General features: G+C 54.8%; 10 protein-coding genes across 10 annotated transcripts; 5 read left to right on the top strand and 5 right to left on the bottom strand.

Moving 5' to 3' along the window:
* Window positions 1-2,235: 2,235 nt before the first annotated feature.
* On the bottom strand, window positions 2,236-16,960 carry NCSTN (nicastrin). Its single transcript, XM_040053582.2, is given in 20 exon segments — window positions 2,236-2,706; window positions 4,082-4,294; window positions 4,858-5,009; window positions 5,620-5,707; window positions 6,271-6,366; window positions 7,140-7,242; window positions 8,394-8,563; window positions 8,892-8,969; window positions 9,088-9,191; window positions 10,165-10,318; window positions 11,526-11,618; window positions 11,620-11,636; window positions 12,822-12,963; window positions 13,885-13,911; window positions 13,913-14,031; window positions 14,626-14,689; window positions 14,691-14,745; window positions 15,115-15,238; window positions 16,245-16,349; window positions 16,825-16,960. Coding segments are annotated over 20 exon segments (2,100 nt in total). The 5' UTR covers window positions 16,904-16,960; the 3' UTR covers window positions 2,236-2,589.
* A 167-nt stretch (window positions 16,961-17,127) lies between these two features.
* COPA (COPI coat complex subunit alpha) lies at window positions 17,128-44,382 on the top strand. Its single transcript, XM_040053580.2, is given in 39 exon segments — window positions 17,128-17,154; window positions 17,156-17,168; window positions 17,770-17,826; window positions 17,829-17,885; window positions 18,533-18,606; window positions 19,114-19,195; window positions 19,712-19,787; window positions 20,644-20,662; window positions 20,664-20,719; window positions 20,721-20,752; window positions 21,394-21,503; window positions 23,024-23,123; window positions 23,596-23,731; window positions 23,822-23,904; window positions 25,393-25,493; window positions 25,495-25,544; window positions 26,608-26,674; window positions 27,691-27,766; window positions 30,640-30,722; window positions 31,470-31,609; window positions 32,212-32,297; window positions 33,305-33,443; window positions 34,864-35,026; window positions 35,837-35,983; window positions 36,456-36,645; window positions 37,207-37,302; window positions 37,787-37,875; window positions 38,323-38,377; window positions 38,380-38,445; window positions 39,047-39,136; window positions 39,222-39,331; window positions 39,448-39,525; window positions 39,689-39,757; window positions 39,951-40,087; window positions 40,718-40,904; window positions 41,493-41,603; window positions 42,018-42,179; window positions 42,763-42,957; window positions 43,947-44,382. Coding segments are annotated over 39 exon segments (3,669 nt in total). The 3' UTR covers window positions 44,007-44,382.
* Window positions 44,383-45,087: 705 nt separating this feature from the next.
* On the bottom strand, window positions 45,088-47,597 carry LOC120747573 (protein S100-A11). Its single transcript, XM_040053581.1, has 3 exons — window positions 47,381-47,597; window positions 46,086-46,223; window positions 45,088-45,369 (listed from the first exon to the last, which is right to left on the bottom strand). Exons 1-3 carry the CDS (start codon window positions 47,381-47,383, stop codon window positions 45,217-45,219), a joined length of 294 nt encoding a protein of 97 aa, XP_039909515.1. The 5' UTR covers window positions 47,384-47,597; the 3' UTR covers window positions 45,088-45,216.
* A 2,028-nt stretch (window positions 47,598-49,625) lies between these two features.
* Window positions 49,626-56,346, bottom strand: LOC120747566 (trichohyalin-like). Its single transcript, XM_040053573.1, has 2 exons — window positions 56,209-56,346; window positions 49,626-55,484 (listed from the first exon to the last, which is right to left on the bottom strand). The coding sequence occupies exons 1-2, from the start codon at window positions 56,344-56,346 to the stop codon at window positions 49,626-49,628; spliced, it is 5,997 nt and encodes a 1,998-aa protein (XP_039909507.1).
* A 12,977-nt stretch (window positions 56,347-69,323) lies between these two features.
* On the top strand, window positions 69,324-72,932 carry LOC120747567 (balbiani ring protein 3-like). The gene is given in 7 exon segments (XM_058424281.1): window positions 69,324-69,566; window positions 69,628-69,892; window positions 69,895-70,022; window positions 70,069-70,317; window positions 70,319-71,152; window positions 71,453-71,641; window positions 71,766-72,932. Coding segments are annotated over 7 exon segments (3,075 nt in total).
* Window positions 72,933-79,308: 6,376 nt separating this feature from the next.
* Window positions 79,309-79,908, top strand: LOC120747575 (proline-rich protein 9-like). Its single transcript, XM_040053583.1, has 2 exons — window positions 79,309-79,704; window positions 79,792-79,908. Exons 1-2 carry the CDS (start codon window positions 79,309-79,311, stop codon window positions 79,906-79,908), a joined length of 513 nt encoding a protein of 170 aa, XP_039909517.1.
* A 7,497-nt stretch (window positions 79,909-87,405) lies between these two features.
* Window positions 87,406-88,611, bottom strand: LOC120747568 (involucrin-like). The gene is made up of 2 exons (XM_040053575.1): window positions 88,272-88,611; window positions 87,406-88,184 (listed from the first exon to the last, which is right to left on the bottom strand). The coding sequence occupies exons 1-2, from the start codon at window positions 88,609-88,611 to the stop codon at window positions 87,406-87,408; spliced, it is 1,119 nt and encodes a 372-aa protein (XP_039909509.1).
* A 14,502-nt stretch (window positions 88,612-103,113) lies between these two features.
* On the top strand, window positions 103,114-105,397 carry LOC120747569 (titin-like). Its single transcript, XM_058424282.1, has 2 exons — window positions 103,114-103,548; window positions 103,637-105,397. Exons 1-2 carry the CDS (start codon window positions 103,114-103,116, stop codon window positions 105,395-105,397), a joined length of 2,196 nt encoding a protein of 731 aa, XP_058280265.1.
* A 21,250-nt stretch (window positions 105,398-126,647) lies between these two features.
* Window positions 126,648-127,286, top strand: LOC120747570 (claw keratin-like). Its single transcript, XM_040053577.1, has 2 exons — window positions 126,648-126,896; window positions 127,152-127,286. Exons 1-2 carry the CDS (start codon window positions 126,648-126,650, stop codon window positions 127,284-127,286), a joined length of 384 nt encoding a protein of 127 aa, XP_039909511.1.
* Window positions 127,287-128,395: 1,109 nt separating this feature from the next.
* Window positions 128,396-131,700, bottom strand: LOC120747571 (scale keratin-like). The gene is made up of 2 exons (XM_040053579.1): window positions 131,630-131,700; window positions 128,396-128,864 (listed from the first exon to the last, which is right to left on the bottom strand). The coding sequence occupies exons 1-2, from the start codon at window positions 131,698-131,700 to the stop codon at window positions 128,396-128,398; spliced, it is 540 nt and encodes a 179-aa protein (XP_039909513.1).
* Window positions 131,701-135,211: the final 3,511 nt, after the last annotated feature.

Genomic DNA, 135,211 nt, shown 5'->3' on the forward strand with positions numbered 1-135,211 from the left:
GGAGCAGGGAAATGGGAAAAGGGAGCCGGGAAATGGGAAAAGGGAGCCGGGAAATGGGGAAAGGGAGCAGGGAAATGGGGAAAGGAGCCGAAAAATGGGAAAGATAGCCTGGAGAGGGATTCCCGGTCCTGAAAAACGGAGGGAAAAGTGGAAGGAAGGAAAGTCGGGAATACCCCGGGAATATCCCGGGACAGCCGGGATCTTTGGGGCCGGCTCCGCTCTCGCCCTTTGGGATCGTCCCGGTTCGGCTCCGGGAAAATCGGGAAAATCCAATCCCAGGGCGATCCCGGAGCGCCCGTCCCGCGGTCGGGATTGGGATCCCTTGGGAACCCTTTGGGACTCTGGGATCCCTTGGGAATCCTGCTGGGAATTCCCGACCCTTTGGGACTCTGGGATCCCTTGGGATCGCTCCGGCTCCTCCCGGGACACCCCGGGGCTCCCCCGGCCTCGATCGCTCCACGTCGGGCTCTGTCCCTCTGTCTGTCCCCGTGTCCCTCTGTCCGTCTGTCCCCGTGTCCCCGTGTCCCCGTGTCCCTCTGTCTGTCTGTCCCCGTGTCCCTCTGTCTGTCCCGTGTCCCTGTGTCTGTCCCCGTGTCCCCGTGTCCCTCTGTCCCCGTGTCCCTCTGTCCCCGTGTCCCTCTGTCTGTCCCCGTGTCCCTCTGTCCGTCTGTCCCCAGCTGAGCCGCTCCTGTCGCCGCCGGCGCCGGTTCCGGAGCAGCTGCGGCCGCGGCGGGAGCGGAGCCGGGAGAGGAGGGAGAGGGGGGAATGGGAATGGGAACAGGGAAGGGAATGGGAACAGGGAGAGGGAACAGGGACAGGGAATGGGGACAGGGAACAGGGAGAGGGAGAGGGAACAGGGAACAGCCACAGGGACAGGGGACACCGAGGGGACAGAGCCTGGAGCGGCTCCTGGAGCATTCCCGGCACGGCCACATCCCGAACCCCCAAATCCGCAATCCCCCAAATCCCGAACCCCCAAATCCCAAACTCCCCAATCCCAAACCCCGACTCCCACCCCTCCTCCCCATCCCTCCCCCTCGTCCCCAATCCTCCCCGCTCCGCTCCGGGGTTTTTTTTGGGATCATTCCCGGCTCCTCCCGCATCCATCACTCGCCGTCCTCATCCCAAATCCACATCCATCATCCCAAATCCCTCATTCCCAGCCCCAATCCCCCTCCCCGCCGCCCCCTGGGGATTTTTTGGGATCGTTCCCGGCCCGGCCGCAGCTGAGGCTCCGGCTCCGGGCGCGATTCCAGCCGGGAATGAGCCGGGAATGAGCCGGGAAGGAGCCAGCGCTTCCCCCCGGGAATTCGGGCGCTTTTCCAGCCGCGATGCTCCTGGATGGGAGCCGGGGGCTCCGGGCTGCTCCCAAAAAGGGGACGCGGAGCCGCGATTCCCGATCCCAGCTCTGGGATCCATTCCCGGGAAATTCCCTCGGGCCGGGCCCGGCTCAGCTCCTCTGCTCCTTTCCCTGCCGGGATTCCCGGCTGGAATTAGTGGGAATGGGGGAATCCGGCCGGGGGTGGCCTCGGATCCCACGGATCCCAAAATCCCACAGATCCCAAATCCCACAGACGGGGGAAGGTTCTGCGGCGCAGCCGGGATTTTGCCCATTCCCAATTCCAGGAATTCCCGGGATTTCTCTCATTCCCGATCCCAAATTGGGCCCTTTATCCCGAATTCCCGGCCCTTTATCCCGAATTCCCGGCCCTTTATCCCGAATTCCGGCCCCTCTCCCGCCCATCTGGCCCCGTCCCTTCCCCCCCTTTGTGTCCTTCCCATCTGTTATCCCAAAGCTTTTCCCGATCCCTCATCAATCCCGGGAAAGGCTCCTCCTCCTCCTCCTGCCCATCTGCTTCCCGGTTTTTCCAGCTTTTCCCATTTTTTTCCTGGTTTTCCTATTTTTCCCAGCTCTTCCCACCAGGATTTGGGATCGCTCCAGGGATCCCCAAGATGTGCATTTGGGATTTGGAATTCCCAGACGTTTCCCACCCCCATTCCTGTTTTTTTCCCCAGGAATTCCCAGCCCTTTCCCATGAATTCTTTGGGATCCAAATCCCAATCCCATCCCTTCCACCCACCCAATCCCAGCCCCAAATCCCAGCTTCTCCCAAATCCCAAACTCCCCCAATTCCCAGAGTTTTTCCCTTTTTTTTTTTTTTTTTTTTTTTTTGGTGTGTGGCTCCCCTGAGGAAAAACCTGGAATTACAAAAGGTTCCTTTGGAATTCCATGGATTTATTTAAATTATTTACAAATCCCAGAGAAAAAAAGGGAATTTTTCCATTGGGACATTCCCAGACCCCCCGGAATTCCTCACAGTTCCCAAAACCCCTCCCCCTTCATCAGGATTTTGGGAAAAACTCCACCCTGGGAAAAGGGATTGATCCGGCTGGGAATTCCGGGAAAATGTTGGGAATTTGCCACTCAGTGCACCGGATCCAGCTCTGAATTCTGGGAATTTCCCACCCAGGGCATTGATCCAACCCCAGAATTCTGGGAATTTCCCACCCAGGACAGGGATCCAACCCCAGAATTCGGGATTTCCCCCAGGGCGCCGTTGCGGCCGTTCCCGCGGAATTCCCGGGCTCTCAGTATCCCGAGGGGCCGGGCGGGGGCCCGAAGAGCAGCGCGGCCTTGGAATTGATGAGGAAGGTGAGGAGCAGCGACAGGAGCAGCACCAGGAACCCCAGGAACAGCGTCAGCAGCTGGGAACGGGAATTCCGGGATTGGGAACGGGGAATTCCGGGAATGGGAACGGGGATTCCGGGAATGGGAACGGGGATTCCGGGGTTGGGAACGGGGATTCCGGGATTGGGAACGGGGAATTCCGGATTGGGAACGGGGATTCCGGGATTGGGAATGGGGATTCCGGGAATGGGAACGGGGATTCCGGGGTTGGGAACGGGGATTCCGGGATTGGGAACGGGGAATTCCGGGATTGGGAACGGGGATTCCGGGAATGGGAACGGGGATTCCGGGATTGGGAACGGGGAATTCCGGGATTGGGAATGGGGATTCCGGGATTGGGATCACCCCAGGGTCCCTCCCTGTCCCCTTTGTGTCCCCTCCGCCCCATCCCCGTCCCTGTCCCCGTGTCCCCTCAGTGTCCCCGTGTCCCCGTGCCCTCGGTGTCCCCACTGTCCCTCTGTCCCCTCCCTGTCCCTGTTGTCACCCGTGTCCCATCCACATCCCTCTGTCCCCTGTCCCTGTGTCCCCTCGGTGTCCCTGTCCCCATTCCTGTCCCCGCCACGCCTGTGTCCCCTGTCCCCGTGTCACCTGTGTCCCCTCTGTCCCCGTGCCCTCGGTGTCCCCACTGTCCCTGTGTCCCCTGTCCCTGTTCCCTCTGTGTCACCTCCGCCCCATCCCAGTCCCTGTCCCTGTGTCCGTCTCCCCATGTCCCCTGTGTCACATCCCTGTCCCTGTGTCCCCTCAAATCCCTGTGTCCCCGTGTCACCTCCATGCCCCTGTGTCCCTGTGTCCCTGTGTCACCTCCATGTCCCTGTGTCCCTGTATCCCTGTGTCACCTGTGTCCCTGTGTCACCTCCATGTCCCTGCTGTCACCTGTGTCCATGTCCCCGTGTCCCCTCCATGTCCCTGTGTCCCCGTGTCACCTCCGTGTCCCCTTTGTCCCCGTGTCCCTGTGTCCCCTTTGTCCCCGTGTCACCTCCATGTCCCCGTGTCCCCTTTGTCCCCCCGTGTCACCTCCGTGTCCCCGTGTCACCTCCATGTCCCCGTGTCCCTGTGTCCCCGTGTCCCCTTTGTCCCCCCGTGTCACCTCCATGTCCCTGCTGTCACCTGTGTCCCCATGTCCCCTGTTTCCCCATGTCCCTGTCCCCCCGTGTCCCCGTGTCACCTCCATGTCTCTGTGTCCCCGTGTCCCCTTTGTCCCTGCTGTCACCTGTGTCCCCATGTCCCCTGTTTCCCCATGTCCCTGTCCCCCCGTGTCCCCTCCATGTCCCTGTGTCCCTGTGTCACCTCCATGTCCCTGTGTCCCTGTGTCCCTGTGTCCCCTTTGTCCCCGTGTCACCTCCATGTCCCTGCTGTTCCCTGTTTCCCCATGTCCCTGTCCCCCCGTGTCACCTCCATGTCCCTGCTGGCCACCAGGAAGATCCGTGCCCGGATTTCCTTCCAGCGGCTCTCGGTCCAGGTGGAGAATTCCCGGGAATCCCAGCGGCGCAGCTCGAAGGCGGGGGACAGCGCCGGGGACAGGCGGGCGCCAGAGCGGACACAGCCGGGAATCCGGGCGGAGGAATTCCCGTCCCGGGGGCCCTGCACCCACCAGTACTCAAACAGCTGGGAAAACGGGAATGGGAGAGGGAAAAAACGGGAATTACACAGCGAAAAATGGGAATGGGACAGGGAAAAACGGGAATTACACAGGGAAACTGCACCCACCAGTACTCAAACAGCTGGGAAAACGGGAATGGGACAGGGAAAAACGGGAATGAGACAGCGAAAAACGGGAATTACAGCTGGGAAATGGGGAATCCGGGCGGAGGAATTCCCATCCCGGGGCCCTGCACCCACCAGTACTCAAACAGCTGGGAAAACGGGAATGGGAGAGGGAAAAACGGGAATTACACAGGGAAAAACGGGAATGAGAGAGGGAAAATGGGAACTGCACATGGGAAAATGGGATTGAGAGCTAGGAAAATGGGAATGAGAGCTGGAGAAATGGGAATGAGAGCTCGGCCCCATTATCCCAGGGCTCACCTCGGGCTGCATTCCCGGCGTTTTCCCGGGATTCTGGCCCCATTCCCGTTATCCCAGGGCTCACCTCGGGCTGCATTCCCGGCGTTTTCCCGGGATTCTGGCCCCGTTCCCGTTATCCCCGTTCCCGCGCTCCCAGGGCTCACCTCGGGCTGCATTCCCGGCGTTTTCCCGGGATTCTGGCACTCCTCCCGGCTCAGGTTGAGCCGTGTCCCGGTCAGGTTCCCCAGCACGGCCTGGAGCAGCTGCGTGGTGTTGGTGGGGCTGGAGACGGCCACGTAGTGCTGGGGAAAGGGGCCTGGAAAAACGGGAAAAACCACGGGAAAAACGGGATTGGGAACGCTGGACGGACACGGCCACGTAGTGCTGGGGAAAGGGGCCTGGAAAAACGGGAAAAACCACGGGAAAAACGGGATTGGGAATGCTGGACGGACACGGCAACGTAGTGCTGGGGAAAGGGGCCTGGAAAAACGGGAAAAATGGGAAAAACCACGGGAAAAACGGGGTTGGGAACGCTGGATGGACACGACCACGTAGTGCTGGGGAAAGGAGCCTGGAAAAATGGGAAAAACCACGGGAAAAACCACGGGAAAAACGGGATTGGGAATGCTGGACGGACACGGCAACGTAGTGCTGGGGAAAGGGGCCTGGAAAAACAGGAAAAACCACGGGAAAACCATGGGAAAAACGGGATTGGGAATGCTGGATGGACACGACCACGTAGTGCTGGGGAAAGGAGCCTGGAAAAACGGGAAAAACCACGGGAAAAACCACAGGAAAAACGGGATTGGGAATGCTGGATGGACACGGCCACGAAGTGCTGGGGAAAGGGGCCTGGAAAAACGGGAACAAACTGGGAACAAAGCAGGGAAAGCCGGGATGAGGCCTGGGAAGGCGGCGCTGCTCACCCAGGATCCCGTTCTGGTCGGGTTTGATCACGGACTGGAACCAGGAATTGTTGGAGTCGATCAGGAATCCATAGAGCAGCTGGGTGACCTGGGAAAGGCCGGAATTCCATCAGGGAAAAGGAGCGGGAATTCTGCAGGCGAGGGCTGGGACGGGGGATCCCAGGAAAATTGGGGCTTCTGATATCAGAGATTTCAGGGAAAATCGGGAATCCTCATCCCTGGTATCCCAAGCCTGGGCATTCCAGGAAAACCAGGGATTCTAATTCCAGGGACTCCGGGAAAACTGGGGATCCCGGGCCAGCTGTGGATCCCCAGCTCTGGATTCCCGGCAGACATTCCCGGCATTCCCAGCACGCATTCCCAGCACGCATTCCCAGCACGCATTCCCAGCACACATTCCCAGCGTTCCCAGCACACATTCCCGCTGTTCCCGGTGCTCCCGGCACACATTCCCGCTGTTCCCGGCATTCCCAGCACACATTCCCACTGTTCCCAGCATTCCCGGCACGCATTCCTGCTGTTCCCGGTGTTCCCAGCACACATTCCCACTGTTCCCGGCGTTCCCAGCACACATTCCCGCTGTTCCCGGCGTTCCCAGCACGCATTCCCGGTGTTCCCAGCACGCATTCCCGCCGTTCCCGGCGTTCCCACCGTTTCGGGATCCGCCCGGATGCTCTCGGAGCCGGCGCCGCCCCCGGCCAGGGAGAAGAGGGCCCGGGCCAGCAGCGTCGCCACCTGCGCCAGCGCCTGCCGGGAAAACCGGGAAACCGGGATCAGCCCCGGGAAAACGGGATCGTTCCCAGGATTCCAGAATTCCCAGAGCACAGCCAGGATCCCCCCACCCTTTATTCCTGGATTTTCCCCCTTTTTCCCCCGATTCCCAAATCCCTGGGGATCCATTCCCGCCCCTTTTCCCAGCTTTTTCCTCCCTTTCCCAATCCCGAATCCCAAATCCCTCCCGGCTCCTTCCCAGCTTTGCCCTCCTTTCGCTCCCCTCCAGCTCCCATTCCCGCCGGGATCCACAACCCCAGGAATCCCTGAATCCCAGATCCCCAATCCCCAGGAATTCCCTGTCATCCCATTACCCCGTTATCCCCAGGAATTCCCTGTTATCCCTGGAATCCTCCGTTATCCCAGGAATTCTTTGTTATCCCCGGAATTCCCCGTTATCCCAGGAATCCCTGTTATCCCAGAATTCCCTGTTATCCCAGGAATCCCCGTTATCCCAGAATTCCCTGTTATCCCAGGAATCCCCGTTATCCCAGAATTCCCTGTTATCCCAGGAATCCCCCGTTATCCTGGTTATCCCAGAATCCCCCGTTATCCCAGAATCCCCCGTTATCCCAGGAATCCCCAGGAATCCCCTGTTATCCTGGGAATCCCTGTTATCCCAGAATCCCCCATTATCCCCCGTTATCCCGGTTATCCCCTGTTATCCCGGGAATCCCCCGTTATCCCCTGTTATCCCGGAATCCCCCGTTATCCCGGTTATCCCCCGGTTTTCCCGGTTTTCCCGGGACCTGGGCGGTGCCGGTGACGAAGCGCAGCCGCTGCTCCGGGCTCAGCCCCTCGGGATAACGCATCCCGATGTTCTCGGCCGTGTCGTAGATGCTCTGGAAGTACCTGGGAAGGAAACCCGGGAAACGCCGCTGGGAAAGAGCCGGGGATTCCCGGGAGCCGCCAGGACGCTTCCGAGTTCGCCCTTCCGCTCGGGATTCCAGGGATTTCCCGTGGCCGGGCTTGGAATTTCGGAGCCCGTTCCGTGGGAATTCGGGGAAAATTCCCGATGGGATCGGGGGAGTCCAAGGAAAAGCTTGGAATTCCAAGGGGCTTCATCAATTAATGATGGATTATCCATCAATGACTGATCCCGGCCAGAATTCCAGCTGGGAATCCCGATCCCCACATTCCCAGGAAAGCCACCCCAGAGCCGCCATTTGGGGCTTTTGGGATTCCCAAATCCCATCCGAGAATTCCTTGGGAAAAGCCGGATCGGGGCCACGGGGGGAGATCCCGAAAAAAAACCCCAAAAGCTTCCGGAATGGGAGAGCAAAGATCCCAAAATAATTCCATAGAAACCTCTGGAATGGGAGAGCAAAGATCCCGAAACAATCCCATAGAAACCTCTGGAATGGGAGAGCAAAGATCCCAAAATAATTCCATAGAAACCTCTGGAATGGGAGAGCAAAGATCCTGAAAACAATTCCATAGAAACCTCTGGAATGGGAGAGCAAAGATCCCAAAATAATTCCACAGAAACCTCTGGAATGGGAGAGCAAAGATCCTGAAATAATTCCACAGAAACCTCTGGGATGGGAGAGCAAAGATCCCGAAATAATTCCACAGAAACCTCTGGAAGCGCAGCTGCGGCTCCGGCGCCTCCGGCCCTGCCGGGCTCCGGGCCAGGAACCTTTTCCCAAAAAAACCCGGAATTTCCTCCCGCCTGTCCGAGCAATTCCCTCGCGCTTCTCCGAGCATTCCCACAATCCCCGCGGGAAGGGAGAAATCCCATTAAAAATCCCGGATTTCGGGCTGGGACATCCCTGGAAAAGGGAACCCGGCCCCAGCCCGGGGATTTGGGGATGGGATTCCCATGGGAAGATGAAATCCCGCTGGAATTCCTGGATCGGCACCTGTCCCGGAATTCCCAGAATTCCCAGATTTACCTCTCCCAGAATTCTGGGAATTCCCGGCCTCACCTGTTGCGGAATTCCCAGAATTCCCAGATTCACCTGTCCCGGAATTCCCAGAATTCCCGGAATTCCCGGCCTCACCTGTTGTGGAAGGCCGCCCGGTGGTCGCTGAGCACCACACCGGGAATGCTCCGGGATCTCAGGAACCTCTGGAATGACGAGGGCGGGAGGGGCTGGGAAAATCCCGGCTCCCGCAGGGAAACGCCGGAGCCGGAGCTGGAATCGCGCAGCGCGGCCAGGAGAGTCTTCACCTGGAAAAGGGAGAGGGGAGCCGGGAATTCCGGGAACTCCGGGAACTGCAGGAAAACTGGGAACCCCGGGAACCCCAGGAGCTCCGGGAAAGATCCCGGATCCTGCCGGGAATTTCCCCGGAACTGCGGCGGGGCTCGGATATTTGGGAAAGGCTGGGATGGATGTGGGAGAAAGTTCCCAGGGCTTTTTTGGGATGGGGGGAACATTCCTGGGGTTTTTTTTGGGATGGGGGAAACATTCCTGGGGTTTTTTTTGCGGATGGGGGGACATTACCAGGGTTTTTTTGGATGGGGGACATTCCCGGGATTCCCAGTGTTCCCGGCTCACCTGGAAATCCACGGATGCGTTCTGGCGGGAGACGGGATCCGTGTGCATCCAGAGCACGGAGTCGTTCCGCAGGGACACCTGGAAAACCGCCCGGAGCGGGAAACCCGGGAGAGCTGAGGGAACTCCTGGGAAAACCGAGGTAATCCCAGGGAACCGGGGCCCGGGGCGGGAATTCCCCGCTGGAATCGCGCCGCACCTGCCCCAGCTCCAGGAAGGCGCCGACGTTCTCCAGGCGCAGCGGGAATTTCTCCTGCTCCATGTCGAACACCAGCCGGGAGCTGCCGATGTAATCAAAGGTCTCCTGGGAAAGAGAGGAATTCCCGGAATGCCGGGGTGGGAGAGGGAAAGGGAAAGGGGAAAAGGGGGAAAAGGGGGAAAAAGGGGGAAAAGGGGGAAAAGGGGAGAAAAAGGGGGCAAAAAGGGAAAAAAGGGAAAAAGGGTTGTAAAAGGAGGAAAAAAGGGAGGAAACCCCAAAGAATGATGGGGAAAGAAATGGAAAAGGAAAGGAAATCCCTTCTCCTCCCTTTCCCCCTGACAAAAAAAAACCTCCAAAAACCTTTCCCCCTTGCCTTCCTTTCCTTTCCTTTCCTTTCCTTTCCTTTCCCTTTCCTTTCCTTTCCTTTCCTTTCCTTTCCTTTCCTTTCCTTTCCTTTCCTTTCCCTTTCTTGGAAAGGGATCTCCCAGGGATGGGATCACAGGGAATGGGATCACAGGGAATGGGATCACAGGGAATGGGAAGAGATCACAGGGAAGGGAAGGTTCCGGAAGGGATGGGATTGCAGGGATGGGAAGGGATCCCAGGGATGGGATCGCAGGGAAGGGATCAGAAGGGAAGGGATCACAGGGAAGGCTCCGGAAGGTTCCTGAAGGGATGGGATCAGAAGGGAAGGGATAGGATCGCAGGGATGGGATGGTTCCGGAAGGTTCCTGAAGGGATGGGATCGCAGGGATGGGAAGGCTCCGGAAGGCTCCGGAAGGTTCCTGAAGGGATGGGATCCCAGCGATGGGAAGGCTCCGGAAGGTTCCTGAAGGGATGGATGGCAGGGATGGGATCGCAGGGAAGGGATCGCGGCGATGGGAAGGTTCCGGAAGGCTCCTGAAGGGATGGGATCGCGGGGAAGGGATCCCAGGGATGGGAAGGCTCCGGAAGGCTCCTGAAGGGAAGGGATCGCAGGGAAGGGATCCCAGGGATGGGAAGGCTCCGGAAGGCTCCTGAAGGGATGGGATCGCAGGGAAGGCTCCGGAAGGCTCCGGGCGGTTCCCGGCCGCTCACCCCCCTGGAAGAAGACGAAGAGCACGTTCCTGGGGAGCCGCTGGGCGCCCGGAGCCGCCTGCAGCGCCGCCGCCGCCGCCAGCAGCGCCACGAAGGAGCCGACGGCGCCCTCGGCGCCCGGAGCCACGTTCCAGAAAAACGAGTGGCTGTCCACCTGGAAAAATGGGAACGACACTGGGAACGTGCCGGAAAAACGAGTGGCTGTCCACCTGGAAAAACGGGAATAGCCCAGGAATGTGCCGGAAAAATGAGTGGCTGTCCACCTGGAAAAACGGGAATAGCCCAGGGAATGTGCTGGAAAAACGAGCGGCTATCCACCTGGAAAAACGGGAATAGCCCTGGGAATGTGCCGGAAAAACGAGTGGCTGTCCACCTGGAAAAACGGGAATAGCCCTGGGAATGTGCTGGAAAAACGAGTGGCTGTCCACCTGGAAAAACGGGAATAGCCCTGGGAATGTGCCGGAAAAAACGAGTGGCTGTCCACCTGGAAAAACGGGAATAGCCCTGGGAATGTGCCGGAAAAACGAGTGGCTGTCCACCTGGAAAAACGGGAACGACACTGGGAATGTGCCGGAAAAACGAGCGGGCCGTCCACCTGGAAAAACGGGAATAGCCCTGGGAACGTGCCGGAAAAAAGAGCGGCTGTCCACCTGGAAAAGGGGAATGAGAGACGGAACGTTCCACAGAAAAGAGTTTTTCCAGGATTTTTTCCAGGGATCTTTCCAGGGATTTTTCAACTCTTTTTCCAGGTATTTTCCCAGTATTTTGCGGGGATTTTCCCAGGAATTTTCCTGGGATTTCCCCAGGTTCTCCAGTGGCTTTTTCCAGCTATTTCCCTGGTGATTCTCCCCAGGATTCTCCAGTGATTTCCCTCAGGATATTCCTGGGATATTCCTCAGGATATTCCCAGGATTTTCCCCAGGACATTCCCGGGATATTCCCGGGATATTCCCAGGATTTCCACAGGATATTCCCAGGATATTCCCCAGTGATTTCTCCCCAGGATATTCCCAGGATTTCCCCAGTGATTTTCTCAGTAATTTCCACAGGATATTCCCGGGATATTCCCCAGTGATTTCTCCCCAGGATATTCCTGGGATATTACCTGGATATTCCCCAGTGATTTCTTCCCAGGATACTCCCGGGATATTCCCCAGACATTCCCGGGACATTCCCGGATGTTCCCAGGATATTCCCAGGACATTCCCGGGATTTTCCCCGGATATTCCCGGGATATTCCCCAGACATTCCCGGGATTTTCCCCAGACATTCCCGGGATTTTCCCCAGATATTCCCGGGATTTTCCCCGGATATTCCCGGGATTTTCCCTGGACATTCCCGGACATTCCCGGGGAACGCACCCGCGTGGCGGCCAGGACGAGGCGCTGCCCGGGCTCCACCTTTCCCGAGGAATTGATGGGATGCAGGGAGCTCCAGACGTTGTAATCCAGCAGGCGGGTCGCACACGATCTCTGCGGAGAGGGAGAAACGTCCCAGGAAAAAAACGGGAAAATTCATCGGATTTCTGGGGGAATTCTGCTCTGAAATCCATGGAAAACAGAGAGGGATGGATGGGACTCAGGGGCTCCAGAGCCTGGAATCCATGGGGAGAGAGGGAGACATTCCAAGGATCGGGATAAGACCGGAAATGAGGGAAAATCAGGAAAATTCCACTGAAAACCAGGGGAAAATGGAATTACTGAGGGAATTTTGATGGAAGAAGGGCAGGGATTGCCGGGATACAGGGAGCCCCAGACCTTGGAATGCTTGGGAAGAGAGGGAAACACCCCAGGGGTCCGGATAACACCGGAAATGAGGTGAAAATCAGAACAATTCCACTAAAAACCAGGCAGAAATGGAATTGCTGAGGGAATTTTGACAGAAAAAGGCAGGAATTGCTGGGATTCATGGAAGAATTGCTGGGATGCAGGAAGGGATCCCAGGAGCAGGATTTTCCGGGATAACCCCAGATCCCAGGATCAGGATTTTCCGGGATAACCCCAGATCCCAGGAGCAGGATTTTCCGGGATAACCCCGGATCCCAGGAGCAGGATTTTCCGGGATAACCCCGGATCCCAGGAGCAGGATTTTCCGGGATAACCCCGGATCCCAGGATCAGAATCTTCCGGGATAACCCAGGATCCCAGGATCAGGATTATCTGGGATCCCAGGATCAGGATTATCCAGGATGCAGGAAGGGATCCGAGGAGCAGGATTATCTGGGATAACCCCGGATCCCAGGAGCAGGATTTTCCGGGATAACCCCAGATCCCAGGAGCAGGATTTTCCGGGATAACCCCAGATCCCAGGAGCAGGATTATCCGGGATAACCCCGGATCCCAGGAGCAGGATTTTCCGGGATAACCCCGGATCCCAGAAGCAGGATTATCCAGGATAACCTCAGATCCCAGGATTTTCCGGGATAACCCCGGATCCCAGGATTTTCCGGGCTAACCCGGGCTCAGTGCCCGTCTCACCTGGGTTGATGCTGAAGGCGCTCTGCAGCGAGCTGCGCCGCATGCGGGAGCCGGGATAACCCCGGATCCCAGGAGCAGGATTATCCAGGATAACCCCGGATCCCAGGATTTTCCGGGATAACCCCGGATCCCAGGATTTTCCGGGCTAAGCCCGGATCCCGGGCTCAGTGCCCGTCTCACCTGGGTTGATGCTGAAGGCGCTCTGCAGCGAGCTGCGCCGCATGCAGCTGACGGTGCTGGCGGCCGCGTGCATGCGCGCCTGCAGCTGCATGGCGCACAGCGGGAAGCGCGGCGCCGCGCCCAGGTTGTGAGCGCGGAAACACTGCGGGAGAAACGCGGGAAAGGGTTGGAGACTCACCGGGGGGACGGGAATCTGAGAAGGGGCTTTTTATGGAATTTTCTGGGGATTTTAAAGGGCTTTTCAGGGAGTTTTTAAGGGGTTTTTATGGATTTTTCAGGATTTTTCGGGGAATTTTTGAAAGATTCTTAATGGATTTTTCAGGGAGTTTTTGAAAGATTCTTAATGGATTTTTCTGGGAATTTTTAAAAGGGTTTTTTTTTGTGTTTTTTTAAATGGATTTTTCAGGGAATTTTTAAAAGGTGTTTTTTTTGTGTTTTTTTAAATGGATTTTTCAGAAATTTTTAAAGGATTTTTCATGGAAATTTTAAGTTTTTTTTTTTTTTTTTTTTTTTAAATTAATATATATTTCAGGGAATTTTAAGTTTTATTTTGGATGGAGTTACCAGGATTTTATCAAGGACTTTTTAACGGATTTTTCAGGGAATTTTAAAGTTTATTGTGGATGGAGTTGTTAGGAATTTTATCAAAGGATTTTTTAATGGATTTTTCAGAGAATTTTTAAGAGTTTTTTTAAATGCATTTTTCAGAAATTTTTAAAGGATCTTTCAGGGAATTTTTTAAGTTTATTTCGGATGGAGTTGTTAGGATTTTATCAAAGCGTTTGCCAGGAGTTTTTTAAAAGGATTCTTAATGGATTTTTCATGGAATTTTAAAGGTTTTTTTTTTTTAAAGGACTTTCCAGGAATTTTTAAACGATTTTTCAAGGAATTTTTAAGTTTATTCTGGCTGGAATTTTTTAGGATTTTACCAAAGGCTTTTTAACGGATTTTAAATGGATTTCTCTGAATTCCCACGGATTTCTAATGAAGTTTTTAATGGATTTTTTTTTCCCTTTTCCCCCCACATCCCACAGGAGAATCCCGGATCCCGATTCCCCGGCACCTCTTTGATCACTTGGGTCTCGTTGGGCGTCTTCCAGCAGGAAAATGGGGAAGGGAAAATCCTCGTAGGAAATTCCGCTGCCGCCGGGATTCCAGACGGAGCCGTTGCAGTGCGCGAACTGCGGGCCGTAGTCCTCGGAGTAAACCCCTGGGAACGGGAAAAACGGGATAAGAACGGGATAAAACAGGGGAAAATGGGGTAAAACAGGGTAAAAATGGGATAAAACGGGGAAAAGGGGAAAAACGGGATAAAACGGGAAAATGGGATAAAACGGGGAAAAACGGGATAAAACAGGGGAAAATGGGGTAAAAATGGGATAAAAATGGGATAAAAACGGGATAAAACGGGATAAAAATGGGGAAAATGGGGTAAAAAATGAGATAAAGATGGGATAAAAATGGGATAAAAACGGGATAAAATGGGATAAAACGGTAAAAATGGGATAAAATGGGATAAAAATGGGATAAAACAGGGAAATGGGGTAAAAATGGGATTAAAATGGGATAAAAACGGGATAAAACAGGATAAAAATGGGGAAAATGGGATAAAATTGGGATAAAAATGCGGAAAATGGGATAAAACAAGGGAAAATGGGATAAAAATGGGATAAAAATGGGATAAAAATGGGAAACGTCAGGGGAAGAAATGAGGGCAAAACTGGAAAAAGAACCATGCAAAAAATGGGATAGAAATGGGAAAAGCAAGGAAAAAACCGTGGGGGAAAATGGGAATTTTCCTCACCAAATCCATCGTTGGGACACTGCAATCCCGGGGAAAATCCTTCGGGAGGGGGGTCAGAGGGGAGCAGCCACGGCCAGGCCGGAAATCCGGGAATTCCCCCTCAGCTGCATCAAAATCTTCCTGGAAAAGGGAAACGGGGCGGGAATCAGGGAATTATCCAGAGAGAGTCAGAGTCCAGGGATGAATCGAGGAAATGAAGGAAAAAACCCCCTGGATTTTCATCCTGGCAGGGCCTAAAACGAGGGAAAATCAACGGGGAGAAAATTCCAGTCACTTTTCCCAGGAAGAGGAGCCCCAAGCCCATCCCGGGGTCAGCTCTTCCCTCTTTTCCTGAAACCATGGATCGACATTCCAGAGGTTTGGCAGCTCCCACGGGGCCGATCCCACGCCACAGAGGGAAGGGAAAACGAAGCTCAGGCGGGAATAAATCCCTGAGCTCGGGGCTGACGGGAGGATCGGGAACTCGGGATCCCAATCCCAGGAACCCACCTGGAGAAGAGATTCCCGTCCAGCAGGATCATGTAGGGGGGGTTGGGGCCCGTGGAAAGGGCCCATTCCAGATCCTCCTCCTTCTCCACCACGTGGATCACGCCCGTGTCCCCGCTGAGCGAGGCTGAGGGGGAAAAGCGGGATGAGCCCACCGGGATCCCAGGGAATTCCGCCCGATCCCGCGGCTTTCCACGGAGCAGCAGGGCAGGGGGCCGAGGAGAAGAGCCGCGGGATGATGGAAACGTGGGATTTGTCCCCCTCAGGATTCCCAGAGCTCCCTGGAAAAGCAGGGCAGGGAGCTGAGGGGATCACCGGGAGAGCCCTGACACCCTTCACGTCCCCCAGAATTCCCGGGATTCCACGGATCTCCCACTGCTAGGATCACCGGGAGAGCCCTGACACCCTTCACACCCCCCCAGAATTCCCGGGATTCCCGTGGATCTCCCACTGCCAGGATCACTGGGAGAGCCCTGACACCCTTCACACCCCCCCAGAATTCCCGGGATTCCCACGGATCTCCCACTGCTAGGATCACCGGAGAGCCCTGACACCCTTCACACCCCTCAGGATTCCCAGAATTCCCGTGGATCTCCCACTGCCAGGATCACTGGGAGAGCCCTGACACCCTTCACACACCCCCCAGAATTCCCAGAATTCCCGTGGATCTCCCACTGCCAGGATCACTGTGAGAGCCCTGACACCCTTCACACCCCCCAGAATTCCCGGGATTCCCGTGGATCTCCCACTGCCATACGTGGATCTCCCACTGTGAGAGCCCCTCATGCTCCTCAAACCCTCCAGACCCCAGCATTCCCACATTCCCGGATTTTTCCTGGATCCCCTCACACTGGCGGGATCACCCCCAGCATTCCCGAATTCTCCCGGATCCCCTCACACTGGCGGGATCACCCCCAGCATTCCTGAATTCCCGGATTTTCCCGGATCCCCTCACACTGGCGGGATCACGCCCAGCATTCCCAAATTCCCGGATTTTCCCGGATCCCCTCACACTGGCAGGATCACCCCCAGCATTCCCGAATTCCCGGATTTTCCCGGATCCCCTCACACTGGCAGGATCACCCCCAGCATTCCCGAATTCCCGGATTCCCGGATTTTCCCGGATCCCTCACACTGGCAGCCGATCTGGTGCGTGGCGTTGAGCAGGCGCACGCAGGGCGCGGTTCGGTTCAGCGGGATGTAAATCTTCCTCTGCACGGAATTCCCGAGGCACGGAGCTGGGAACGGCACCGGGAAAGCGGGAATGGCACCGGGAATGGCACTGGGAATGGCACCGGGAACAGCACCAGGAATGGCACCGGGGAACGGCACCGGGAACAGCACCAGGAATGGCACCGGGAACGGCACCGGGAATGGCACCGGGAAACACCGGGAACGGCACTGGGAATGACACCGGGAACACACCGGGAATGGCACCGGGAAACACGGGAACGGCACCGGGAACAGCACCGGGAATGGCACCGGGAAACAGCACCGGGAATGGCACCGGGAAACACGGGAACGGCACCGGGAACAGCACCGGGAATGGCACGGGAAACACGGGAACGGCACCGGGAACGGCACCGGGAAACAGAGAGACGCCAGAGGGGACACAGGAGGGACAATGAGACCCCCAAAGGGTCAGAGAGACCCCCAAGGGCCCCCAGGACCCTGCCGCTCCCCAGGACTCCCCCTCCCCGAAGCCTCAACCCCCCGCCGCCAGCGCCGCCACGAGCAGCGCGCGGAGCATCCCCAGGGAGCTGCGGGCCGCTCCCGGAGCACCCCGGAGCATCCCCCGGGAATCCCGAGCCGTTCCCGGGAATCCCGGCCCGGCCCCGCCGCCATCGCCGCCCCCCGCTTCCGCACAGCCGGGCGGAAGTGACGTCCCAGAAGCGGGCCCACATCCGCCCAGTCCGCGCAGCGGGCGGAAGCGACGTCCGGAGCGGCCCCACATCCGGGGCGGCCCCGAGGTGCCGACGTGGAGGTTACGGGTTGCGGCCGGGCCGGGCCGGAGCCATGCTGACCAAATTCGAGACCAAATCCGGCGCGGGTGAAAGGTGAAAATCCCGGGGAAAAGCGGGAAAAACCCGAAGGAAAAAGGCGGCACCGAGGGAATGGGGGCCAGGCGTGGCAGCGGCACTTCCGACGGGAGGCGAAATTCCGGCATGGAGGGAGCGGCTGGAGAAGGGAATGGGGGATCCTGGGGGAGCTGGGAGCGTTCGCCCGGAGAGAAAAGGGGGATTTGGGATCGCAACGCCAGGGGGGGATTTGGGATCTGATCCCAGGGAACGGGGCCAGCACAAGAGGGAACGGCCTTCGAGCTGTGCCAGGGGAGGCTCAGGGTGGGAAATTTGGGAAAATCCCTCCTGGAAAAGGGAAAAGCTCGGGGAGGGCTGGCTCCCATCCCTGGAGATGTCCCGGGAATTCCCGGGATTTGGGCTGCTCGCGCCCTTCCCAGAGGTTTCCGTCTCTTTTCCCAGATTTTTCTCCCCTGGCTCTTCCCAAGGTTTTCCACGGCCTTTCCCATATTTTCCCCGTCTCTTCCCAGAGCGTTCCTCATCTTTTCCCAGTGGTTTCCATTTATTTTCCCTGGCCTTTCCCAAGGTTTTCCTCTGTCTGTTCCCGGCCCTTTTCCCACGTTTTTCCCCCTGTTCCCAGGGCTGTCGTTCCACCCGAAGCGGCCCTGGATCCTCACCAGCCTCCACCACAACGGCGTCATCAGCTCTGGGACTATCGCATGTGCACCCTCATCGACAAGTTCGACGAGCACGACGGTGATTCCCGGGAAAAAAACGGGATAAAACGGGAACTCCGGGATCCCCCGCGCTCAGCTCCGAGCGCCCGGATCCGGGGGAGATTCCCCGAGCTTTGGGAATTCTGCACCCCCGCTCCAGGGGCGCGGCGGAGCTGGAAGTGGAGTTCCTGGAAGGGAAATGGGAATTCCGGGAATTCCGAGGCCGTGGCGTTCCTGGCTTGGGCTCCAAGAGGGAAAAAACAATTCCAGAATCTTGGGGGAAAATTCCCGAAACTTCCGGCTGGGAGTTGCACTCCTGCAACTCCCTGGAGCTGCTCCAAGGGAACTTTGGGCTGGAGCTTGGATTTTTGGGATGGATTCCGGGAAAATCGCTTCCTCCGGGAGGATTCCTGGGCTCTGGGAGAAGCTTTTCCCAGGACATTCCGGGGAGGGGGAATTCGGAAATTCCCATAAAACCCAGAGCTGGGCTCGAATTGGGGGCGATTCCTGATTTTTTTTTTTTGGGGAAGCCTCTGGTGGGATCAGGAGCAGCAAAAAAAAACGAAAGGAAAAATCCTCGGGGAGCCGGAGGGGGGTCGCTGCTGGAGCCCGGCTCTTCCTTGGGGTTTCCTGGATCCGGGGAATTCCCGGGGTTTCCTGGGAATTCCAGGGTTTTCCTGTGGGCAGGGCCGGTGCGAGGGATCGACTTCCACAAGCAGCAGCCGCTCTTCGTGTCCGGAGGCGATGATTACAAAATCAAGGTTGAGAATTCCCAGATTTTCCCGCTTTTCCCAAAAAAAAAAAAAACAACCCCAGAGCCAGGATGAGCCCTGGGTCCTTCCCAGCCCGGGATTCGTGGGAATGGACTTTGGGAATTGGGGATTTGAGGGGGAAATCTGGGATGGGGAATTAAAGCGGGAAAAGTGAGGGAAATCTGGGAAAAAAAAGGGGAAAAAAATTCCTGAGGAAAAGTTGGGAATTTTAATTTTGCTTCCCTGCTTTTGGAGCTGGATCTTTGTCCAGGCGGGGTTTGGGGGGTTTTGTGGGAATAAAGTTTGGGAGGGAATTGGGAATTTCTGGATTCGGGGATGTGAGGGGGAGAAAGGTGGGATGGGATTGGAAAGATTAAGCGTGGGAAAAGTGAGGGGAAATCTGGGAATGAATGGGAAAAAATTCCCAGGAGAGGGTTGGGAATGTCGGGGCCCTGCTCGGCTCGGGGGGGGGCCCGGCCTCTCCCGCTCTGGAATTCCGGGATTTGGGAATTGCAGGTGTGGAATTACAAACTGCGGCGCTGCCTCTTCACGCTGCTGGGACACCTGGATTACATCCGGACAACCTTCTTCCACCACGTGAGGGAAAACCGGGAAAAACGGGAATCCCGGGGGAATCCGGGGAAATCCTGGGAACCCCGGGGGAATCCTGGGAATCCTGGGGTTATCCCCAGAATCTGGGGCTTCTGGGAATCCCAGAGTTATCCCGGGAATCTCCAGTGGGATTGACCCTTGCAGATCCATTCCTGGGAATTTCTCCTGGGAATTTCCTTTTGGAATCTCCAGTTGGAATTCACTCCTGGGGATTTTCCCTTTGGAATCCATTTCTGGGGATTTTCCCTTGGGAATTTCCTTTTGGAATCTCCAGTGGGAATTCACGCCTGGGGATTTTCCCTTGTAATCCATTCCTGGGGATTTTCCCTTGGGAATTTCCTTTTGGAATCTCCAGTGGAATTCACTCCTGGGGTTTTCCCTTTGAATCCGTTCCTGGGGATTTTCCCAGGGAGTTTCTCCGTGCTCCCTTCCCGAGGGAATTCCCGGCGCTGGGCTCTCTCCCCCCGTGCCCAATCCCGTTTTTTTTTCCTTTTCCCAGGAATATATCCCTGGATCCTGAGCGCTTCCGATGACCAAACCATCCGCGTGTGGAACTGGCAATCGCGCACCTGCGTCTGGTGAGGGCGCCGGGATTCCCCGGGAATTCCCCTGGAATTTCCCCGGGAATTCCCGGGATTCCAGGACAAACCCCTCCTGGCTGGGTGGGGAGGAGCCCGGCCCAGGTTTTCCATGGATTCCCCATCCTTGGGAATGTCCCAGCCCTTGGTAGTCAGGCTGGGGTTTTTTGGGATTTCAGGATCTTTTCCATCCCAGGGTTCCCTGGTTGGGATTTTCGGGATCAGCCCCGACTCCTGCCCCGGTTATCCCGGATTTCCCATCCGGGATCCCCCTGGAGCCTCAGAGTTCCCCAAATCCCGGCGTTCCTGGCCTGAATCCCATGTTTTCCCTGGGCTCTTTCCCCTCGATTTCCCCTGGATTTTTTTTCTCTGGATTTTTCCCCATTTTTTCTCTGGATTTTTCCCCATTTTTTTTCTCTGGATTTTTCCCCATTTTTTTCCCTGGATTTCCCCGTGTTTTCCCTGGGCTCTTTCCCCTTGATTTTTCCCTGTTTTTTTTCCCTGGATCTTTCCGGGATTTCCCCTGGATTTTTCCCCTGGATTTTTCCCCTGGATTTTTCCCCCTGGATTTTCCCCTGGATTTTCCCCAGATTTTCCCTGTGTTTTCCCCTGGATTTTTTCCCCCATTTTCCCCCGCGTTTCCCCGGATTTTTCCCCGGATTTTCCCCGTGTTTTCCCTGGATTTTCCCCTGGATTTTTCCCCTGGATTTTTCCCCTGGATTTTTCCCCTGGATTTTCCCCACGTTTACCCGGATTTTTCCCCCGGATTTTCCCCGTGTTTTTCCCCTGGATTTTTTTCCCCTGGATTTTCCCCGCGTTGACCCGGATTTTTCCCTGGATTTTCCCGTTTTCCCAGCGTGCTGACGGGACACAACCCACTACGTGATGTGCGCCCAGTTCCACCCGGCCGAGGACCTGGTGGTGTCGGCCAGCTGGACCGAGCGTCAGGGTGTGGGACATCTCCGGTGAGAGCCGGGAAAAACATGGAAAAACAAAACGGGGGAAAAATGGGGATTGGAACCAGTGTGGGACATCTCCGGTGAGAGCCCGGGAAAAACATGGAAAAAACATGGAAAATGGGGATTTGGGAACGGGAAAAACGGGGATTGGGAACGGGTGTGGGACATCTCCAGTGAGAGCCAGGAAAAACATGGAAAAAACACGGGAAACGGGGATTGGGAACGGGGAGAAATGGGGATTGGGAATGGGTGTGGGACATCTCCAGTAAGATCTGGGAAAACCCGGAAAAACCATGGAAAAATGGGGATTGGGAACGGGAAAAACAGGGGTTGGGAACGGGTGTGGGACATCTCCAGTGAGAGCCAGGAAAAACGGGGGAAAAACCACAGGAAAACCGGGATAAATGGGGGTTGGGAATGGGTGTGGGACATCTCCGGTGAGATCTGGGGAAAAACACGATAAAACCATGGAAAAACCACGGGAAAACCGGGATAAACGGGGATCGGGAACGGGTGTGGGACATCTCCGGTGAGAATGGGGAAAAATGGGAAAAAACGGGGGAAAAAGGATCCCCTTGGAACTGCTGGATCCCGGCGCTGATTCCCGGCGTTCTCCCGGATTTTCCCGGCGTTTTCCCGCTCCGCAGGGCTCCGGAAGAAGAACCTCTCCCCGGGCGCCGTGGAGTCGGACGTGCGCGGCATCACGGGCGTGGATCTGTTCGGCACCACCGACGCCGTGGTCAAACACGTGCTGGAGGTGCCGCGGCCGGGAACCCGGGAAAATCCACGGGAAAATCCATGGGAAATCCACGGGAAACACTGGGAAAATCTAGGGGGAAACACAGGGAAAAATCCATGAGAAACACTGGGGAAAATCCATGGGAAACACCAGGGAAAATGCACGGGAACACTGGGAAAATCCACGGGAAAATCCACGGGAAAATCCACGGGAAACACTGGGAAAATCTAGGGGGAAACGGAAAAATCCATGAGAAACACTGGGGAAAATCCATGGGAAACACCAGGGAAAATGCGGGAAAATCCACAGGAAACGCTGGGAAAAAATCCACGGGAAAAGCCACGGGAAACACTGGGGAAAATCCATGGGAAACACCAGGGAAAATGCACGGGAAACACTGGGAAAAATCCACGGGAAAAGCCATGGGAAACACTGGGGAAAATCCATGGAAACACCAGGGAAAATGCACGGGAAAAATCCGCGGGAAACACTGGGAAAATCCAGGGGAAACACCGGGGAAAATCCGGGAAAAATGCACCGGAAACACTGGGAAAATCCAGGGAAAATCCAGGGGAAACACCGGGGAGAATCCAGGGGGAAACACGGGGAAAATCCAGGGGAAAACACCAGGGAAAATCTAGGGGAAACACCAGGGAAACACCGGGAAAAAATCCGGGGAAACACTGGGAAAAAATACGGGGAATATCCACGGGAAACACTGGGAAAATCCATGGGAAACACAGGGAAAATCCATGGGAATCCAGGGGAAGCCCTGGGTGATCCCAGCTGCAGCATCTGGGAAATGGGGAACGGCCGAGCCAGGGCGAGTTCTTCCTGGATTTTCCCCATTCCTGGTGTTTATCCAGGAATTCCCGTGCCCATTCCCGGTGTTTATCCCAGTGTTTATCCCGTGTTTCCCGTGCCCATTCCTGGTGTTTATCCCAGTGTTTATCCAGGAATTCCCGTGCCTATTCCCGTGTTTATCCCAGTGTTTATCCTGTGTTTCCCGTGCCCATTCCCCGCTGTTTATCCCAGTGTTTATCCCGTGTTTCCTGTGCCCATTCCTGGTGTTTGTCCCTGTGTTTATCCTGAATTTCCCGTTCCCATTCCCGGTGTTTATCCCAGTGTTTGTCCCTGTGTTTATCCTGAATTTCCTGTGCCCATTCCCGCTGTTTATCCCAGTGTTTATCCTGTGTTTCCCGTGCCCATTTCCAGTGTTTATCCCAGTGTTTGTCCCTGTGTTTATCCTGGATTTCCCGTTCCCATTCCCGGTGTTTTTCCCAGTGTTTATCCTGGATTTCCCATTCCCATTCCCGGTGTTTATCCCAGTGTTTATCCCAGTGTTTATCCTGAATTTCCCGTTCCCATTCCCGCTGTTTATCCCGGTGTTTATCCCGTGTTTCCCATGCCCGTTCCCGGTGTTTATCCCGGTGTTTATCCCGTGTTTCCCGTGCCCGTTCCCGGTGTTTATCCCGTGTTTCCCGTGCCCGTTCCCGGTGTTTATCCCGGAATTCCCGTTCCCGTGTTTCTTCTCCCAGGGCCATGACCGCGGGGTGAACTGGGCCGCCTTCCACCCCTCCATGCCGCTGATCGTGTCCGGGGCCGACGACCGCCAGGTGAAGATCTGGATGATGAACGGTGAGGAAATCCGCAAAATCGGGAAAAGGCCTCGGAATTCCGGCCCCGTTCCCGGCGTTTCCCGCTTTGTTCCCCATCCTGGGCAGTTTTCCTGCCCCATTCCCCCGATTCCCTGGAATCCTTCTCCCCGTTCCCCTGCTGCTTTTCCTCTTCCTTGGGGTTTTTTTTCCCATTCCCTCTGGGGTTTTTCAATTTTCCCTGGACTTTTTTCCCCATTTTTCCCTCTATTCCCAAAGAATCCAAGGCGTGGGAGGTGCACACGTGCCGGGCTGGTTCCTCCCATTCCTCTGGTGTATTTTTCCCCATTTCTCCCGTGACTTTCCCGGTTTTTCCCCCCGTTTCCCACAGAATCCAAGGCGTGGGAGGTGCACACGTGCCGGGCTGGTTCCTCCCATTCCTCTGGTGTATTTTTTCCCATTTCTCCCGTGACTTTTCCCGTGACTTTTCCCGTTTTTCCCCCCGATTCCCGCAGAATCCAAGGCGTGGGAGGTGGACACGTGCCGGGGTCACTACAACAACGTTTCCTGCGCCGTTTTCCACCCGCGCCAGGAGCTGATCCTCAGCAACTCCGAGGACAAGAGCATCCGCGTCTGGGACATGTCCAAGCGGTCCGTGATCCCGGGGCTCCGGGGGGATCCTTGGGAATCCCCGGGCGTCCCCGGCATTCCCAAAATTCCCGGATTTTCCCCCCCCTCCAGGACCGGAGTCCAGACGTTCCGGCGCGACCACGACCGGTTCTGGGTGCTGGCGGCGCATCCCAACCTCAACCTCTTCGCTGCCGGTGAGCCCCGGAATTCCGGCCGGGAATCCCGGAATTCCAGCTGGGAGCCCCGGAATTCCGGCCGGGAATCCCAAAAATCCAGCTGGGAGCCCCAGAATTCCAGCTCGGAATCCCAAAAATCTGGCTGGGAATCCCAAGTTTTCAGCTGGGATACCCAGGTGTAATTCCCACTGTTTTTTCCTGGAATTCTGGGGGTTTTTTTCCCCAGGCCATGACGGGGGCAATGCTGCTGTTCAATCCCCTATTCCCATCTTGTAATTCCTGCTGTAATTCCCAGTTTTTCCTGCTGTAATTCCTGTTTTTTCCCGTTTTTTTTTCTCGGGGCATGACAGTGGCATGCTGGTGTTTAATCCCCCATTCCCATCCTCCTGTAATTCCTGGTTTTTCCCGCTATAATTCCTGGTTTTCCCGGGGCACGACAGCGGGATGCTGGTGTTCAATCCCCCATTCCCATCCCGCTGTAATTCCCGTTTTTTCCCGCTGTAATTCCTGGTTTTTCCCCAGGGCACGACGGCGGGATGCTGGTGTTCAATCCCGTTTTTTCCCCGCTGTAATTCCCGCTGTAATTCCCGGTTTTTCCCCAGGGCACGACGGCGGGATGCTGGTGTTCAATCCCGTTTTTTTCCCGCTGTAATTCCCGCTGTAATTCCCGGTTTTTCCCCAGGGCACGACGGCGGGATGCTGGGTGTTCAATCCCCCATTCCCATCCCGCTGTAATTCCCGCTGTAATTCCTGGTTTTTTTCCCACTGTAATTCCCGCTGTAATTCCCGCTGTAATTCCCGCTGTAATTCCCGTTTTTTCCCCAGGGCACGACGGCGGGATGCTGGTGTTCAATCCCGTTTTTTCCCGCTGTAATTCCCGCTGTAATTCCCGTTTTTTCCCCAGGGCACGACGGCGGGATGCTGGTGTTCAATCCTGTTTTTCCCCGCTGTAATTCCCGCTGTGATTCCCGTTTTTTTCCCCAGGGCACGACGGCGGGATGCTGGTGTTCAATCCGCTGTAATTCCCGTTTTTTCCCCGCTGTAATCCCGCTGTAATTCCCGGTTTTTCCCCAGGGCACGATGGCGGGATGCTGGTGTTCAATCCCGTTTTTTCCCGCTGTAATTCCCGCTGTAATTCCCGCTGTGATTCCCGTTTTTCCCCAGGGCACGACGGCGGGATGCTGGTGTTCAATCCCGCTGTAATTCCCGCTGTAATTCCTGCTGTGATTCCCGTTTTTTCCCCAGGGCACGACGGCGGGATGCTGGTGTTCAATCCCCCTGTAATTCCCGCTGTAATTCCCCGCTGTAATTCCCGGTTTTTCCCGCTGTAATTCCCGGTTTTTCCCAGGGCACGACGGCGGGATGCTGGTGTTCAATCCCCCTGTAATTCCCGCTGTAATTCCCAGTTTTTCCCGCTGTAATTCCCGTTTTCCCCCAGGGCACGACGGCGGGATGCTGGTGTTCAATCCCGCTGTAATTCCCGCTGTAATTCCCGTTTTTCCGCAGGGCACGACGGCGGGATGCTGGTGTTCAAGCTGGAGCGGGAGCGGCCGGCGCTGGCCGTGCACGGGAATTCCCTCTTCTACGTCAAGGATCGATTCCTGCGGGCAGCTCGACTTCGGCAGCTCCCGCGACGTGGCCGTGATGCAGCTCCGCAGGCACGGGAGCGCGCCGGGATCCCGGGAAAACACGGAAAACTGGGAAATCCCGGGAAAACCCAGCCGGGGTCCCGAGAAATCCTGAAAAAACCCAGCTGGGATCCCAGGAAATCAAAAAAAAACCCGGGCTGAGATCCCAGGAAATCCCAGAAAAACCTGGCTGGGATCCCGGGAAGTCCCAGGAAACTGGGAAATCCTGGGAAAACCCAGCTGGGATCCCAGGAAGTCCTGGAAAAACCTGGCCGAGATCCATGAAAAACCCAGCTGGGATCCCAGGAAATCCTGAAAATCCCGGCTGGGATCCCAGAAAAACCTGGCCGAGATCCCGAGAAATCCCAGAAAACTGGGAAATCTTGGGAAAACCCAGCTGGGATCCCAAAAGACCCTGCCAGGATCCTGAGAAATCCCTGAAAAACCCAACACTGGGATCCCAGAAAATCCCAAAAAAACCCAGCTGGGATCCCAAGAAATCCCAGAAAAACCCGGCCAGGATCCCAAGAAATCCCTGAAAAACCCGGCCGGGATCCCGGGAAATCCCCGAAAGCCCGTCCGGCATTCCCGGGTCTCCGGTTCCCAGCTCCGGCTCTCCCGGTGCTGCGGCTGGGAGGGGAAAACTGGGATTTGAACGGGGATGGAATTTCGGCTTTGAGGAGTTTCCACCTCGGAATTCCCAAAGTTATCCCAAGAAAATCCGGGATCGGTTGGGTTCCCGGGATGGGATTTCGCCCTCGGGGAGGTTGCGAGGGTGGGGGAAAAAAAGGGAATTTTGGGGAATTTTGGGGAGTTTTATGGAATTCTGGGGAATTTTGGGCTGTGCAGAGGCGGAATTTGGGGTTCAGAGGTTTGAAGCTCCAGGCTGGAGTTTTCTCCTGGAATTCCAAAGTTTTTGCGCCGTTCCCAAGGGGATTTGAGCCTGGAAAAACTGGGAGGAGCAGGATCCCGAAACGGGAATTTCCTGTGGTTTGCGAGGGAACGTTCCGGGGATCCAGCCCGGAATTCCGACATTCCCGGGGTTTTTCCGTGAGGAATCCTCTCCCGATTTCCCCCTTTCCCGTTTTCCCAGCGGTTCCAAGTTCCCGGTGTTCAGCATGTCCTACAACCCCGCGGAGAACGCCGTGCTGCTGTGCACCGTGAGTCCGCATCCCGGGATTCCTGAGGGGGGAATCACGGGATTCCTGACTGGGGGGAGATCCTGGGATTCCTGAGGGGGGCAATCTTGGGATTCCTGATTGGGGGGAGATCCTGGGATTCCTGAGGGGGGAAATCCCGGGATTCCTGAGGGGGGGGAATCACGGGATTCCTGATTGGGGGGAGATCCCGGGATTCCTGAGGGGGGGAGATCCTGGGATTCCTGATTGGGGGAGATCCTGGGATTCCTGAGGGGAATCCTGGAATTCCTGAGGGGGAAATCCTGGAATTCCTGAGGGGGAAATCCTGGAATTCCTGAGGGGGAGATCCTGGAATTCCTGATTGGGGAAATCCTGGGATTCGTGAGGGGGAATCACGGGATTCCTGATTGGGGAAATCACGGAATTCCTGATTGGGGGAGATCCTGGAATTCCTGAGGGGGGAAATCCTGGAATTCCTGAGGGGGGAAATCCTGGAATTCCTGAGGGGAGATCCTGGAATTCCTGAGGGGGAGATCCTGGAATTCCTGATTGGGGGAGATCCTGGAATTCCTGAGGGAAATCCCGGAATTCCTGAGGGGGGGAAATCAGGAAATCCTGGGGGAAATCACGGAATTCCTGAGGGGGGGAAATCCCTGAATTCCTGATTTTTTTTTTTTTTTTGGTGGGTGGGGAATCCCAATCCCTCAAATTCCACATTTTTTGGGAAATAAATCCCCTCAAAATCCCTTTTTTTTTTAACCCCAAACCTCCAATCCCACATTTTTGGGGTGAAAATCCCTCAAATCCCTGATTTTTTTTGGTGGGAGAATCCCGCTAATTCCACTCTCTTTTTTTTTGGTGGGAACAATCCCTTAAATCCTCCTTTTCCTGGAGAAAAAAAAATTCCCATAAATTCCACATTTTCTGAGGGGGAAAAATCCCTGAAATTCCCCGGTTTGTTGGGAAATAATTCCCTCAAATCCCCGATGGTTTTTTTTTGGGGAAGAATCCCTGAAATTCCCGTTTTTCTCCGGCAGCGAGCCAGCAACCTGGAGAACAGCACCTACGACCTCTACACCATTCCCAAGGACGCGGATTCCCAGAATCCCGACGGTGGGTGTGGCCGGGGCTGCGGATCCCGGGAATTCCCAGCCCCCTTCTTCCCTCTGTTCATCCTTAAAATTCCCTTTTTATCCTTAAAATTCCCTTTATTCGTCCTTAAAATTCCCTTTATTCGTCCTTAAAATTCCCTTTATTCGTCCTTAAAATTCCCTTTATTTATCCTTAAAATTCCCTTTATTCGTCCTTAAAATTCCCTTTATTCATCCTTAAAATTCCCTTTATTCGTCCTTAAAATTCCCTTTATTTATCCTTAAATATCCCTTTTTTATCCTTAAAATTCCCTTTATTCATTCTTAAAATTCCCTTTATTTACCTTAAAATTCCCTTATTCGTCCTTAAAATTCCCTTTTTTATCCTTAAAATTCCCTTTATTTAAAAATCCTTTGTTATCCTTTGTTATCCATAAAATTCTCTTTATTTATCCTTAAAAATTCCTTTTTATACTTAAAATTCCCTTTATTCATCCTTAAATTCCCTTTATTCGTCCTTAAAATTCCCTTTTAATCCTTAAAATTCACCTTTATTTATCCTTAAAAATCCCTTTTTTTTCTTAAAAATCCCTTTTAATCTGTGCTTTCCTTTTACTTTTATCTTTTAAAAATCCCTCTTTTATCCCTGTTTTCCCCTCATTTATCCTTAAAATTCCCTTTTTTATCCCTGTTCTCCTTCTGTTTATCCTTAAAAATTTCTTTTTATCCCTGCTTTCCTTTTATTCATCTTTAAAATTCCCTTTTGTTATCCTTGTTCTCCCTTTTATTTATCCTTAAAAATCACTCTTTTTTTCCCGTTTTCCCTTTATTTATCTTTTAAAAATCCCTTTTTTATCCTTATTTTGCCTCCATTTATCTTTAAAATTCCCTTTTTTTAAATCCCTGTTTCCCGTTTATTTTTCTTTAAAAATTCCGTTTTATCCCTGTTTTCCTTTTACTTTTCTTTAAAATTCCTTTTTCTTATCCCTATTTTCCCTTCATTTATCTTTAAAATTCCCTTTTTTTAATCACTGTTTTCCCGTTATTTATCTTAAAAATCCCCTTTTTAAATTCCCTTTTTTTCCCTTTATTTATCCTTAAAAATTCCCATTTTTATCCCCATTTTCCCTTTCATTTATCCTTAAATCCCATTTCCCACCCCGTTTTTCCCTTTCATTTCCCCTTAATTCCCTTTTTTTCCCCCCCAAACCCCAAATTCCTCTTTTTTCCCCCCCGGATTTTTGGCAGCTTTTTCCCTCTGCAAATCTCCGACTTTTCCAGCCCCGAGCCGGATTTTTATCGGGATTCCTCCTTTCCCGAATTTCCCTCCCGGCTGGAGCCGGAGCCGCCGAATCTCCAGCGGATTTTTGGGATGATTCACGGAAAAAAAAAGGGAAAAAAAAAAAAAAAAAAAAAAAGGGAAAAAGCTTTAAAAGCGACAGCTCCAGGAATTATTTTGTTTTCCCTCCCTGGCAAATTCCGCACGGATTCCTTCCGTCGTTGGGGATTTACGGTTCCAGGCCGTGATTTAACGGGATGGAAATTCCCAAATTGTCGTTGTTTTTTTGCGGAATTCCAGCTGCTCCCCCTGTCAGGGAACGCTGGGAGAGAGGAACGGAGCGGGTTTTGGGGATTTTCCCAGGGATTTATGGATTCTGGAGGGGTTGGAGCAGGGAATATTCGCACCCTGGGGTGGATTTGGAGGGAAAGAACGGGGAAGAAAAAAAAAATCGTTGGGGTTTTTTTTTTGGGAAGTTTTTTTCCAGCTGGGATATTGGGAAGATCAATCAAATCCCTGGGTTTGATGGAGGGAGCAGCTGGGTCCCGAAAAAAAAAGAGGGAAGAGGAAAATTCCACAGGCAGAGGAGGGAGAGGGAGAGAGGGACCCGGCCTCCGGAAAGTTCTGGGGGGAAAAAAACCCGAATCCGGAATTCTGGGGGAAAATCCCTCAAATCCCTGATTTTCTTTTGGAAAAAAACCTCAAATTCCACATTTTTTGGGGGGAAATCCCTCAAATTCTACTTTATTCTTTTGGAAAATCCCTGAAATCCCACATTTTAGGGGGGGGGGAAATCCCTCAAATCCCTGATTTTTTTTTTGGAAAAACCTTCAAATCCCACTTTTTGGGGGGAAAATCCCTCAAATCCCTGTTTTTCTTTTGGAAAAACCCTCAAATCCCACATTTTTGGGGGTGAAAATCCCTCAAACTCCGCTTTTATTCTTTTGGAAGATCCCTCAAATCCCACTTTTTTTTGGAGGGAAATCCCTCAGATCCCCGTTTCATGGGGGAGATCCCTGGGATTCCACGTTTTGGGGATTCCCGGAGCCTTTTCCTGCCCAAAATCCGGGATTTCTGCGGAGCAGCCCGGGATGGGGAATTGGAGAATTCAGGGCCCCTGGTGATCCCGACGATTCCGGGATGAAATTGGGATTTTTTGGGAAATGGGAATGGAGGGAAAAGGGGCGGGAGCGGCTCCGGGGTCACTTCCGATCCCAGCCCGGCTGGAAAAGCTCCGGAGCCCATCCCAGAATCCCAGAAATCCCATTGATCCCACCCCATAAATCCTGTGCCAGTCCCATTCTATAAATCCCATTTCATCCCTTCATTCCCATCCCAATCCCATAAATCCCATTTCATCCCTCATTCCCATCCCAATCCCTAAATCCCATGAATCCCATTTTATCCCATCATTCCCGTCTCATCCCTAAATCCCATCCCTCATTCCCGTCCCTATCCCTGGATCCCATCCCTCATTCCTGTCCCGATCCCTGGATCCCATCCCTCATTCCCATCCCTGGATCCCATTTTATCCCTCATTCCCGTCCCGATCCCTGGATCCCATCCCCGATTCCCGGCCGCGTTCCCGCCGCGATCCCGGTGTTTTTGGGATGCAGCTCCGGAGGGGAAGCGCTCCTCGGGGCTCACGGCCGTGTGGGTGGCGCGGAACCGATTCGCCGTCCTGGACAGGATGCACTCGGTGAGAATCCCGGGAATCCCGGGAAATCCGGAACCTGGGGGTCGGATCCGGGGGGGGGCCGGTCCCAAAAAAAAGGGTTGGGAAAACCAGGAATGGGGCTGGAGCAGCTGGAGAAGGGAATGGAGGAGCCTGAGGGAGCTGGGAGCGTTCATCCCGGAGAAAAGGGATTTGGGATCGGATCCAGGGGGGATTTGGGATTGGATCCAGGGGGGATTTGGGATCGGATCCAGGGGGGATTTGGGATCGGATCCAGGGGGGATTTGGGATCTGATCCCAGGGGGGATTTGGGATTGGATCCAGGGGGGATTTGGGATCTGATCCAGGGGGGATTTGGGATCCTCCAGGGGGGATTTGGGATCTGATCCAGGGGATTTGGGATCTGATCCAGGGGGATTTGGGATCTGATCCCAGGGAACGGGGCCGGGACAGGAGGGAACGGCCTCGAGCTGTGCCAGGGTTGGAGATTTGGGATGATTTTTCCATGGAAAAAGGGCTGGGAAGCATCGGGAGGGGTCAGGGAGGGCCGGATCCCATCCCTGGAGGGATTTTCCAGCCTCCAAATCCCCGGAATTCCGGGAAAACTCCAGATCCCCACCTCCGGGAAAACTCCAGATCCCCACCCCGGCTCTTTGTGCGCCCTCAAAAACAAGGCAGGAGGGGGAAAATCCTGGGAAAAAGCCCCCAAACCCTGCCCGAAGGACACAATCCCTCCCGGAATTCCCTAAAAACCGGGAATTCTCCGGGCAGATCCTGATCAAGAACCTGAAGAACGAAATCACCAAGAAAATTCCGGTTCCCAACTGCGACGAGATTTTCTACGCCGGCACCGGGAATCTCCTGCTCCGGGACTCCGACTCCATCACGCTCTTCGACGTCCAGCAGAAGAGGTGGGAGTCTTCCTGGGAATTTTCCGGAATTTTCTGGGAATTCCGCACCTAAATCCTGCTTTTTTCTCCCTAAATCCTGCTTTTTTTGCACCGAATCCCGTTTTTCCCACCCTAAATCCCATTTTTTCCACCCTAAATCCCACTTTTCCCATCCCAAATCCTGCTTGTTCCTGTGGAAAGCTGGGAAGGGCTGGAAAAGGGATCCCATGGGGTTTTTTTTGGGATCCTCCAGGGGTTTTTTGGGATCCTCTGTGATTTTTTGGGGATATTCCAGGGTTTTTTTGGATCCTCTGGGGTTTTTTTTGGGTTCCTCTGTGGGGTTTTTGGGATCCCCTGGGGTTTTTTTTGGGATCCGCTGTGGTTTTTTTGGGATCCTCCGGGGTTTTTTTTGGATCCTCCGGGGTTTTTTTTGGGATCCTCCGGGGTTTTTTGGGATCCTCCAGGTTTTTTTTGGATCCTCTGGGGTTTTTTTTGGATCCTCTGGGGTTTTTTTTGGGATCCTCCGGGGTTTTTTTGGGATCCTCCGGGGTTTTTTGGGAGCCCGGAGGCTGCGGGGGTGTGTGTGGGGACGTTCCCTGATCCCGGATCCGGGGTTTTCCCAGGACCTTGGCCTCGGTGAAGATCTCCAAGGTGAAGTACGTGATCTGGTCGGGCGACATGTCGCACGTGGCGCTGCTGGCCAAGCACGGTGAGCTCCGGGGAGATCCCGGCCTCTCGTGGAAAATCCCGGGTTTTTCATGGAATATCCCGGGCTTCTCGTGGAAAATCCCAGGTTTTTAATTGGAATATCCCGGGTTTTTCATGGAATATCCCAGGTTTTTAATTGGAATATCCCGGGTTTTTAATGGAATTTGTCGGCTTTTATTGCGATATAAATGCAACCTCCCCCTGTGGAACTGGGGTGGGTCTGGCTGGGATTTGCCCCTTCCCACCCAAACCCATCCCAGGATTCCCAGAATTCTGCTGGGAATTCTGCCAGATTCCTTCCCCCACTGCCATCCCCATCCCCGGAATTCCCGTTGCCATTCCCGGCATTCTCATTCCCATTATTCCGGTCCCTGTTCCTGTCATTCCCATTTTTGTTCCCGTTCCCACGATCCCTGTCATTCCCTGTCATTCCCATTCATTCCTACCGTCATTCCCACCATTCCCATTGTCATTCCCACCATTATTCCTGCTGTCATTCCCATTCATTCCCGCTGTGATTCCCATTGTCATTCCCTATCATTCCTGACGTCATTCCCGTTATTCCCGCCGTGATTCCCATTATTTCTGCTGTGATTCCCGTCATTCCTGCCGTCATTCCTGCCGTCATTCCTGCTGTCATTCCCATTCATTCCCGCTGTCATTCCCGCTGTCATTCCCATTGTCATTCCTGTTGCCATTCCTATTATTCTCATTGTTCCCACTGTCATTCCCACTGTCATTCCCTATCATTCCTGACATCATTCCCGTTATTCCCGCCGTGATTCCCGTTGTTTCCGCTGTGACTCCTGTCATTCCCGCCGTCATTCCTGCTGTGATTCCCGTTATTCCCATTGTCATTCCCGTTATTCCCATTGTCATTCCCGCCGTGATTCCCATTGTCATTCCCGCCGTCATTCCCATTGTCATTCCCGTTACTCCCGCTGTGATTCCCGTTGCGATTCCCGCGATTCCCGTCGCGACTCCCGCCGCGGTTCCCGCTATTCCCAGCCATCCTGATCTGTAACCGGAAGCTGGAGTCGCTGTGCCAGATCCATGAGAACATCCGGGTGAAGAGCGGCGCCTGGGACGAGAGCGGCGTCTTCATCTACACCACCAGCAACCACATCAAATACGCCGTCACCTCGGGGTGCGCCCGGAATCCCGGGAATCCTCAACCGGGATGGGCGGGATAGCCAGGAATCCCACTGGGAGAGCCGGGAATTCCCCGGGAATTCTCAACTGGGATGGGCGGGATAGCCAGGAATCCTGGGAATTCTCAGCCGGGAATGCCCAAAGGGATGGGCGGGATAGCCGGAATCCCACCGGGAGAGCCGGGAATTCCCCGGGAATTCTCAACCGGGATGGGTGGGATAGCCAGGAATCCTGGGAATTCTCAGCCGGGAATGCCCAAAGGGATGGGCGGGATAGCCGGAATCCCACCGAGAGAGCCAGGAATTCCCCGGGAATTCTCAACCGGGAATGCCCAAAGGGATGGGCGGGATAGCCAGGAATCCCACCGGGAGAGCCGGGAATTCCCTGGGAATTCTCAACCGGGATGGGTGGGATAGCCAGGAATCCTGGCAATTCTCAACTGGGAATGCCCAAAGGGATGGGCGGGATAGCCGGAATCCCACCGGGAGAGCTGGGAATTCCCCGGGAATTCTCAACCGGGATGGGCGGGATAGCCAGGAATCCTGGGAATTCTCAGCCGGGAATGCCCAGCCGGGATGGGCGGGAATTCAGGGAGTTCCCCGGGATGGCTGGGACCTCACCGGGATAGTCAGGAATGCTGGGATCTCACCACGATAACCAGGAATTCCTTGGGAATGCTGGGATCACCCTGGGAATGCCGGGATCTCATTGGGATAGCCAGGAATTCCCTGGGATGGCTGGGATCTCACTGGGAATTCCCTGGGGTCTGACCGGGATAGTTGGGAATGCTGGGGTGTTCTGGGAGTGCTCTGGGTTCTCCTGGGAATGCCGGGAATGCCAGGATCTGACTGGGAATGCCGGGATCTCCCGGGAATGCCCCGGGCTCTGACTGGGATAGTCGGGAATGCCCTGGGATCTCCCGGGAGCTGAGCGGGAATGCCCTGGGATCTGCCGGGAACACCGGGAATGCTGGGACATGACTGGGAATGCCGGGATGTGACTGGGAGTGCCCTGGGATCTGCTGGGAACACTGGGAATGCCGGGATGTGACTGGGAATGCCGGGATGTGACGGGAATGCCGGGATATGACTGGGAATGTCCTGGGATCCGCCGGGAATTCCGGGAATGCCGGGATGTGACTGGGAATGCCCTGGGATCCGCCGGGAATTCCGGGAATGCCGGGATGTGACGGGAATGCCGGGATATGACTGGGAATGTCCTGGGATCCGCCGGGAATTCCGGGAATGCCGGGATGTGACTGGGAATGCCGGGATGTGACTGGGAACGCCCCGGGATCTGCCGGGAACACCGGGAATGCCGGGATGTGACTGGGAACGCCGGGATGTGACTGGGAACGCCCCGGGATTTGCCGGGAACACCGGGAATGCCGGGATGTGACTGGGAGCGCCCCGCAGGGATCACGGCATCATCCGCACGCTGGATCTGCCCATCTACGTGACGCGCGTGAAGGGGAACAGCGTCTACTGCCTGGATCGGGAATGCCGGCCCCGCGTGCTCGGCATCGACCCCACCGAGTTCCGCTTCAAGCTGGCCCTCATCCACAGGAAATACGACGAGGTGGGAAAATCCGGGAATGGGAGCGGGGGAATCCGGGAACTGGGGGAATCCGGGAATGGGGTGAAATCCGGGAACAGGGTCCGGGAATGGGGGAGAGCCGTGGGTGAGCTCGGCATCGACCCCACTGAGTTCAGGTTCAAACTGGCCCTCATCCACAGGAAACACGACGAGGTGGGAAAATCCGGGAATGGGAGCGGGGGAATCTGGGAATGGGAACGGGGGTCTGGGAATGGGGGAGAGCCACGGGTGAGCTCAGCATTGGCCCCGCCGAGTTCAGGTTCAGACTGACCCTCATCAGCGGGGGAAATGCGACAAGGTGGGAAATCCGGGAATGGGAACAGGGAAATCCAGGATTGAGGGGAAATCTGGGATTGGGGGGAAATCCAGGATTGAGGGGAAAAGGGGAAACCTGCCCCTGAGGACTTTGGGAATTGGGGCTGGCAGAGCCTTTCCCAGGATTTGGGATGTTTGGGGCTGGCAGAGCCTTTCCCAGGGTTCAGGATTTGGGATGTTTGGGGCTGGCAGAGCCTTTCCCGGGATTTGGGATGTCTGGGGCTGGCAGAGCCTTTCCCGGGGTTCAGGATTTGGGAGCGGGGGCTGGCAGAGCCTTTCCCGGGGTTCGGGATTTGGGATGTTTGGGGCTGGCAGAGCCTTTCCCGGGGTCCGGGGTTTGGGATGTTCGGGATTTGGGATGTTTGGGGCTGGCAGAGCCTTTCCCGGGGTTCAGGATTTGGGAGCGGGGGCTGGCAGAGCCTTTCCCGGGGTCCGGGGTTTGGGCTGTTCGGGATTTGGGATGTCGGGGTCCCGCAGGTGCTGCACATGGTGCGGAACGCCAAGCTGGTGGGGCAGTCCATCATCGCCTACCTGCAGAGGAAGGGGTACCCCGAGGTGGCTCTGCACTTCGTCAAGGACGAGAAAACGCGCTTCAGCCTGGCGCTGGAGTGCGGCAACATCGAGGTGACGTCAGCACGGGAACGTTCCGGGGGATCTGGGGATGTTTGGGAATGTTTTGGGATGTTTTCAGCCGTTTCCAGATGTTCTGGGACATTCTGGGAGGTTTGGTTTGGGATGTTTTGGGACATTCCCTGCACAGATCGCCCTGGAAGCGGCCAAGGCGCGGGATGACGAGGGCTGCTGGGAGAGACAGCCCTGCCGCGATCCCTGCTCCCATTCCCCATTCCTGATCCCTCTAACCCCATTCCCAATGTCCCTAACGCCGTTCCCGGTGTCTCTAATCCCGGAATTCCGTGTGGCAGATCGCCCTGGAGGCGGCCAAGGCCCTGGATGACAAGGGCTGCTGGGAGAAGCTGGGCGAGGCGGCGCTGCTGCAATCCCCGTTCCCATTTCCCGTTCCCAGTGTCTCTAACCCCGTTCCCAATGTCCCTAACCCCATTCCCGGTGTCTCTAATCCCGGAATTCTGTGTCGCAGATCGCCCTGGAGGCGGCCAAGGCCCTGGATGACAAGGGCTGCTGGGAGAAGCTGGGCGAGGCGGCGCTGCTGCAGGGGAACCACCAGGTGGTGGAGATGTGCTACCAGCGCACCAAGAACTTCGACCGCCTCTCCTTCCTCTACCTCATCACCGGGAACCTGGAGAAGCTCCGGAAGATGATGAAGATCGGTGAGGACATTCCCGCCGGGAGAGCCCCTGGAGCTTGGGGAGGAGAGCGGGGATGGGGCTCCTGGGAAACTCCTGGAGTTTGGGAAGGGAACAGTGGGATCCAGTGGGGATGGGGCTCCTGGAAAACTCATGGAGTTTGGGGAGGGAACAGGGATGGAGGCTCCTGGGAAACTCATGGAGTTTGGGGATGGAGGCTCCTGGGAAACTCCTGGAGTTTGGGGAGGGAACAGGGATGGGGCTCCTGGAAAGCTTCTGGAATTTGGGGAGGGAACAGTGGGATCCAGTGGGGATGGAGCTCCTGGAGAGCTCAGGAAGGCAGGGATGGGAGGAATCCTGGAAAACCCCTGGATTTCGGGAAGGAGGGGACGGGAGGGCTCCTGGAGAAGCGGGAATGGGCGGCGGGTGATTCCCGTTTCTCCCGGCTGTTCCCGTTGTTCCCGGCTGTTCCCGTTGTTCCCGGCTGTTCCCGTTTCTCCTGGCTGTTCCCGTTGTTCCCGGCTGTTCCCATTGTTCCCGGCTGATCCCGTTGTTCCCGGCCGATCCCGGTTTTCCCCGGCGCAGCCGAGATCCGCAAGGACATGAGCGGGCACTACCAGAACGCGCTCTACCTGGGGGACGTGGCCGAGAGGGTTCGGATCCTGCGCAACTGCGGCCAGAGTGAGGCAGCGCCCCGGGAACGCGGGAATCCCGGGAGCAGGGAGCCGTTCCCAACGGGAATTCTGGGCACTGGGAGCCGTTCCCAACGGGAACGTGGGAATCCCGGGAGCGGGGAGCATTCCCAACGGGAATTCTGGGCACTGGGAGCTGTTCCCAATGGGAACTCGGGAATTCCAGGGACTGGGAGTCATTCCCAAAGGGAATTCTGTCCTGGGAGTTGAGGAGAAGCTCCTGGAGATCCTCAGGAACTGCGGCCAAAGGGAGCCATTCCCACTGGGAATTCTGGGTGCAGGGAGCCATTCCCACTGGGAATTCTGCCCTGGGAGCTCAGGAAAGGCCCTTGGGCCCCCAGGCACCTCCGTTATTCCAGTGGCCATTCCCCATAATTCCCATTATTCCAGTGGCCATTCCCCATAATTCCCATTATTCCAGTGGCCATTCCCGGTATTTCCCGTCACTCCCGGGCTCATTCCCGTTTTTCCAGAGTCCCTGGCGTTCCTGACGGCCGCCACGCACGGGCTGGACGAGGAGGCCGAGAGCCTGCGGGAATCCTTCGATCCCGAGAAGGAGACGGTGGGAACGCCCGGAAAACACCGGGAAAACATCGGGAATCCAGGAGGGAGGGCAGGGATGCGGGAAATCCTGGGAAGCTCCGGGAGTTTGGGAAGGGAACAGTGGGATCCAGTGAGGAAAACTCCTGGGATTCGGGGAGGAGGTGGCGACGCAGAGAAAGCTCCTGGGCAGGGCCGGGATCCCGAGGGACAGCGGGGACGTTCCGGCGCATCCCGGGGTTTTCCGGCACATCCCGGGGTTTTCCGGGCTCATCCCAAGAGTTTCCGGGCTCATCCCAGGGTTTTCTGGGCACATCCCGAAGTTTTCTGGGCACATCCCGGGGTTTTCCGGGCACATCCCGAGGGTTTTCCAGGCACATTCCAGGGTTTTCTGGGCACATCCCGAGGGTTTCCGGGCTCATGCCAGGGTTTTCTGGGCTCATCCCGATGTTTTCCCGGCCGTTCCCAGATCCCGGCCGTGGATCCCGAGGCGCGGCTGCTGCAGCCGCCGGCGCCGGTGCTGCCCTGGACACCAACTGGCCGCTGCTGACCGTGTCCAAAGGCTTCTTCGAGGGCTCCATCGCCGGGAAAGGTCGGAATTCCCGGCATTCCCGGCATTCCCGGGGCGTTTGGGATCAGCACGGGGAGGTTCCCCCGTGAAAAACCCCTGGAATGTTCCAGGAAATGGAGAAAAGGGGACGGGAAGGCGGGAATGGAGGTGGGGCGGGAGGCGCCGGGAATGGGATCAGAGCTGGGATTGTGTCCTGGGGTGGGAATCAGGGAATGAGCCGCTGGAAAAGGGAATGGAGGGTCCTGAGGGAGCTGGGAGCATTCATCCCAGAGAAAAGGGGGATTTGGGATGTGATCCCAGGGAACGGGGCCGGGACAAGAGGGAACGGCCTCGAGCTGTGCCAGGGTTGGATATTTGGGATGATTTTTCCATGGATAAAAGGGCTGGGAAGCGTCGGGAGGGACTCGGGGAGGGCTGGATCCCATCCCTGGAGGTGTCCCGGGAATCCCTGGAATTCTGGGTGTCCGGCCGGGGATCGATCCCACCATCCCAGAGCTCTCCCCCGCCCTCACAAATCCCGAAATTCCTCAGAATTCCAACCCGAGATGCGACAGCACGAGGGCAGGGTGGGGTTTTCCCCTCACGGAATTCTTTCCCGAGGGTCTTTCCCGTTTTTTTTTAGGGAAAGGAGGAGCCCTGGCCGCCGACATCGACATGGACGCCGTGGGCACCGAGGGCTGGGGCGAGGACGCCGAGCTGCAGCTGGACGAAGGTGGGGAAATCCCGGGATTTTGGGGACTCCCCTTGGGAAAAGGCGCGTTTCCCCGGGATCCCTCTGGAATTCCTGTTCCCTGCAGACGGATTCGTGGACGCCGGGGAAGGATTCGGGGAGGAAGGAGCGGGCAAAGGGCCCGAGGAAGGCGGAGGATGGGAGGTGGAAGAGGATTTGGATCTTCCCCCCGATCTGGTAGGAGCATCCCGGGGCGTCCCAGCGCCGGTCCCTCGGGAATTCGGGAAGCGGGGGATGTTCCGTGGGATCGCCCAGCTCGGGTTTCAGCCGGAATTCCGGGATTTTCCCCTCAGGATGTTCCCGCCGGCCCCGCGGGAGCGGCTGAGGATGGATTCTTCGTGCCCCCCACCAAAGGCACCAGCCCAGCCCAGGTACAACCCCGGATTTCCTTGGAAAACCGGGAATTGCCTCCTTTTCCCCTTCTTTTTTGTGTTTTTTTTTTTTTTTTTGGGATTTGTGAGCCCAGCCTGGGAATTCGGCTGTGGGAGCTGCGCCCATCCCAATCCCACCTGGATCCCCTTCCCTCTTTTCCAGGTGTGGTGCAACAACTCCCAGCTCCCCGTGGATCACATCCTGGCCGGATCCTTCGAGACAGCCATGAGGGTGAGCTTCCCGCGGGATTTTCCATGGGAAAACGCCGCCTTTCCTGCTCTGTTCTCCCCACCTTGGCTCCGTGTCCGTTTGGGAACGCTCCATGTCCCGTTTCCCCACGGACACCACCCGGAGCGAGGCCCCGGCGCTGCCTGATCCGGCTTTTCCCGACCCGATCCGTGATTTCCTTTCCCTTTCCCGCCAGCTGCTCCATGACCAGGTGGGGGTGACCAACTTCGGGCCCTACAAGCAGCTCTTCCTGCAGACCTTTTCCCGAGGCCGCACGACATTCCAGGCGCTTCCCAGCCTCCCGGCCTTGTACGGATTCCCGCACCGCAACTGGTGAGCGCCTTCCCCGCCTCCCGGGAGCGCTCATCCCGCAGAGAATTCCCGGATTTGTGAGGCTGGGGATGAGCCTGAGCTGGGGCCGATTCCTGCCTGGGAATTCCTGGGGCGCCTCCGGGGACGGGGAGGAGCCGGAATTCCCAGTTTGTGGAGGGAGCTGGGAATTGCTGGGGGGGGGGCAGAGATGGGTTTGGGGCTGAGCTTGGGGCAAAATCCAGGGAAAGTCCAGGGCTCGATCCTCATGGAATGAGGGGCTGGGAAGTGGGAAGTGTCCAGGGAACGGAGCTGGAGCAGCGGGAGAAGGGAATGGAGAATCCTGAGGGAGCCGGGGGGGGCTCAGCCTGGGGAAAAGGGGGATCCAGGGCGGATTTGGGATCTGATCCCAGGGAACAGGGCCAGCACAAGAGGGAACGGCCTCGAGCTGTGCCGGGTTGGATATTTGGGATGATTTTTCCATGGATAAAAGGGTTGGGAAGCATCGTGAGGGACTCGGGGAGGGCTGCCTCCCATCCCTGGAGGGAATTCCCGGAGCGCTCCGGCCTGGAGCCTGCTCCTGGAATTCCCCCCCACCCACACACCCCCCGGATCGCTGGGCGATCCCTAAATGCCGAAACGGCCGGGATGCAGGAAGGAGGCCGGGCCCAGGAGCGCGCTGCCGGCCGTGGGGCTGCGGCTGACGGAGCTGATCCAGCGGCTGCAGCTCTGCTACCAGCTGACCACCGCCGGAAAGTTCGAGGAGGCCGTGGAGAAATTCCGGCTGATCCTGCTCAGCGTGCCCCTGCTGGTGGTGGACAACAAGCAGGAGATCGCCGAGGTGAGAAAACACGGGATTCCCGGGGGGATAACACGGGATTCCTGAGGGGGAAACATGGGATTCCTGAGGGGAAAACACGGGATTCCTGAGGGGAGAACACGGGGTTCCTGAGGGGAAAAACACGGGATTCCTGAGGGGAAAACACAGGGTTCCTGATGGGGGGAGATGTGGGGATCCTGCCTTGGAAAGCACGGAATTCCTGAGGGGAGAACATGGAATTCCTGAGGGGGGGAAACGTGGGGATCCTGAGGGGGAAATGTGGGAATTCCTGAGGGGGGAAATGTGGGAATTCTTGAGTGGGGGGAAATGTGGGGATCCTGCCCTGGAAAACACGGAATTCATCAGGGGAAAATGTGGGATTTCTGAGGGGAGACATGTGGGAATTCCTGAGGGGGGAAATGTGAGAATTCCTGACGGGGGAAATGTGAGAATTCCTGAGGGGGGAAATGTGAGAATTCCTGAGGTGAGAATGTGGGATTTCTGAGGGGGGAAATGTGGGAATTCCTGAGGGGGGATATGTGGGGATCCCACTCCCGATCCCGGGTGTTCCCAGGGCAGGGTGTGGTGATCCCGGCTTTTGTCCCAAAGGCGCAGCAGCTGATCACCATTTGCCGGGAATACATCGTGGGATTGTCCATGGAGATCGAGAGGAAGAAGCTGCCCAAGGAGACTCTGGAGCAGCAGAAGAGGATCTGTGAGGTGAGGGGAACCTGAGGGGGAAAACAGGGAATTCCTGAGGGGAAAAGGTGGGGATTTCTGAGGGGAAAATGTGGGAATTTCTGAGGGGAAAAGGTGGGAATTTCTGAGGGAGGAAATGTGGGAATTTCTAAGGGGAAAACTTAGGATTTTTGAGCAGGGGAAATATGGGGTTTCTGAGGGGGAAAAGGTGGGAATTCCTGAGGGAGGGAATGCGGAATTCCTGAGGGGGAAAAGGTGGGAATTCCTGAGGGAGGGAATGTGGAATTCCTGAGGTGGAAAAAAAACTCACTGCAAGTTTGGAATTCCGCCTTCAACGCAAACCCAGCAGGGGCTGTCTGGGAAAGAGGGATTCCCTGTCACAATTCCCGTTATTCCCAAGGATTTTAACCGGCTTTTCCATGCTTTCCCTGGCAGATGGCCGCCTACTTCACGCACTCCAACCTGCAGCCCGTGCACATGATCCTGGTGCTCCGCACCGCCCTCAACCTCTTCTTCAAGCTCAAGAACTTCAAAACCGCCGCCACCTTCGCCCGGCGCCTGCTCGAGCTCGGCCCCAAGCCCGAGGTGGCCCAGCAGGTGAGAACCCAAATGTTCCTGTCCCAAAATGTCCTGTCCCAAAATGTCCCTGTCCCCAATGTTCCTGTCCCCAAACACAGCAGGTGAGACCCCAAAATGTCCTGTCCCAAAATGTCCCCAATGTTCCTGTCCCCAAACACAGCAGGTGAGACCCCAAATGTCCCTGTCCCCAAACTCAAGGTGAGGTCCTCAGATGAGGCCCTCAAGTTGGGAAACACCTTTTTTGGGGTGTCCCTGTCCCCAAACCCGACATGAGGCCCTCAGGTGTGAAGCCCCTACCATGATCCCATTTTTGGGGTGTCCCTGTCCCCAAATCCGGGCCCAGGCTCTCACTATAATCTCCCATTTTTGGCCCTCACCTGTGGATCCCCTCTGTGACCCCATTTTTGGGGTGTCCCTGTCCCCAAACCGGGCCCAGGCTCTCACTATAACCCCATTTTTGGCCCTCACCTGTGGATCCCCTCTGTGACCCCATTTTTGGGGTGTCCCTGTCCCCAAACCCGACATGAGGCCCTCACTGTGACCCCATTTTCGGCCCTCACCTGTGGATCCCCCCTCTTCCCTTCCCGTCCCCGCTCCCCAGACGCGGAAGATCCTGGCGGCGTGCGAGAAGAACCCCAGCGACAGCCACCAGCTCAACTACGACCAGCACAACCCCTTCGACATCTGCGCCGCCTCCTACCGCCCCATCTACCGCGGCAAGGCGCTGGAGCGCTGCCCCCTCAGCGGCGCCTGCTACGGGCCCGAGTTCCGCGGGCAGATCTGCCGCGTCACCACGGTGAGGGCCCCCGGGGGAACTCGGCCTTTGGGGGGGGTTTGTGGGGTCGCTCTCCTCCTCAGGGCGGAAAAATCGGTGTTTCCTGAGGGGATTCGGGGTCTTGCCCACAAGGAAGGCCTGTGGGAGTTGGGCCTGTGTGGTGCGGAGGAGGCTGAGGGGGAATCTCGTGCATCTGTGGAAATGTCTTCAATATCCACAGAAATATTTCCTATATCCATGGAAATATTTCCAATATCCATGGAAATAGTTCAAATATCCCCAGAAATCTCTCCTGTGAGAGGGGATTCAGGGTCTTGCCCACATGGAAGGCCTGTGGGAGTTGGGCCTGTGTGGTGCGGAGGAGGCTGAGGGGGAATCTCATGCATCTGTGGAAATGTCTTCAATATCCATAGAAATATTTTCTATATCCACAGAAATATTTCCCGTATCCATGGAAATATTTCCAATATCCATGGAAATAGTTCAAATATCCCCAGAAATCTCTCCTGTGAGAGGGGATTCAGGGTCTTGCCCACACGGAAGGCCTGTGGGAGTTGGGCCTGTGTGGTGTGGAGGAGGCTGAGGGGGAATCTTGTGTATCCATGGAAATCTCTTCAATATCCATGGAAATAGCTCAAATATCCATGGAAATAGCTCAAATATCCCCAGAAATCTCTCCTCTGAGAGGGGATTTGGGGTCTTGCCCACACAGAAGGCCTGTGGGAGCTGGGCCCTCAAGGAGGCTGAGGGGGAATCTTGTCAATCCATGGAAATATCTTCAATATTCATGGAAATATCTCAAATGTCCCCTCAAATCCCTGATATTTCCACCTAAATCCCTCAGATTTCCAGGCAAATCCCTCAAATCCACACCCAAATGCCCCCAGGGGATCTCGGGGCGCTCCCAGCGCAGGTCCAGGAGCGACGGCCACAAACCCAACCCCCAAATCCCGAACTTCCACGCCCAAATCCCAGATTCTCATCCCTAAATCCTCTCTTTGTCCCTGCAGGTGACGGAGATCGGGAAGGACGTGCTGGGGCTGCGCATCAGCCCCCTCCAGTTCCGCTAGGAATTCTCCTGGATACGGAAATTCCCGCTCCCCCATCCCGGCTTTCACCCCACTCCCATCCTCTCTTCCTGTTTTCCCCACCCTGGAATGCCACACTGAGGCTTTTTTCCCCACATTTAGCAGGATATTTTGTCCCCGTTCCCAGACCCATTTTCCTGCATTCATCCCGGGTTTTTTCCGGAGGGGGAAAGGCGGCTCTTCCCAAATCCTGGTTGTGACACAACCACCTCTGCTCCCCTTCAAATCCCATGAGATTCCTCGGAAAACCCTGAATCCGGGGCGATCCTGCTCCCTCTGGAAGCGGCTCCGTGTTCCTTGACTCCATGTGTTGTCTTAATGAGCTGCCCTCATTAATAAAGCTCGTTAATCGCCTGGATTTTCCTGGTTTGCAGCTCAGGAGACACCAAAAAAAAAAATCTGGAGTTGAATCCCTTTTCCCACCTCTGCTTGGAGAGCTGGGAATTTTCCGGAGGGAGGATGGGATCGGCACTCCCGGAATCACTTGGAGCTGGGTGTGTTAATTAGTGGGGTGTAATTAGCGCCTCAATTAACCCCGAGGGCTGGAGTTTTGTCCTTAGGCATTCCCAGGTTTGGCTCCAAGGGCAGGGAAATGGATCCAGGATTCCCAAAGTTGGGTGGATTCCGATCCCTGGAGGGGAGAGGGGTGGGAATAGAAATGGGGGAGGATCCAGGGATGCAATTCCAGGGATTGTCCTGCTGGGAATGTCCAGGACATGGAATGAGGGGCTGGAAGTGTCCAGGGAATGGGGCTGGAAAAGGGAATGGGGGATCCTCAGGGAGCTGGGAATGTTCATCCCAGAAAAAAGGGGGATCCAGGGGGGATTTGGGATCTGATCCCAGGGAACGGGGCCAGGACAAGAGGGAACGGCCTCGAGCTGTGCCAGGGGAGGCTCAGGGTGGGAAATTTGGGAAAATCCCTCCAGGAAAAGGGTTTGGGAACTACTTGAAGGGACTCGGGGGGGGCTGGATCCCCATCCCTGGAGGGAATTCCTGAACTGGGAGCGGGTGCCCAGGTGAGGATCACTTTGGAATCCCTTGGGATCGGCGCTGTTTTCCCGCCAAACCTGGGGGTTTAAAACCTTTTATTTATCCACAAAAAGCAGCGGGGGGAAGGAAAAAAGGGAACGCGACCGTTCCGTCACTTCCGGCATTCCGTGGGACGTTCCAGGGGGATCCAGAGGCTCTGGAGTCACGGATTGGGGGATTTGAGGAGCAGGGAGTCATGGCAGGCCACGGCGATGCCCCCGATGAGGTTCAGGAATTCCTGGAAATCCAACTGCCCGTCGCTGTTCAGGTCCAGCTTCTTCATCATCCTGTCCACCACGCCCGGATCCTTCTGGTTCTGCGGGAAAACCGCGGGAATTGGTGCCTGGAGCCAGCGGGAATTCCCTGCCCGGGAGGGAAGGAGCTGAAACATCCCGATCCACGGGCAGGGAGGTTCCCGCTCTGCCGGCTGGGTCCAGGCTGGAATCGGGCACTTCCAGGGATGGGGAATCCATGGAATAACTTGGGGCAGGGAAGGATTGATCCCTAAAATCCCATCTGAGCCAGCCCAGGGAATCCTGGAATGGTTTGGGACGGAAAATCCTGAAATGTCCACACTGAGCGATGTTCCCACAATCCCAGCCTGCTCCAAACCCCATCCCGGCGCATCCGCAGGGCCGGGACCCCCCGGATCATCCCATGGATCCCATTCCACGGATCCCATTGCTTCCGTGGGTCCCATCTTGTGGGTCCCATCTTGTGGATCCCAACCTGTGGATCCTGTTTCTCCCATGGATCCCATGGGTCCCATCCCATTGCTTCCATGGATCCCATTTCTCCCATGGATCCCATTTCTCCCGTGGATCCCATTTCTCCCGTGGATCCCATTTCTCCCATGGATCTCATCCCGTGGATTCCGCTTCTCCTGTGGATCTCATCCTATGGATCCCCTTTCTCCCGTGGATCCCATTGTTTCCATGGATCCCATTTCTCCCGTGGATCCCATTTCTCCCCTGGATCCCATTTCTCCCATGGATCCCGTTTCTCCCGCGGGTCCCGGCCCCGTTCCCGCACCTTGGTGAAGGCGGCCAGCTCGGTGTCCATGAAGGCGCGGAATTCCCGCTTGGAGAGGGTGCAGGAATCTCCCTCGCGGCCGGCGTAGCGCTGGAACACGGCCAGCAGCGACTCGATGCAGCGCTCCGTCTCCGTGGGCTGGGAACGGGAACGGCCGGATTTGGGATCGGGAAAAGGCCCCGGGAGCCTCCGGCGCCCGCTCCAGGTGAGCCAGGGACAATCCCGGGATTGTGGGGATGAGGGAAAGGGCTGGGACTGGGAGCACCCTGGGATTTTGGGGAGGAGGGAAAAGGCTGGGATCGGGAGCACCCTGGATTTTGGGAATGAGGGAAAAGGCTGGAGGAGCCTCTGCCCATTCCAACTGCGCCAGGGACAGCCCTGGGATTTTCGGGATGAGGGAAAAGGCTGGGATCAGGAGCACCCTGGGATTTTCGGGATGAGGGAAAGGCTGGAGGAGCCTCCTGCACCCGCTCCACGTGTGCCAGGGAGCTGAATCCTGAATTTCGGGGGAGCAGGGAAGCACCTCCTGCTCCTATCCCAGGTGTTCCAGGAGCAATCCCGGTTTTTCTCGGGATGAGGGAAGGGCTCGGCCGGACCCGTTCCGCCGCATTTTTCCCTGGATTTCTCTGGCAGGGCCCGGAGCGGGAGCGGCTCCCGGAACATCCCGGGGGAGGGGGAGCGGGAACGGCCGGGGCTGGATCCGCCCTTTGGATCAGGCGGAACTTTGGGGGATGATTCCGTTTCCCTCGGTTTTTCCCTGTTTTTCACCCATTTTCCCCTGATTTTCCCCTTTTTTTTTTGGTTTTTCCCTGCTTTTCCCCATTTTCCTGACGATTTTTGCCCCTGCTTTTCCCCGTCCCCATTTTTTTTCCCTGTTTCCTTCCTGGTTTTCCCCGGTTTTTTTCCCCCCGCCCCGGTTTTCTGGATTTTTTTCCTCTGATTTTTCCCATTTTCCTCCCGATTTTTGCACCTGTTTTCCCCGTTCCCCCTCCCCATTATCCCCCCTGATTTTCCTCCTGGCTTTTTTCCCAGTTTTTCCCCCCGCCCCGTTTTTCCTTCCCTCGGGCTCATTCCCTGTCCCCTCCCCGCTCCAACTTTGGGGAGTTTTCTGGGAAAATCCCCTTTTCCCTTTCCCCCTCTGGAATCCCCTCTCCCGCACCCTCCGGACCCTTTTTTCCCCCCCTTTTCCCTGGAAAATTCCTTCCCTTGGCACCATCCCCGCCTCCCTCCCGCTCCCACTTCGGGGCGTTTGGTGGGAGAAGTCCTTTCCCCCCGCATTCCCGGGAATCCCTCACCATGGCTGGGACGGGACAGGCGGCTCCGCTCGGGCTGGAATTGTCGGATCGGGAAGAAGAAAAGGAAAAGTTCGGGGGAAGTGGCGGGAGCCCCGCCCGGGCTGAGTCAGCGCCGGGCGCGTTGGGCAATTCCCGTTTCCAGCGGCAACCGCGGCTCCTCCCGAGCCTCTGGAATGTGCCCGGCCCCGCCCCGAGGCTCCCCCGGCATTCCCGGATCCCGCTTTGCCCCGCTGGGATAACCCCGGAGTCCTCCCGGGCCGGGGGGTGCGGGGAGAATCCCCCCCAAAAATCTGCAGGGGGGAGAAAAGGGGGAAAATGGGGAAAAGGGGGTTTTCCTCCAAGAAAATCTTCCCGGAGAGGCCGGAGCTGGGGCCGTGCTCGTGTCCCTGTCCCTGTCACCGAGCCCTGCTCCGGTCACCGAGCCCTGCTCCGGTTCCTGTTCCTGTTCCTGTTCCTGTCCCTGTTCATCCCTGTCACTGTCACCGAGCCCTGCTCCTGTTCCTGCTCCTGCTCATCCCTGTCCCTGTTCCTGTCCCATCCCTGTCCCCGTGTTCCTGTTCCTGTCACTGTCCCTGTCCCTGTCCCTGTCCCCGAGCCCTGCTCCGGTCACCGAGCCCTGTTCCTGTCCCTGTTCCTGTCCCTGTTCCTGTCCCTGTCCATCCCTGTCACTGTCACCGAGCCCTGCTCCTGTTCCTGTTCATCCCTGTCCCTGTCACCAATCCCTGTTCCTGCTCCTGTTCCTGTCCCATCCCGGTGTCCCTGTGTCTCTGTGTCCCTGTGTCCCTGTGTCTCTGTCCCTGCTCCTATTCCTGTCTGTGTCCCATCCCTGTCCCTGTTCCTGTTCCTGTCCCTGTTCCTGTTCCTGTCCCTGTTCATCCCTGTCACTGTCACCGAGCCCTGCTCCTATTCCTGCTCCTGTTCCTGTTCATCCCCGTCCCTGTCACCAATCCCTGTTCCTGCTCCTGTTCCTGTTCCTGTCCCATCCCTGTCCCTGTGTCCCTGTGTCTCTGTCCCTGTGTCTCTGTCCCTGTGTCCCTGTCCCTGCTCCTGCTCCTGCTCCTGTCTGTGTCCCGTCCCTGTCCCATCCCTGTGTCCCGGTGTCCCTGTGTCCCTGTGTCTCTGTCCCTGCTCCTGCTCCTGTCCCTGTGTCCCTGTCACAAGGTGACAGCTCCGGGACAGAGCCCTGGGAGAGCCTCTGGAGGCTCCAGCGGGATGTGGGAATGGGAATGGAGGAAGTGGGAATGGGAATGGGGATCTGGGGGGATTTGGGATTGGGAGGAGTGTGTGACCTGAACTGGGAATGTGTGACCCAAACTGGGAATGTGTGACCCGAACTGGGAACGTGTGACCCGAACTGGGAACGTGTGACCCGAACTGGGAACGTCTGACCCAAACTGGGAATGTGTGACCCGAACTGGGAATGTGTGACCCGAACTGGGAATGTGTGACCCAAACTGGGAATGTGTGACCCAAACTGGGAATGTGTGACCTGAACTGGGAATGTGTGACCCGAACTGGGAATGTGTGACCCAAACTGGGAATGTGTGACCCAAACTGGGAATGTGTGACCTGAACTGGGAATGTCTGACCAGAACTGGGAATGTGTGACCTGAACTGAGAATGTCTGACCCGAACTGGGAATGTGTGACCCGAACTGGGAATGTGTGACCTGAACTGGGAATGTCTGATCTGAACTGGGAATGTGTGACCCAAACTGGGAATGTGTGACCTGAACTGGGAATGTCTGACCTGAACTGGGAATGTGTGACCCAAACTGGGAATGTCTGATCCCAGCTGCGCCCCCCTCCCATCCCTCCGGAACGGGACACACAGAGCCGCTGCAGGAATCAGCCGTTTATTCCCATTTTCCATGCAATAAAAAGGAAGGAAAAGGAAAAGGAGGAGAAGGAGAATCCCCCACCCACCACCAGCACCCTGCGGCCGCCCCAAACCCCGGAGCCTGGAGCTGGAATTCTGCTGGAATCAAGGCTAAAAAGGGGATTTTTTTTTTTTTCCTTTTCCCAGCCCTGATCATTTCCAGGCCCCAAAATCAGGAATTTTTTTGAGTTTTCACGGCAGAAGCCAAGAGGAGGGGCCAAGGGGACCTGAAGTGACACCCCAGGGTGCAAAAGAGGACAGAGGGACCCAAGGACTCCAATTAGAGCAGGAAAAGTGATTAAATATCGAGGGGCACCCCCGACCCTCCAAAGGACCCGCGGCGGCTCCGGGCAGAGGCAGATTCCCCTCAGGACGTCTTGGATTCATCCCTCGGCGCCTCCGGCTCGGCCTCCTGGCGCTGCTCAGCTTCCCGAGGGATCTGGGAATCGCCGCATTCCCGCCGGCTCCTCTCGCCGGGCTCCTCAGGAGCCTCCTGGGCTCCCTCTCCAGGATCCCTGCGCTCCTCATCCCGACATTCCCGAGGCTCCGGAGCCGCTGGGCAGCTCTTGGCCCGGCCGTCCTCGCACTCTCTCCGCCGGCAGCCGGATCCGGGCGGGATCTTCTGGGATCCCGCGTCCTGGGGCCGATCCCGCCGCGCCTCGGGGGTCTCGGGGCTCCTCCGCGTCTCCTTGGATTTCACCCGCTCGCCTTTCGCCGCCTCCGGCTCGGCGGGATCCCGCGGCGCCGCGTCCTCCCCCTCTTTTCCGGAACTTTCCGGGCGCTGCTCCGGAGCCTCGGGGTTTTCCTGGGATGCGGGCGCGGGGCGGCGGCACACGATCTCGTAGGCGGCGGCGCCGGCGTCGCCCGGGTTCTGCAGCACGTGCACCAGGTAGGCGACGGCCGGAGGCGCCGCGGGATCGGGGAGCAGCCGGAGCTCGGGCCGGAGCTCGGGATCGGCGGGGCGGAACCGGACCCTGAGGTCGCTGACGGCCGCCTCCCGTCCCGGGGGGCAGAGATCGGCCACCTCCAGGGTCTGGAACGGGCAGCGCCCCTGCTCCAGCTCCTCCTCGTCCTCCTCCTCCAGGACCTCCAGCCGGATCTCCTCTCGCTGGTCTCCGGTGGCCGCTTCGGCCGCCCCGGCCTGTGTCCGGCGGCTGCGGCGCTCCGAGACCTCCAGCTCCTGATCCCGATCGATTCTCCTCTCCCTCAGGGACTGTTCCCTCTCTCTTTTGGTGCAAATTCTTCTGTCCTCCTCACACTCACGGGGCCGTTCTCTCCTTCCCAGATCCTCTCGTTGTTCCCGTTCCCGGATCTCTCGGCGCACTTTGACATCGGCTTCTGCTGCAGCCACTGAGATCTCTCTGTCCCTCTCGTACCTCACGGATTCTCTCTGTCTCCTCCCATCAGCGTCAACCTCACGAATTTCACGCCCTCGTCTCTCCCGTGTCTCTCTCTGGTTGATCACAGCCTCTTGTTCCTCCCTGTCCCGTGTGCGGCGCTCACAGACCTCCAGCTCCTGATCCCGATCGATTCTCCTCTCCCTCAGGAACTGTTCCCTCTCCCTGACCCGGGAAATTCTCCTCTCTGGTTCTTCCTCCTCCTCACACTCACGGGGCCGTTCTCTCCTTCCCAGCTCCTCTCGTTGTTCCCGTTCCCGGATCTCCCGGCGCACTTTGACATCAGCTTCTGCCGCAGCCACCGAGGTTTCTCTTCTCCTCTCATAGATTTCTTGTCCTCTCCTTGCATCTACTTCAGCGTCAACCTCACGAATTTCACGCCCTCGTCTCTCCCGTGTCTCTCTCTGGTTGATGGCGGCCACTTCTATTTCTCTTTCTTTTGTGCGGCGCCCTGAGACCTCCAGCTCCTGATCCCGATCGATTCTCCTCTCCCTCAGGGACTGTTCCCTCTCTCTGACCTGGGAAATTCTCCTCTCCGGTTCCTCCTCCTCACACTCACGGGGTCGTTCTCTCCTTCCCAGATCCTCTCGTGGTTCCCGGATCTCTCGGCGCACTTTGACGTCGGCTTCTGCCGCAGCCACTGAGATCTCTCTGTCCCTCTCGTACCTCACGGATTCTCTCTGTCTCCTCCCATCAGCGTCAACCTCACCAATTTCACGGCCTCGTCTCTCCCGTGTCTCTCTCTGGATAACAGCAGCCACTTCTTCCTCCCTGTCCCGTGTGCGGCGCTCACAGACCTCCAGCTCCTGATCCCGATCGATTCTCCTCTCCCTCACAGCCTCTTCCCTCTCTCTTTTGGTGCAAATTCTTCTCTCCTCCTCACACTCACGGGGCCGTTCTCTCCTTCCCAGATCCTCTCGTTGTTCCCGGATCTCTCGGCGCACTTTGACGTCGGCTTCCGCTGCAGCCACCGAGGTTTCTCTTCTCCTCTCATAGATTTCCTGTTCTCTCCTTGCATCTACTTCAGCTTCAACCTCACGAATTTCACGCCCTCGTCTCTCCCGTGCCTCTCTCTGGATAACAGCAGCCACTTCTTCCTCCCTGTCCCGTGTGCGGCGCTCACAGACCTCCAGCTCCTGATCCCGATCGATTCTCCTCTCCCTCAGGGACTGTTCCCTCTCTCTGACCCGGGAAATTCTCCTCTCTCCTTCTTCCTCCTCACACTCACGGGGTCGTTCTCTCCTTCCCAGATCCTCTCGTGATTCCCGGATCTCCCGGCGCACTTTGACGTCGGCTTCTGCTGCAGCCACTGAGATCTCTCTGTCCCTCTCGTACCTCACGGATTCTCTCTGTCTCCTCCCATCAGCTTCAGCCTCACGAATTTCACGCCCTCGTCTCTCCCGTGCCTCTCTCTGGATAACAGCAGCCACTTCTTCCTCCCTGTCCCGTGTGCGGCGCTCACAGACCTCCAGCTCCTGATCCTGTTCCCGATCCCGATCAATTCTCCTCTCCCTCAGGGACTGTTCCCTCTCTCTGACCCGGGAAATTCTCCTCTCCGGTTCCTCCTCCTCACACTCACGGGGCCGTTCTCTCCTTCCCAGATCCTCTCGTCGTTCCCGGATCTCCCGGCGCACTTTGATGTCAGCTTCTGCCGCACCCACCGAGGTTTCTCTTCTCCTCTCATAGATTTCTTGTTCTCTCCTTGCATCTACTTCAGCGTCAACCTCACGAATTTCACGCCCTCGTCTCTCCCGTGTCTCTCTCCGGCCGATGGCGGCCACTTCTATTTCTCTTTCCTTTGTGCGGCGCCCTGAGACCTCCAGCTCCTGATCCCGATCGATTCTCCTCTCCCTCAGGGACTGTTCCCTCTCCCTGACCCGGGAAATTCTCCTCTCCAGTTCCTCCTCCTCACACTCACGGGGTCGTTCTCTCCTTCCCAGATCCTCTCGTTGTTCCCGGATCTCCCGGCGCACTTTGACGTCGGCTTCTGCTGCAGCCACTGAGATCTCTCTGTCCCTCTCGTACCTCACGGATTCTCTCTGTCTCCTCCCATCAGCTTCAGCCTCACGAATTTCGCGCTCTCGTCTCTCCCGTGCCTCTCTCTGGATAACAGCAGCCACTTCTTCCTCCCTGTCCCGTGTGCGGCGCTCACAGACCTCCAGCTCCTGATCCTGTTCCCGATCCCGATCAATTCTCCTCTCCCTCAGGGACTGTTCCCTCTCTCTGACCCGGGAAATTCTCCTCTCCGGTTCCTCCTCCTCACACTCACGGGGCCGTTCTCTCCTTCCCAGATCCTCTCGTTGTTCCCGTTCCCGGATCTCCCGGCGCACTTTGACATCGGCTTCTGCCGCAGCCACCGAGGTTTCTCTTCTCCTCTCATAGATTTCTTGTTCTCTCCTTGCATCTACTTCAGCGTCAACCTCACGAATTTCACGCTCTCGTCTCTCCCGTGTCTCTCTCCGGCCAATGGTGGCCACTTCTACTTCTCTTTCCTTTGTGCGGCGGTCACAGACCTCCAGCTCCTGATCCTGTTCCCGATCCCGATCAATTCTCCTCTCCCTCACGGCCTCTTCCCTCTCCCTGACCCGGGAAATTCTCCTCTCTCCTTCTTCCTCCTCACACTCACGGGGTCGTTCTCTCCTTCCCAGCTCCTCTCGTTGTTCCCGGATCTCCCGGCGCACTTTGACGTCGGCTTCTGCTGCAGCCACTGAGATCTCTCTGTCCCTCTCGTACCTCACGGATTCTCTCTGTCTCCTCCCATCAGCTTCAGCCTCACGAATTTCACGCTCTCGTCTCTCCCGTGCCTCTCTCTGGATAACAGCAGCCACTTCTTCCTCCCTGTCCCGTGTGCGGCGCTCACAGACCTCCAGCTCCTGATCCCGATCGATTCTCCTCTCCCTCACAGCCTCTTCCCTCTCTCTTTTGGTGCAAATTCTTCTGTCCTCCTCACACTCACGGGGTCGTTCTCTCCTTCCCAGATCCTCTCGTTGTTCCCGTTCCCGGATCTCCCGGCGCACTTTGACGTCGGCTTCCGCTGCAGCCACCGAGGTTTCTCTTCTCCTCTCATAGATTTCTTGTCCTCTCCTTTCATCTACTTCAGCTTCGACCTCACGAATTTCGCGCCCTCGTCTCTCCCGTGTCTCTCTCCGGCCGATGGCGGCCACTTCTACTTCTCTTTCCTTTGTGCGGCGCCCTGAGACCTCCAGCTCCTGATCCTGATCCCGATCCCGATTGATTCCCCTCTCCCTCACGGCCTCTTCCCTCTCCCTGACCCGGGAAATTCTCCTCTCTGGTTCCTCCTCCTCACACGCACGGGGCCGTTCTCTCCTTCCCAGATCCTCTCGTTGTTCCCGTTCCCGGATCTCCCGGCGCATTTTGATGTCAGCTTCTGCCGCAGCCACTGAGGTTTCTCTTCTCCTCTCATAGATTTCTTGTCCTCTCCTTGCATCTACTTCAGCGTCAACCTCACGAATTTCACGCCCTCGTCTCTCCCGTGTCTCTCTCTGGCTGATCACAGCCTCTCGTTCCTCCCTGTCCTGTGTGCGGCGCTCACAGACCTCCAGCTCCTGTTCCCGATCCCGATCGATTCTCCTCTCCCTCAGGGACTGTTCCCTCTCCCTGACCCGGGAAATTCTCCCCTCCGGTTCCTCCTCCTCACACTCACGGGGTCGTTCTCTCCTTCCCAGATCCTCTCGTGATTCCCGGATCTCCCGGCGCACTTTGACGTCGGCTTCTGCTGCAGCCACTGAGATCTCTCTGTCCCTCTCGTACCTCACGGATTCTCTCTGTCTCCTCCCATCAGCTTCAACCTCACGAATTTCGCGCTCTCGTCTCTCCCGTGTCTCTCTCTGGATAACAGCAGCCACTTCTTCCTCCCTGTCCCGTGTGCGGCGCTCACAGACCTCCAGCTCCTGATCCCGTTCCCGATCCACCCTCCTCTCTCTCACTCTCCCTCTTCTTCTGGGATCATCTCTTTCCCCCCTCTCCTGCTCGTACCGGATCTCCCTTTCCCTTTCCACAGATTCCAGCTCCCTCCTCGTCCTCCCGCATTCCCCGAGGTCGATCTCTAACGGTTCCTCCAGGTACGCCTGGTGCGGCCGCCTGCACTCCGGGCGTTCCGGCTCCTCCGCCCGGCAGCTTCTCCCTCCCAGCGCTGCCTCTTCCAGCTCCCTCCGGCGGCGGTCCCGGTTCCTCTCCTCCCGGAGCTCTCCCGCTCCCCGCGGCCGCTGGGATCTCTCATCCCGCTCCGGCCGCGGTTCCCAGCCCATCCTCACGTCTGCCGCTTCCTCCTGCCGGAGCCGCTCCCGCTCCCTCCTCTCCCGCTCCTCTCCTCGTCCCTCCGGCTCCGGGAGCTGCCGCCGCCTCCGGCTCTCCTGCCGCTCGCACGGCTCCCGGCCCGCTTCCCGGTATTCCCGGGGGATCGGCTCCCCCGGCTCCCCGCGCGGTCCCGCGTCCCTCCCGCTCCGCCTGCGGCATTCCCGATGATCCCTCCTCCTTTCCTCCAAGATTTCCACCTCCCCTGAGACCCTCAGGTCTCGCTGCAGCTCGGCTTCACGCTTCCTCTCCCACGTTTGTTCCTCCTCCTCCTCCTCCTCCTCCTGGAGCTGCCGGCGGCTCCCTCTGCTCCTCAACTCCGGCTCCCGGAGGGATTTTCCGCAGGTCGGGAGCTTTGTCCTCTGCACCAGGAACGGCGCCCTGGGCTGGAAGCAGAAGCAGCACTTGGCCACGCGGAACACCAGGAGGAGGAACTCGTTGAAGTCGATGTCCCCGTCGCCGTCCCACTCCAGGAACTGCAGGATCTTCTCGACGGTCTGGGGGTCGTGGGGTTTCTGCAGGGAAAAAACGCGGGGCGGGGGGGAAAAGGGGATTTTTGTCTCCCTGCTCCTTGGGGGAGAAATGCGAGGAATGGGAGGAGCTGCAGGAATTCTCCTTCCACCTCTCATAATTTCCCTTTCTGGGCTCGGCACCAGCTCTGGGAATTCATCCCCGTTTTCCCGGCTGTTCCCCGGCGGCTGATGAGCAGCTCCTTGTTTCTGGGATTTCTCCTTCCACAGGATAAATTCCCTCGAAGGAAAACCAAACTTCCCCCGGTTCATTCTCAAGCTTTTGCCCTTTTTTGGTGGCAAAGCGCGTCAGAAGAGTCGTGGGAGCAGTCGCAGAATCCCAGGATTGGGAAAGAACTCCAAAATCAATGAGTCCAGCCTGGAATCCAACACCCAAACCAACATCCCTGGACAATTCCCTGGACAGGAATTCCTGGACACCTCCAGGGATGGGGATCCAAACCTCCCTGAGCCCCTCCTGAGGCCTGGCCGCCCTTTCCAGGAGGGATTTTCCCAAATTTCCCACCCTGAGCCTCCCCTGGCCCAGCTCGAGGCCGTTCCCTCTTGTGCTGGCGCCGTTCCCTGGGATCAGATCCCAAATCCCCCTTTTCTCAGGATCCTCCATCTCCTTTTCCCCGGCGTGAAGGACCCCAACCCTTGGTGGATCCCTGCCCGTTCCCTTCCCAGGGGAGATTTCCCATTCCCACATCCCAAACCCCTTCCCGCTCACCGCGAGGGCGTCGGCGAATTCCCGGAGGATGAGCTCCCTCAGGGTCCCGCGGCTCAGCCCGGAGCCGCTCCCGGCGCCGCGGGCGTGCCGCTGGAAGACGCCGACGATGGTGGCGATGCTGTCCAAGAGCGGGGACATCCTCGGATCCGAGCGAGCCTGGACGGAAACGGGATCCAGCGTTATCCTCACCGGAATTCCCTGCGGGAAAGGCGCATCCGGGCCCGAGCCTTGGATGGAGGTGCAGCGGGGAGAGGGAGGAGGCGGGGACAGAGCGTGAGCAGAAAGGTGATTGGATGGAAGGATGGATGGACAGAGCGTGAGCAGAAAGGTGATTGGATGGAAGGATGGATGGACAGAGCGTGAGCAGAAAGGTGATTGGATGGAAGGATGGATGGACAGTGAACAGAAAGCTGATTGGATGGAAGGATGGATGGACAGAGCGTGAGCAGAAAGGTGATTGGATGGAAAGATGGATGGACAGTGAACAGAAAGGTGATTGGATGGAAGGATGGATGGACAGTGAGCAGAAAGGTGATTGGATGGAAGGATGGATGGACAGCGTGTGAGCAGAAAGGTGATTGGATGGAAGGATGGATGTACAGAGTGTGAGCAGAAAGGTGATTGGATGGAAGAATGGATGTACAGAGTGTGAGCAGAAAGGTGATTGGATGGAAGGATGGATGTACAGTGAGCAGAAAGGTGATTGGATGGAAGGACGAGTGCACAGAATAGGAGCAGAAAGGTGATTGGATGGAAGGATGGATGTACAGTGAGCAGAAAGGTGATTGGATGGAAGGATGGACGGACAGCGTGTGAGCAGAAAGGTGATTGGATGGAAGGGCGCGTGCACCCCAGCCCTGAGCTGGGCCAGCCAATGGGTGCCCTCTTTCTGTTGAGGAGAATTCCCGGCTCCACGCTCCCCACCAGGAGCGCATTCCAGGGTTTCAGTGGGATGGGGAGCGGCCTCTGGCCTGGCCACGGACGCGTCAGGGTGACGTTGGAGCGGGGATGGTGACGCGGATGGGGCCGTGGACGGCGGGGACGGATCCTGCTCCGTGGGGTTGTCCCGTGGGATATTTCCTTGGAATGGACCCTAAAGATGACCCAATCCAAGCCCTCTGCTCTCCAGGGAGGTTCTCCTCTCCAGGTGAGCCCCTCCAGCTCTCCCAACCTTTCCTTGGAGCATCTCCACGGCCTCATTCCGGGAGCTCCTGGTGTTTCCAAGGATCCGTCCCTGTGATCCCGGAGCTTTAACCCGACCCAAGACAAGATCTGGGGCCGAGACCTCAAAAGCTGCGCCCGGAAACCTCGGAGGCCTCCTCCTTCCCTCCTTCCTTCCTTGTGGGATCCCTCCGTGCCCGATCTGATCCCGGGGAGCCGCGCCGTGCCCGATTCCCGCCTCCGGAACGTGCCCGGGCTCACGAGCACTCCCTGCCCCTCAGAAATCCCGGGATTTCCGTGGGAAAGGAGCCGTTTCTCCAACGGCTTCCCCAGCTCCAGCCGGGAGCTGACCCCACACCGGAGCAAATCCCTGAACCTCTCCCAGACTCCCATCCCTCACCGCCAACCCAACCCAACAACTCCAAACGGGAGATTCCCCAAAAAAAACCCCTCCTCCCGTCCACGGCGGAGAAACGGCGATATTCCCGGCAAAGGGAACATTCCCGGCAAAGGGAACGTTCTTGGCAAAGGGAACATTCCCGGCAAAGGGAACATTCCCGGCAAAGGGAACGTTCTTGGCAAAGGGAACGTTCCCGGCAAAGGGAACTTTCCCGGCAAAGGGAACGTCCTTGGCAAAGGGAACCTTCCTGGTAAAGGGAACATTCCTGGCAAAGGGAACCTTCCTGGCAAAGGGAACATTCCTGGCAAAGGGAACGTTCCTGGCAAAGGGAGCATTCCCGGCAAAGGGAACATTCCCAGCAAAGGGAGCGTTCCCAGCAAAGGGGACAATCCCGGCAAAGGGAACGTTCCCGGCAAAGGGAGCGTTCCTGGCAAAGGGAGCGTTCCTGGCAAAGGGAACGTCCTTGGCAAAGGGAACCTTCCCAGCAAAGGGAACATTCCCAGCAAAGGGAACATTCCCAGCAAAGGGAATGTTCCCAGCAAAGGGGACATTCCCGGCAAAGGGAACGTTCCCGGCAAAGGGGACAATCCCAGCGAAGGGAACTTTCCCGGCAAAGGGAGCGTTCCCGGCAAAGGGAGCATTCCCGGCAAAGGGGACAATCCCGGCACAGGGAGCGTTCCTGGGGGAGCCACTCACCCAAGTCTCCGGCGGGATCAAGCGGATTCCTGGGAAGCCGTGCGGGGCCTGGGGAGCGCGGCGCTGCTTTTATCGGGTCCCGAAGGGCCGGGAGCGGAGCCGCCCCTTGTGGACGTTGTCCTGATTCATCCCGGGCCCAGCCCGGCCCCAAACGGGTTATTTGGCTTTATCAACCCTTCCCTATCATTTTCACCCCGAAATAGCAGCGGCTCTTCGGGGCCGGTTCCGCCTAATCCTGGAAAATCCTGGCTGTAAAATCCTTTTACGGTCGCATTTCGGGGTTTTGTTTTGTTTTGTTTTGTTTGATGGGGGGGAAACATCTGGGCGTAGATGGGAGGGAGGGTGGATTTCAAGGTAAATATTTGTGTTGTGGGTGGGAGTTTGTGCCTTTAACGCACGCGGGAAAAACCACATCAAAATAGGAATTAATATTTAAATTGAATTAATTAAACCCATTAAATTAATTTAATTAAATTAATTAAATTAATTAAAGAGAAAATCCAGGTGCTGACGGCGACAGAGCTCAGGACGAGCAGATCGGGGACAACCAGGATCTTTACGAGCCACAAAAATGGTCCCGCAGTTCCAGGGGGGAATTTTGTCTCTTTGTTTTTGGTGCTTTTCCTTCAGAATTCCAATCCCGAGGTCGCTGAGGTTCGGATCGGGCAAAGGGAAGAAAATTTAATCCCTAAAACCTGGGTGAGATCCCCAATTCCCGCGGATTTCGGCCCGTGGGTCGGGTTTTATTCCTTGTTGGGTTTTATTCCTATTTTACTCCCTATTAATGAGCATTTGGCCGCATTATCCAATAAAAAAAAAAGATAAATCAACCAGAACCATTTTTAAATGATTAAATGAATTTTTATACAAATTTCTGAACGAGGAAATTTGAATCCACTGACGACTTCTCACTGAGGAAAAACCACGGCAAAACTTCTGATATTAATTGGAGGGTTTTAATTTCAGCTTCGCTCGATTTTAATTAAAAACAAAAGCAGAAACCTCTGCCGTGAGGTCGATTAATGCCGAATTCTCTCCGGCTGCCCTCGGGCCGTCATCACCTCACAATCTCCTCATTTTTAATTTTAATTTTTTTTTAATTTAAACCTCTGAACGGCGAATTAATGAACTATTCCTTTATCCCCCCCAGGAGCTCTCCCAGCGCTTGGAGGGAATCAGGAAAATTCCAGAGCCTGGATCTGGGGTTTGGAAGGGGGGGGACGAGGTGACGGGGACATCCCGGGGAGCAGGAACTCGTCCCGCAGCCTCGCCCCTGGGCGTAGGAGCCCAATTAATTACCGCCGGGTAATTAATAACCTCAGGGACACTCAGCCCGGGGATTGTCCCCAACCTTCATTTTTGGGCTTTTTTTTTCCCCCCCGGATTGAAATTATCCCGGTTCAAAGGAGGCCCCGCCTGGGCGCTAATGACACCCTTGGGAGGCCGTAATTCCCGGGTGGATTTGGGGCTCATTATGCAAACGAGGGGGGGTTGGTGGCCTCTAACTGTCGGGGATCCCCACCCCAGGGGCCGCCGCCTCGGGAACCCGCCCTGGAAGAGGCCCCCGGCCTCGGGAAGCGCTTTCCTGGGATTTGGTGACGTCCCTGGGAGGAGGCAACGAGGATCCAGGCACGTCCTGGCTGTGCTGAATCCCATTGTCCTGATGGAGTTTTCCCAAAATTGCTTTTCCTGAGGTTCCAGGCACATCCTGGTGCTGCTGAACCCCGTTTTCCTGCTGGAGTTTTCCCAAAATTGCTTTCCCTAAACCTCCAGGCAGATCCTGGCTGTGCTGAATCCCCATTTCCTGCTGGAGTTTTCCCAAAATTGCTTTTCCTGAGGCTCCAGGCACATCCTGGTGCTGCTGAATCCCCTTTCCCTGATGGAATTGTCCCAAAAATGCTTTTCCTGAGGCTCCAGACTCGTCCTGGTGCTGCTGAATCCCCTTTTCCTGCTGGAGTTTTCCCAAAATTGCTTTTCCTAAAGCTCCAGGCACATCCTGGCTGTGCTGAATCCCCTTTTTCTGCCGGCTTTTCCCAAAAATTGCTTTTCCTGAAGCTCCAGGCACATCCTGGCTGTGCTGAACCCCCTTTTCCTGATGGCTTTTCCCAAAAATGCTCTTCCTGAAGCTCCAGACACAACCTAGTGCCGCTGAATCTCCTTTTCCTGATGGAATTATCCCAAAAATGCTTTCCCTAAAGCTCCAGGCACGTCCTGGCTGTGCTGAACCCCGTTTTCCTGCTGGAGTTTTCCCAAAATTGCTTTTCCTGACCCACCACCAGCAGAATCCGCACCATGCCTTGGGCTGGATCCAAAGGAATTTGGGCAGGAGGGTGAGGAAGGGGATTCTCCCTCCCAGCTGGGCTCTGGTGGGATCCCACCAGGAATTCTGTGCCGGGTTCTGGTGTCCCCAACAGAAAAGGGTTCCAGACCTGGAATTGTTGGAGCGAGCCCAGAGGAGGCCAGGAAGTGGATCCAGGGGGCCGGAGAAGCTTCCCTGTGGATCCAGGCTGGGAATGTTGGGAATGTTGGAGCCTGTGGAGAGCTCAGAGCCGCTCCCAGGATCTGCAGGGGCTCCAGGGAAGCTGGGGAGGGATTTTTCCTCAGGAACCGCAGGGACAGGGCACAGGGAAAATGGGGTCGGGGGGACAGAGGGGGAATTGGGAGAAAACCCCAAATGGGAACACAGAACGAAATCCAGAAATCCCAGAGCAGGAACCTAAAAATCCCCAAACGGGAACCCAAAAATCCCCGAGCAGGAATCCCGAAATCCCTAAACAGGAACCCAGAAATCCCAAAATGGGAACCCAAAAATCCCCAAAACTCCCAAAACCTCTGTCAGGAACTGCGCAGGAATGGAGCAGCAGGAAAAGGTATTTTTGTGATTTTTGTGATTTTTGTGATTTTGGTGATTTTGGTGATTTTTGGTGATTTTGGTGATTTTGGTTATTTTCATTATTTTTGGTGATTTTGGTTATTTTGGTGATTTTGGTAATTTTGGTAATTTTTGTGATTTTGGTGATTTTTGTGATTTTGGTTATTTTTGGTGATTTGGGTTATTTTTTGTGATTTTGGTGATTTTGGTGATTTTTGTGATTTTGGTGATTTTGTGATTTTGGTTATTTTTGGTGATTTGGGTTATTTTTTGTGATTTTGGTGATTTTTGTGATTTTGGTGATTTTTGTGATTTTGGTTATTTTTGGTGATTTTGGTTATTTTTTGTTATTTTTACCACTCCGGGGTTGGGGCGATGCCGGAGCCGCGCCCGGGGCTGGGAACGGGTTTGGTGGGAAGGGAGGGGAAACAAAGGAATGAGGAAGATGAAGATGATGAGGAAGATGAGGAAGATGAGGACGTTGGGATGGGAATTGTGCCGGCTCCGGGGGGCTGGAGCGGGGCCAGGGATGGGAACAGGGAATGGAGAATCCTGAGGGAGCTGGGAATGTTCATCCCAGAGAAAAAGGGGGATCCAGGGGGGATTTGGGATCTGATCCAGGGGGATTTGGGATCCTCCGGGGGGATTTGGGATCCTCCAGGGGGATTTGGGATCCTCCAGGGGGATTTGGGATCTGATCCAGGCAGGATTTGGGATCTGATCCCAGGGAACGGCGCCAGCACAAGAGGGAACGGCCTCGAGCTGCGCCAGGGGAGGCTCAGGGTGGGAAATTTGGGAAAATCCCTCCTGGAAAAGGGAAAAGGTCTCGGGAGGGGCTCGGGGAGGGCTGGATCCCCATCCCTGGAGTGCCCCGGGAATTCCTGGAGATTCCTCTGGATGACCAAGGCGGGATCGAGCCCAGGCTGGACTCGGTGATCCCGGGAATTCTCTTGGAAATCTTCTCCCGCAGCGCCCCCAAGCGGCTCCGGGAGCGGGGATTCCCGGGGATTCCCGGGAATGTTCCCGACGCGGGATCCCGGTTCCGCGGGAAGTTTTCATCCCCTCCTTAGGGATGTTTTCACCCAGTTCCTCAGGAGGTTTTAATCCCATTGTTTGGGGATGATTTCCTCCCATTCCTTGGGATGTTTGATCCAATTCCTCAGGACAATTTCATCCCATTCCTTGGGATGTTTTGATCCAATTCTCAGGACATTTTCACCCAGTTCCTTGGGATAAATTCATCCATTCCCCGGGATGTTTCCATCCCCTTCCTCGGGATCTTTCCACCCAATCCCCCAGCTGGAATTCTTTCCATCCTTAGCCCGGATTTCCCACGGAATTACGGACTCCGCGCTCCTGCTTTCAAACCCCGGGTTATTTATTGATTTATTTGAAAATTTGGAAGCAGGTTTTTTTTTTTTTCCCGGAGGTTCAGAAGGAGGCGGAATCCCTGCTAATTCCATGGAAACCGGGGAGGGAGCCGCCGGGGCGGGGAGCGGGGAGCAGCTCAGCCCTGCTGGACGCGGAGGAATCCGGCCCGGACCAGTTCTCCCAGTGGCCTGCCCGGTTTTCCAGCGGCATTTCTGGCTGCTGACTCCGGGCATGGAGCAGGGACGGGCCCCGGAACATTCCCAAACATTCCCAGGAGTTCCTTATCCTGGATTTTGGAGCTCCCGGGACAAACCCACCCCGCCAGGGGGTTCTGAGGGGTCCCTGGGCAAACTGGGAGCTGCTGGTTTAACTGGGATTCTCCGTGCCTGGAGGAGCCTCTGGGGCTGGGGGCTCATCCCAGGAAAACGTGGATTCCAGGCTGGATTCCAGCTCCAGGGATTTGCTTCCCCCCAAAAAAACAAACCCCAAAACCAACCCAAGAGCAGCCGCAGCCCTGGGGTGCTGCTGGTGGTCCCCAAAGGCAGATCCAGCCCAGAATTCCCTAAAAAAAAAATGTTCTGATCCGTGGGGAAGGAGCGGCTCGGGTTTTATTTCCCAGGAAAATTGGCTTTCCTCAGGATTCCCGTGACTTTAGTGGGAAAAGCCATCGGGAAAGAGGATTAAAAATGCAAAGACGGATCCACAAATGAATTAAGGCGGGATCCGAACGTCCTCGTTCCTCCGTGGGAAGCGAAAAGGCGCCGGGTGGCGAAACAGGACCCCGGCTGCAATTCCCACCTGGATCACTTTCCCAATTACTTATTGCGCTCCTGGTTGGGCAATCAAAATGAGAGACTAATGAAGAGATGATTGAAAAGCAGCTCTTTTTTTTTGGTTTGTTTGTTTGTTTTTAATCTCACGTGAAGCAATTTGGGAAAATTCCTCCTGGAGAAGGGAAAAGGCCTCGGAAGAGGCTCAGGGGAAGCTCGGACTCACGGGAGCCGGGCCGGGATCCCCTTCCCTCATCCCCCCGATCCCAATCCTATTTCTTGCCCCGGAACCAGCTCTGGCAGCGGGAAAGGCAGCGCTCCACGATGCTGGAAGTGCAGGAGTCGAGGCGGAACGGTCTCCGAGGGGACGTTTGGGATCCTCCGTCCTTGGTGGGATCCTCGATTCCCTGGGACTGGGAAATCCCGCTTTGGGAAGCGCAGGGATCCACGGAAATCCCACTTTGGGACACACAGGGATCCACGGAAATCCCGCTTTGGGAAGCGCAGGGATCCACGGAAATCCCGCTTTGGGAAGCGCAGGGATCCACGGAAATCCCGCTTTGGGAAGCGCAGGGATCCACGGAAATCCCGCTTTGGGAAGCGCAGGGATCCACGGAAATCCCGCTTTGGGAAGCGCAGGGATCCACGGAAATCCCGCTTTGGGAAGCGCAGGGATCCCCCGGGATCGTGCCCTGGGCCCGGCAGAGCTCCTCCGCTCCCAGATCCAGCACCTCGAGGGTGCAGGGCTCCGGAGCCGCCAGCGGGAGCTCCGGGGGGAGCTTTTCCAGGGAAATCTTTTCCATGTTGTCCAGGCAGGCGTCAGCGGGACACAGCTCCACGGTCAGGATGGATTTCTGGAGCGGGAACGTCATCACGCACATCCCGGGAGTCTCGAAGGTGAAGGGTTCCTCTCCGGAGCTCGGGATTCCCGCGGGATCCGCGCAGGATTTCCCGGAGGGAAGCGGGGGGGGACAGGAGGGACAAACGTCCTGGCACGGGCAGGGATCCACCCGGGAATTCTGCTCCGGGGCCACCGCGGCAGCGCTGGGATTGCTCTGGGCAGCCACTTCCAGGCAGGAGCAGGGCGAGCGCTGGGAATTCATCTCCCTACGGAGAGCTGGAAGGTAAAAGAACGGCTTCACACCCAATCCCGCGGGAAAACCGGGAAAAATTCCGCGTTTTTTCCAGCTTTTCAAACCCCCACACTCAGCTTTTCTCACTAAAATCTGCTCCCAGCCAAACAATTCCCAAAAATTTGCCAGATTTTGGGGGGGGGGATTAACAAAGGATTTGGTTCCCGTTTTCAGGTTTGTAAATTTCAAGGGACTCCCTTCTCCCGTTGTTTTTCCCTTCTCCCGTTGTTTTTCCCTTCTCCGGTGGTTTGGAATGGATCCTGGATCTGTGAGGACGGGGTTTTATCCCTCTAAACCCAGTGCTGGAGCAACAGGAATTTCCCAGAGCATCCCCGGGAATTCCGGAATTCCAGCCAAGCCAGGGCCAGGGGAAGACCTTTGCCCTTCCAAGCATTAATCCCAGAGGAAATCGAGCACCACAAATCCCCTCTTCCAGCTTTCCCAGGAATCTAATCCGGAAAATCATCTGTAAGGATCCCAAGGAGACTCACCTGGGTCAGGAATGGCAGGGCAGGGGCGGCCGCGTTATCCCGGGATATTCCTGGGGTATTCCTGGGATATTCCTGGGGAGTTCCTGATGTGTTCCCGGGATGTTCCCGATGTGTTCCTGGGATGTTCCTGGGATATTCCTGGGATATTCCTGTGTGTTCCCGGGATATTCCTGGTGTGTTCCTGGGATATTCCCGATGTGTTCCCGGGATGTTCCCGATGTGTTCCCGAGCCTCCGGAGCCGGGGAGCCCCAGGCACCCCGGAGCTCCACGGCCTCGCTCCGCCTCTGCCCCGCCAGGGATGATTTGCCTAATTATTTTTAATGGAAAACGCCGGAGCCGGACCCGGAGCTCGGGAATTCACGTGGGGCCGCAGACGCCAGGGAGGAATTTGGGAAATGAGAGGATTCCCATAATCAGCCGGTGACGGGGCAGGATTTCGGGATGCTCCCGCAGCCTCCAGCCCGGTGCCGCGTGAGGTCCATTAGGGGCCGGGATGGGATGTGGGATTTGGGGAATTCCTTCATTTTGAGCCACGTCCGACCCCTTTTCCAGCCTGTTTTTTTCCACGGAGCCGCTGGAAGCTCTTCGCTCGCCGCTCTCCTCGTGGTGTTTTCCGCCTGCTCCCGAAGTTCTGACTCAAATCCTGTCTCCGTGAGGAGCAGGCAGGTGACCGGAGGAGTGACCGCCGCCCTTTTCCCCTTCATTTCATCCCGAACCAGCTGAATTCCACCCAGCCGGAAATGCAGGAACCCCCAAAAATCCTGAATCAAATCCGTTCCCATCCCCACCTCCCGGAAAAACCTTGGCAAACCATTGGAATTGTTTGGCTGAGGACAGATTTGGGCAAAGGAGAACTCCTTTCTGGGGAGAGGCGGAACAGAAAAGCCAAAAAAAAAAAAGCAGGAAATTTTTCCTGCGGTCAGCAGCAAACTCCCAACCCTTGGAGGGAGCTCACGAACCCCAAATTTATTTATTTCCAGGAAATTAAAAAAACAAACAAATCAAAGCCCCATCCCACACTGGAGACCCGGATCTGGAGGGAGAAGAGCCAAGGCCCGTTTCGGGGGGAGCGGCCCCGGCCCTGGCGCGATCCCTGCTGGCCCCGGCCGCGTCACCGGTGGAATTCCGGAGCCTGGGATGTCTCGGGGGAGCTGCTTGGGGCTCTCCTCCTTCTTTTCCAGGCTTCTCCGTGGGGGACAAAGCGGCGGCTGCGAGCTGCCACGGCAGCGTGGAGTTTGTCACCTCCTAGAGCTGGCTGTCACCTCCTAGAGCTGGGTGTCACCTCCTTGGGCTGGGTGTCACCTCTGGAGCTGGGTGTCACCTCCTAGAGCTGGGTGTCACCTCAGGCTGGCTGTCACCTCTGGAGCTGGGTGTCATCTCAGGCTGGGTGTCACCTCAGGCTGGCTGTCACCTCCTTGGGCTGGGTGTCACCTCCTAGAGCTGGGTGTCACCTCCTAGAGCTGGGTGTCACCTCCTAGAGCTGGCTGTCACCTCAGGCTGGCTGTCACCTCCTAGAGCTGGGTGTCACCTCTGGAGTTCGGTGTCACATGAGGCTGGGTGTCACCTCCTCGAGCTGGCTGTCACCTCTTAGAGCTGGGTGTCACCTCTTAGAGCTCAGTGTCACCTCCTCGAGCTGGCTGTCACCTCTGGAGCTGGGTGTCATCTCAGGCTGGCTGTCACCTCCTTGGGCTGGGTGTCACCTCCTCGAGCTGGCTGTCACCTTCTCGAGCTGGCTGTCACCTGGGGCTGGGTGTCACCTCCTAGAGCTCGGTGTCACCTCCTCGAGCTGGCTGTCACATCAGGCTGGGTGTCACCTCGGGCTGGGTGTCACCTCCTAGAGCTCAGTGTCACCTCCTCGAGCTGGGTGTCACCTAGAGCTCGGTGTCACCTCCTGGCACCAGCAACGGGCACAAGGATGGGCCCAAAGGCCACCGAGGCCGAAGGCTTCCTCCTCTTCCTCGCCCTGGCTGTGCCCTGGGGCCGGGAGAGGCCCTGGCAGATCCCGGAGATCCTCGGAATGTGAAGAATTCCCTGGAGGCCGACGCGGCCAAAACCCCGACCAGATCAAATTTGTGTTAAGGAAGAAAATCAGAGAATTGTGGCAGAAAAATGTCCGGAGGGGCCAGGGCAGGGATGGGAATGGGAATGACCGGGGCTGTGTCCAGGTCTGGACAATCATGGAAAGATGGGAACGGGGCTGGAGAAGGGAATGGGGGATCCTGAGGGAGCTGGGGGGGGCTCAGCCTGGAGAAAAGGGGGATCCAGGGGGGATTTGGGATCTTCTGGGAGGGATTTGGGATACTCCAGGGGGGATTTCGGGATCCTCCAGGTGGGATTTGGGATCCTCCAGGGGGGATTTTGGGATCCTCCAGGAGGAATCTGGGATCTGATCCAGGGAACGGGGCCAGCACAAGAGGGAACGGCCTCGAGCTGCGCCAGGGGAGGCTCAGGGTGGGAAATCTGGGAAAATCCCTCCTGGAAAAGGGAAAAGGCCTCGGGAGGGGCTCGGGGAGGGCTGGATCCCCATCCCTGGAGTGTCCAAGGAATTCCTGGAGCACATCTGGAGCTGTGCCCTGTTTGGGTCCCACGGCTGGAGACCGACCAAGGCCACCAGACATTCCAGGGACCTGCAGGAAAAGGCTGAAGGATTTTCCCACCCAGAAAGGACTTGGGGACGATCCCGGGGCCTCTTGGAGCTGCCCAAAATATCCGTGGAGGGGCTCTTCCCACTGAGGGATGGAGGGAGAACTGTGATTATCGGGAACAGCATTCCCAGCAGAAGGAATACTGTGAGCGAGCCCAGCTCCTTCCAGAGCCCCGTCCCAGCTCTGCGAGGAAATGCACCAGAACACCTTTGGTTTGTTTTGATCGTTTTGTTTGTTTTATTTTGGTGTTTTTTGTTTGTTTTGTTTGTTTTGATAGTTTTGTTTGTTTTATCTTGGTGGTTTTTTTTGTTTGTTTTGTTTGTTTTGATAGTTTTTGTTTGTTTTATTTTGGTTTTTTTTTTGTTTGTTTTGTTTGTTTTGATAGTTTTGTTTGTTTTATTTTGGGGTGGGTTTTTTTTTTGTTTGTTTTGTTGTTGTTTTCTTTCCAGGAGTTTAATCCCGAGGGTGATTTTTTCCAGGCTGTCTCACCCCCTCCGCATTTCCCAGTCCCTAGGAAATACCTGGACTGGGAATTCCTCGGGAGCCTCATGTCCCACCTCGGCGACATCCAAAAAATTACAGCGTGGAGCGAAGTAATTGAAGGATTGGAGCCGAGCAGGTCTGGATTATTAAATATTTGATTTCCATACCCCTGAGGTGTCTCACTTCCGGAGCCACGGACACCCAAATCCTATAAAGGATTCCTATTTTCCTGCTCCTCAAGCCAGTTTTGGTTTCATTTGGCGCTCGCCGGTGGAGAATCGGGTGAGTCCGGCCCGGTGTCACCTCCTGGCCGGGGTTGGGTTTCTTGGTTTGGTTTTTTTTTTTTCATTTTGGAGCCGAGCAGAAGGAAATTAAAAAGCTTTTAAAGCGTTTCTGCTCGGGGACGCCGGGGTTGGGATTCCCGCGGGTTTTTTAATTCCGTCCTCCCCGGGGTTTGGTTTGCTTGCTGCGGGTTTTGCTCCTTCTCCATCCAGGAGGACAGAATTCCCTCTCCTCCTCTCTCCTGGTTTCACCCGGGGAATTGTGGCGCTGGGAGAGATCAAAAGGCCGAGCTGGGACTTCAAAGGGCAGCCGTGGGAGGGCCGGGAAGGAGCGGAGGCTCCGGGGGACGCCCGGCAGGAAAAACCCGGGTGGGAAGAGCCGGGCGGATCCTGTGGGGAACCCTGAGCCTCTCCTTGGGGAGCTTTTCCCGCACGGAGCCTCCGGATCAGGGATCCGAATCCTTCTGGGTGGGATTAGGGAGGGAATGGCGCAGGTTCCTCCCGGAGCCAGGGGAGGTGCAGGCAGCTGGAGGCTTCAGACCTTCCAAAAACCCCGAGGAGCCCAAAGGATTTTCGCTTCCCGCCTTGAGAGGAAGTTGGCGGAAAACAGCCACAAATTTATCCGAAATGCTTCCACGCGGAGCCGCTCCCTCGCCACGGCTGTTTTCCCGGTTCAGGATCCCCTGGGAAAAAAAAAACAAGGAAATTTAACTTAGCGTACCAAACTGCCCGGAACCTTTTCACACCTCCTAAATTTTATCCCTTTCCTGCTTCCAGCCTCCCGCCTTCCTTCCTTCCTTCCTCCCCAAAAATGCGTCGCGCCACCGGCTGCCCGCTGAGCCAGATCTGCCTCCCGCCTCCCGCCGTGCTGGTGCGGAGCTTCCCGGTGGCTTCCAGCGCGGATCCCTGCGGCTTCCAGCGCTTCCCGGCCCTCGGGAGCTCCCGCTGCCGCCCCGGCAACCGCCGCCTTCGTGGGCCTGGGCTCCGGCGGCGCGGGTCCCTGCGGCCTGGCGGCCACGGTGCGCGTCCCCGCGTGCTGCCAGGGCCCGGGCGGGTGCTGCGGCAGCGCCGCGCGCCGCAGGCCCTGCTGCTGCTGCTGCTGCTGCGTGACCGAGAGCGGCACCGCCAGCCGGGAATACTGCCGGGAGCTGGGCCAGAGAGCCACGGCCGCCTGCCGGGAGCCGTGTCGTCAGGGGGTCACAAAATGCACAACCACGTGCCAGGATCAGTGTCGTCAGGGGGTGACCGCGTGTGGCACCGCGTGTGTGGATCCATGTCGTCAGGAGGTCACCAAATGCACAACCACGTGCCAGGAGCCGTGTGGTAAAGAAGTCACCAAGTGTGTCACCACGTGCCAGGATCCATGTCGTCAGGAGGTCACAAATGCACTACAGTGTGCCAGGATCAGTGTCGTCAGGAGGTCACCACATGCGTCACCACGTGTGTGGATCCGTGTTGTAAAGAAGTCACCAAGTGTGTCACCACATGTGTGGATCCATGTCGTCAGGACGTCATCAAGTGTTGTCACCACGTGTGTGGATCCGTGTCGTCAGGAGGTGACCACGTGTACAACCACGTGCCAGGATCCGTGTTGTAAGGAAGTCGCCAAGTGTGTCACCACGTGCCAGGATCAGTGTCGTCAGGAGGTCACCAAGTGTGTCACCACGTGTGTGGATCCGTGTTGTAAAGAAGTCACCAAGTGTGTCACCACATGTCAGGATCCGTGCTGCCAGGAGGTCACCAAATGCACTACCACGTGTCAGGATCCGTGTTGTAAAGAAGTCACCAAGTGTGTCACCCACGTGTGTGGATCCCTGTTGTCAGGAGGTCACCAAATTCACTACAGTGTGTCAGGATCCGTGTTGTAAAGAAGTCACCAAGTGTGTCACCACGTGTCAGGATCCGTGTCATCAGGAAGTCACCAAGTGCACCACAACGTGTCAGGATCCCTGCTGCCAGGAGGTCACCACATGCGTCACCACCTGCCAGGATCCGTGTTGTAAAGATGTCACCAAGTGTGTCACCACGTGTCAAGATCCGTGCTGCCAGGAGGTCACCAAGTGTGTCACCACGTGTCAAGATCCGTGCTGCCAGGAGGTCACCAAGTGCGTCACCACCTGCCAGGACCCCTGTTGCAAGGAGGTGACCAAGTGCACCACCACGTGTCAGGATCCGTGCTGCAAAGAAGTGACCAAGTGTGTCACCACGTGTCAGGATCCGTGTTGTAAGGAAGTCACCAAGTGTGTCACCACAACGTGCCAGGACCCCTGTTGCAAAGAAGTGACCAAGTGTGTCACCACCTGCCAGGATCCGTGCTGCCAGGAGGTCACCAAGTGTGTCACCACATGTCAGGATCCGTGTTGTAAGGAAGTCACCAAATGTGTCACCACGTGTGTGGATCCCTGCTGCCAGGAGGTCACCAAGTGTGTCACCACCTGCCAGGATCCGTGCTGCCAGGAGGTCACCAAGTGTGTCACCACGTGTCAAGATCCCTGCTGCCAGGAGGTCACCAAGTGTGTCACCACGTGTCAGGATCCGTGTTGTAAGGAAGTCACCGAGTGTGTCACCACGTGTGTGGATCCGTGCTGCCAGGAGGTCACCAAGGGCGTCACCACGTGTGTGGAGCCGTGCCATCAGGATGTCCCCGCGTGTGTGGAGCCGTGTGGCACGAAGGTCCCCGGGGGCCTGACGCCGTGTTACGAGCCGTGCTGCAAGAAGGTGACCAGTGGAGCAGCCCCTGGGTGTTCCCGTGGTGCCGGAAAGCGGCCAAGGCCAGCGCCAGAGGCGCGGACCCCTGCTCCAAGAAGGGGGCCAAGTGCAGCTCCAGATGTGCGGATCCCTGCCACAGGAAGGTGCCCAAGGGCTCCAGCCCGTGCCCAGGATCCGCGCTGTGTGACCGGGTGTGACCCCGCGTGTGTGGTGGATCCCTGCTGCCAGGAGGTCACCAAATGTGTCACCACGTGTGTGGATCCCTGCTGCCAGGAGGTCACCAAGTGTGTCACCACGTGTGTGGATCCGTGCTGCCAGGAGGTCACCAAGTGTGTCACCACGTGTCAAGATCCCTGCTGCCAGGAGGTCACCAAATGTGTCCACCACGTGTCAAGATCCCTGCTGCCAGGAGGTCACCAAGTGTGTCACCAGGTGCCAGGATCCCTGCTGCCAGGAGGTCACCAAGTGTGTCACCACCTGCCAGGATCCGTGCTGCCAGGAGGTCACCAAATGTGTCACCACGTGTGTGGATCCGTGCTGCCAGGAGGTGACCAAGTGTGTCACCACCTGCCAGGATCCCTGCTGCCAGGAGGTCACCAAGTGTGTCACCACCTGCCAGGATCCGTGCTGCCAGGAGGTCACCAAATGTGTCACCACGTGTGTGGATCCGTGCTGCCAGGAGGTGACCAAGTGTGTCACCACCTGCCAGGATCCCTGCTGCCAGGAGGTCACCAAGTGTGTCACCACGTGTCAAGATCCCTGCTGCCAGGAGGTCACCAAATATGTCACCAGGTGCCAGGATCCGTGCTGCCAGGAGGTCACCAAATGTGTCACCAGATGTGTGGATCCGTGTTGCAAGGAGGTCACCAAGTGCAGAACCAGGTGTGTGGATCCGTGCTGTCAGGAAGTCACCAAATATGTCACCAGGTGCCGGGATCCATGTTGCAAGGAGGTCACCAAGTGCAGAACCAGGCGTGTGGATCCGTGTTGCAAGGAGGTCACCAGATGTGTCACCAGGTGCCGGGATCCGTGTTGCAAGGAGGTCACCAAGTACAAAACCAGATGTGTGGATCCACGCTGCAAGGAGGTCACCAAGTGCAGAACCAGATGTGTGGATCCGTGCTGTCAGGAAGTCACCAAATGTGTCACCAGGTGCCAGGATCCGTGTTGCAAGGAGGTCACCAAGTGCAGAACCAGGTGCCGGGATCCCTGCTGCCAGGAGGTCACCAAATGTGTCACCAGGTGCCGGGACCCCTGTTGTGTCACCAGCTGTGTGGACCCGTGCTGCGGCAGAGTCACCCAGTGTGTCACCACCAGGTGTGTGGACTCCTGCTGCCAGGGAGTGACCACGTGCCAAGGAGTGACCCCGTGCCAAGGAGTGACCACCTGCCAGGGGGTGACCACGTGCCAGGGGGTGACCACGTGCCAGGGAGTGACCACCTGCCAGGGAGTGACCACGTGCCAGGGAGTGACCACCTGCCAAGGAGTGACCACCTGCCAAGGAGTGACCCCGTGCCAGGGAGTGACCCCGTGCCCGGGAGTGACCCCGTGCCCGGCGCCCTGCCGTGTCCCCAGCTGTGCCACCCCTCAGGGCGCCCAGGTTGTCACCAGGTGCGCCGACTCCTGTCCCACCACCTGCGTCACGCAGACGTGCCCGCTGTGCGGCCAGCTCCGCTCCGTCTCCTGCTGCCCCAAATCCCGGGCTCCCTGAGGGGGGCTCCGGGCTGGGATCCCAAGGAGACCCCGCTGCCCGTGGGGGGATTCCCGGTGGGATCTCCCAAGGAAGAGGAAGTCCTCGTTTTCCCGGCGTTCTGCCCTGTTCCTGCCGTTTTTTAACCCCAAGAGAAGCGCCTTTCCTCGCGGGATGTAACCGAGCGATTTTTGTGCCCCCGGGGTTTTTCCCCCCGCCCCGGAGAGAGAAATCCGCAGCTCCCCCTCGCACCGAGTGCGGCTGCAGGGATTTCCCTTTTCCAGGAATTCCCCTCTTCCAGGGAGGATTTGGAGTCCCTCCTCATTCTTCCTTATAAACCTCTTCCTTTCCGTGTCTGAAACAATAAAAGAAACGATCTCGGCATCAGCCTCGCCCTTTATCCTTTCAACTCCTTTCCTAAAATCCCCATTTTTATTAAAAGAAGAAAAAAAAAAGTGCTTGGGAAAGTCTCACTGGGATCGTGGAAAGCCCTGGGATGGAAGGAGCATGTTGGGATAATCGAACCCAGCTCCCGGCCCTGCCCAGGACATCCCAAATCCCTGGGAGCATTGTCCTGGAGCTCTGGTGGGTTTGGGATCGTGACCTTTCCCCGGAGTCGGTGCTCTCGAGTTCCGATGGGATGAAACTTTTCCCGAAATCCGCCCCAATTCCCACCCCCGGCACAGCTCTGGCCCTTCCCTCAATCCTGACAACCGGCCTGACATCCCAGATCAGTGTCCGATATTCCAGATAACCAATGTCCAATATCCCAGATCAATGTCTGATACCCTGGATCAGTGTCCAGTATCCCACATCAGTGTCCGATATTCCAGATACACCAATGTCCAATATCCCAGATCAATGTCTGATATCCCAGATCAATGTCCGATATCCCACATAAATGTCCGATATCCCAGATCAGTGCCTGACATCCCAGATCAGTGTCCGATATTCCAGATAAATCAATGTCTGATACCCTGGATCAGTGTCTGATATCCCACATAAATGTCTGATATTCCAGATCAATGTCCGATATCCCAGATCAATGCCCAATATCCCAGATCAATGTCCGATATCCCAGATCAATGTCCAATATCCCACATAAATGTCCGATATCCCAGATCAATGTCTGATATCCCGGCTCGATGTCTGATATCCCAGATCAATGTCCGATATCTCAGATCAATGTCCGATATCCCAGATAAATGTCTGATATCCCAGATCAATGTCCAATTTCCCACATAAATGCCTGAAATCCCAGCTCATTCCCAGGGGCTGGACAAACCCCTGGAAACCCCAAGCCCGAGAATTTTCCAAGCTCCCCTCTGTCCCCCCCCGGCTCCCTCCCGATCCCAGATCCCCGGGCTGAGCCCGGGCCCATCCCGGGAGATTCCCGAGGCTGAGCTCGGCGTGTTCCCGGCCCGGGGAGGGTTCGGGGAGCAAATCCCGCCTGGAATGCGGGCGGGGGCGGCGGCAGACGGGGCGGGAGCGTCTGGGAGCAGCCGCCGGCTCCTCCAAGGATTCCCCAAGGCTCGGGAACAACCCTGGCAGCTCCTCCGCTCCCCCAAAACTCCTCTAAAATTCCTTGAAATTCCTGCTCTCCTTCTCCCGAACCTGGGAGGTAAAATGTAGGTGGGAACAACAACAAAAAAAGAAATAATGGGTTTTGTGTTTGTTTTTCCCTTCTGGCGGGGTGTTTAATCCTTCACGCGTCCCTAAAATCAGGATATAAATCATCTCGGAAGCAGCAGAGAGCAGGAAAATAATTTCCAGGGGAAAAAAAATCCAAACCAGGCGGGAATTCTTCCTGCGCGAGCACCTGGGTGTTAAAGCAGGCAGGAAATCGCTGCTCCTTGCAGGAAAATGTCGCGGAATCCTCCAGGTTCCTCCGTCAGGTGGAGTGCTCCGAGCCCTAAAGTTTCTAAAAATAATTTTATCCAATAAAATAAAATAAAATAAAATAAAATAAAATAAAATAAAATAAAATAAAATAAAACAAAACCACCAAAACCAAAAAAAAACCCAGAAAAACAAAAAACACCCCCCCCCCAAAAACCCCCGAACAAACAAACAAACAAACCACCAAAAAACAAAAACCAAAAAACCACCTGGAGGAAATCCAGAGATTTTTTTTTTCCTGGGAAAAAAAAAAAAAATTTGAGGAAATCAAAGAAGACAAAGAGATAAAAGAGGTGAGGATTTTTTTTTTATTATTATTTTTTTTTTCCATAACCACATCCAGTTCCTCCTGCCCAGATTTAATTACTCGGGTGCTAATTGTCATTCTTCCCCGAGCACTCACCTTCCGGAGTAAACAGGAAAAGAGGCCGGAGCAGTGGGATTTGGGTTCCTCCGGGAATGGCTGGATCCAAATTGTCCCTGGGGCACCGACTCAAGTCCATGTGAGCCTCAGTGTCCTCTCCTCTCATCCTCCCGGCATCCCAAAAATTCCAGGATTTCCGGAGCCGCCTGGACACTGCCCCGGAGCCGGGTCGGATGCTCCCAACTTCCCTTGGGAATGAGGAGAGGGGAAAGTTGGATCTAATTGTGCCGGGGTGTGGAGGGTCTGGGCAGGAAAACGGGGAGAATCCCGGATTTCTGTGAGGATCGATGGAAAAGGCGGGAAAAAAAAATCTCGGGAAAATGGGAATTCTGCCCAGGGTTGGAGGGGTTGGACCTCGACCCCGTGTCCAGGTCTGGACAATCATGGAAAGAGGGAAATGGAGGAGCTGGAGAATGTCCAGGATGGGAACGGGGCTGGAAAAGGGAATGGAGAATCCTGAGGGAGCTGGGAATGTTCATCCCAGAGAAAAGGGGGATCCAGGGGGGATTTGGGATCCTCCAGGGGGGATTTGGGATCTGATCCCAGGGAACGGGGCCAGGACAAGAGGGAACGGCCTCGAGCTGTGCCAGGGGAGGCTCAGGGTGGGAAATTTGGGAAAATCCCTCCTGGAAAAGGCGGCCAGGCCTCGGAAGGGGCTCGGGCAGGGTGGTCCGGGGAATCCCTGGAATTCTGGGCGAGCAGCTGGGGATCAGGATTCGAAGCTCTGGGAGATCTTTCCCAGCCTCCGGGATTCTGGGATCCTGGAAAACCTTTGTCCCTTCAGCTCAAGATGGGACTGGACCCTTGGAGCTGGGTGGAATTCCCTCGTGGAATTCCCTCCGGACGCGCTCCGGGAGGAGTCACCGGAGCCACCGGAGGCTGTGGGGTCCTGACTCACCCGCCCCGTGACGACTCCGGTGACTCCGGCTCCCCACAAACGCGATGGAGATTCCCAAAACAAGCGCCAATTAGGGATAACGATCCCAGCCCCGTGACGCTCCCGGGAGCGCGGATCCGCTTACGTCCCCCGAAACAATTCCGCTGGAATTTCTCGCTAATCCGAGTTAACGACAGGGTGTAAAACCACTCGGGGTGGAAAGGACCGGCCCTCGGAGATGGCTTCGAGGTGAGCCCGGAGCATGAGGAGGGGAAAATGAGGAGCTGTTCCAACCGGGATGTGGGATATTCCTCGGGAAGGCGCCGGCTGGGAGCTGCTCCGGGGGGAACATTTCCACACCCGGCAGCTCCAGGGGGAGAAAACGAGGAGGGATTCCGTCTGCCGAAAAAATTCCGGCTCCCAGATCCGAGCTCTGCCGGGAGCGGTTTCTCCTCCCGAGGAGGTGTTCAAGCAATCCGCACTCCGGGAATCCCGATTTATCCCCAGGGAAGCCTCCGGGCCAGCGGAGCCTCCGGAGACGAGGGGAGCTGAGTGGGTGGAAAAGCTGAGACACCCCTGAGGTGGCAAAATCCGTGAGGATCCGTCAGCTCCGGAATTCCTGGCTCCCGGAAGGAACCGGAGCTGACGCCCGGAATTCTCCGGAATTCTCCGTGTTTTGGGCGTGAGCAGGATGTGATGCTGGTGCCGGGCTGGTTGGTTTTGGGGTGGGTTTTTTCCCCCCGTTTTTGGGATTTTTGTGATGGTCACGTTCCCACCTCCGTGTTGGGAATATCTGGGAGAAAAATTCCCGTAATCAGCAAAAGTTTAATAAAAGATTGTGTCCCTAATTCCCGCCTAAACCGGAGCCTTTTGCACTTTTCTGGGAGGGAAAAAGCATCTTTACAATGCCGATAATTCCGCCTTGGTCGGCTCAAAATGCTCCTCAAAGGGCCTGGAGCTGTGTCCCCGTTGGAATTCCCAAGCACGGGGGGTGTTAATCCATGGAAAGGAATGGATTGGATGGATGAAATAGTTTATTCGGCAAACCCAATAAATGATTCCCTCAAGGTTTTGTGGGAGTGCTGGAGGACTGGTTGTGCCTTTCCGTGAGAATCGGGACGGGCAATTCCTCATAGCAAATCCAATTAATTATCCACCTTCCCTAATAACAGCCATCCCGCCTCGGAAAAACCCCAGCCATCAAAAACCCGACGTTTATGGAAATAAGGCCCTGGAAATAAGCGAATTAAATCTGAAAACCAATTAATCCAGCGCCCGCCGCTTTCTGTTGCTGTCGGTGTTGATTTTTTTCTCATGACTCCGTTGGGAATGACCGGGGTGGGAGCGGGGCTGGCTCAGCATCACCTGCTTTCCTGGAAGAGGGCTTCCACCAAAAATTAGGATGCAAACAAACATGCAAAGCACGTGGAGGTGGAGCCTGCCGGGGCGGTTTGTGGTCAGCGCTCCATCCCCCTGGGCTCCCGCGCTTCCGGAGCTGACGCCACTCCGGCCGGGATAAAAGGTTTGGATTCGGAGGCTCCCGCCAGTTCCTTTGGCTCCTCCGTCGCTCGCCAGGACCGGTGACCCGGTGAGTCCACCTCGGCTTTATCAGGGGATTTTTCTATCGGGATATCTCGTGGAAAAGAGAGTTCAATCCGGGGTCGCGGGAGAGCTTCGGTCCCGCCTGGCTCTTCCGGGATTTCTCCTGGAATTGGGGATTTCATTTGGGGTTTGCTCTGCCTGGAGGAGCTGGGAGAAGTCACCTCCTCCAAAACCGTGGCTGCCTCTCCTCCTCCCTCCTGGTTAATTCGTTCCTGCCTCGTTAAGGCCGGGAGTTAAATAAATTAATGGATCTTGTGGAGCAGCTCCTGGGACTTCAAAGAGGATGGGTGGGAAGGAGGGAGCTGCAGGATTCCTGCGGGAGGAGCCGGGGACACCTCTGGGAGAAGCCAAGAGGAGGAAATGGGCTGGAAATGGGCGCTGCAGCCGCTGGGCCAACCCTTCCCTCACGGAAGGATGAGCCCCGTCAATCCCCCCCAAAAAATTCCAGTGACATCCCAGGAGCTGGAGGATCATCAGGATGGGAGAGCTGGGAATGTTCAGCCTGTGGAGACCTCGGAGCCCTTCCCAGGATGTGCCGGGGCTCCAGGGAAGCTGGAGAGGGATTTCTCCTCAGGAACTGGAGAGACAGGGAACGGGGGAATGGGTTTACACCAAAATCCGGGAAATTAAGTTGGATATTGGGAAGAAACTGAGGGCGGTGAAGCCCTGGCCCAGGTTATTCCGGGGATTCCCCATCCCTGGAAGTGTCCGGGGCCAGGCTGGACAGGTCTTGCAGGAATTTGGCCTGGGCTGGAACGAGATGATCTTTGAGATCCCTCCCAGCCCAAACCATCCCGTGATTCCATGGGATAATGGCGGGATTCGTGGCCTCTGGCCTCTGTGGTTGGGAATTCCCAGCACGGGAGGATCTGATGAGGAAGAGGAAATCCCGGGAGCATCTGCTGATGGAGCGGACTACAGAGGGAGTTGAAGTATTTTTGGGTTATGGCTTCTGCAGAGTTGGACTCTGGACAATCCCATAAAATTCAGGATTTACGGCGCGAGGCCTCCTAAAGGGAATGGAGGAAGGGATTCCCCAGCGGCGTTAATTCCATAAATTCCTGTAGTGGCTTGAGTGTTTGTGGAAATAATTTCAAAACTTTCAACGATTCAAACTAATTTCAACAACTGTTAATTCGTTTTGCTATAACCTTCCTAAAAAAATCACTTCCTTCCCAAACGACCACAATTCCATAATTCCGTGAACACCCCGGGATTAGCCCGGAGCTGACGCCGAGCTCATGGATCCGATCCCTGCCGGGGCCATTCCCTGAGGATCTGGACTTGGCGATCCTTGTGGGTCCCTCCCAACTCCAGAACCCAGGAATCCTGGGCACAGGCGGCTTTTCCTTAAATTCCTTAAATTACCTTAAATTCCTTAAATTCCTTAAACTCCTCAAATTCCCTCAAATTCCTTAAAATCCCTCAGATTCCTTAAATTCCCTCAAATTCCTTCCCTCAGCCCAACACGAGGCCTCGCACCGCGAGTCGCGCTTCGGTACTCGCAGGCTGATATCCTGATAATTTTATTTTTTGTCTCTCTCCCAGCTTTTTTCCCAGTTTTTTCCCAGCTTTTTCCCCAGCTCTCCCCAAGGATGTCCTACTACTACGAGCAGTGCAAGCAGCCCTGCCTGCCGCCCGCCTTCCTGGCGCAGAAATGCGCCAAGTGCCCGCAGCCATGCGCCGCAAAATGCGTCGAGGTCTGCCAGGCGCCGTGCGCCACCCAATGCGTCGAGGTCTGCCAGACCCCATGCGCCTCCCAATGCGTCGAGGTCTGCCAGGCGCCGTGCGCCACCCAATGCGTCGAGGTCTGCCAGGCCCCGTGCGCCTCCCAATGCGTCGAGGTCTGCCAGGCCCCGTGCGCCTCCCAATGCGTCGAGGTCTGCCAGACGCCCTGCGCCACCCAATGCGTCGAGGTCTGCCAGACGCCCTGCGCCACCCAATGCGCCACCAGCTGCGTCACCCAGTGCCCGGAGCCCTGCGCCACCCAATGCGCCAGCTCCTGCGCCCCACAATGCGTCGACGTCTGTCCCGCCCAATGCTGCGCCAGCTCCTGCGCCCCGCAATGCGTCGACGCCTGTCCCGCCCAGTGCCCCGAGCCCTGCGTCACCAAATGCGTGGAGCAGTGCCAGGACCAGGTTTGCACCACCAAGTGCGTGGAGTCCTGCGAGACCGTGTGCCTGAAGCCCTGCTGATCCCGATCCCGATCCCGATCCCGATCCCGGCGCCCCGCGGCTCCGGTGACCGGTGACCCGACGAGGCTTCTCCCGCTCCGATCGTCCCGCGTTTTCGTCCTGGGAAAATGTCTCCTCTCTGAGTGCTCCCCGCGTTTCCACTCCCGCTCCTGCCCCGCCGGGGTTTTTTCCCGATGTTTTCGCGTCGGGGATCTCGGGAAGAGCTGCCGGCGGCGGTGGCGGGAGACGCCGACGCTTTTTCCCCTTCCCTTCTCCTCTTGTCTCTTCTCAGCCTCGTGAATTCCCCGTGCAGCAATAAAAAAATACGGCCGTCGATGGCACCCAGGCGTCTTTTGTCTTTCTTCTCCCCGTTTCCACCTCCCCCCTCCGCAAAAAATCTCCCTCAATTTCCTCTCTCCAAAGTGGCTGGGGAGGGGTTTGTGCCTGAAGTTTAAAAAAAAAATATTAATACAGAGAAATTCCTTCTAATCCCACAAGGAAATCATCGTCTGGTCAGCTCCTGTCTGAGGGTCGCTTGAAAAAATTATCAATTTTTAAAAATTATTAAGTTATTAAAAACCGACAGGAATTTGATTTTCAGATGGAATTCCGCTCTCCACTGCTTGGGATTTTGCGGTCAAATCCTGGGAATGGCTGGGAGGGGAATTTAAGGGGGAGAAAGCCTTAAGTTAATGAAGAGGGAACTGAACATCGGGAAGGCGCAATTTTAAATAAATATAAATGCTCCTTTATTCTGGATAAGCTTGAGGCTGTCCGGAGGGAGTTAAACCCATAAAAAAACCCCCAAATTCAGAAGTAGGAGGGAGTTAAACCCATAAAAAAGCACGCCAAAATTTCAGAGGTAAGAGGGACTTAAACCCATGAAAAAAACCCCAAAGTTGCGATGTAGCAAGGAATTAAACCCACAAAAGCCCCAAAAATTCAGAGGTAGGAAGGAGTTAAACCCATTAAAAAAAAACACCAAAATTTCAGAGGTAGGAAGGAGTTAAACCCATAAAAACCCCCAAATTCGCGATGCAGCAGGGAATTAAATCCATGAAAAAACCCCAAATTTCAGAGGTAGGAAGGAGTTAAACCCATAAAACCCCCCAAATTTCGGAGGTAGGAAGGAGTTAAACCCATAAAAAAATCCAAATTTCAAAGGTAGGAGGGAGTTAAGGCCATTAAAAAAACAAATTTCAGAGGTAAGAGGGAGCTAAACCCATAAAAAAACCCCAAATTTTGGGGTAGGAGGGAGTTAAATCTGTGAAAAAAACCCCAAATTTCCAGGAGGTAGGAGGGAGTTAAACCCATGAAAAAACCCATTAAAAAAACCCAAATTGTGCTGTAGGAAGGAGTTAAACCCATTAAAAAAAAAAACCCAAAATTGCGATGTAGCAGGGAATTAAACCCATGAAAAAACCCCAAATTTCAGAGGTAAGAGGGGGTTAAACCCATGAAACCCCCCAAATTTCGAAGCTGAGAGGGAGTTAAACCCATGAAAAAACCCCGAATTTGGGAGGCGACGCTCCCCCGTGTCCCGGCTTTGCCTTTCCCCGCCCCTGGCTCGGCGCCGGCCGCGCCATTCCCGTGTCTGGGAATGCCGAAATCCTCGGCTCCTACCCCCTCATTAGGGCAAGGGTGCGAGGAGAGATTCGCGTTCGGGGCGTGCCGGCGGCGGCGTTTCCACATCGCCTTTCCCGAGGGTGGGGAGCGCAGCGGCAGGTGACACCCGCAGCGAGGTGACACCCGCAGAGAGGTGACACCCGCAGAGAGGTGACACCCGCAGAGAGGTGACGGCAAAAGGGGGCACAGAGAGGTGACACCCTCAGACCGGGATGATGGGAGGGAGGAAAGAAATCCCAAAAATGTGTCTGGGGAAGGCACCTGGGCACAGCTGGGCACACCTGAGCACACCTGAGCACACCTGAGCACATCTGAACAGGCCTGAACACACCTGAGCACACCTGAGCACACCTGAGCAAAGCAAGGAGCACACCTGAGCACAGCTGAGCACACCTGAGCACACCTGAGCAAAGCAAGGAGCACACCTGAGCATGTCTGAACATGCCTGAGCACACCTGAGCAAAGCAAGGAGCACACCTGAGCACACCTGAGCACACCTGAGCAAAGCAAGGAGCACACCTGAGCACACCTGAGCACATCTGAACAGGCCTGAACACACCTGAGCACACCTGAGCACACCTGAGCAAAGCAAGGAGCACACCTGAGCACAGCTGAACACAGCTGAACACACCTGAGCACACCTGAGCAAAGCAAAGAGCACACCTGAGCAAAGCAAGGAGCACACCTGAGCACACCTGAGCACACCTGAGCACACCTGAGCAAAGCAAGGAGCAGGAATTCCCTCCCCAAAAAGATGGATGGGGAGAGGAGGAATTCTCCGGGGCCCAGAATTCCGTGAAAACGGATGTGGGGAAATGAGGAATTTGCACCTGAAATTCCCCGCCAGGAACACCGATCTCCGAGGAGCCGAGCTCTGCCTCCGAGGCGCCGCTGCTGGGGCGGAATTTCGGGGGCACGGAAAAGGTTTTAGTGGGGAATCTGGGAAAATCCACGAGCCCTGCACTCGGACACACCCGGCTGGGCATTCCCGGGAAAACGGACGGGGAAACGAGGAATTTGCGCCCCAGATCCCTCCGAACCTTCGGGGATCCGGGCTCTGGAATTGCCGCCTCTGTGGGGCCTGGGGAAGGTTCCGGCTGCGAATCCTGGGAAAAGCAAGGTTTAAACCGGGAATCACGTGGAGCTCCTCCGTGAGCCGCCCGGCTCCGGAGGGTCCTCATCCCGCCCGTGTCAGCCACTGGAATTTTTCCATTTTCCCTGGGAACAGGGATCACGGGAGCGCCCGGGAAATCCGGAGGCCAAGGCCTGACGCGCCGGCTGTGGTCAGCGCCGGGAATTGCTGGGATTCCCGGGATATTTGCAATAAATTGGGGATATTTCATCAGGGTGGAGGAGGAGGAGCCCGGAACATCCTCCTGATTTCTTATGGGTGGGGAGGGAAAAGTTTCATCCCTGTTTTGGGGGTGGGAAACGGCAAAATCCCGTTCCAAACCGGGATCCCAGGAGCTGGGGGAGATTCCCAATCCCACTGGGAATTCTGGAGATCGCTCCGGGCGCTCTGCAGCCAAAATTCCCCCTAAAACTCATTCCCGAGTGGATGCGAGCGATCCCAGCTCCTGGTTTTTTGTGGGATCTCTGCCCGGGATGGGGCAAAATACTAATAATTGATAATAAATTGTTAATAAATTTTCAACAAATTATTAGTGAATTGCTAGAAAATTATTAATCAGATATAGAAAAATTATTACTAATTAAATGAATAAATAATAAATTAAATAAACAATCAATTCTATTTTAAAAGGAAGGTGTTTCTATATTTTATTATATAATACTATATAATACTAGACTAGACTATAATGTAATGTAATGTAATATATTATATTATATTATATTATATTATATTATTTTATATCACTTTATATCATTTTATATAATTTTATAATGTTATGTTTGTCATGTTATGTTATATTATATTATTAAAATATATTTATAAATTATATATGTAATTTAAATAAACAATAAAATACTAAAATGGATTCATTTATATTTATTATCAATATAAAAATAGTAAAAAAATTTATATTGCTATAGGAACACATTATCAGCAATCTATTTAAAACAAGGGATAAAATACCAGCCGGTCATTAATGAAATATTCCCGAGGGAATTATCCCGGCTGTGCCGCGCCCCGATCCCCCGGGGCCGGGACGGGATGGAAATCTCTCCCGGGTTTTGACCCAGCTCCAGGAGGTGGGAGCGGAGCCGGTCCCGGTTGTGAAAGATTCTGGTCACCGAGTTTATTCCGGAGCGGCTGGGATATAAAACGCGCTCCGCCGGGAGCTCCGCGCCCGCTCCTGAGCTCGCTCCTCCAGCAGGACGCTCCCGGTGAGTCCTCCCCTGCCCGGCCCCGGGGCTGCGCCCGGGAAACTCGGGGTTTGGGGCCCTCGGCTTTCCCAGCCTGGGGCTGCCTCCCCCAGAAATTCCACCTGCAGCAGGTGGAAATGACGGAATTCCGGGCCAGAGGTTTGGGATTCTTCCGGTCCTAGAACGGGGATCAGGGGTAAAACCCAGCCTAGCAAAGCGAGGAAGCTGCCGGGATTAAATCCCCGAGGGTGCTGCAGCTCAGAGCGGGTTTTTGGGGAGCTCAGCTTCCCGCCCCTTGTAGGGTTTGTTTTTTTGGGATCCCAGCCCATTCCCTGTGGGATCGGGGAATAGCTGTGCCTAGAACGGGGATCAGGGGTGAAACCCAGCCTAGCAAAGCCGGGAAGGGGCTGCAGAGCTGGGGGGGAGACAAACGGCGCCGCGCGTTTTCCTTCCCTCCTTCCCTCCGCTCCTTCTCCTCCTGGGAATCGCGACTTTAAAAAATATGGGTTTGGAGGAAAGCTGAGCTCGAGGAGAAGCTCCAAGAAAAGCAGCCAAAGAGGAGAGGAAAAATGGGAAAATCTTGGGATTGGGAGCTTTGACAGGGAAAAATCCTTTGGTAACGATCCCGGCGTTGGACACCAAGCCCAATATTTGATAACATTCCCAGTATTTGATAACATTCCCAGTATTTGATAACATTCCCAGTATTTGGTAACATTCCCAGTATCTGGTAATATCTCCCAGACCGATAAGGATCCCATGGATAACCCAAGGTTGGCATCCGTGGGCAGGGGTGGAAGATCCTGGATCCACCTGAATTCCCAGGCCCCAGGCCTGGCTCCTGCTCTGGGGGTCTCGGGGAGATGAGGAGAGACGTGGTGGCTCCAAAAATTGGTGTCAGATACTGGGAAAGTTATCAAATACTGGGAAAGTTATCAAATATTGGGAATGTTATCAAATACTGGGAACATTATCAAATATTGGGCTTGGTGTCCAACGCCGGGATCGTTACCGAAGGATTTTTCCCTGTCAAAGCTCCCAATCCCGAGATTTTCCCGCTTTTCCTCTCCCCTTTGGCTGCTTTTCTTGGAGCTTCTCCTCGAGCTCAGCTTTCCTCCAAACCCACGTATTTTTTCCCCCGATCTTTTTAAAGTCGCGATTCCCAGGAGGAGAAGGAGCGGAGGGAAGGAGGGAAGGAGGGAAGGAGGGAAGGAAAACGCGCGGCGCCGTTTGTCTCCCCCCCGGCTCTGCAGCCCCCTCCCGGCTTTGCTAGGCTGGGTTTCACCCCTGATCCCCGTTCTAGGCACAGCTATTCCCCGATCCCACAGGGAATGGGCTGGGATCCCAAAAAAACAAACCCTACAAGGGGCAGGAAGCTGAGCTCCCCAAAACCCGCTCTGAGCTGCAGCACCCTCGGGGATTTAATCCCGGCAGCTTCCTCGCTTTGGGCCCGGGATTAAATCTAAATCCGCGGTGGGGAAAACTGGGGCACGGCCTGGGGCAGCCTCGACGCCCCCGAGGAGGCGAATCCCGAGTGAGAACCCCGGCGGATTGTGAATTCCAGGCGGATCCAGGATGTCCCAGCAGCAGAAGCAGCCGCAGCAGATCCCGGCGCAGTGCCTGCAGAAATGCGGAGCCGTGCCCAAGGGGGCCAAGGAAAGCCCGGCCTCCAAAGGCCAGGCCAAGGCGGGCGTGAAGAGCCCGCAGCAGCAGCAGCAGCAGCAGCAGCAGCAGCAGCAGCAGCAGCAGCAGCAGCAGCAGCAGCAGTGCTCCAAGTAGAAGCAGGAGCCACCCCAAATCCGCCCCCCAAAAAAATTCCCGCTTTTCCCCGGGAGCATCTCCCGACCTGCAGCCGCCTGCTTTGCCTTTGCCTGCCAGCAGAAATTACCTCGTGGAGAGACGGGTTAATTAGGCTTTAAAAAAAAATAAATTAAATTTATTAAATGATGAATGCATCAGCGTCGTTAAGGACGGATGGCTTGGCGGGGCCGCTCGTAATTCCGAGTTTAATTTGGGATGTGGTGCAATAAAACGATGGAATGATCACGCGGCTGCTTCCTGGTGCTTTGTTTTGTCTCTCGTCTTTCCTCCTCTTTCTCTTTTATTTCGGTCCACCCCCCCAAAAAAAATCAGCTTTAAGCACACAGAGAGCCCGGCTTTTGCAAGCTGAGCCTCCTCTCCGTCTTTTCCGGGAGAAGCCATAGTAAATCCCCGAAACTTTGAACAAAAATCCCCAAAACTTGATAAAAAAAATTCCCACTCTTTGGTATAAAAATCCCCAAAACTCAGTTGAAAACTTCCCAGAACCTGGTATAAAAATTCCCACAACTTGATTTAAAAAAAAAATCCCCAAAACTTGGTATATAACCGCCCCAAACTTGGTACAAAATCCCCCAAAATTTGGTATAAAACCCCACCAAACTTGGTAAGAGAATCCCCAAAAATTAGTATAAAACCACCCAAACTTGGTATAAAACCCCCCAAAAATTGCTATAAAACCCCCAAAACTTGGCAAAAGGATCCCCAAAATTTGGTATAGAACCCTCAAAACTTGGTATAAAATCCCCCAAAACTTGGTACAAACCCCCCCCAAAATTTGGCATAAACCCCCCCCCCCAACTTGGTATAAACCCCCCAAAATCTGGTATAACCCCCCCCCAAAACTCGGTACAAAAATTCCCAAAATCTGTCACAAAAATTCCCCAGAACCGGGAAGAAAACCTCCCCAAACTCAGTACTCAAATTCTCTTTTATTGTGGGATTTCCACGGAGAAATAAATCCTGGATCCAACAGCAGCCGAAAAGAATCCCGAGGCAAAAGTCCCAAACACCGACGGGTGGCGAAACATTCCCGGCTGGAATTGCTCCTTTATCCCGTCTGCGCCACGCCCGGAGTTAATCCCTTCCGAGACATGTCTGGAGTGGAGTTAATTATCCATCAATCCGGATAATTAGGGAATATTCTCGGCCCGAGCTGTTCTTTGACACCTCCGAGGAAATTCAAGGGGAGAGCGAGCTCGGATCTATCCTAAAAATTTTCCTTTTCCCCCCCTGGATCCCAAAGGATTCTCTTCAATTCCACCAAAATCAGATCTATCCTAAAAATTTTCCTTTCCCCCCAGCCTCGATCCCAAAGGATTTCTTTTTAAACTCCACCAAATATTCAAATATTTGGGAAGTTTTGGGGGCAGATTTTTAATAATCTGATTATTTCTGGGGGGAAAACTTCCAAAATTCCAGGTGGGAGCTGGAATCCAGGGGAGAAAGGCAGGAAAAGTGGGATGACGGTTTTTATTTTATTTTATTTTATTTTATTTTATTTTATTTTCTGTTCCTGGGCATTCCAAAACCGCGGGATTGGGGAGAAGGGCAGGAATTTTGGGAACTACAACCCTGCTGGGATTCCCGGCGGGAATTCCCCTGCTGTTAGTAAAAGGAGGACGCGTTAGGCTGGAAGGAATTCCCGACAAAAGCTCTGCAAGGGTTAAAAAAAAACGGGGAGGGGAAAAAAGGTTTGGAAAAACCTCTGGATGCGGGGTGGGAATCTCCGGGATCGGGATTTTCCCTCTACTTCTGCCACGGGCCGGGCTGCTCCAGCTGCTGCTCCAGGGGAGGGAATTTCTCGGGAAGGGAGCGCTGCTCCGGGATCTCCTGGAATTCCTGCTTTTCCTGGGAGCACGGGGCGGGCACCGGGATCTCCTGGAATTCCTGCTTTTCCTGGGAGCACGGGGTGGGCACCGGGATCTCCTGGAATTCCTGCTTTTCCTGGGAAGACGGGACTGGGTCTGGGAGTGGGATGGGGACAGGGGTGTCCTGGAATTCCTGCTGTTTTTCTGGGACGGACACCGGGATTTCCTGGAATTCCTGCTTTTCCTGGGAACACTGGGCGGGTTCGGGGCACGAAACTGGGGTCGGGACTGGGGTGTCCTGGCATTCCTGCTTTTCTGGGATGGACACCGGGATTTGTTCGCATTCCTGCTTTTCTGGGATGGACACCGGGATTTGTTCGCATTCCTGCTTTTCTGGGATGGACACCGGGATTTCCCGGCACTGCTGCTTCTCCTGGGAACACGGGACGGGGTCAGGGAGTGGATCAGGGACGGACACCGGGATTTCTTGGCATTCCTGCTGTTTTTCTGGGATGGACACCGGGATTTCCTGGCATTCCTGCTGTTTTTCTGGGATGGACACCGGGATTTCCTTGCATTCCTGCTGTTTTTCTGGGATGGACACCGGGATTTCCTTGCATTCCTGCTGTTTTTCTGGGATGGACACCGGGATTTCCTGGCATTCCTGCTGTTTTTCAGGGATGGACACCGGGATTTCCTTGCATTCCTGCTGTTTTTCTGGGATAGACACTGGGATTTCTTTGCATTCCTGCTGTTTTTCAGGGATTTGTTTGCATTCCTGCTGTTTTTTTCCGGGATGGACACCGGGATCTCCTTGGACTGCTGTTTTTTCTGGGACAGACACCGGGATCTCCTGGCATTCCTGCTGTTTTTCCTGGACCGGGATCTCCTTGGCCTCCCTCTCCTCCAGGATCCCTTCCCGGCCGGATTTCTCCTCCTCGGCCTGGAATGTCGGAGGGAATTGGATTTGCTGCTGCTGCTGCTGCTGCTGTGCCAGCGGAGCTTCCCCTTTCCCGGTCTCTGGGGTCTCTTTTCCCGGGATTTGGGGGTGCGGCGGGCACGGGCCGGGTTTGGCCAGGCCGGGTTTAGCCAGGCCCGGGGGCAGCGTCAGCTCCTGCTTGATCTGCGCCTGGTCCAGGGACATCTCTGCGGGACAGCGGGATCGCCTGGGGAATGGGGAAAACGGGAAAACGGCGTTACCGGGACCAGGGGCACTCAGTTATGGATTATATTGTGTTGTGTTGTACTGTATTGTAATATATTGTATTGTACTGTATTGTATTGTATTGTGTTGTGTTGTGTTGTATTGTATTGTAATATATTGTATTGTGTTGTGTTGTGTTGTGTTGTATTGTATTGTAATATATTGTATTGTACTGTATTGTATTGTATTGTGTTGTGTTGTGTTGTATTGTATTGTAATATATTGTATTGTGTTGTGTTGTATTGTATTATATTGTATTGTAATATATTGTATTGTACTGTATTGTATTGTATTGTATTGTATTGTATTATATTGTATTATATTGTATTGTCTTGTATTTTATTGTACTGTATTGTATTGTGTTGTGTTGTATTGTATTATGTTGTATTGTAATATATTGTATTGTATTGTATTGTGTTTGTGTTGTATTGTATTGCATTGCATTATATTATATTATATTATATTCTATTATATTATATTATATTATATTATACTCTTCTATACTATACTATACTATACTATACTATATTATACTACATTATATTATATTTATGATATACTATACTATACTACACTATACTATACTATACTATACTATACTATACTATATTATACTACATTATATTATATTTATGATATACTATACTATACTACACTATACTATACTATACTATACTATACTATACTATATTATACTACATTATATTATATTTATGATATAATATATAATATATAGTACACAGTACATAGTATATAGTATATTGTAAATAGTATATAGTATATATATCTATATATCTATATATTTAAAAGAAAGAAAGAAAGAAAGAAAGAAAGAAAGAAAGAAAGAAAGAAAGAAAGAAAGAAAAAGAAAGAAAGAAAAGAAGAAAGAAAGAAAAGAATATAAAAGTGGTGGGGCCAAGGGGGTTTTGGGACTGCAAAATCCCAAATAATTCCGGCTTTTTTTCCCCTGGATTTGGCGCGAGGCTGCGGCGAGCTGAGGGTTAAATCCAGACACAGCCGCTCCTCCCGCTGCGCTCCCAGCGCGGCTCCTCCCTGGGAGGGAATTCCCTGAGAATTCCTCGGGATGAAACCTCCCCGAGCTCCGCGATCGGGAATTCCTCGGGATGAAACCTCCCCGAGCTCGGCCATTGGGAATTCCTCGGGATGAAACCTCCCCGAGCTCGGCCATTGGGAATTCCTCGGGATGAAACCTCCCCGAGCTCGGCCATTGGGAATTCCTCGGGATGAAACCTCCCCGAGCTCGGCCATTGGGAATTCCTCGGGATGAAACCTCCCCGAGCTCCGCGATTGTCGCCTCTGTCGCCTCCCCGAAAATTTGGGGACAAATTTTGGCCCCGGACCTGAGAATTCCCGAGCCAAGGTGAGAATTCCCAGAGTGGGACCGGGAGGGATTTGAGCTCCTCCTCCCTTCCCCGGGGGGTTCCCAGCTCCTCTCGCGGCCGATTCCTTCCTCTCTTCCTTTTTTTTTTTTTTTTTAAATTCTGATAAGACCTTAATTAATATTAATTAATTAATCAGGATTCTCGCTCCTGTCACGGAGCAGGCGGCACAAGGGGAATATTTGGGGAATATTCTCATCCCTTGTCTGCAGCGCCCTCGTGCTCCCAAATTTCCTTTTTTTTTTTTTTTTTTTTCCCCTCTTTTTAAATTTTCCCTCCCCGAGGAATTTCCGGGTGATTAAAAATAAATTGCTGGGTGAAAATGGAATTTAAAATAAAAATATTTCTGTTATAAAATCACAGGAGAACGGATTGGGCAGGAGAGGGTTCGGAGTCCTTCCCCTGCAGGGAGGAGACTCGTCCTTAAACCAACGGAATTCCATCTGATCCCTGCCTCTGGAAAGGTCTAATTTAGGATTTAATTACCCCCAGATTTAGACTCGGCCTTAATTTGCCTCCCAGAGCCGTTCCCAGGCCGCCCCAACGCCCACAAATTCCCTCCTTTCCAGGAACCCTCCGCGTATCCCGGGGCACAAATCCAACCTTTCCTGAAAGGCTGTGCCCAGGACGGAGCAGAACCCCAAATATCCCCCCGAAATCCCGGGATTCTCAATCCCAAATATCCCCCTGAAATCTCGGGATCCTCAGCCCCAAATATTCACAGAAATCTCAGGATTCTGAATCCCAAACCTCCCCAAAATATCAGAATTCTCAGTCCCAAATATCCCTCAAAAATCTCAGGATTCTGAATCCCAAACCTCCCCAAAACCCTCAGGATTCTCAATCCCGAAGCTCCCTGAGGAATCTCTGGATTCCCAACCCCAAACCAGCCCAGAAATCTCTGGATCCTCAATCCCAAATATTCACAAAAATCTCGGGATCCTGAATCCCAAACCTCCCCCAAGAACACCTCAGGATCCTCAGTCTCAAACATCCCCACAGAAATCTCGTGATCCTGAATCCCAGATCTCCCCGAGGAGGCTCCGGGATTCCGGGACTCACCCAGCCGGCGCCGAGGGAGCAGCGGGAGCGGAGCGGTGCCGGAGCCGGGGGATTTGGGATCTTTTATAGGGTTTGGGAGCCCTGCCCTGCCAGTCCTCGGGCCGATGAGCTCACTCTTTCACAAGAGCCCTGCCCGGCCGGCTTTCACACGTAGGCACTTCCAGAGACGATCCCGAGTTCATTCCCAGGGCTAATCCCGTGGAATTCCTCCTTGGATAAAGCTCGGGGGATTTCTCCCTGGATAAAGCTCGGACCCTCGCGTTCGTGGAGCTGCTGAAAATCCCGTGGGAGGTTTGGGGGTATTGGTGGGGTGTGGTGCTACCTGAACTCATCCCAGGGTAATTCCACAGTTAAAACCCCCTGAAAATCCTGGGATTTATTGGGAATTCTCACCTCAACTCATCCTGGGGTCATTCCACAGCTAAATCCCCCCTGATATCTGAAATTCCTGGGATTTATTGGGAATTCCCACCTGAACTCATCCTGGGGTCATTCCACAGTTAACACCCCTCTGGTGTTCCTGGGATTTATTGGGAATTCTCACCTCAACTCATCCCGGGGTATTTCCACAGTTAAAACCCCCCCGATATCTGAAATTCCTGTGATTTATTGGGAATTCCCACCTGAACCCATCCTGGGATCACTCCACAGCTAAATCCCCCCTGATATCTGAAATTCCTGGGATTTATTGGGAATTCCCACCTGAACCCATCCTGGGGTCATTCCACAGTTAAAACTTCCCTGATATTCTTGGGATTTATTGGGAATTCCCACCTGAACTCATCCCGGGTCACTCCACAGCTAAAACCCCCCCTGATGTCTGAAATTCCTGGGATTTTTTGGGAATTTGGGATAATTTGTGCCTCTCTGCTGTTCATCAGTGAATCCTCTAAAGCGGCTTTATTGGGATTGTAGAAAGCAGGGAGGAGTTTTCCTGGGAAGAACTTCCTGGATTTCCTTCAGCTTTCATCTCAGCTTGGAATCACCGGGAGGGATTTCCTGGAAATTCCAGGAATTTCCTCCTGGAAAGGGCGGTCAGGGGCTGCCCAGGGAGGTTTTCCAAGGAATTCCTGGACACACCTCAGGGCTCTGGAAAGGTGTTGATCCGTTGGAAGTTGGACTCGATGATCTTGGAGGGTTTTTCCAACCTCAGTACTCCTGGAATTCTCTGGATAAATCTCATTTTCCATGGAGATGCAGCTCTCACCCGCCCAAATGCGATTTTTAAAAATATCCAAGGTTTTTCCCACCTAAAATGGAGTTTGGGGAAATTCTGGCCCGACAGAATTCCTGAATGGAATTAAAAAATGCGTTCCAGCCTAGGTGTGAAATAAAGGGAACTTTGTTCTCAGGATTCCCAATCCCAAAGCTCCCTGAGGAATCTCTGGATTCTCAACCCCAAACCTCCCCAGAAATCTCGGAACTCTGAATCCCAAACCCTCCCCCAAAAATCTCGGGATTCTCCATCCCAAATCTCCCCGAGGAATCTTGTGTGCCGTGCATTCCCTGAGGATTATTCCAGGAAAAAACACAAACAAACATTTCTGGAGGTGGGAAAAACCGATCCCAATCCCCCAGATCTGCGGGATCCATCGGGAGCTGCCAGGGGAGGGCGAATTCCCGCCCTGGAGACGCCGTGTCCCAGCCCAGACGGGAATTTCATCACCTTTGGTCACCCCGGGGCCGCTCCCGGCCTCGTCTCCGCGGCTTTTCCGCGGATTTTATCGCATCGGGATCGCGGCGCCGTCGCTTCCAGCCGCCTGAGCTGCTCCCACCTCTCCTCCCGCAATTCCTGGGCAGCGCCTGGAAGCGCGGAGCAGCTTCCCCCTCTCAGCCACCCTCCGGCAGCTCCAGGCCGGAAAATTCCGGGATTTTCTCCCGCCCGTTTTCCGCTTGCTGTTCCCGCTGGGATAGGCTCGGGTTTAGTCTCCAGCTTTGGGGAGCTCCGGCGCTGCCGGCTGCTGGGATTCCCGGCTGGAATGAGGGCGCTCCCCAGACCCGCCCGGCCGCTTTCCAGGCAGGGCTGGGAGCGCAGATTAGCTCCTGGAGTCGTTCCCTTCCCGCCGGGAGGAGCAGGGAGGGAGATCGGAGCGCTAAAACCCTGGAGCTCGCTCCTGGAGGTGTCCGGGGAAAGGTGGGATGGGGCTTGGAGAAAGCTGGGGTGGTGGGAATTGTCCCCGGCCGTGGCAGGGGCTGGGAACGGGACGATCCCGAGGGTCCTTCCCAACCCAAACCGCTCCGTGATCCCTGATTCCCTGATCCTGTTATCCCGTGATTATTTTGTGCTTCTGCAATTCCGCGATCCTCTGATCCTCGTATTCCGTGACTTTAGGATTCCGTGATCCTCTGATTCCACGGTTTTCTGATTTTCTGATTCCACAGTTCCGGGATTCTCTGTTACCCCACGATTCCGTGACTCTGCAATTCCACGACTTTACAATTCCCTGGTACTCCACGATTCCCTGATTCTGTTGTTCCACCATTTGCTCATTCCCTCATCCTGGTTCTTGCCCCGCCGGGGCCGGAGCAGCCGAGGACGGGGAATTTCACCACCTCCAACCTTCCACCCGGATTTTTGTGCAATATTCCCGCGGGAATTCTCCTCCTCAGGTCGGAGCTGGGAGCGGGGAGGGCGCAGGACTCCTCCGCCCGCTCGGGACGTTTTAATTTCAGCAATAAATAAAAGATTTCTGGAATATTTCGGTGCAAAATTTAAACCCTGAACTCGCAACAGCCGGGAATTAAACACCGGCGCTTCCCATGGGCGGGAGAGACCTAAACCCAATCCTAAACCCAATCCTAAACCCAATCCTAAACCATGTCTGGAGATCAAGGAGATGCAGCCTGACCTTAAACTGGTTTGGATCCAGTCTGGAAATGCTCCCGAGGTCACAGGGCAGCAACCTCAGCACAAAAACTGCGGATATTCCCTAAATCCTGACCTTAAACTGGTTTGGATCCAGTCTGGAAATGCTCCCGAGGTCACAGGGCAGCAACCTCAGCACAAAAACTGCGGATATTCCCTAAATCCTGACCTTAAACTGGTTTGGATCCAGTCTGGAAATGCTCCCGAGGTCACAGGGCAGCAACCTCAGCACAAAAACTGCGGATATTCCCTAAATCCTGACCTTAAACTGGTTTGGATCCAGTCTGGAAATGCTCCAGAGGTCGCTGGGCAGCAACCTCAGCACAAAAATTACGGATACTGCCCCAGGAGGCTCCGGAGTCAGCCCCTGGAAAGGGAGGGAACGTTTTTCCCGGAGGAGACAGAGGTGGAATTGCTTCTCCCATCCCCGGGAATTGCACAAAAATCTATTTTTAGCGGCCGGAGCGAAACCTTCGGGAGAACGACGGGAGAAACGTGAGGGAACGGAGGGAACGTGGAGCTCCCAGTTCATCCCAAACCAATCCCAGGGGGAAGGGAATTCCCAGCCCCAGCATTCCCGATGGGAATCACTGCTCCAGATCCCACAAACCTCCAGTTTATCGGGGACCTCCCGGGTGATTCCCAGGAGTTACGACATTTTTTTTCCATCCAGGATTTGGGGAAAGGATCAGAATTCTGCGGGAAGCGAGGAGCCCTCCCTCGAGACTCCACAGATTCTCCCTGATTTTTACCACCAGGATTTGGGGACCTTTGTCCAGGGATCTGATTTTTTAGGGAGGAAGTGAGGAGCCTTCCCTCATGATTTCAAGGATTCTCCTGGATTTTTTTCCCCCCTGGATTTGGGATCTCTGTGCACAGAGGGGAGGATCCTCGGGACCTTTTTCCCTGATGGATTTCAGCTTTTCCTCATGATTTCATGGATTCTGCCCGAGTTTTCCCCCTGGATTCGGGATCTCTGCACACAGAGGGGAGGATCCCCGGGACCTTTTTCCCTGCTGGATTTCAGCTTTTCCTCATGATTTCATGGATTCTCCCAGATTTTTTTTCCCCCTGGATTGGGGATCTCTGCGCACGGAGGGGAGGATCCCCGGGACCTTTTTCCCGGCTGGATTCCAGCCGTGACTCAGGAGCCGCCGAACCGGTCCGGCCTCTCCCGGGGCTCCCCAGGGCTCGGCTCACGCCCATCCCATTGTTGTGTCCAGCCCCATCCCATTGTGTCCAGCCCCATCCCATTGTTGTGTCCAGCTCCGGGCTGGACGTGGCGTGAACTCATCAAACAAAAGGCGTAATTAGCACCTGCAGGATGGGCTAATTAACACCTCCGGCATCTCCCGGTATCGGTCTGGGGCCGTCCTGGAGCAGCTCCGCTGCTGGACGCTGCCGGGACCCTGGAAGTGTCCAAGGCCAGGCCGGATGGAATTCTGGAGTGGGTTGGAAGGGAACTTAAAGCTGGGCTTTGGGATTCTGGTTGGGAATTCTGGAACGGTCTGGGTGGGAAGGGACCTTAAAGCTCATCCAGTTCCAGTTTGCTCCTTGACCTTTTTTTTCCAAATCCAGGGTTTGGGGAAAGGATCAGGATTTTGGGGAGTTTGGAACCGGATGAGCTTTAAGGTTTGGGATTCTGGTTTGGAATTCTGGAACGGTCCGGGTGGGAGGGGAGCCTAAAGCTCATCCAGCTCCGCTCCAGGGGCAGGGACACCTCCCACCATCCCAGGTCACTCCAGGGCCTTGGATCCACCTGGGAGGGTGGGAATTGTGGCACGGGACGGGAATTGTGGCACGGGATGGGAATCGTGGCACAGGGTGGGAATTGTGGCACGGGATGGGAATTGTGGCACGGGATGGGAATCGTGGCACAGGGTGGGAATTGTGGCACGGGATGGGAATTGTGGCACGGGATGGGAATTGTGGCACAGGATGGGAATTGTGCACGGGATGGGAATTGTGGCACAGGATGGGAATTGTGCACGGGATGGGAATTGTGGCACAGGATGGGAATTGTGGCACAGGATGGGAATTGTGGCACGGGATTGGAATCGTGGCACGGGATGGGAATTGTGGCACGGGATTGGAATTGTGGCACAGGGTGGGATTTAAACACCGCCCCCCCCAAATAAAAAACCTGGACACCCCCAAATGCTGCAGGATCCAGGGCTTGGATCGGGAGGTTCCCACGTTTTTTTTCTGGGAATGTTGGAGCCTGTGGAGAGCCCAGAGCTGCTCCCAGGATCTGCAGCAGCTCCAGGGAAGCTGGAGAGGGATTTTTCCTCAGGAACTGCAGGGACAGGGCACAGGGAATGGGGTCAGGGGGACAGAGGGGGAATTGGGGTGGGATTTTGGGAGGGAGTTGTTCCCTGGGAGGGAATCCTGGTGTTTCCATGGATTCCCCATCCCTGGAAGTGCCCAGTTCCAGCCAGGAGCTGCCAGGGCCAGCAGAAGCTCCCATCCCACGGCTGAGGTCCTAATTTTAGTCCCGATTCCTTCCCCTCTCCTTGAAAACCTCTGCTAACTCCCAGCCTGAATTTAGTCCTGATTTCTTCTCTCCTTGAAAACCTCCTGCTAATTCCCGGCCTAAATTAATCCCTAATTACTTCTCTCCTTAAAAACCTCCTCCTAACTCTCAGCCTGAACTTAGTCCCGATTTCTTCCCTGCTCCTTGAAAACCTCCTGCTAATTCCCGGCCTGGATTTAGTCCCGATTTCTTCCCTGCTCCTTGAAAACCTCCTGCTAATTCCCGGCCTGGATTTCCCCCTGGTTTCCCCCGCGGGGCCCCGATTGCCTCACTGAAACACCACAACCTTTCCAGCAGCCATCCCATCCATTCCCGGTTGCTCCATTCCCCCTCCGGAGCTCGGGGATGAACTCGCTGCAGTTCACCGAGTTCAGCCTCCCCCGGGATTTTCCAGCACCTGCTGGAAAACTGGAGCAGCCTTGGGATCACCCAAGGAGGAGCTGGGGAACCGGGATGCCGCTCAGCCTTCCCCAACCTCTTGGAAAAGGATGAAATTCCTTTTTTTTTAATGGAATATCAACCCCGTGCCGCTGGGAAAGGCAACCATTGGTCTCTGAGCTCCAAAAAAAAAAAATAATAAAAAAGGGATTTATCTTGGATTTCCTCCTTTCCGTGAGCGAGTTAATTATCAAAATAATGAGAATAATTAAAATCACAACCCCGGGCTCGCCGTCCCCATCCCAGGGCTCTGCTCCCCTGGGAATCCCAGCAGAGGGATGGAGCCCACAGGGAGCTGAGCTTGGAGAAGTCACCGAGGTTCTCCTGACCCTAAAGCCAGGCTTAACCTCCCCCGAGCCCGGCCCAGAACAAAGAGCTCCTAATTAGCGAAACCAAGAGTTAATTAAGCAATAAAACCCTTTCGGGCTGAGGAGTTTCATTCTCTTTTCGCCCCGAGCGCTGTAAAATCGCCAAAATCGGGAATTTGCTCCTGTAATGAGAGGAGTTTTCTCGTCCGCAGCTCTTTAATTAAGGATTAATAATTGAGAGCAGCCTGAGGTCCCTGCTCGTCCCCTCACGTCCCCTTTGGTCCCTGCCCTTCCCTCCCTGCCCCGGGATCCTGGAATGGTCTGGAAACGTGGAATGGTTTGGAATCATGGAGTGGTTTGGAGCCCTGGAATGGTTTGGAGCCCTGGAATGGGTTGGAATCATGGAGTGTTTTGGAATTCTGGAGTGTTTTGGAATTCTGGAGTGGTTTGGAGACCTGGAATGGGTTGGAAATGTGGAATGGTTTGGAATTCCGGAGTGGTTTGGAGCCCTGGAGTGGTTTGGGGTGGAGGGGATCCTGAAGCCCACCCAGCTCCGCTCCAGGGGCAGGAACACCTCCCACCACCCCAGGTTGCTCCAAGCCCTCTCCAACCCGGCCTTGGACACTTCCAGCCATGGAGAATCCATGGAATCACCTGGATTCTCTCCCAGGGATCAACTCCTGCCCCAAATCCCACCCCAATTCCCCCTCTGTCCCCCTGACCCCATTCCCTGCGCCCTGTCCCTGCAGTTCCCGAGGAAAAATCCCTCTCCAACCTCCCGGGAGGGGCACGGAGGGGTTAAACCGGGACAAATCCAACCTTTAAAATTTTCCTGGAGTCGCGGAGAGGGAGGGAGAATCCCGAGGGAGGGAGGGAGGATCCCGAGGGAGGGAGGGAGAGTCACAAGGGAGGGAGGGAGGATCCCGAGGGAGGATCCCGAGGGATTTTCCCGGTGCCAGGAGCGGGCCGATGCTGCGCTCTGCTGGCTGGGGACACCCGGTCCCGTGTCCCCTCATGGAAAAGGGACCTGGAGGGGCTGGAGAGAGCCCAGGGGTGGGAATGGAGAATCCTGAGGGAGCTGGGGAGGGCTCAGCCTGGAGAAAATGGGGATCCGGGGGGGATTTGGGATCTGATCCCAGGGAACGGGGCCAGGACAGGAGGGAACGGCCTGGAGCTGTGCCAGGGTGGGAGATTTGGGATGGTTTTTCCATGGAAAAAGGGTTGGGAACCATCGGGAGGGGCTTGGGGAGGGCTGGATCCCATCCCTGGAGGGAATTCCCGGGAATTCCTGGGATTTGGGAATCCCAAATTGGGTTGGGACTCGATGCTCTGGGAGATCTTTCCGGGATTTTGGGATTCTTTTCCCCTCACCTGGAAGCCAGGTGACGGAGCAGGGGAGGAGCTCCAGCAGGGCCCTGGAAGAAGGAGCTGGAGGAGGGAAAAGATCCCAAAAAAAGCCCCGGGAGGAGGAGGCAGGTGGGAGCTGGGGGAATTCTCCAGCTCAGCTTTAAGGCGGCAGGAACGCGGGTTTGGGAGGGCGAGGCCGCAGGAATGCAGAGAGCTCCCAAAATAGGAACCCCGGCAGCAGGACAAAGGGAGAGGGAGGGAAGGAGAGGGAAAAAAGAAAAAGGAAAAGAGAAAAAGAAAAGGAAAAGAGAAAAGAAAAGGAAAGAAAAGGAAAAGGAAAAAACAGGAAAAGATAAAGGGAAAAAAGGAAAAAAAAATAGTGAATTTTCCAGGTGAATTCCTGCTGCTGTGACACCTGGACAAATCGACATCAGTTTCTGTGGACAATATCTGTTTATAATTTATATTTATAGAAATGCGAACTGCCGGTCGGACCCCCCGTGCTTTCGCCTCACCCACCCTGCCACACCCGGCTTTTGGGGGTGTCTGGCCAAATTTTGGGCCTGGATTTAGAGCTGCTGAGGGAAAACATCATGATGAACCCATGAAGGTGCTGAGCAGATTTTCACTGAGTTAAAAATCTCATCTCCTGTTTTTTGGGGTTATTTTGTGCCACGATGAACCCCTGGAGCCCATTTCCTCTCCCGTTTTTCTGAGGTTTTGTTTGGTTTTGTTTTGTTTTTTCCCCAGTCTGTGTGAGATAAGGAGTCGAACCGCTGAGAAAGTCCCAGGCGGTCTTTTGGAGGATATTTATTTTGGGTTGTGCAAGAGCTGCCGCTCTGCCGGTGTCACCTGAGAGTCACCGGTGCCGAATTCCAGCGGCTCGGGACAGGTGACAGCCCGGGACAACCCCGAGGTGACAGAAACCTCCGGAGCTGATAAACTTCCTCCGGCCCCGTGTGACTTCCCCAGTCATCACCTCCTTATCGCCCAGAGATTAACACGCTCCGAAAAACAGGGGATTTAAATTTTTTTCTTTTTTTCTTTTTTTTTTTTTTTTGTCACTAAAAATTTGCTCAGCATCTTCCTGTGTTCATTAAAAAATAAAAAATAATTAAAAAAAAAAAAAAAAGGAAAAAAAAAAAACCCCACACCACCAAACACCAACCCCAAAAAGCAGATGAGATTGTGAGATTTTTAAGTCACTAAAAACCTGCTCAGCACCTTGGTGGGTTCATCATGACACAAAATAACCCCAAAAAGCAGGAGATGAATTTTTAGGTCACTAAGGATCTGCTCATCATCTTCGTGTGTTCATTTTGAACAACAACAAAAAAAAACCCACAAGAAAACCAGGAGATGAATTTTTAAAAATTCACTAAAAATCTGCGCAGCATCTTCTTGTGTTCATAAAAAAAAAAAAAAAAAAAAAAAAAAAAAGGCAGGAGATGAATGTTTAAAACTGCACTGCGGCTCCGCTCAGCACCTTCCCGGTTCATTTTGAACCAAACCAACCCAAAAAACCAGGAGATGAGATTTTTAACTCACTAAAAATCTGCTCAGCGCCTCCAGGGGTTCGCCGTGACACAAAATAACCCCGAAAAGCAGGAGATGAATTTTTTAAAAACTCCGCTGCGGCTCTGCCCAGCGCCTTCCCGGTTCATTTTGAACCAAACCAACCCAAAAACCAGGAGATGAGATTTTTTAACTCTTCTGAGCGCCTCCAGGGGTTCGCCGTGACACAAAATAACCCCGAAAAGCAGGAGATGAATTTTTTAAAAACTCCGCTGCGGCTCTGCCCAGCGCCTTCCCGGTTCATTTCCACCCAGACCGAGGCACAAAGGCCGGGTTGTCCCCGCCGCGGTGACCCCGGCCCGGAGCCCGGGGCCCCGGGAGGGCGGCAGCCGCCCGGAACCGGGATTTCTTTTTATTAAAAGCTGTGGTTTGCCGTCAGCTGGGAGGAAGGGCCCCGCCCGCGCCGGGAGAAAGCGTCCCGAAAAACCCGGGCACCCCAAAATGAGCTGCTATTTTTCCTAAAACCACCCCGGATTTCTCCCTGGAATTCCCCAATCCCACCCCAAAATGAGCTGGTATTTTTCCTAAAACCACCCCGGATTTCTCCCTGGAATTCCCCAATCCCACCCCAAAATGAGCTGCTATTTTTTCCAAAGCCACTCTGGATCTCTCCCTGGAAAACACCAATACCACCCCAAACCGAGGTGTTATTTTTTTTCCAAAGCCACCCCGGATTTCTCCCTGGAATCTCCCAATCCCACCCCAAACCAGATGCTGTTTTTTCCAAACCCACCCCAGATTTCTCCCTGGAATCCCCCAATCCCACCCCAAAACCGCCGGGAAGTTCGGGAGCCGCCGGGGAATTGGGTCCCACACGGGGGTGTGGGGGGGAAGGAGCAGAGAGGGCGAAATCCTGCTGGAATTCTGGAATTCTGCGCGGGGAAGGGATGCAGGAGCCAAGGCAGAGGCTTCCTGCTCGGCCGAGTTCTTCCCGGGGATCCCGAGGAGAGCAGAGAGGAGCCGGGACGGAGCGCTCGGAGAACGGGAGGTTCCTATTAAAAAATTCACCTTTTGGTGGATAACGAGCTGTCCCCAGCACACGGAGGGGCGGGATTTGTTTTCCTGTTTTCCCTCAGTGTCGCCGTAAAACACAAAGAAATCACACGCAGACGAGAGATTTCAGCAGAGGTTCTTCTGATCCAGCTCCCAGCTGAAAGGGCGGAGAGAAGAGACCCCTTTGTTTATTTTTTACTTTTTATACATTTGTGGGTCTAGCAGAAGATTGGCTTTTTGGGGTTTCCACCCCTCAGCCTCAGTGGCCAGACCAATTGTCAGTTACAGTTGTTTTCAGGTTAGAAATACGCAAACAAAGGACAGAGAATGAAAAACAAAGGATTTGTTTATGTTACATCTGTGGGAAAAGGTAGAAAACTGCTCTAATATTCTACAGTAACTAAAAGATCTGACTCCACTTATGAAAATCAAAAGGCTAATAAAGAAACTCAGAAAACCCAGGGTAACACCTCAGCAGCTCTGAATCCAGGCCCAAAATTTGGCCAGACGCCCCCAAAAGCCGGGTGCGGCAGGGTGGGTGAGGCGAAAGCACGGAGCGGGAGAACCCCATGGAAAAACCCATCCCAAATCCAACAGCTGGCACAACCTCTGAGACCATTCCCCATGGAAAAACCCATCCCAAATCCAACAGCTGGCACGACCTCTGAGACCATTCCCCATGGAAAAACCCATCCCAAATCCAACATCTGGCACAACCTCTGAGACCATTCCCCATGGGAAAAACCCATCCCAAATCCAACATCTGGCACAACCTCTGAGACCATTCCCAGGGATGGGGGACAAAAAAAAAAAACCAAAAAACCTGGAAAAGCCATCCCAACACATCCAGGGGTTCAGGCCCCAAAAACAGCCCCGGGGCTGCTGCTGGGAATGCCGGGGAGGATTAATTATCCCGAGGTAATTATCCTGGGAAGCTGCCGTGGAACCACTCATTGTCCGGGGTGAGTCACGCCAGCAGGGACACGGGAGCTGGGACCCGGCCCTATAAAAACCCTGCTGGAGCCGGGATGCGCTGGCCGCCGCTGGAAGCTCTTCCCACCCCCGGGAGCTGGGTGAGTCCGGTCCCGAGCCTCTGGAGGTGCTGGGATGGGGAATTCCGAGGGAATTCTGGATTCTGGGAGCGGGGATGGGGCTGGATTGGGCGGCTCGGAGGAGATTCCCCATCCCAAAGTGTCCGAGGGTGGCTCGGGCAGGGTTTGGGGTTTGGTGGAGATTTGGAAAAAAAACAGCGGCGGTTTTGGGGTGGGATTGGGGGATTCCAGGGAGAAATCCGGGGTGGGTTTGGAAAAAACAGCATCTGGTTTTGGGGTGGGATTGGGGAATTCCAGGGAGAAATCTGGGGTGGCTGTAAAAAATACCAGCTCGTTTTGGGGTGGGATTAGTGGATTCCAGGGAGAGATCCAGGGTGGCTTTGGAAAAAAATAACACCTCGGTTTGGGGTGGTATTGGTGTTTTCCAGGGAGAGATCCAGAGTGGCTTTAGAAAAAATACCAGCTCATTTTGGGGTGGGATTGGGGAATTCCAGGGAGAAATCCGGGGTGGTTTTAGGAAAAATAGCAGCTCATTTTGGGGTGGGATTGGACATTCCCAAGCAGAGATCCAGGGTGGCTTTGAAAAAAAAAAAAAAACAGCTCGTTTTGGGGTGGGATTGGGGAATTCCAGGGAGAAATCCGGGGTGGTTTTAGAAAAAAACAACCGCTCATTTTGGGGTGGGATTGGACATTCCCAAGGAGATTTCCAGGTTGGCTTTGAAGAAAACACCAGCTCTCTTTGGGGTGGGATTGGTCCCTCCCAAGGACAGACCCGAGGTGACTTTAGGAAATCCACCCGCTGCTTTTGGGGTGGGATTGTTGTTTTCCAGGGCGACCTCCGGCCTCCGACCCCGTCCTCGTCCCCAGGATGTCCTGCCACCTCCACCAGCACCTCCCTGCGCTCCACCAGCGCCCGCTGGCGCTGTCCCCCGGCGTCCCCTCCCCGGCTCCGCGGTGGCACTCCACCTCCTGCATCCCCCAGGCCGCGCCCGGCCCCACGCCCCTGCAGCGGGCCACGTCCTCCGGCGTGTGCCACCAGCAAAGTGTCACCTGGGCCGCGCCCCGCCGGCTCCTGCCACCCCCCTGCGCGCCCCGGGTCGTCCCCAGGCGGGTGACAACGTGCCAGAGCGGGGTGACGACGTGCGTGCCGCAGCAGCTGCGCGTGCCGCAGCGGTGCCCACCCGTGCAGCAGCAGCAGCAGCAGCAGCAGCGGGTTGTCCCCAGCTGTGTCACCACCTGTGCGCCGCAGCAGAGCGTGGCGGGTGTCACCGGTGTCACCCAGTGTGTCCCCCAGCAGCAGCGGGTTGTCCCCAGCTGTGTCCCCACCTGTGCGCCGCAGCAGAGCGTGGCGGGTGTCACGGGTGTCACGGGTGTCACCGGTTGTCCCCCAGCAGCAGCAGCTTGTCCCCAGCTGTGTCCCCACCTGCGCGCCGCAGCAGAGCGTGGCGGGTGTCACTGGTGTCACCGGTGTCACCGGTGTCCCCCAGCAGCAGCAGCTTGTCCCCAGGTGCGTCACCACCTGCGTCACCCGGGCTGTCCCGCCGCGGCAGAGTGCCACCAGGTGTGTCCCCCAGCAGCGAGTGGCCCTGTGTCCCCAGCAGGGTGTCCCCAGGTGTGTCACCTCCTGCGTCCCCCAGCAGCGCGCCGCCCAGAGCGTCTCGTACCGGTGGGTGACGGCGCCGGGCCCCCGGCAGTGGCAGAGCGTCACCGCCGGTGTCCCCCAGCAGCGGCACGACGGCAGGTGTGTCACCAAGAGTGTCACCAAGTGTGTCCCCCAGCAGGGTGTCACCAAGTGTGTCCCTCAGCAAGGTGTCACCAAGTGTGTCCCACAGCAGGGTGTCACCACAGGTGTCCCACAGCAGAGTGGGACAATCTCTGTCCCCCACCAATCTGTGACCAAAGCTGTCTCCCAGCAGTGTGGGACAATCTGTGTCCCTCAGCAGAGTGCCACTAAATGTGTTCCCCAGCAAGGTGTCACCAAGTGCATCCCTCAGCACTGTGGGACAATCTGTGTCCCTCAGCAGAGTGTCACCAAATGTGTCCCTCAGCAAAGTGCCACCAAGTGCATCCCCCAGCACTGTGGGACAATCTGTGTCCCTCAGCAGAGTGTCACTAAGTGTGTCCCCCAGCAAGGTGTCCCCCAGCAGAGTGGGACAGTTTGTGTCCCCCAGCAAGGTGCCACCAAGTGTGTCCCTCAGCAGAGCATGATCAAAGGTGTCCCCCAGCGGAGTGTCACCAAGTGTGTCCCTCAGCAAGGTGTCACCAAGTGTGTCCCACAGCACTGTGGGACAGTTTGTGTCCCCCAGCAGAGTGTCAACTGTGTCCCCCAGCACTGTGGGACAATCTGTGTCCCCCAACAAGGCGTCACCAAGTGCATCCCTCAGCAGAGTGTCAAGGGTGTCCCCCAGCAGTATGGGACAATCTGTGTCCCCCAGCAGAGTGTCACCAAATGTGTCCCTCAGCAAAGTGCCACCAAGTGCATCCCCCAGCACTGTGGGACAATCTGTGTCCCCCAGCAGAGTGGGACAGTTTGTGTCCCCCAGCAGAGTGCCACCAAGTGTGTCCCCCAGCAGAGTGCCACCAAGGGTGTCCCCCACCACTGTGGGACAATCTGTGTCCCCCAACAAGGTGTCACCAAGTGCATCCCTCAGCAGAGTGTCAAGGGTGTCCCCCAGCAGAATGGGACAATCTGTGTCCCTCAGCAAAGTGTCACCAAATGTGTCCCCCAGCACTGTGGGACAGTTTGTGTCCCTCAGCAAGGTGTCACCAAATGTGTCCCCCAGCAGAGTGCCACCAAGTGTGTCCCCCAGCAGTGTGGGACAATCTGTGTCCCTCAGCAGAGTGTCACCAAGTGTGTCCCCCAGCAGAGTGCCACCAAGTGTGTCCCCCAGCAGTGTGGGACAATCTGTGTCCCTCAGCAGAGTGTCACCAAATGTGTCCCCCAGCACTGTGGGACAGTTTGTGTCCCCCAGCAGGGTGTCACCAAATGTGTCCCCCAGCAAGGTGTCCCCCAGCAGAGTGGGACAGTTTGTGTCCCCCAGCAGGGTGTCACCAAATGTGTCCCCCAGCAGGGTGTCCCCCAGCAGTCGGGCGCAGTGAAGGTCTCCAGCCACTCCAAGAAATACTGCTCGGCCCCCAAGTGGCCCTGGTGACAGGGACAAATCGGGATTTGGGATCTTCCTCTGCTCCGCTCCCGCCCGCCTCATCCCGCTTTTCCAGCCTTTCCCTCCCTTCCCCTGGTGACATCCCAGCTCCTCTGGCTCCTTCCTTGACCTGCTGCGAGGCCTTGGTGGGATGGGACCGAATTCCCACCGAATTCCCACTGAATTCCTACAGAATTCCCACCGAATTCCTGCAGAATTCCCACCGAATTCCCGCAGAATTCCCAAGAACTGTGATTTTTTTTTTTTTTTTTGGAGCAACAATAATGACAATAAAACTATTTTTAAATAGAAATGTTTGTTTAATATGAAGTATTTGTCCGTTTAATCCAGCAAAATCCAGGCTGGGAAAAAGGACAGAGGGACAGGAGGGGACAGGAGGGGACAGAGGGGACAGAGGGACAGAGGGACAGAGGGACAGGAGGGGACAGAGGGACAGAGGGACAGAGGGACAGGAGGGGACAGAGGGGACAGAGGGACAGAGGGACAGAGGGGACAGAGGGGACAGGGACAGAGGGACAGAGGGGACAGAGGGGACAGAGGGGACAGAGGGGACAGAGGGACAGAGGGACAGAGGGACAGGAGGGGACAGAGGGGACAGAGGGGACAGAGGGGACAGGAGGGGACAGGAGGGACAGGAGGGGACAGGAGGGGACAGGAGGGGACAGAGGGACAGAGGGGACAGGGACAGGAGGGGACAGAGGGGACAGAGGGGACAGGAGGGGACAGAGGGACAGGAGGGTGTGGCCGGGCTGGGGACGCTGCCCCACATCTCGTCCTGCCCCTGTGACCTCCTGGTGCCACCTGGAGCCGGGCAGGAGCTCCTGGAAGTGCGGGGGGATTCCGGGAATTCCGGGTTTTTATCCGGCAGGGAATGGGCTGCTCCCCACATCCCAACCCTCCGGATCCCCGAAAACCGAGGGATAAAATCCTGGAATGCTCTGGGTTTCAGGGACATCAAAATCATCCCATTCCATGGGCAGGGACATTCCCCTGTCCCAGGTGACACTTCCTGGGATGGGGAATCCATGGAATTCCTGGGCCCAGGCCGTCCCAGGGAACAACTCCTGCCCCAATCCCACCCCAATTCCCCTCTGTCCCCCTGATCCCATTCCCTGTTCCCTGTCCCTGCAGTTCCTGAGGGAAAATCCCTCTCCGGCTTCCCTGGAGCCGCTGCAGATCCCGGGCTCTCCACATTCCCAACGTTCCCAGACCCTCCATGACCTTTGGACGTGGCCTCCCGGCTTTTCCCACGGAATCTTCCAGAAAATCCTGCTGGCTGGCTGCGGGGGGCGGGGCGGATCCCGGATTTTAGGGTCACCGGGATTCGGGGATGTTTTGGGTTGTGCTGGAGGAGCCTGACTCAGCCGTGCCTCAGTTTCCCCGGCGTTTAATTGGGAATAATGATCCCCCCCTCAATATCCCTGTCCGGGAGATGAAAGGGCCTCGCAAATGTTAATTAAGGGACACTCGGGTGCTAATTAAGGACGTTTTTAATGCCAGGTCACTGGTGTTAATGCTCAGCCGGGAATTAGCCGCTCTCCTTGATCCCGGAGCTTCCCAAGGAATCGGGATCACGGAGCCCATAAAACCCGGATCGCCCCACGCTCCGACGCCTGTTTATTCCCGAAAGTTTTAGGTCAGGGAATTAAAAAGTTGGTTGCTGTTGTTGTTCAGGAGAGGGAGAATCCGTAAAAGTGAGAGGAATCCGGGCGGGAGTCGGGATTGGCCTTGGGGTTCCTCCCTTGAGCCCTCGGAATGTTGGGATCCGCCTGGAAAAGAGGCGTCCGTGTCCCTGTTATTTCCCAGGGAGCCGCAGGAAGCCGGGAAATTAAATGGGAATCACGGGGCTGCTCCCGGGCTCCTGGGAAAGCAGGGAATTAAATGGGAAATTGAGGTCGTGGGTCGTGATTGGGAGCTCGATGTTCCAAATATTCCGATATAAAAATACACCAATATCCCAGTATTCCAGCATTCCAATATTCAAAAAATTCCAATATTCAAATGCTCCAATATTCCAGTGCTCTGATATCCCAACATTCAAATGTTCCAAAATTCCAATACTCCAGTATTCCAATGTTCAAATATTCCAGTATTCAAATAACCCAATATCCCGACACCCAAATATCCCAAACTTCCAATACTCCAAACATTCCTACGCTCCAACACTGCAGTGCTCCGATAGCCAAATATTCCAGTATTTCAATATCCCAATGCTCCAAATATTCCAGTATTTCAATATTCCGATATTCCAGCCGTGGAATTCTCATGGCTGGAATGAGAATTCCACGAGCCATGGGATGATCACATTCCCAAGGCTCCGGGAGCGTTTTCCCAGGAAGAGGGCGGGATTTTGGGAATTCCGAGCCGGGCCCGGAGCCGGGTTTGATCCTTTCCAAGGAGGACATTCCACGATTCCTGTCTTTTTCAGGCACCTCACCTGATTCCCTGGAATCCAAAAGCGTCCGATTCATATTAAAGGGACCAAAAAAAAAACCAAACCAAAAAACCCCCAAAAACCTCCAGGGATAAAAAAAATCCCCAAACCCCCCCAAAATCCCGGATTCCTTCCCTGGTGCGGAGGTGACTCTCCCAAAATGGGAATTCCCAAAACAGCCACCGCTCGTTTTCCCTGTGTGTTTCAATTTTTTTGTGGGATAAACAGGGAACAAAGGCGGGCACGGGGCAGGAAATGGGAATTTGGGGTTTTTTTGGATGGAATTCGGGATGGGCCCGGCACCTTCTCCCTTTGTGGTGCCGGAGCGGCGTCACCTCCCTTTGTGACCGGGAATTTCTGGGAGCTGTCCCAAGGGCTCCTAATGATCCCTCCTCTCTCCCCTGGACTCCCGGGAAGGAATCCGCGTGTCCCACTAATTATGGGATGCCCCGAGTCCTTCCTGGATGGATTTTCAAAGGGATTCCCGCCCGCTCCCATGGGAATGAGGAATTCCTCCTCCATTCCCTTGGCTGGGTTTTTTTGGGGGGGATTTTTTTTTGGGGGGGGGAGCGGGAATTTTGGGAATTTCGGACATCCCTGAGGATCCCTGGTTTTCCAGGGTGGTTTATTTTCCTTTTTGCCCGTCCAGCCTCCCTGATCCCGGTGATCCGGGACATCCGCCGGGATCAGGGCGCAATTACAGCGTGGCCCGAGCCAAACCCAACCTCCGGAATTCCCCGGGGCAATTCCCGAGCTCCATAAAAACCCGGCCGGCCCCGGCCTCTCCCGGGCGCTTCTCTGCGGCTCCTCTCCCTCATGACCTGGGTAAGTCCTGGAATTCCCCAAATCCCGGGGTTTATTCCCGAATCGCTCCCCCAGCCCCGCGGGATGCGCGGCTCTTCCTGCTGGGGGAAAACCGGGATGGAATTCCACAGGGACCGCGAGGCAGGAGCGGGATTTTGGGGGTGGTTTCCTGCTTTTTATTATTTTATTTTATTTTTTTATTTTATTTTATTTTTAAATTTTATTTTCCTTTATTTTATTTTATTTTATTATTTTATTTTATTTTAAATTTTATTTTATCTTTTCTTTTCTTTTATCTTCTTTTCTTATTTTAATTTTAATTTTAATTTTATTTTTATTTTTTTTATTTTATTTTTATTTTTATTTTTATTTTTATTTTTATTTTTATTTTACATCCTTTTCCCGGTAGGATTTGGCTCCACCCAGGGCCGGATCCCGGCGGGATCGGGGTTGGGAGAGCCGAGGCCGCTCCTCCAAAGGAAGCGGAGGGATTCGCTGCTGCTTTCGTGGAATTTTGTAAAAGGGGATTTTTATTTTTATTATTATTATTATTTTTATTATTTTTTACTATCTACAAAGTAGAGTTTTGGGGTTTTTGCATTTTTTTTCTTGTTTATTTAATGCTTTACTCTCAAAAAAAAAAAAATTATATTGGAATGAAGTAATTTTTGGTCAAAATAATCCTGTTTAAACCTGCGAAATCTCCCTAAAACTGTGGGGGTTTTTTTCTGGATCGGGATGGTTTTCCCTGCGATTTCCAAGGAAAAAGAGAGACTTTTCCGAGGAGAAAAGTGATGCAGCAGCACCAGGAACTGATTTTTTGGGGGGTGTAATTCCCCAAAATCAGTGAAGCCGGAGCCTGGCAGGGCAGGAGATCCCTCCCCATCCCAAATTTTTCCCGGGATATTTAATCCCTTTATCCGGCTGGGATTTTGCCTCGGCTTTTGATTTTTTATATATATATATATATATATATATATATATATATTTTTTTTTTTTTTTTTTTTTTTTTTTCCTTCCCTCCACCAAATATTTTGACGAGGTCCTGCTGCATTTCCTGGAACAAAGGAGCGAAGAGACAAATCACCAAAGTAGTAGTAATAATAATAATAATAATAATAATAATAATAATAATAGTAGTAGTAGTAGTAGTAGTAGTAGTAGTAGTAGTAGTAATGATAATAATAATAAACAACTTAAGGGGAAAAAAAAAAAAAAAAAAATAAAAGAGAGAGAGAGAAAAAAGGAAAACAAAAGGAGAAAAATCGGGATTTGCGCCGGGAGGGCGCCGGGGCTGCCCCGGCCCCACTCGGGACCCCAAATCCCCGTGGGGCCGGAGCTGGGGCAGCTCCCACCTGAGCCCCAGAGCTGTCCCGACCCTCGGCCACGCCCGGCTCTCCCCGGGCAGCCACACCTGGAATTCTGTCACTCTGCCTCCTCTTTCACCTCTCGGGGAGCTCAACCTGAAAGGGCCAAGCCCGGGCGGGCCCGCGGTGCTCCTTCCAAGGGTGGCACCGACCCGCCGGGCTGAAAATCCGGATTTTTTTCGGGCTTTCCGAGCGCAGAACCCGGAGCCGAGGCCGAGGATTTTCTCTCCCCTCCCAAACACGCCCCGCTCTGAGTCACGGGCCGAGTTCGGGCGCTGAATCACCCCCCGAACAAAGAACCGAGGGAATCGCTGGGTTAGTTAAATATACACACGTATAATTTTTTTCTTCAGTCCCCGCAGGTCTGAGGCCGCGCTCCGCCATGCACCGCCCCGCCGGGCACCTCCTGCCGTGCCGCGGCTTCACCGCCGAGCGCCTGGCCGACACCTGCCACCCCCTGAGCATCACCAAGGGCCCGGCGCCGCTCTGGCGCTGCCGCCCCGGGGCCGCCGGCGCCGCTCCGCAGCTGCAGAGCCAGCTGCTGCAGTGCTGCCAGATGCTGCAGTGCTGCCAGCCGCCGCTGCAGCGCTGCCAGATGCTGCAGTGCTGCCCGCCGCTGCAGTGCTGCCCGCCGCCGCTGCGCCCGGAGCCCTGCGAGACCGCCCCGCTCCTGCCCTCCCCGGGGCTCTGCGGCGTCCCCCGGCCCCTGCCGGCCCCCGAGAGCCCCCGCGGCCGCAAGAAGCGCCCGGCCCGGAGCCTCCCGCCCTGCGCCCCGCGCTGCCCCGAGCCCGGCCCGCTGCGCTTCCCCCCGTGCGGCATCCGCCGCTCCTCGGCCTCCTGCCGGGCTCCGCGCCGCTCGCAGCGGGCCGCCGAGAGCCCCGAGGGCAGCGGCGGGTACTCGCGGCCCCTCCGAGGGGTCACCGAGTGCCCCCCGCAGCCCTTCCTGCACAGGTGCTCCAAGGGGTACCCCACGCAGGAGCTGGGCACCTGCCTCGGTAGCGCCGGAGGGGTGGGCAAGGGCAGCCAGGAGTGTCCCTGGCTTGGGACAGTGACCAAAGTGACCCAGGAGTGTCCCTGGCTCGGGACAGTGACCAAAGTGACCCAGGAGTGTCCCTGGCTCGGGACAGTGACCCAGGAGTGTCCCCAGCTCGGGACAGGGGCTAAAGTGACCCAGGAGTGTCCCTGGCTCAGGGCAGTGACCAAAGTGACCCAGGAGTGTCCCCAGCTCAGGGCAGTGACCCAGGAGTGTCCCCGGCTTGGGACAGTGACCAAAGTGACCCAGGAGTGTCCCCAGCTCAGGGCAGTGACCCAGGAGTGTCCCCAGCTTGGGACAGTGACCAAAGTGACCCAGGAGTGTCCCCAGCTCAGGACAGGGGCTAAAGTGACCCAGGAGTGTCCCCAGCTTAGGGCAGTGACCAAAGTGACCCAGGAGTGTCCTCGGCTTGGGACAGGGGCCAAAGTGACCAAGGAGTGTCCTCCACTCCGGGAAGTGACCAAAGTGACCAGGGAGTGTCCCCCACTCAGGGCAGTGGTCAAGGAGTGTCCCCAGCTCAGGGCAGTGACCAAAGTGACCAAGGAGTGTCCTCCACTCCGGGCAGTGACCAAAGTGACCAGGGAGTGTCCCCGGCTCGGGACAGTGGCCAAGGTGACCCGGGAGTGTCCCCCGCTGCGGGCGGTGGCCAAGGGCTCGGCGCAGCCGCTCGGCCGCTCCCGCTGTCCCCAGCACCCCCGCGGGCCCCCCCGGCCCTCCCGCCTGGCCACGGCCGGGCCCAAGCGCTCCGGACACTCCAGGAAAAGCCGCTGCGCTTCCAAGTGGCTCTGGTGAGGGAGGAGGGGAGCAGAGGGAATCCCGCGGGGGACAGGGCCCAGGGTCGGGGTGATCCCCCCTCTCCATGGAGTCCAGGTTTGGGGTGATCCCCCTCTCCATGGAGTCCAGGTTTGGGGTGATCCCCCTCCACGGACCCCAGGGTTTGGGGTGATCCCCCCTCTCCACGGACCCCAGGTTTGGGGTGATCTCCCCTCTCCACGGACCCGAGGTTTGGGGTGATCCCCCTCCCCATGGACCCCAGGGTTGGGGTGATCTCCTCTCCATGGACCCCAGGGTTTGGGGTGATCCCCCCTCCCCATGGAGTCCAGGTTTGGGGTGATCCCCTCCTTCCACGGACCCCAGGTTTGGGGTGATCTCCTCTCCATGGACCCCAGGGTTGGGGTGATCCCCTCCTTCCATGGACCCGAGGTTTGGGGTGATCTCCTCTCCATGGACCCCAGGGTTGGGGTGATCCCCCCTCTCCACGGACCCCAGGTTTGGGGTGATCTCCTCCCCATGGACCCCAGGTTTGGGGTGATCCCCCGTCTCCATCCCCAGTCCTGCCCCCCAAGCCTGGTTTTACCCTCCATTGCGCCCCTGTTAAGCTCAGAGCGAATCCCCCATTTTATTCTACCCCAAATTCGGATTTTCCAGCCCGGGGAAGGTGTCGGGGAGAGGCTGAGGAGCTCTGAGCCCCTTGGAACCTCAACCCGGCGCCTTCGTGACAAGGTTTGAGCCCTGTTTTTACTGTCGTGGCATCAATTCTACTCCGGTTGTACCACTCGCATTAAACTCAGGTCGCAGCTGATTCCTGCTCTCTGCCTGATTTATTTTCCGTCTTTTCAAAACAGTTCCTAATTCCTACTCCTGGAAAGAAAAAAAAAACCCCAAACCCTTCCCTGTTGCTACGCCACTCCTTTTGTGATAAAATAAGGGAAATAAACACGATTTTAGGGCTGGGTTGGCTAGCACGGATTTACTGTGGGGAGGGAATGATGCTCCTCACAGGAGTTCCTTCCCAGCATCCAACCTAAATCCCCCCCGGTCAATCTGAACCCATTCCCTCTTTTCCTGGCACTCCAGACCCTCGGGAAAAAAAAAAAATAAAATAAATAAATCTCCCCCCACGTTGCCTGCAGCCCCTTCAGCTCCTGCAAGGCCACAGCGGGGCCACCCCAAAGCTTCTCCAGGCTGAGTATTCCCAATTCCCTCAGCCTTTCCTCCCAGCAGGAGAGGGGAAAAAAAAGGAGGGGATGAGGGGGGATGGATCAGCAGGAAAAGGTTCAATTGTAAAATTTTAAAGTGTAAAAATAAAAAGGTTCAGTTGTAAAATTCCGAGCTCTCGATTCCGTTTGCTGCTGACGCTGGAGTTGTGCAGAGAGGACGAAATAAAATCCCGGTGTCTCGAAGCGGCCGGGGAATTTTCCCGCAATTCCGGCGTCTCCGCACCAGGAGGAGGCTCCGGCCCCGGCGCTGCCCTTTCCCTCCTCATCCCGAGGTTTTTCCGGGCGGGATTTGGGAAAGGCGACGGGAAAACGCCCGGCAGCGCGCGGGCCGGTGCTGCCGCCTGGCGGCCACAGGGGCGAACTGCGCCAGGAATGCCATCCTCATCCCGGTTCCCCAAAAATTCCCGGTCCCGGTTCCCCAAAAATTCCCGGTCCCGGTTCCCCAAAAATTCCCATCCCGGTTCCCCAAAAATTCCCGGTCCCGGTTCCCCAAAAATTCCCTCCCGCTCCCAGGATTCGAACGGGAATTTTCCTGCCACCAGGAAAACCGGGAGGTTAAAGCGAGCTCCGGCTCTGGGGGGGAATTTGGATGCTCTGCAGGTTAAGCGGCACCGGAATAAAAATTCCGATTTTTCCGGAGATTTTGGGTGTTTTTAAGGAGGAAGGCTCCAAGCAGGAATTGGCTCAGGAGCCTTCAAGAGGTCCACGGAATTCTCAAAGGACATGGAACAGGATTTCCACCGTGTTCCCGGACATCTGCAATAACAGAGCTCGGTGGGATCGGCCTGGACTGGGAATGAGGAATTCCAACCCCGAATTTTCTGGAAAACTCTGTGAGAGCCTGGAATTGTCTTTTGGGACAGGATGAGGGGAACGATCCCGATAATGAGGTTCCCACACCACGAGGGGATGTCAAAGCACATCAGGAATATTCGCGAGGGATTTATGCATGCAAAGTGTTTTCTCCTTGTAATATAAATAACAAATTATCCCAGAAAAACCCCTCGGGACTCGGAGCAGCTCTGGAATATTCCCCTGGGATGGAAGTGTCCCTTCCACAAATAAACAGGATGTTGTTCTCCAGCCCAATTCCACGTATTTTGCATATTCATTAAGAAAAAAATCAATTTATCCTCAAAAATGGCCCCAAAATTGGCTCTGAAGCCAGGGAGAATTTCCAGGGGCAGGATTTGATCCCCAGGAATTTCCACTGGAACAGATTGTCCAGGGAATGTTGGGACTTCCCTCACTGGGGATATTCCAGAGCCATCCCGAAAATCCCGTGCCAGGTTTGAGCGGGATCCCCTCCCGCCTGAAGAATCCCCAAATTACCCAGCAAATTCCATAAAATACCCGATTGGTTCCATAAAATGCCCAATTAATCCATAAAATACACATCCCGGAACTCTTGGAATTCTCTCAGCTCCAAGGATCCACCCAAATCCTTGGAAAATCCACAAAACTCCATGAAATCCATCCATTTTCCCCGCTTCCATGGGATTATTATTATTATTATTATTATTTTTCCTGGTATTTAAGTCTCCCTCGAGACGTTTCCAGCCCAAGGGATGGGGCTTGGAGCCAGCTGGGAGAGTGGGAAGTCCCTGTCCTTGGAAAAGGGTTGGAATTGGATGAGATTTAATAGGGAAATTTAATTTTTCCCCACCCAAAGCCATCCCAGGATTGGAAATCCAGGCAGAAATGGTAAAAAACCCCTCCGGAATTCACTTTTCCTGCAAAAAAAAACCCCAGGACGGGATTCCTGGGGGGAACGCAGTGGGAATTCCCACGGCAAAGGGAATAAACAACCCCCAAAATAATTACCGGTAATTAAGATTATTACACATGAGGGGAGGGCAATTAAAACCTCGCGCCCGAAGCGTGCCTCAGCTTCCTGGAAGCTGGGGAGTTCTTATAAAACTCCAAGGATTTGGGGCTGCCCCCGGACATTCCCAAGGATTCCTTCCTGGAAAATTGGTGAGTCCCCTCTCCCTTCCCTTCCGCAATTTGGGGGAAATGGAATAAATAGATAATTTTGGGGTTTTGCGGGAATTCTGCGGCTCCAAAAATTCCAAGAGAGATTTCCCCACTGGGAATCGTTTTGTTGGATGCTTGGGGTGAGTCCAGCCTTGGAAATGGGGGCTGGAATTCTTAAAACAAAATAAAATAATAATAAAAAAATTCCGCTGGAATCATTATAAATTAACTGTCAATAACAACAAAAGTCACTCTAGCTTTAATTCCGGTGGGAGCTGGATGAGTTCGCCATAAAAACCATGGAATGTGTTGGGGTGGAAGGGATTTTAAAGGTCAGGATGCTCAGCAACGTTTTATCCCGATTTTTCCATTTAAAAATCGGAGGAAACCTGGGATTTTCACTTCTTTCCCCCCACAGATTTAATTATTCATAAATCAGATTTATTTCCTGTGGGATAAAAAGAGGGGAAAATATTTTCCCTCCTTATTTTCCTGCCAGAATGATCCGAACCAGAGCCCATTTTCCCTAAAAAGTTGCGTCTCCCCAACTTCCAACCGGCCAGGGAATTTCTTTGGAGCAAATCCACATTTTTGTAGCATTTTTGGGAAGAAGAAGCTCCTGTTTTCCCACCCAAAAAACGTTGGGAATTCTCCAAAAAGAGCATTTGATCCCCATGGAAACCCGCATCAGATAAGTAATGGGATTCCCCTGGACTTTTCCAGCAGAATCTTTGGAGAAAAAACCAGGAATTTGCTGACTTGACCCAACACCTACCTCCAAGGCAGCCTCTGGAAGAGCCCGGATTCCTCCAGGGACAAAAATTTAAGGGATTTTTATCGGGAATCGTCCGCATCCCACAGCTTTGTAGGCTGACAGGTAAATCCCAGGAGATATTCGGGAATTAATTCCGCAGGAATGTGGGTTCAGGCTCCAGGGGAATAAAAAACCGGGCACCAAAATTCCCTGTGGAGTTCTGGGCCCTCTGGAACTCATCCGGAGGAAGGATTTTTTCCAGAATTCCAGGGATTTGGGAGTTTTCAGGGGGAAGGAATCGCTCCGGACGCGGATCCGGAGCCGGGAGCAATCCCAGGCTCTGGAATCTGCTCTGGGTAATTATCCCAGGGAGGGCTGGGCACGCTGAGATAAACAAATCATCCGGGAAGGGATGGAAAATCCTGGAATCGTGGCGCCGATGAAGCCAGGGTGGGGTTTTTTGGGAAGGTTGAGGCGGGAAAGGGGAAAAGGGGAAACTGAGCAGGGGGTTCAGTGTCAAAATAGCATTTGAAAAATTAAATCAAGCTTTAAAAAAACCTAAAATTAAAAATTAAATTTAAAAAATAGCATTAAAAATTAAATAACAATGTTAAAAAAACCAGATTTTAGAAAACGTACGAGTAACATTAAATGGAAGTAATTCTTTTAAAAAGAAAGTGAAAATATTAAAGAAAAATTTTTAAAAAACTATATTTAAAAACTGATTAACGTTTTAAAAATAACAATGGGAGTTAAATAGCACTACCAAAAAAAAGAAGATTAAAAATGAGACAAAATTTAAAAATAACAGTGAAAATTAAATCAAATTTTAAAAAGATAACGTCAACCCCCTAAATTTTAAAAATACAACAAAGATAAAATAGAACTGTAAAAATTAAAACAAAACAAATTTTTAAAAAATAAAATCAAAAATACGTCATTAAAAATACAATTTAAAAATCGGATTAAACCGATAAACAGCCGTTAACTAGAGCAAGGCGGTTTTTTTCCCAGTGGGATATACAAACAAACGGGAATAAACTTTCTAATTCCCAGGCATTTCGGCTGCAGGTTCTCCCCGCTCCCTCCCAGATGTGCTCGGAATTCCAGGGGCCGTGTCCGCGGCCGTCGGCCTCCGGCTGCAGCCGGCCCTGCGCCGTTTCCTGCGCCGCTTCCCGCGTCGTCATCTTCCCTCCTCCCGTGGTGGTGACGTTCCCGGGGCCCATCCTCAGCACCTGCCCGCAGGAGACCGTGCTGGGATCCCCGGGAATGGCACTGGGATCCCCGGGAATGGCGATGGGATCCCGGGAATGGCGCTGGGATCCCCGGGAATGGCGCTGGGATCCTCGGGAACGGCGCTGGGATCCTCGGGAACGGCGCTGGGATCCTCGGGAACGGCGCTGGGATCCTCGGGAATGGCGCTGGGATCCCCGGGAATGGCGCTGGGATCCTCAGGAACGGCGATGGGATCCTCGGGAATGGCGCTGGGATACTCAGGAACGGCGATGGGATCCTCGGGAATGGCGCTGGGATCCCCGGGAACGATGCTGGGATCCTCGGGAATGGCGCTGGGATCCTCGGGAACGGCGCTGGGATCCTCGGGAATGGCGCTGGGATCCTCGGGAACGGCGATGGGATCCTCGGGAATGACGCTGGGATCCTCAGGAATGACGCTGGGATCCTCGGGAATGGCGCTGGGATCCCCAGGAATGGCGCTGGGATCCTCGGGAATGGTGCTGGGATCCTTGGGATCGGTGCTGGGATCCTTGGGATCACCAGAGGGAGGAGCGGGAACATCCCTGAGCTCCCACGGAGCGGAAATCCCGCGTTCCGGGGGTTTCTTCCCAAAATTCACCTCCAGGCCCATCCTCGGCCTGGACCCACGGGAGACGGTGCTGGGATCCTTGGGAATGCTGGAGGGAGGAGCGGGAATGTCCCGGACCTCCCTGAGATCCCACGGGGCGCCGATCCCGCGCTCCGGCTCCCGGCCGGCCTCGCGCTGCTCCTACGTTTTCAGTTCCCGCTGGATCCATCCCTGCCGGAGAAGCGGCCACGGGAGCCAGCAGCCGGCCGGGAACGGGAGCGAGGAGCAAATTCCTGACCCGGAAAAAGCAGGAAGGGAAGACGCGGATGCAGGAAAAGAGGAAAATGAGGTCTTGGAAGCGTGACGCGGATCCGAGCCCAGCCCAAAGGCTCTGGAGGCTTCCCCGGAGCAGATCTGGGAACTTTAAGTTGGGTTTTTTGGAAGCTCGGGAGGTTTTAAGTTGGGTGGATTTTTTTTTTTTTTTTCCCCTCAGACATTCCCAAGAGGTGGAACAAAGCCGTTAAATTCCGTTTCCCCCAAGTTTTGGGATAACCCGACAGTCGGAATCTGGCTTGTGGCAGCAGTCTGTTGCTTTTCCATGGTTTTCCAGAGAAATGGAGGCTGGGGAAGGGCCCTGACAAAGCCTTTCCCTGCCGGGCCTAATTCAGCCTGGATTAGCTTTTGTGGGAATTACTCACCGGCAAATTCCCTTTTCCTTGGCATAAATACAAACACGATCCCGTCACCGCTGCCCGGCTTTCGCTTTCAGCACAGGAAAGTCAGGAAGGGGGATAATCCGATCTCCCTATATTTAATTTTAATAAAAAGAAAAAAAAAACACAGCGTGGAAATTAATTATTTTTATATAAAAATCAACCCAGCAGGAAAATTTGGCCACAAAAATGTGGATTTTCCAGCTTGGAAGTGTCCAAAGCCAAGTGGGATGGGAATAACCTGGGATAGCAGGAGGAGTCCCTTGCCCTGGATGATCCCACCCAAACCATTCCAAAATTCCAGGATAAAAAGTGAAGCATCTTCACCTGGACCTGCATCCTTTACCTTATTTTATTTTATTTTATTTTATTTTATTTTTATTTTATTTTATTTTTTATTTTATTTTATTTTATATTTTAATTTTTATTTTATTTTATTTTATTTTATTTTATTTTATTTTATTTTATTTTATTTTATTTTATTTTATTTTATTTCTTAATCCTCCTCTTTTCCCTTCCCATTAAAATTATTCTGCACTATCACAGTGTTTTCCTGGTTTTCTTTTCCAGGGGAGTTCTCCTAGCTGGGAAACCTGGATAAATTCCAAATCCCTGAGTTGTTTCTGGGCCCGGGGATCTTGGAGCGCTGCCCTTGAAGGATTGGAATTTTGGAATTCCTCACCAGCCTCAGGGCGGGCTCTGGGACCGGCCCCAGCCCAGGGGCTCCCTTCGGAGGGAAAAGGCACCGGGGGAAATTTGCCGGGAGCCAGCCAGAGGGAAGAATTCCAGCCTCTGAGGATCCCAAATCCCCAGGAACCTGTTCCTGCAGCCACCATCCCCTCAAACGCCCCCTGCCCATCCACGGGGGGTTTCGGGAGCTCCCGCGAACCCCTCCCTTTGCGGGTGCCCCACTTTCCCCGTCCCCGATCCCAGCGGTGACGTAACGATCCCAAAAACCTCGGAGGAGCGCGGGCAGCTCGCAGATCCCACTCTTCTGGTTCGGCTCCTGGAGAAAAGGTTGGGAAAACTCCGGCAAGGAGGTCAGGGCGCGGGGCGGACCCCGGGAGCTCGGGGTTGACTCACCAGCCCCAGCGGCTCCACCCCACCCGGAGCTCCAGGAGCTGGACCATCTCCAGTTCCACACGGGGCTCAGCAGGAGGAGGAACGGGAATTATTCCTTTTTTAGGATTTTTTTTTTTTTTTTTTTAAGGAAGATCCCAAAATTGCTGAGGTTGGGAAAGAGCTCCGAGGCCGAGCCCAAGCTGTGCCTGATCCCAGACCAACGTCCAGGGATTCCTGGGACACCTCCAGGAGTGGCTGCTCCAAACCTCCCTGGGCAGCCCTTTCCGAGGCCTTTTCCCTTTTCCAGGAGGGATTTTCCCAGATTTCCCACCCTGAGCCTCCCCTGGCACAGCTGGAGGCCGTTCCCTTGTCCTGACCCCGTTCCCTGGGATCATTTGTTTTCGATTGTCTCACCGGGAAATTTACGCTACTAAAAGCAAGCAAGCAAGCAAAACCTTGGGATCAGATCCCAAATTTCCCCTGGAAGACCCCAAAATTCTCCCCTAGAGTTTCCTCACTGAGGCTTTTTGGAGAAGAACCACACAGATTTTCCACTGAGAACTCAGAGCTGGATCCCCTCTGGATCCATCTGATCCCCTTTTGGATCCATCTGATCCCTCTGGATCCATCTGATCCCCTCTGGATCCATCTGATCCCCTTTGGATCCGGCTGATCCCAATGTTTTTCCTCCCTCTGAACCCCTCAGATCTTCTTTGGGTCCATTCAATGTTTGGATTTTTTTTCCCATCAGTCTTTCAAACAACCCTCAACATTCTCCACTCATCTGCCCGAGATTATTATTATTATTATTATTACTATTATTATTATTATTATTATTTGCAGCCTGGAGAACCAAGGGTGCCTCAGGAAATCCTGGATTTTCCTGCAAATTTGTTTTTTTTCCCCTGTTTTTCCCCCCTTCTCCCTCCTCCCACAAACCCATCCCACCTGTTCCTCTCCCAGTGTTCCCGTATTTTTTATGGCCTCGCAGGGGGATGCTCGGCTGCTCCTCCTCCTCCGATTTTCACGGAATCCCGGGATGGTTTGGGATGGAAGGGACCTCCAGGATGATCCAGATCCCTCATTCCCTTCCCGAAATCCCATCCCACAACCCCTCCTCACTGGCCTTTCCCTTTCCCCCCTCCCAGCCCAGTAAAATTTTCATTTATTAGGGAAAAATCTGGTGCCCAAAGTGTCGGATCCTGCCCAAGGATTCTCCGTCCGAGGGTGGATCTGAGGCTGGGGCACACCCAGGTGTTATTGAGGTTATTCCCGATAACCTGTCATTACATCCCCAATATTGCACGGCAGCAAAATTCGGGATGAGGTCAGGGAGATCAAGGCTTGGCCCAGGCCCAGGGGAAGGGATTTTCCTCCTTGAATCCCTTTTCAGGCCTAAGAATCATAAAACCGTGGAATGGTTTGGGTTGGGAAGTTCCTTAAAAATCCTCTTATTCCAGCTCCTTTCCATTATCCCAGGATGCTCCAACCTGGCCCTGGACAATCCCTGGGATGGGGCGGCCACAGCTCCCCTGGGAATTCCATTCCAGGGCCTCCCCACCCTCACAGGGAACAATTCCTTCCCCAAACCCAACCTCAATTTCCCCTCTCCCAGCGTGAACCCGTCCCCCTTTTTCCCACAGCCACAATTCCCGGTGGATTCCAGGAGGCAGGAGAGCACTGGAATTTCTGACAGGTTTTTATTCAAGCTGAGCCTTCGGCCTTGTTGAGCTGGACTAATTAATCAGTGCTGTACAAATAATCTCAGCCGGGAAGAAAATTCCGATATTTCCCCTGGTTAACAAAACTCCACGCTTTTTTTCCCCTGGGGAAAATTCCCTTTTCCCTCCTTAAATCCAACTATAAATTCCCTTCACAGGATTTAATCCTTGGAGGAACTCAGAGGAAGCTGCCAGAATTTTCCTGCTGAGATGAGCAGCTTTAATGAAGCAATGAAGGCAAATGAAGATTTAATTAATATCTTTCTCATTAACGGATGATTAACTTGGATCTCAGCGCCACGCCTCGGTGAGCCATGGGGCGATACGGGATTGGGAATTCGCTCCGTGGCGTTGGCTCATTCCACAGGCGCTAATGGAGTATTAAAATTAATCATTTGCAAGGGTGGAGCTTCTGAGATGCCCCAAAAAACCCCCAAACTTCACCCGTGAGCACCAAACTCCCTGAGGAGCAGATCCGGCAGCGCTTTGGAATCCCAGGATCCCGCAGGTCGGGAAAAAATTCCAAGGTCGTCCAGTCCAAGCTGTGTCCGATCCCAGAACAACATGCAGGGATTCCTTTTCCCTTTTCCAGGAGGGATTTTCCCAGATTTCCCACCCTGAGCCTCCCCTGGCACAGCTCCAGGCCGTTCCCTCTTGTCCTGGCCCCGTTCCCTGGGATCAGATCCCAAATCCTGCCTGGATCCCCCTTTCTCTGGGATGAACATTCCCAGCTGCTCCAGGATTCTCCATTCCCTTCTCCAGCTGCTCCAGCCCCTTTCCCTGGGATCAGATCCCAAAATCCCCCTGGAGGACTCCAAATCCCTCCTGGATCCCCTTTTTCTCCGGAATGAACATTCCCAGCTCCCCCAGGATTCTCCATTCCCTTCTCCAGCTGCTCCAGGATTCTCCATTCCCTTCTCCAGCTGCTCCAGCCCTGTTCCCTGGGATCAGATCCCAGAATCCCCCCTGGAGGATCCCAGATCCCCCTTTTTCTCCGGGATGAACATTCCCAGCTCCCCCAGGATTCTCCATTCCCTTCTCCAGCTGCTCCAGCCCCGTTCCCTGGGATCAGATCCCAGAATCCCCCCTGGAGGATCCCAGATCCCCCTTTTTCTCCGGGATGAACATTCCCAGTTCCCCCAGGATTCTCCATTCCCTTCTCCAGCTGCTCCAGCCCCGTTCCCATCCCCGGCCACGCTCCAGCCCCTCAGTGAAGGCCAAAACCTCCTTCTCCCGAGCCTCCTGGGGGTTGATCCTTGCGGTTCCCTTCCTCCCCGGGATATTCCGAGATCCCGGGAGGCCCTGGAGGTGACCCTGACCTGCGGAAGGTCGGGGTTCGGGTGGCGGCCGCGCAGGAGGGACCTGGAGAGATCCAAATTACCCCCAGGCGCTCCAGGCTTCCCCCCTCCCGCCCCGGGGCCGCAATTCCACCTTCCCCCGGTTTTATCCCGGGAATTAAAGATCTAAACCGGACCCATCAGCCGTGTTTTTGTTTGCAAGATGAAAAGAACCCCCCGGGAAAATCGGGGTGCCGTCATTATCCCTGAGCTCCCGGCGAATCTCCTCGGGTGGTGGGGAGGAATTCCTCCGTTTCCGGAGTTATTTGTGTTGTTTAATGCTTTAATCACCACCTCTGGAGGTACAAAAATGAGAGAGGAATTCCGAGGAAAAATGGGATTTGTCCTTAAATTCTTAGGGATGAAGCTGAGATGTGCAGTAGGAAATGGGAGGCTGCCAAAAACTTGATTTTTTTAATGGGATTGAACGCAGGGAATGGTGTCAGAAATGGACAGAAATTGACGTGAATGTAAATGGACATAAATCAGCATAAATTGAGGTAAATGATCTGAAATGGACAGAAACGGACGTAAGACAAATGAACAGAAATAGGAATGAACAGAGCAGGTGGCGGCGATTTAATTTAATCCCGTATTTCCCCTTCAGTCTCACCCCATGAAAAAACACCCCGAAATATCATCCCTTTATCTGGGAACTGGATTCCGGGTGAGGGCCCAGAAACCGCCCCAAACCCTGAGATTCCAGGATCCGAACCAGCCCCAGCTCCGCGCAGTAATTCCCAGTTTTTATCCTGTTTATTCTCCTGCCCGGTGCTGTCGGCGGCTCCCTCCGGAGCCTGGAACTGCCCCGATAAAATCTGGGGGAAAACGAGGCTGGAGGACGGTGTTCTGCTCCGATCCGGGATAATGACGCCCGTGATTTCCTCTCTGCCAAGCGGCCTCCGAGCCCAATTTGGAAAATTATAGGGAAGAGCAAAGCAGCTGCAGCAGCTTCCTCTGATTTCATCTCCGTATGCAAAGCAGCCGGGAAGGATCAGAGCAGAGCCCTGGAATTCCTAAAGCCAGAAAATCAATTTACCTACGACAACAACAACAACATCAACAACAACAACATCGGCGTGCCAGGAAAAAAAAAAAAAAAAAACAAAAAACAGGATGAGGAATTTTCCAGATAAATCTCTGGAGTTGGTTTGTTTGAGGTGAGTCTGGAGCTCCTCAGCCCAAGCTGCTGCTCCTTAAAGTTTGTTTTTTTTTTTTTTAATGTAAAAAATACATTGTTGGTTTCTTTATTGTTTTTTCTCCTGTAAATCCTTTGCAGAAAGAGCCAAAATTGCTGATGTATATATTTATTTGTTTGAATTTATATTTCCAGAAGGATTTCTCCTCCAGCTGGGAAGGGAGTTTATCTCCTTCTGTTATCTCCTAAGGAACTCTTTGATCTGAGGCAGGTTCAGGGGTTGTGAAAGGAGTTTTGAGCCTGTGCCAGGGGTTTGCGTTTGGGAGCTGATTTGGTTGTTTTTTTTTGGGGAAGGATCTCCGTGGAATATCAAGGCTGTGGAATTCTGCAAAGGAACGGAACCCATTAAAGCTTCCAGGGAAAAAATCCCCTCCAATTCCAGAAACCAAACCTCGGGGATTTTTTTTTTTTTTTTTTGGCAGTTTTGTGCCTCAAACCGATTTTCTCTCCATTGGAAAAGACTCCAAGTCAGTGGGACGAGGTTCTTATGGACTTTTCTCAAATATTGGGTTTGGTAACTCCTGCAGTTGCCTCAGCTGTCAATCACCGTAATTAATGGGTGCTTTTAATTGCCACAAATTAAGTGAGTCAGACTGTTCTGTGCTGCTCATGTGTCTCCTCTGCTCATTAGATTGATTCCAGAGCTGTGAAATGTAAATAAAATTATTTGTTTGGGGCTTTGTTTTTGTGTTTTCCTTTCAGTTTAACAATTCACCACAGCTGAGAAGGAAGAGTTGTTTTGTTGTTTTTATTTTTTAATGTAATTGTGAGCGTGGAAATCACATTATCAGCATTTTCCAGGCCTTGGGGAATTTATTTGTGCTGAATTTGTGGGCCTGGAGTTCAGGTAATGTTTGCTCTGAGTCCCCTAATCCTAAATTAAATTCCTCTCTTCATCTTGGCCTCTAAAAAACACATCCCCAAAAGAAAATCCAATTTCTCCCTGGTTTTTAGTGTTTTCTGGAGGTTTATTCCGAAGGGTTTGACCCTTGAGGTGAGGAATCGCTGATAAACGATAAAATCCTGAGCTGGTGCCTTTTCTAAGCTGGACTTTGTCCAGGAATTGCTTCCCTACCTCGAACTTCCTGCCTGGGATGTGAAAAGGAAATGATCTGCTCAAAGGACAGCTCCAGGAACAGAAATTCCGTAAAAAAACCGAGAGGGCGAAACACAAAGCAACCGTGCACATACAGAGTGAATATTTTAGGGAAATCCACGGGTTTTAGGGGAAATCCACGGGTTTTAGGGGAAAATCCACCTGTTGTAGGGGAAATCCACCTGTTTTAGGGGAAATCCACCTGTTTTAGGGGAAAATCCACCTGTTTTAGGGGAAATCCACCTACTTTAGGGTAAAATCCACCTGCTTTAGGGAAAATCCACCTGTTTTAGGGGAAATCCAACTGTTTTAGGGTAAAGTCCACCTATTTTAGGGGAAATCCAACTGTTTTAGGGGAAATCCACCTATTTTAGGGTAAAATCCACCTGCTTTAGGGAAAATCCACCTGTTTTAGGGGAAAATCCACTGGTTTTAGGGGAAATCCTCCTCAGTGGATGGAGAGATTTCCAGCAAAGGCCCGGGAAGGGTGAAGCACCTGCGGCGCCCTGTGTGGGACTGGGAATTATCTCCTAATCCTAAGGCGTTATCAAAACAGTTGCGACAAGCGGGAGGCAGGAGCCGGGAAAACATTCCATTTCACAAGGGGGTTGCGTCAAGGTGGCTCCCGATTTCCCTTCTCCTGACAGGATATAAAAGTGCTCCCGAGCGGGGGCCCTGGAGCTGCCTCTGCTGACTCGTCCTCCTCGCCGGCTGCCTGAGCTGGGATTTAACTGAATCAGCTCCTAATTAGAGGTAATTTGGTTTTATGGGGAGCTCTGATGGGAGGTTTTGCATCCTACCCTAAATCAGGTTCGAGTTTTGCTCTCCGAACCCGCTTTGCGTGGGAAGCGGGGCTTGGGATTCAGGTGGATGAGAGGGGGGAAAGGAGCGGGAGCTGTGGAGATGCTGAGGGCAGGAATTTTCAGGAACTGAGCATCTGTTTATGGGGAAGGGTCGCTCCAAACCCGTGATTGGGGTGGGATTGATTCCCAAAAGGAGCAGGGATGGGAATGACGTGGGAGAAGGACAGGGAGGTTCTTCCCAGAATCCATGCTGGGAATAGAGACAGGACAGAAATACAGAGATGCTTTGGGGGTGACCCAGTTGTCCCAGGACCTGAAGGAGCCGAAAGGAACACCGGGAGAGACTTTTTCCAAGGGATGGAGTGCTGGGAAAAGGGGGGAATGGGTCCACACTGACGGACGGGAGGTTTAGATGGGATTTTAGGGATAAATCCTTCCCTGTGAGCGTGGGGAGGCCCTGGAATGGAATTCCCGGAGAAGCCGTGGCTGCCCCGTCTCTGGAAGTGTCCGAGGCCGGGCTGGTCGGGGTTTGGGATCTATGGAAAGTGCTCCTGCCCATGGCAGGGGTCAGGACTGGATCTTTAAGGTCCAATCCATGATTCCACGGAGCACCAGAGAGGAGTGGGAACAGGACTGGAAGCATTTTCCCTCAGTTCGTCTCCCTTGACAGGTGCCATTTATGGCAAGGCGGATTGTGCCCTAGAAATGATGATTTTTTTTTTTAATTATTATTTTAATTTTTTTTTACCCACAAACTCATTTATTCCAGTGATTTAATCCCACACATCTGCACCTGTCCATCCAAATGCCATCCAGCAAATCCCCATTCCCACAACCCAGCTCCCTTTCCAGCCAGTTCCAAAGAGAATAATCTCCCATACACCTCCCGCCTCCTACCGGATATCTCAGCCTCATCCCTAAGAATCTGGGGACAAAACACACCTTTGTTCCCTCTCTCACGGAGAAGTCTGGGGACTTTTTTTTTTTTTTAATTTACCTCCAAAAACGCTGCGATTAAAGAACTAAACCCAGAAACAACTCCAGAACCGAGGAGCTCTCCCCCATCCTCCCAACCCTCCGGCCGTGCCTTCACCGGGCTGGGACCTCCCTCTCCTTCCAGGTGGGATCGGGAACGATGTCCTCCTACGGCCAGCTGCTCAGCGCCCGCTGCGCCTCGCCCTGCGAGGTGACGTGCGGCCAGCCCTACGTCGACTCCTGCAGCCAGCCCTGCGTGGCCTCCTGCGGAGACTCCCGGGCCATCGTCTACGCCCCGCCCGTGGTGGTCACCTTCCCGGGGCCCATCATCAGCTCCTGCCCCACGGAGAGCATCGTCGGGACCTCCATCCCCGAAATCGGCGGGGGAATGGGGTCTGGAGGGGGTGGGATGGGGTCTGGAGGGGGTGGGATGGGGTCTGGAGGTGGGATGGGATCCGGAGGAGGGATGGGATCCGGAGGAGGGATGGGATCCGGAGGAGGGATGGGATCCGGAGGAGGGATGGGGTCTGGAGGAGGTGGGATGAGCTGTGGAGGGGGAGGAATGGGATCCGGAGGGGGAGGAATGGGCTCCTCCTGCGGGGGAATGGGAGGGGGCTCCTACGGCGGGGAGGGCTCCTGCGGCGGTGGGATGTCACGGCTCTACCGCGGCGGCTCCTATTCCTCGGGCTACGGTAGGAATTACTACCCCTACTTCTCCCGAGGGTACTACAGGTCTCGCTACGGGAACTACGGGAACTACGGGAACTACGGGAGCTACGGGAACTACGGGCCTTTTTAACCCCTTAAAAGATGAGGGAATGTCCAAAGGAAAAATAGGATGCAAATTAGTAGTTGACAGCTAGGAAATTCCAAGCAGCCTCTGCCCCGGCTGATCCGGTCGGAGCCGGGGGTTGTCTGGATCTCGTTGTGCTTTATCCAAGGCTTAGGATTCCCGGTGTTCCCCCCCTTTGTCCCTCGCTCCTGTTTGTGTTTTGTACTCCCTGAACCTGAAGAGTCAAACCAGTCACGGGACTCGGCTGTGAAAAGTGCGGCTGGAAAGAGAATGTCTTGGAATGACTGCTGGACTGGAGTCCAGGCTGAAAAAACGGGAATGCTGAAACGGGAATTCTGACGTCTCTGCACTGCCTCATCCCACTTTTTGTTTGTATTAAAGCCCTGTTGCATCACAGCCCCGGGTTCTGGCTTTTATTTCACCACAGTTTCAGTCACAAACCGGTCTGAGAGAAGGGAATCCTTGTGCAGCAGTTAATTCTCGTCAGAGGGGAATTAATTCCGCTTTAATGCAAATACAATCAGTCTGAATTTCCTCAGAAAATCCTTTTCCCTTCCTGATCTATTCCACATTATCCGGTGAATAACACAGAATAATTTCCAATGGGTCAGGAAAAGCTCCGGGGATGGACTGGTGCAGCTCCCAGTTAAAACCAGTTTACCCCCGGAGCCAGGGTATTGGGGGGCTGGGATGCTCAGGGGTGGCCTCATTTTGTGGGGGTCAAAGGCTGGACTTGATGACCTCGGAGGTTTTCTCCTGAACGACCCTGGGATTCCGTGGAAAGGAAAACCGGGAAGCTGCCGATGCAATTCCAAAAGGTTTTTATTGGTGCTGGAAGCAGAACAAATCATTGATTCCCTGGTGGTGCGAGGGCGGCCAGGCCACCCCCCACGGGGGACAAAAGCCACCTGGAATTCCAAATCATTCCCACCCCCACCGGAAAGGACACGGGAAAAGACGAATTCACTCCTTAATTAAAGAGCTCCAGGAGAGACGGCACAGCGCTTGATTGAAGACGAGGCACAACAGCAGGAGACCCGGGCCCGGTTTTCAGGGAGCAGCCTCGGAATTCCAGGCTCCGGCTCCTGGGTTCTCATCTTCTGGGATGTTTGGCCTTAGGATGAGCTCCCCAGGCAGGACGGGCGGCGAACGACGCGGGACCTCCGGCCGTAGCAGGAGCCCCCCATTCCCGGGGAGCCTCCGTAGCCAAAGGCGCCCCCGGATCCCAAGGAGCCCCTGGCCTCCAGCGCGCCTCCGTACCCCCAGGACCCGCGGGAATTCTGCGCTGCGGAGCCAAAGGAGCCCCCGCATCCGAAGGGACCCCCCGTCCCCCAGGAGCCCCCGGATCCGAAGGAGCCCCCGGATCCGAAGGAGCCCCCTGCCCTGGCCGTGCCCCCAGGCCCGAAGGACTCATCGGAGACGCTTGGGATGGGAGCCCCGAACACCGCGGGGTGGGAAGCTCCCACCACGCTCTCCTGGGAGCAGGTGCTGAGGGTGGGGCCCGGGAAGGTGAGGACCACGGGAGGAGGGAACACCACGGCTCTGGAATCTCCGCAGGAGGCGACGCAGGGCTCCAGGCTCCTGCTGTAGGCACAGGGCTGGGAGCAGGTCACCTCACAGCCCTGCAGGCACTCGGAGCCGGCGAGGTTCCACATGGTTCCCGGGGATTTGGGATCAAGCTGGGGAAGGAGAGGTGCGGTCAAGGCAGCGGCACGGCCCGGCCGCAGGTTCCCAGCATGAACCAGTTGTGCTTCGCCCTTCTCCAGCCGCTCCCAGTCCAACCCTGCCTCGCAGATTCCCATTTTTCCTGATTCCCTCCCTTTTCCTTCCTTCCTGACCTGTTGGAGGCTTCTCAGTGCTTCCTTTCCTCCCGCCACAACTCCTTTTCTTCTAAACCCCTCAGAAAAAGCAATCTCCCCCTTTTCTCTGGGGCAGAACCTCCTGATTCTCAAACAATTCCTCGCCCAGAAAAGTCCCACTAATTCCCTTCCCAGGTAAACCTACAGGAAGATTTGCCTTCAGAAAGTCCCCGAGGAAAATCTTCCTTGCTCCGTTCTTCCCTTTCCCCCAGCTTTTCTAAATCCACTCCTCTCTCCCTCAGCTTTTCCAAATCCACTCCTCTCTCCCTCAGCTTTTCCAAAACTGTTGGAATTTTGCAAGATTAAAAAAAAAAAAAAGGAGAAATTTCAAAGCATTGAGGAGTACAGTGAAGTCAGACTCACCTCGTCCTCTCGCAGGGAATAAATCAGTGGAGCTGCAAGAATGCAGGATTTCTCAGGTGTCCCCCCTTTTTATCCCGTTTTTAGACAATAAGGAGGATGTGATGTCACCCATCATTTGCTAAATCCTTATCACTCACAAAGAAAAAGATCCTCTTAAGCCTGGCCATTGTTTTTCACTTCAGCTCGTAATTACCGATCATTTCCAGCCCTGCTTTGAGCGGCACAAACCCAACACCCAAAAGTCTCCTTTTGTCTCAAACTTCAGGGTGGAAAATCCTTTCGGCATCATTCCGGCTCCAAAGGAAGCAGGAGTGGGTCTCCGTGTTTGTTTTCCCTCGGTGACTCGCGGGAAGGCGGCTCCCCACCTGTCACTCTCACAATCGGGGTGTGAGCCTCGGGTTTGGGTCCGATCCCTCCCGAAAGGAATCATCCGACCTCGGGTGGGGGTCAGGGCTCTCGGCAATCCCCGGACTGAGGGGATGAGGCAGCAACGCGCGGGGTGCTCTAAGCCCTGAAACCTGGGAGCAATTCCAACCAAAACTCATTTTGGGTTGAGCTGAGCTCAGCGCTGTCACCAGGATGTCACTGGTGAGGGCACAGCCCAAGGTCACCAGCGCTCCGAGGCGGATCCCAAACTCGGAATCGTCTCCAAGGTCGTCAAATCCAACGTTTGGACCCGGTCACCCAGACCAGTGTCCAGCCCTTCCTCGGACACCTCCAGGGATGGGCACTCCAAACCCCCCTGGTCACCCCCTTCCGAGGCCTGACCGCCCCATCCATGAGGAAATTCCTCCTGGAATTCTGCACAAATGTGTTTGACCTTCAAAAATTTATCTCTTCATCAACCCAAGCCGTTCTCCAGTGCAGACTTGCAGGGTTGATCTGTCCGGGCCTCACATAAATCATGGATGAAAAATAACAGGCAGGGGTCAGCCCCACCGTAAATCCGATCATCCCCGGGATATTGCACAGGAGCCGGGCTGTAAAATTCCCACGCAATGGAAAAGCCGAATTTATGATACGAGAGTCAGATTGTATATGTCGAGGGTTGATTCGCTAATTGGAAACTATGAAAATAATTACAGGCGTTAGAGGAGTCACACAGAGGGAAAAAGAATCAGAATTTGGGAAGGGTGAGAGGTTTTATGGGATGCCTCGAAGCCCAGGAGCTGCCTCCAGAGAGGTATAAAAGTGGGAGCATCTCTGGAGTCTCCTCAAACCTTCTCCTGACTTCTCCTGCGACTCCAGGTGAGTTGGACCTCAGCTGATCTTTGCTCTCTCTCATTCTCTGTAGCGACAGTTTTAAACAAGGGCTCCTTCCGTGATTTTGGGGACCGGGAGATGTGGCAGTGAAATCCTGCTCCTCGCTGGAGTCTCGCTGCCAGCGCCTGGAAGAAACCAATCTGACATTTAAAGACTGAATTTTAGGAGTTATTTGATTTTTTTTTTTTTTTTTTCCTGGTGGCTTTTCAAAGCTTGAGGCACAAGTTTGAAGCTGAAATTTACTGAAAAACCAAGCGCCAGGTGTGTTCCACAGGAGAGGGAGAAATGGTGTCCCAGGACAGGAGGGTTTGAGCGAGGAGGTGAAGCCACACCTTGGTTCTGTGTCCAGTTCCAGGTCCCCCAATCCAGGATGGACCCTGGGGAGCTGGAGCAGCAGGAAAAGGGAATGGAGAATCCTGAGGGAGCTGGGGGGGCTCAGTCTGGAGAAAAAGGGGGATCCAGGGGGGATTTGGGATCCTCCAGGAGGGGATTTGGGATCTGATCCCAGGGAACGGGGCCAGGACAAGAGGGAACGGCCTCGAGCTGTGCCAGGGGAGGCTCAGGGTGGGAAATTTGGGGAAATTCCTCCTGGAAAGGGCAGCCAGGCCTCAGAAGGGGCTCAGGGAGGGTTGGATCCACATCCCTGGAGGTGTCTGAGGAATCCCCAGAATTCTGAGTGAGCAGGCAGGGATCAGGTACAGCTGGATGCTCTTGGAGCTCTTCTCCAGCCTCAGGGAACCTGGAATTCTGTGAGCAGGAAGGACAAGGCCCTCATTTCCCTCATTATTTCCCTCATTTCCTTAATTTCCCTCTTATTTCCCTCATTTCCCTTATTCCCTTCATTTCCCTCATCTCTTCATTTACCCATTTCCCTCATCCCTCATTTCCTCATTTCCTTCATTCCCCATTTCCTTCATCTCCCTCATTTCCCCCATTTCCCCCATTTCCCTCATCTCCCTCATTCCCTCATTTCCCTCATCTCCCTCATTCCATTTCCCTCATTTCATTTCCCTCATTTCCCTCACTTCATCTCCCTCATTTCCCCCCATTTCCCTCATCTCCCTCATCCCTCATTTCCCCCATTATTTCCCCCATTTCCCTCATTTCTTTCCCACCCCTCTGTGCGTGCTCAGGGCTGTCACACCCATTCCCCGACCCCACCTTTCTCCGTTCCCCCAGCTCCTCCCGCGTCCCCCGGGGACCATGAACGGCATCAGCTCCCGGTGCCTGCCCGGCTGCCAGGTGACGTGTCCGGAGCCCTGCGCCTACAGCAGAGGCCTCGGTCCCTGCGTGGCCTCCTGCGGGGACTCCACGGCGCTGGTCTACGCCCCGCCGGTGTGGATCACCTTCCCCGGGCCCATCCTGAGCTCCTGCCCGCAGGAGAGCATCGTGACTTCATCCCTGCCCCAGCCCTCCGGCGCCTCCCCGTACGGATCGGGGATGGGGGGCTCCTCGGGTGGCCTGCCGAGAATTGGGGGCTCCTATGGGTCTGGGGGCTCCTATGGGTCTGGGGGTTCCTATGGGTCTGGGGGTTCCTATGGATCTGGGGGTTCCTATGGGTCTGGGGGTTCCTATGGATCTGGGGGTTCCTATGGGGGTCTGGGGGCTCCTCTGGATGCGGAGCTTCCTCCTCGGGGGGCTGCTACCTCCGGAGGTTCTACACCAGCGGCAGCCGTGGGTCCCGCCTGGGAAACTGAGGCAGCTGAAGATCCGCAGGCCCGGGAGAGAAAAAAAAAAAAAACCCCAGGATCCGGAGCCAGAACCGGGATCGGCTCTTGGAGACGGCAAAACCATCATCGGGAGCCAGCCCGGCTCGGGAGCTCCGGGAGCTGCGCCCACACCTCTCCCCTGCATTCCCCGCTTTGTCTTTAATTAACAACGGCCTCTGTTAATCACCCTTCGGCGCCAGCTCCTTCTTTCCATTGTGCCAAGAGAAAAAACAGCAAGGTGGAAGTCCTGGCACGGCGTTTGTCAGGGCGGCCCTGGCGGGAGGGGAGCGGCGGGTGGAAGGCGGATTCCCCTCGGACACAGGGGCTGAAGGAAGCAGCGTGCGCTCGGCGCCGTTCCCGCGGTTTTCCCTATTAAAATCCTCCTGCATCACCGCGTTTTTGTCGGGATTTCTCCTTCTCCGCTCCGGCCCCGTCCTCTCCCTCTGCCTCCGCGAGCGGCAGTTACGGGGATTTATGGTAATTGCGCGGTAATTGTTCGAGTAATCGGCGCTGTGAAAGGGATGGAGCACCCGGAATTCCAGCGCAAAGGAGCGCGGCTGCTCTCCGGGGCGGCACGGAGCTCTCCTGGGAGCTGCAGGGTGGACGGGCCGGGGGCGGGATGCGGTCAGCCAAAGCCGCAAGGTTTTTTGTTTTACACCCGTGGTTCAGCCCAGCTCCTCCCGCCTGAAGGGTTCTGTTCGTCCCCGGAATCACAAAACTCCAGTCCTCGGGGCTGGAAAAGATCTCCCAGGCGGTCGAGTCCGACCTTTGGTCAATCGCGTCCCACCAGGGAGAGCCACGTCCGGTCCTTCCTCGGACCCCGCCGGGGCTGCCCACCCCAAACCTCCCCTTTTCCCTTTTCCAGGAGGAATTCTCCCAAATTTCCCGCCCTCGAGGCCGCTCCCTCTCCTCCTGTCCCTGTTCCCTGGGAGCAAAGCCCACATTCAGAACAAGCTTTTAGGAACTGTCGCGACTCCCCGCGGAATCCTGAGGCTTAGGAAAGCCGGACACATTTTCAGGAATAATAAAGGGCGCAAACCGAGAGGAAAACCCGAGGATTGGGGATGGGAACGGGAGGAATTCCATCACCTCCCCTCGATTTCTGAGCCAAAGGCTTCAAAGACGTGGAGAAATTCCTGCCGGCTGTGGAGTCATCGGAGCGCTGCTTTTATGTGACAGCAAAATGTCACCGCGCTGTGCAAGAGAGAGTTTCCCAAGGAAGGAGTGAGCGACACAAGAGCGCGGATCCCGCCCGGTGGTGTTGTTTTCCCGGCGTTATTGCTGGGGTGGGAACGCGGAGAGAACCTCGGCTGAGCCTAAAGATGTGCTTAAAAAACCCCCCCAACAAACAAACAAACAACCCCCCCCCAAAAACCCTCAAAAAACAACAACAAAAAAACTTTAAAAATGTTTTTAATACTTTATGTTGAACCACGGAATCGTCAATATTTGTTAACTCGAGAAGGAAAAAAAAAAAATGGGAAATATCAGGAAAAAGAGGATGCTCCCCATGAGAGATTCCTGCCTGGAAAATCGAATTTTTCGCTCTCTGTTTAAGCTGTAAATGGCTTTAAAATTTTTTAATTGACAGCCCAGGACGTAAATAGAAAATTAGATGACACATGACTGAAGTTGCTTAAATTCCCCGCGTGCCTCAAAGAGGTTTAGGAGTTCTAATCTGCGATTAATTTAACGATGGCAGGCAATAAATTCATCAGCTCCTAGGAAAGCCTTAATGGGGCTGAAGGAACAGGCTCAATTGGAAAATAATTGGATAATTTGTTTGCAATCCCTGCTGGAGAGAGGAGGCGAAATCCCAAAGAATTCCAGTTCAGCAAATCCAGGGATGCGTCACGGGGTGAAAGCGGAGCTCCAGATTCCTGTTAAAGCACCCTGAAAGTGACGGCAGAATTTAAAACAGGAGGATTTCAGCTGCCTCGGGGCAAAGTGGTTTCCCAGCCAGAGGATTTGTAGGTGAAAAGGTGGAAAAGGAAACATGAGGGGAAAATAGGGATATAAAAGAGCTTTAATGGGAAATACTGATGGTGGAAAATTTGTTGTTCCCCCCCCGCCAAAAAAAAAAAAAACCCTGAGTGGGATAAAGGAGCCTGGTTCTCATCCAGGAGCCTCCAGCCCTCCCAAATTCCTGGAGTCCCCAGTCCTCCCGAAATTCCCGGATTAGGCAAAAAGATGAATTGGAAAAAGCAGTTAAAAGGAAAGGAAAAACAAACCAACGATGGGAATTGGAATGCAACAGAACTTTAATGGCAGGGAATTGCTCGGGGCAGAGTCAGGCCGAGGGGGCACAAAGGACGATCCCCAGGGCTTTGGGAAGCGCCGCGGATCCACAAAGGCCGGGGAAGGCGATTCCTTGGCCGTCCCCGGCTCGCAGCTTGCCCGGGAGCCGAGCGCAGCCCGCGGCTGCTGGCCGCACGGCCGCGGCTGCCTCAGGAAGAGAAGAAGCCGCAGTTTCCTCCTCCGAAGCTCCTGGAGCTGGAGCTGCCCCCTCCATAGGAGCCCCCTCCGCAGGAGCCGCCCCCGAAGGAGCCGCCCCCGCCGCAGGAGCCCCCGAAGCCCCCGAAGCCCGAGGAGCCGAAGGATCTTCTGCCCCCAAAGGATCGGCCCCCTCCAAAGGAGCCCCCGGAGCCAAAGGATCGGCCCCCGCCGTAGGATCCCCCCAGGGAGCTGCTGCCCCCATAGGAACCCCCAATTCCGCCCATGGAGCCCCCAATTCCGC

The sequence above is a fragment of the Hirundo rustica genome, assembly GCF_015227805.2.
Source record: "Hirundo rustica isolate bHirRus1 chromosome 29 unlocalized genomic scaffold, bHirRus1.pri.v3 SUPER_29_unloc_BUSCO_136144at7742, whole genome shotgun sequence".
Taxonomy (NCBI): Eukaryota; Metazoa; Chordata; class Aves; order Passeriformes; family Hirundinidae; genus Hirundo; species Hirundo rustica.

Coding starts and splice junctions, on each gene's coding strand:
- LOC120747569 (XM_058424282.1), top strand. CDS start 103,114: ATGTCCTGCCACCTCCACCAGCACCTCCCTGCGCTCCACCAGCGCCCG. Junction 103,549..103,636: donor GTGTCCCCCAGCAGCAGCGG/GTTGTCCCCAGC, acceptor GTTGTCCCCCAG/CAGCAGCAGCTTGTCCCCAG.
- LOC120747570 (XM_040053577.1), top strand. CDS start 126,648: ATGTCCTCCTACGGCCAGCTGCTCAGCGCCCGCTGCGCCTCGCCCTGC. Junction 126,897..127,151: donor TGGGGTCTGGAGGGGGTGGG/ATGGGGTCTGGA, acceptor TCACGGCTCTAC/CGCGGCGGCTCCTATTCCTC.
- LOC120747568 (XM_040053575.1), bottom strand. CDS start 88,611: ATGTCCCTGGACCAGGCGCAGATCAAGCAGGAGCTGACGCTGCCCCCG. Junction 88,185..88,271: donor AGCAGTCCAAGGAGATCCCG/GTGTCCATCCCG, acceptor TGTCTATCCCAG/AAAAACAGCAGGAATGCAAG.
- LOC120747571 (XM_040053579.1), bottom strand. CDS start 131,700: ATGGGGGAAATGAGGGAGATGAAGGAAATGGGGAATGAAGGAAATGAG. Junction 128,865..131,629: donor ATGAGGGATGAGGGAAATGG/GTAAATGAAGAG, acceptor CTGTGCCTACAG/CAGGAGCCTGGAGCCCTGCG.
- LOC120747573 (XM_040053581.1), bottom strand. Junction 45,370..46,085: donor AGCTGGCCGCCTTCACCAAG/GTGCGGGAACGG, acceptor GTTTTCCCGCAG/AACCAGAAGGATCCGGGCGT.
- LOC120747575 (XM_040053583.1), top strand. CDS start 79,309: ATGTCCTACTACTACGAGCAGTGCAAGCAGCCCTGCCTGCCGCCCGCC. Junction 79,705..79,791: donor CGGAGCCCTGCGCCACCCAA/TGCGCCAGCTCC, acceptor TGCGTCGACGCC/TGTCCCGCCCAGTGCCCCGA.
- LOC120747566 (XM_040053573.1), bottom strand. CDS start 56,346: ATGTCCCCGCTCTTGGACAGCATCGCCACCATCGTCGGCGTCTTCCAG. Junction 55,485..56,208: donor AATTCGCCGACGCCCTCGCG/GTGAGCGGGAAG, acceptor TTTTCCCTGCAG/AAACCCCACGACCCCCAGAC.